The sequence below is a fragment of the Lepus europaeus genome, chromosome 11 (assembly GCF_033115175.1).
Source record: "Lepus europaeus isolate LE1 chromosome 11, mLepTim1.pri, whole genome shotgun sequence".
Classification (NCBI taxonomy): domain Eukaryota; kingdom Metazoa; phylum Chordata; class Mammalia; order Lagomorpha; family Leporidae; genus Lepus; species Lepus europaeus.
The window spans coordinates 20,602,101-20,746,279 of NC_084837.1; the positions used below are offsets into that span (position 1 = coordinate 20,602,101).

General features: G+C 41.6%; 1 protein-coding gene across 7 annotated transcripts; it reads right to left on the reverse strand.

The window, feature by feature from the left end:
* Window positions 1–29,487: 29,487 nt before the first annotated feature.
* KTN1 (kinectin 1) lies at window positions 29,488–116,603 on the reverse strand. 7 transcript variants are annotated; one of them, XM_062205069.1, is made up of 43 exons: window positions 116,054–116,603; window positions 111,044–111,181; window positions 108,275–108,445; window positions 106,864–106,994; window positions 99,168–99,284; window positions 95,901–96,041; window positions 92,431–92,537; window positions 91,500–91,632; window positions 89,382–89,469; window positions 85,961–86,127; window positions 85,500–85,568; window positions 84,537–84,574; window positions 83,739–83,829; window positions 82,933–83,001; window positions 82,400–82,437; window positions 82,163–82,244; window positions 80,847–80,915; window positions 73,644–73,678; window positions 73,048–73,138; window positions 72,277–72,345; window positions 71,412–71,449; window positions 69,682–69,772; window positions 69,464–69,532; window positions 68,346–68,383; window positions 66,500–66,590; window positions 66,373–66,417; window positions 65,513–65,550; window positions 62,299–62,389; window positions 59,783–59,851; window positions 57,687–57,724; window positions 56,096–56,186; window positions 54,021–54,107; window positions 50,434–50,523; window positions 45,871–45,951; window positions 45,004–45,093; window positions 44,782–44,874; window positions 43,283–43,354; window positions 42,958–43,041; window positions 42,712–42,795; window positions 39,680–39,763; window positions 37,350–37,442; window positions 35,764–35,885; window positions 29,488–29,978 (listed from the first exon to the last, which is right to left on the reverse strand). In XM_062205069.1, exons 1-42 carry the CDS (start codon window positions 116,571–116,573, stop codon window positions 35,781–35,783), a joined length of 4,026 nt encoding a protein of 1,341 aa, XP_062061053.1. In that variant the 5' UTR covers window positions 116,574–116,603; the 3' UTR covers window positions 29,488–29,978; window positions 35,764–35,780. The 7 variants fall into 7 exon arrangements, with proteins under 7 accessions (XP_062061053.1, XP_062061052.1, XP_062061050.1 ...); XM_062205068.1 differs by having other exon boundaries at window positions 35,772–35,885; window positions 66,349–66,417; XM_062205066.1 differs by having other exon boundaries at window positions 66,349–66,417.
* Window positions 116,604–144,179: the final 27,576 nt, after the last annotated feature.

Consider the following 144,179-nt stretch of genomic DNA (forward strand, 5'->3'; position numbering starts at 1 on the left):
GTGCACTGAGCTGCAATAAACACTGAGGTGCAGACAGCTCTTTTATTTGCCAATTTAATTTCCTTTGGGTAAATTCCAAGGAGTGGGATGACTGGGTCATGTGGTAGGGCTATATTCAGGTTTCTGAGGAATCGCCAAACTGTCTTCCATAGTGGTTTTACCAGTTAGCATTCTAACCAACAGTAGATTAGTGTGCCTTTTTCCCCACATCCTCATCAGCATCTGTTGTCAGTTAATTTCTGTATGTGAGCCATTCTAACCAGGGTGAGGTGAAACCTCACTTTTGTTTTGATTTGCATTTCCTGATGGCTAGTGATCCTGGAAATTTTTTCATGGATTTCCTCCTTTGAAAAATATCTATTTAGGTCCTTGGCCCATCTCTTAAGTGGGATGTTTGTTTTGTTGTTGTGTAGTTTCTTGATCTCTCTGTAGATTCTGGTTATTAATCCTTTTTCAGTTGCATAATTTACAAATATTTTTTCCCATTCTGTCGGTTGTCTCTTCACTTTCCTGTTTCTTTTGCAGTACAGCAGCTTCTCAATTTGATGTAATCCCAATTGTTAATTTTGGCTTTGACTGCCTGTGCCTCAGGGGTTTTTTCCAAAAAATCTTTGCCTGTGCCTGTATCTTGCAGGGTTTCTCCGACGTTCTCTAATAGATTTAGATCTTTAATCCATATTGAGTGGATTTTTGGGTAAGGTGTAAGGTAGGGGTCTTGCTTCATGCTTCTGCATGTGGAGATCCAGTTTTCCCAGCACCATTTGTTGAAGAGACTGTCCTTGCTCCAGGAATTGGTTTTAGATCCTTGATCAAATAGAACTTGGCTGTAGATGTTTGGATTGATTTCTGGTGTTTCTATTCTGTTCCATTGGTCTATCCATCTGTTTCTGTACCAGTACCATGCTGTCTTGATTATAACTGCCATGTAGTATGTCCTGAAATCTGGTATTGTGATGCCTCCGGCTTTTTGTTGTACAAGATTGCTTCAGCTATTCGAGGTCTCCTGTGCCTCCATATGAATTTCAGCATCATTTTTTCCAGATCTGAGAAGAATGTCTTCGGTATTTTGATTGGTATCACATTGAATCTATAAATTGCGTTTGGGAGAATGGACATTTTGATGATGTTGATTCTTCCAATCTATGAGCATGGAAGATTCTTCCATTTTTTTGTATCCTCTTCTATTTCTTTCTTTAAGATTTTGTAATTCTCATCATAGAGATCTTTGACGTCCCTGGATAAGTTGATTCCAAGGTATTTGATTGATTTGTAGCTATTGTGAATGGGACTGATCTTAGCAGTTCTTTCTCAGCTGTGGCATTATCTGTGTATACAAAGGCTGTTGATTTTTGTGCATTGATTTTATATCCTGCTACTTTGCCAAACTCTTCTATGAGTTCCAATAGTCTCTTAGTAGAGTTCTTTGGATCCCCTAAATACAGAAACATATCGTCTGCAAAGAGGGATAGTTTGAGTTCTTCCTTCCCAATTTGTATCCCTTTAATTTCTTTTTCTTGCCAAATTGCTCTGGCTAAAACTTCCAGTACTATATTGAATAGCAGTTGTGAGAGTGGGCATCCCTGTCTGGTACTAGATCTCAGTGGAAATGCTTCCAACTTTTCCCCCATTCAATAGGATGCTGGCCATGGATTTTTCATAATTGCCTTGATTGTGTTGAAGAATGTTCCTTCTATACCCAATTTGCTTAGAGTTTCATCATGAAAGGGTGTTGTATTTTATCAAATGCTTTCTCTGCATCAATTGAGATGATCTTATGGTTTTTCTTCTGCAGTTTATTCATGTGGTATATCACATTGATTGATTTGTGAACGTTGAACCATCCTACATACCAGGGATAAATCCCACTTGGTCTGGGTGGATGATCTTTCTGATGTGTTGTTGCATTCTATTGGCCAGAATTTTATTGAGGATCTTTGCATCTATGTTCATCAGGGAAATTGGTCTGTAATTCTCTTTCAGTGCTGCATCTTTAGGTTTAGGAATTAATGTGACGCTGGCTTCATAGAAAGAATTTAGGAGGATTCCCTCTCTTTCAATTGTTTTGAATAGTTTGAGAAGAATTGCAGTTAGTTCTTCCTTAAATGTCTGGTAGAATTCAGCAGTGTAGCCATCTGGTCCTGGGCTTTTCTTTGTTGGGAGGGCGTTTTTACTGATTCAATTTCTGACTTAGCTATGGGTCTGTTTTTAGGTTTTCTATGTCTTTATGGTTCAATTTAAGTAGGTTGCATGTGTCCAGGAATCTATCTGATAAATTTCCCAGTTTGCTGGCATACAACTCTTTGTAGTAATTTCTGATGACTCTTTTTATTTCTGTGGTATCTGTTGTTACATTCCCTTTTTCATCTCTGATTTTATTTATTTGGGTCTTCTCTCCTTTTTTTTAGTTAGTTGGGCCAATGGTGTGTCAATTTTGTTTATTGTCTCAAAAAAACAGTTCTTCACTTTGTTGATCTCTTGTAATTTTTTTGATTAAATTCTGTTGATTTCTTCTCTAATTTTAATTATTTCTCTTCTCCTACTAGTTTTAGGTAAGTTTTGCTGCAGTTTTTCTAGATCCTTGAGATGCACTGATAGCTCATTTATTTGGTGCCTTTCCAATTTCTTGATGTAGGCACCTATTGATATAAACTTTCCTCTTTACACTGCTTTTGTTGTATCCCATAAGTTTTGATATGCTGTGTTGTTATCTTCATTTGCTTCTAGAAAGTTTTTGATTTCTCTTTTGATTTCTTCTATGACCCAGTGTTCATTCAGGAGCATGTTCTTCAGTCTCCATGTGTTTGCATATGCTCTAGGGATTCCTGAGTTGATAATTTCCAGCTTCATTTCATTGTAATTTGAGAAGATGCATTGTATGATTTTGATTCTTTTGAATTTGCTGAGACTTGCTTTATGGCCTAGTATGTTGTCAATCCTAGAGTAAGTTCCATGTACTGCCTGAGAAAAATGTGTATTCTTTAAGTGTAGGATGAAAACTTCTGTAGATATCTGTTAGATCGATTTGGTCTATAGTGTTGACTAAATCTGCTGTTTCCTTATTGATCTTCTGTCTGGTTGATCTGTCCATTGCTCAAAGTAGAGTAATGAAGTCCCCCAATACTATTGTATTGGAGTCTAAGTCTCCCTTTAAGTTCCTTGACAAATCTTTTAAATAACCCAGTGCCCTGTAATTAGGTGCATTATTGTGTATAATAGTTACATCTTCCTGTTGAATTGATTCCTTAATCATTATATAGTGCCCCTGTCTCTTAACAGTTTTTGTGTTAAAGTTTATTTTGTCTGATATTAAGATGGCTATGCCAGCTCTTTTATGGTTTCTGTTGGCATGGAATATCTTTTTCCAGCCTTTCATTTTCAGTCTGCATGCACCTTTGTTGGAGAGATGTGTTTCTTGTAAGCAGCAAATAGATGGGTTTTGTTTTTTAATCCATTCAGCCAGTCTGCGTCTTTTAACTGGAGATTTGAAGCCATTTACATTCAATGTGACTATTGATTAGTGACTTTGCCCTGCCATTTTTCCAAAGATATTTCTAATATTTAGTTTGAACTTCCTGTGATCTTTTACTGAGAGATTTTCTTCCTTTACCTTCTTTCATATTGATGACTGTGTTTCTGTGTGCAACACATCTTTAAGCATCTTTTGCAGGGCTGGACGAGTGGCGACAAATTCTTTCAATTTCTATTTGCTATGAAAGGTCTTTATTTCACCTTTATTCAGAGATGAAAGCTTTGCAGGATATAATATTCTGGGCTGCCAGTTTTTTTCTCTTAGTAGTTGGGCTATATCTCGCCATTCCCTCCTAGCCTGTAGGGTTTCTGATAAGAAGTCTGCTGTGAGTCTAGTTGGAGATCCTCGGAGAGTAATCTGGTGTTTCTCTCTTGCACATTTTAGAATCTTTTATGTTTCACTGTGGTTAGTTTGATTACAATGTTTCATGGCGAGAATCTCTTCTGGTCATGTTTATTGGGAGTTCTGTGTGCTTCTGTACTTGGATGTCTCTTTTTTTCTCCAAACCCAGCAAGTTTTCTGCTAGTATCTCACTAAAAAAAAAAGGCCTTCTAATCCTTTCTCTCTCTCCATGCCTTCAGGAACTCCTAGAACCTGAATGTTGGGGTTTTTAATAGTATCCTATAGATTCCCAACAATATTTTTTAGATTTCTAATTTCCTCTTCTTTTCTTTGGTTTGACTGTATACTCTCCTGTGCTCTGTCTTCTAAGTCTGATATTCTCTCTTCTGCCTCACTGATTCTGTTTTTAAGGGTCTCAACTGTGTTTATTTGTTCTATTGAATTCTTCATTTTGATTTCTCTTAAATATCTCAATTTCATGTTCTATTAAAGTCATCATTTCATTTTGATTCCTCCTTAAGATTTCATTTTCACAAGAGAGATTTTCTCTCATGTCCTGCTTGGATTTCAGTAGTTCATGCATTTGTTTTTGGTTACTTATAAATATTCTTATCATAAATGTTTTGAGTTCCATTTCTTGCATTTCTTCTATCTCATCATCTTCATAATTTTGTATTGGAGTGTCATGTTCTTTTGGGAGTGTCATGTTGTCTTCCTTGTTCCTGTTTCCTCGGTTTTTTGCATTTGTTGTTTGGCATTGTGGAGATATTCTTTGGTTTCTTCTGCGTTTTTTTTTTCCCCCTGTGGCAGCTTTTCTTGTTATACTGTGACTCTAGATTAAGTGGACTGTCTGCTTTTGGTGAGTCTCTAGAGGCTTATGGTGGGGGTGGCCAGAGAGCTCTGTTCAGTTCTTCAGGGTTTGGCATGGTAAAATCTTCTCTCCCTCTTTTTTTTTTTTTTTTTTTAAATCAGAAGGGAAGCAATTCTGCTCAGCTGAGCTCTTCTCCTCGATGGCAATCAGTGCCTGAGCGCTAGCCCTAATGGGTATAATATTCGTCTGCTCTGTCCCAAGGACCACACAAAGCATCTGTGCAGTCCTCAGTGTAAACTCAGATTCCCCTGCAATGTCTCTCACCGGGTAGCCAAGGCCGCCCGAATTTGTGGCATCTCCCACAAGATTATTCACGTCTTAGCCACACCGCGAATTCTCCCACACACCCTCAGTTTTTTTTTTTTTTTCCCACAGTCCTGGTTCATAAGCTCCACACATTCACTAGGTCTTAGTCTGTTATTGCTCCCCACCAGAGTCAGGTTTTTCTGCTTGGCTGAGGACGGACACAGCCCTGAGCTAGTGCAGCTGTTACATACATCCAAAATGGCTCCTGCTCTATTGTTTTGCACACCTTTGTAAGGTGAGTGGAGAGAGAGAATCATGTTCGTACCATCCCTTTTTTCTCCCCTCTAGTTAGGCTGGTGTACTTTCCCCCATGGGGCTTCAAGCCTCGTTCCATCTAGGTTCTTCCTGCCACTTTTCCACCAGTGTCTCGGGCTACTGCAGTTTCGTCTCACCTCCCTTTCCAGTGCTGGTGCAGAGACTTTTTTTTTTTTTTTGGACAGAGTGGATAGTGAGAGAGACAGAGAGAAGGGTCTTCCTTTTTGCCGTTGGTTCACCCTCCAATGGCCGCTGCGGCCGGCGCACTGCACTGATCCGAAGCCAGGAGCCAGGTGCTTCTCCTGGTCTCCCATGTGGGTGCAGGGCCCAAGGACTTGGGCCATCCTCCACTGCCTTCCCGGGCCATAGCAGAGAGCTGGCCTGGAAGAGGGGCAACCGGGATAGAATCCAGCACCCCAACCAGGACTAGAACCCGGTGTGCCGGCACCGCAAGGTGGAGGATTAGCCTGTTAAGCCACGGCACCGGCCAGTGCAGAGACTCTTGGAAGCTGGGGTCCCGAGCCATGGGTGCCCGTGCCCTCCACATAGATTCACAGTGTCCTTCTAATCCTGGAAGAGTTTCCTCTGCTGTTTTTCCCCTAACTCTTGCTTGAGACTACACTATCTCTACTTTTATTAAACTATCTTTTCCCGGGCTATCAGTGAGCTCCCTCCCTATTCTGTCATCTTGGAACCTCTCTTGACAATATTTTCTAAAACAAAAACATTAGCCATAGATATACCTGGATTTGATTTGGCTCCTGACTCCAGCTTCCTGTTAATGCAGATCCTGGGAAACAGCAGTGATGGCTCAAATTATTGGGTTTCTGCCATCAAGGTGGGAGACTTGGATTGAGTTCTCAGTTCCCAGCTTCAGCCCTAGCCCCAGCCCAGCCCTTAGCCATTGCAGGCATTCTATGAGTGAATCAGAGATCGGGAGAGGGGTTTGTGTGTGTTTGTGTGTGTGTGTGTGTGTATGTTTATCTCCCTCCCCTTCTCTCACTCTTCTTTCTCTGTGCATGCACATGTACCTTTCTATTTATCAAGTAAACTTAAAAAAAAACAGTAATGAGAAGAGTGATTTTACATATTGGGAATCTCTTTAATGTCTGATTTCATAGAAGATAGCTAAACTCTCACATCAGTTTTTGTGCTCAACCTGTTCTGATATCACATCTGGAAACCCCCCTGTATATTCATGAGAGAATGAGAATGAAAAGGCCGATGACATGGTAGTAGTAGTAGTAGTAAAATCATTTTGACCTCACAGACCCACTGAAAGTATCTTAGGGATTACTGAGGTTCCACAACGCATTTCAAGGATGGCTGAGTTTGACTCTCAGAAAAATTATGTTGAGTTCACTATTTAGAGAAGAAAGCATTGGCATTAGGAAGTAAAAGAACTTCATTCTAGATATTAAACAGAAATAGAAGGCACTGTCTACTTTCAGGGGCTTATAACAAACTTTGCAGTAAGGTAGTCTGGTATATTGCATTGCTGTTCAAAATAATCGCTGCCTCTTATACCAGCCTGCTCCTCTGGGCTCTGTCCATGGAAACCCTATCTATGGGAAAAATATGTGTTGTGTCCATGATTGGCCAACAGAGCCAGCGGGGCTAGTGAGGTGGGAGTGGAGGTGACGGGTGCTGCTCCCACGCAGAAGGCTTCAGAACCAACGGCATGGTTCCTGCATCTCCTCCTCCTCTCCGGTGAGACCCTCAATGTCCCACTAAGCTGCTTCTTTGGCCTGGGTCCCAAAATGAAGGGAATGAGGGACAGAGTAGTAGTCAGTACATGAAGTATGTGTAACAAATAGGAATTCACTAAGATTCTTGTATCTGTCACTGCTGCATAACTTAGTCCATGCTGATGCAGGTGGGATCACATAATTGTTTTTAGACCTTAAACATTAAGAAAAATATAATTCCCACCTGTTAAAGAACATAAAGGGATGATCTATGTCAGTGTCCACAATTGCTTAAGCCAGTATCTCATTAACAGTAGTAAACATTATGGAGCCAAGCCCTGTGCTTTTCAACACACTGAGTATTCAGAGATGAGTAAGATATGGTCTCAGCATGGAAGGAGGGGTAGGAAACTTGGGCTTGGACCTTAGACCTAGCCTGAAGCCTGGTTCTGCTACGCACAACTGTTGCGCTCTGCTAAGAGTCCCTGAACAGCATTAGCACATCTGTAAATTGGAGACAATTCTCCTAATCAGATGATCATGAGAATTCAATGAAAATGATCATGCACAGTACAGTACATGGCCTGGCACAGTGCACCCTGCACAGCCTCCTTTCTCTCCCCACTCTCCACCCCCAAATCCCAAGTGAGAGTCCTGGGATTCTAAGCTTGGCTCTACCTAGTGAGTTTCTCAGTTAACTTTATAAAATGTACTCTTTCCAAAAATAAAATTGTACACACATGTATTCATTTATTCTATCACTCAACAAACATTTAAGATTGTTATACCTCTTTTACAAATGGAACATGCAGTGAGAGACTGATTAACTTCCCAAGGTCACAAGTCAGTACATCTGAGGGGTCATAGAAAATGCTTATTATGAAAAACCATGTATGGATTATTAAAGCTTTACACCAAAATAAACTTATCTCTTTCAATTTTGCTTTAAATTTTTGGATTAACATGTAATACTTGCACATTTTAAGTTCTACAATACAACATTTCAATACATGCCTACATATGAGACCTGGGTGAAGTTGCCAGCTCCTAGCTTCAACCCCAGCCATTACAGGCATTCAGGGAGAGAACCAGCAGATAAGAACTCTCTCTCTGCCTCTCAAATAAAATATTTTAAATTAAACTTATATTTTAATTCCATTTTTTGTGGAAGCACCATATATATATGAAGTACTTCATATATATATATATGTATGTATATATACTTCATTCTTTTTATTTTTTAAAGATTTATTTACTTGAAAGTCAGAGTTACACAGAGAGAGAAGGAGAAGCAGAGAGAGAGAGAGGTCTTCTATCCTCTGGTTCACTCCCCAGATGGCTGCAATGGCTTTAGATGCACCAATCTAAAGCCAGGAGCCAGGAGCTTCCTCCAGGTCTCCCATGTGGGTGCAGGGGCTCAAGGACTTGGGCCATCTTCTACTGCTTTCCCAGGCCAAAGCAGAGAGCGGGATCAGAAGTGGAGTAGCCAGGACTTGAACCGGCACCCACATGGGATGCCAGCACTGCAGGTGGCAGCTTCACCCACTACACCAAAGTGCCAGTCCCATATTTCATTCTTTTAAATGAATTTAAAAGAATATTCAACAGTATTGATGTGTAATCTAGTTGATATGAATGTTATTGATACATATAATATATGTATTGGTATATAATTTGATTAACTGTTCTCTTTTTGACAGACACTTTCAAGTTGTGTTTATGTTTTTACCATCACAAACAAGAAACATCCTCACACTTTCATATACATGTGTGACTGCATTTAGAGAGTAACTTTCTGGAATTGGATTGCTAGGTCAAAGAGCATAGCAATTCAAATTCTGATAGATACTGTGCAATTTGCCTTCCAGAAAGCCTTTGCTGCCTTACACTCCCACCCTGAGGGTGTGAACAAGCCTTTTCTCCAGAGCCTCATCTACACCACCCCTGTAACCTCCCACAGCACATGGCCCTGGATCAGGATTTCCCAAGCCAAGTGCCCAAGAGAAGTCTTGCTGGGCACTGTCTTGGAGAGGGGCTTTGCAGAGAGCACTCATGGTTGGTTTTTGTTTGTTTGTTTTGTCCCCAGTGGGTTAGTATCTTCTTTCTCTGCTTTTACATGCAGTGCATTTGGGGAGGTTGGCCGGAAATAGGCTTTGTTCTGCTCTGAATTACACAAGAATAATTCTTCTCTCTGAAAGGTAACTTGTATATCGATCCAGAAACATTGCAGAAGCACAGCTTTTTCATTGATTACTTGATAATGGGTCGTTTCATTTTTATCTACCCTGACTTCTCTAACTCAGAGTTAAAAAAAAAAAAAAAAGCCAGGTAACCCTGAGCACATAATTCCTCTCCAGGGAAAGGATTTTGCCTGCCAGTTCACGTTAGCTCAGAAAGTGACTGCAACCTCTGAGCCACTCAGAACAATTCATTCCAGGGAGGGCTTTTCCACCCTACCAGAGTCTTGTTTGATATCTGGACAAGAAACTAAAGGAGCATTTAGATTAAAGCCAACAGTATCTCATGTTTTCAGGGAATGAGGCAAAAGCAGATCAGAATCATTTCTCAGTGGAGTGAGCCCACACTGACAAGAGCGCTTGCAATCGCTTCCCTTGTGTGTTCTTAGCCAATTTACAACCACACTCATTGAATTAATAACCATCAGCTGGGATTCACGAAGGCCTGCTACTCAGGGCTCCATCCCAGGTGCTGGCTTCATATTTAAATGTTAATTGCCAGTAACTGGGTGACAGGTAAGAATAGACTTCACCAGAAATAGATTCAATCTGCTTAGCCGGGTACAGACCACATCCTAGCCAAGGTAGCACCCATGCCACAGAGATACAAAACCAAGAGAAATGGGGGTAACCAGACCTTGGAAGAGAAGGGAAAGCTAAAAACAATGGAGTCCTACAACTATTTGTTGGGTTAAAGGACAAATCCCTACACATTATGTGTGTGTGTGTGTGTGTGGTTGTGTTTGCTTATTTTACCAAATTGTCTGCCAGGCCCAAACTGCAGGAACAAAGAACCCCCAGATCTTACGACTGTTGAATTACAGAGGTTTATTACACCCTACTGGCCGGCCGTCTTGGGCTGAGAGGGTGTCACTCCAGGCTGCAGGCTGATGGAGCAGCCAATCACATTTCAGAGGGAACAGCAGTGCTCTGGAGAATCCTGCATCAACAATGAAATGTTCTAGCATGGAAGTATAAACAGCCCTAATGACCACCATGGAGACAATGCTTAACATAGGTCTGGCTTTCAATCCTTTCTCTGCTTCTCACTAACCATGTGACCTTGAATGCATCATGACAACTCTTAGAGACTCAGAGTCTGATCTGAAAATGGGAATAATACTATCTACTCATTATGTTGCTATGGAGAATAAATGAGATAATAAACATACAAAACCTAATGTAACACTAGAAGCTCAATAAACACTACGACTGGGGTTTTACTACCTTAAAAGACTTCCATAGCACCCAGAGGCTTAGGATAGATGCTCTTGCTCACTTATACCACAATGCACAAAAAAATCTTGAAAATATATATGAAGTCATAATGCAGCCATGTCTCAAGGTTCTCATGGCCATACTATGGTTTCTAAAAGTTCTGCTTTGTACATGAGAAAAGGGAACATAAACGTGCTTAAAGAATTAGCCCAAGTGTGTTCCACAGTCAAAACGGTGCTCCATCCAACTCTGTGTCCCCTGCCTTCTACTTCAGTCCTCCTTCCTACTGCTACACTCCTCCTTTTGTGGCTTGAGAGGTGGAGAAACAAAATACTGTGCCTCAGCACAGCATTTTCAACAGTAAGCACTGAGACAAGGATCACATAAATTAAAAGGCTATTGTTATAATTCACATGCAACGATCACTGTACATTACTATTTTGTTGAAAACTAAGGAAAATTATAGAAACAAAGATTACAATTATAATAGCTATAATAATGGCCAGCATTCATGGAGAATTTACCCTGTGCCACTTAATATTCTATAAACCTTTCAAGGATGATCCCACTTAATATCAACCCTAGGAGGTAGGTACTATGGTTTGGATGTGGTCTCTCCACACCAAACTTATGCTGAGGCTTGGTCTTCAATGCACTGAGATGTGGTGGGACCACTAGGAAGTAATTGGGTCACAAGTGCTTCACCTTCATGAAGGGATTAATGTAGTGCACCGTGATTACATTTCACATTTCCCTAACACTAAACGGTTAATCAGGAAATAGGTTATTGGGCATGTAAAGAAAGACCAAATGAGAAAGCGCAATTAGCTTAGTGGTGATAACTCCAATTAAAATGCCTGCATCCTATAGCAGAGTGCCTGGATTCAACTTCCTACTACTGTAGGCCCTGGCAGGTAGTGCTGGTGGCTCCAGTGATTGGATTCCTACCATCCACATGAAAGACCTGGACTGAGTTCCTGACTTCCAGCTCTGGCCCTGGCCTGGTCCCAGTTGTTGCAGGCATTTGAGGATGAAACAGTAAACAGAAGTTCTCTTCCCTTCTGTTCTCTCCCTCTCAAAAAAAAAAAAAAAATAGAACACAGTGAATGTGATCTATTGATAGTTATTGAGCCAATGAATGGCAAATTCATCATCACTGATTAAAGAAAACCCTAATCAGTGATAGTCAACACCCACTTCATAAATGAAGTTCATTACTTCGTGTTTTTCAGCCCTTTAACACATGATATGAATGCCAGCTTTTGCATATTGAACCTCATTGCACCACTGCCTTTTTATATACCAAGGAAAACAGTTCACAGTGTTTTTAGAGAATTGCCATAGTATGAAGGCAAGAGAGGGGACTCATGCCCAACTCCAGGGAGAGGGTGAACTACCCTGGAGGGAGTAGGGGGGCTCCATCAGAACTGACAGGTAGAATGCAGTACAGTGGGATCAATAAATTGAAGAGAGAATTCAATGAATATCATTTTAATGCTCACCTCTAGGAAACCTTAAATTCCCATTTTTATGATGTTTTCATGTAGGACCACATGGTTTACACTAACCCCAAGATGTCACAATTAACACACGATCAGATACAACAAATCCCCCTCCAGATGAAGACAAAAGCAATTAATGGGAGTCTCTCGGAGTTTTTAAATGCATGCCAACTAGCCATCACTCAGGCATGCAATAACAGAACTCGTTGCTGTGGATTCGTCCTGAGAGGAGGAGTGTGGTGGGGGCAAGAGGCACAGAGTCACCACACAGACCCCAGGAGTCAGGTGAAAGCAGGCCAGAGGCGAGCAGCCTGCAGACTCATTTATTTCAGTTGGTACAGCAGCTTAAATAGCATGGCCTTCTCATTCCACCACATTTAAATGCCAAGATGGCCGGTGACAACAGAGCCTGACTGGCAACAAGCTGTGATTGGATGGCTTCAGAAACTGCCTGGCAACAGGCTGTGATTGGTTAGGGCATAGACCGCCCCTTGACTGGATTGGCTGCCTCGGCTATTTAAGCTGCTGTACCAACTGAAATAAATGAGTCTGCAGGCTGCTCACCTCTGGCCTGCTTTCACCCAGCTCCCAGGGTCTGTAGGGTGACTCCGTGCCTCTTGCCCCCACCACACTCCTCCTCTCAGAATGAATCCACCTCAACAAGAACTTACTGGGTTCTCCTCCTGATATCTCAGAAATAGAAGTAATTGATTAGGATCTGATATATTAGACTAAGCCTATATGCTACTTCCAAGTCTTCGTTGGCTTCTTTCACATGAAAAGATGCTGTGATCACAGAGAATTACTGATGAATGGAGGCTTCAGGGTAATAGCTGTTGGCCAACATAGGTTAGAGTAGCAATTGTCTATTGCTATAACAGTAGTCTAAGTGCCTGAGGCAGGTACTTCGCAAAGAAGAGAGCTTTGTTAACTCACCCTTTTGAGGGCTGGAAGTCCAAGATCTGGCAGCCCATCTGTTGGGCCTCAGGTGAGGATCCCCTTGGCTACATCACATCCTGGCAGATGGCATCACAGTGGGAGCACATATGACAAGGAGAGATCACATGGCAAGATAAGAAGCCAAAGTCCCAGGAATGAGCCAGTCTTGCTAACAACTCACTCTCATGAGAACTGGCTCACAGAGGGACACCAGCATTCATCCCTCCCAAGGGCAACCCACCCAAAGACCTAATTACCTTGCGCTAAACCAACCTCTTAAAGACTCTCCCTCTCACACTGCCAAACTGGAGACCAAGCTTCCAACACATAGATGTTTGGAGACAAACTCAAACCATGTCTAGACCACAGCAATCAGAATCCCATAGAGGACCTCATCCATCAATGATCTTCAGTTCACACACTTCATGTCCTCTCTGCATCTCCTCAGCTATGCTGATTGAGAAAGACTCGTTCCCAGCACAGCTGATAAAGGATCCATGGTATCTACTACCAATGGGAACTGGAAACAGATGAGGTTTGAGAATACATGCTGGGAAGCAGAGGTCAACCCAAATTCATAAGGCTTAAGACAACTAAGAAACAGTCACCCAAATCATGAGTTTGTTATCAACAACCTTCAAGTCAACCAGAACAGACCAGCTTCACTGAATAGAGAGAAGATCAAGATATCACTGAGAGAGGGAAGCCCTTTGGCTTTTGGACTGTCAAGGAGCCTGGATTCAGAAATAATGGAAGAATCTCTCCCTCTTGGGCCCTGGGCAGATCTGTGGCTGCCTGGACATCTTCCTCACACACTTGTGTTCTGGGCTAACTCGGAGAGGCTGTGGTAGAAATGGGTGTCAATACCACCACCACCATACAAATACCCACATGCCAGGTTCACAACCTACATTCTTGCTTCCCTCTGGGCAGAAATTCACTCTGTTAAATGCGCTGGTAGAGAGGCCATAACATCTGGACCACTAATATCTGAAAGTGCTTTTGTCGAACCAGTGTGTCTTGATCATGTCAATACATACCAAAATTCGGCAGCTCACTCTGCCTGCTGACACGGTAGTGTTTCACTGTCCTGCCAAGTGTCGGGGTTAACAAAAGGAGCTCATGGATTAATAGAAGAGAAAAAGGAAGAAAAACAAGGTTCAGGGGGTGGAGCATCTATCTCACCTCCACACTCAGGGCTTCCGCTTTATCTGCTGAATACATCACGAACATGATTTTTCACTGGAGGAGGGCTCTGGTTCTTTAAACACTTTTTAAAACCACTATTCTAGGAGGCATCCAGATTATCAGAAAAATAAAATTAGCATTTAGAGTGCCTCAACACAGAGAGGGAACGAGGCCTACAGAAATACCCTAGGTTTACAGACTAAGGTGTTTTCCTTTCTTGACCTTGAACTGTAGTTACCACTCAGCACGGCACAAAGAACCAGCAGCCCTGGTGCTGCAGTAGCCTACCAAAGCCCTTACTCCATTAACCTACAAAAAAGCCATGTAGGGGAGGGAGAAGAGAGAGGAGCAAAACATGTAGAAAAACACCAGAACTACGCCACATCGAAGCACTATGTTGTCACCTTGCTCCACGGGAATTTACCCAGCCTTCTTTAAAGGGAGGGTCTGGTTGGGCTAGTTTCAGGTTTGTGCAAACCGGAGGAAAGTCAGCAGACAAAAGCAGCTGAGAGGCCGCATCTGCTCTCAGAGGCCCTGCAGTAAAAACCTATCAACCCACAGTGCCGCCGAGTCTACTGAGACAGGGAAACCAGACCTCTCGCCAAGGAGTCTGCAGTCCGCGCTGCAAGCAGCTCGCACCAAACAGTAGTCAGACATCCTGGCACCGAAGATACGGCCAGACCAACCGAATGCTGGACACATGTCCCTGCTTACAGCGCTGCCCGCCCCAAGAACCCCTTAAGCAGAAAGTCTTAGACTCCAAATGCACCCCTCTGTCATCCTGGTTGTCACTGTGACTCACACAGCCAACATGGATGGCTGGTGTTCAGCCATTGGCCACAAACAGGTGCCCGAGGTGGAAGAGCAGGAAGATCTTCCCAGAAGAATCCAGACTCCGGGATCTAAAGGGATCCTCCTGTCTTCTGGGGACCAAAAGGACAAGGAGGCTCACAAGCCAGAGAGGGGAATGGTGGGGTTGACGGCTGAAGGAGAAAGAGATCCAAGGCTCGGGCAATGGGCTCTCGGAACCCTTGGCCTGATTCTGGCCCCCGGACCACAGCAGTTCTCCTGTGCACAAACTAGCACTTTGTCTCCCTCCTCAGCTTCACCCAACATCACTGCCTCTCATCACACTGTATGTTCTTCCATGAGCAAGCTCCCTCCAGAGTGGGCCCTGGCGACAACCCTATGCCCAGACAGGGCTTCGCTGATGACCCCAGGAAGGGCACCTTTTCCTGTAAGGAGTGACTCAGCTAGAAGAGTGAGGCCCCCACAGTGCACCTGCGTGCCCCAGAGCTGTCTCCCTGGAGACTTTGAGGAAGAAAAGGACAGCACGGTGCAGACTGTGCAGTGCGGAGGGGCTTGCTCTGCCTCTTCACGTGATTTCTCCATCTTCCCTCCAATCTGACCCAGCCCAGGGTCGCAGTAAAAACCCTTTCCTCCTCCTATCACAGGGGTGTGGCCTGGGCAGCCCCTCACAGTGGACTTGGCAGGAAGAGCCAGCCTCTCTGCTTGGGAGTTTCCACACTGACAGCTACCCAAGAATTTGGGGCCAAAAATTCTAAAAGACTTACACTGCATTTTTAGAGAACTGATAGCCCGTAGAATCTTAGGCGATGTCACTCTTGTACCAGAGCCGACAGAAAGGGTAAGCAAATTTGCCTCCACTGACCCTCGGCTTCTCACAGTGCACCGATGGCCACGGCACTCGCCAGGAAGGGGCTGTCGTCAGAGCAAACCAGGACATCGCACACTCAGCATTTTCTTAATCCAGGGGAAAGCAAATGTCCAGCTCTTATGTCTCTGCAGGTTGACAAGATGCTCAACTGTCTGGAATTCATCTGTGAAGCATTCCACTGGAATGTGGCAGCCCCATCAGAGCAAGGGGCCTCATTCAGAGAGATTAGAATGAAAAGGTATGGCTTTAAGCTTTCTAATACCACCCCACCCCAGCCCCGTTCACAACAGAGTCCTCGGGGAGTGAGTCACCATCCCCCGTGTTAGTAAGGAAACACACAGGCTCAGCCAGAGGAACTGTGACCATCTCAGTACAACACATGAATGCCAAGGGCAGCCCTCCCAGGGCACAGACAGAAGAGACGGGGCCGGCAAGGCAAAAGAGGCAAGTCACAAGAAAGCGAAAGATGGTGGCCAATGTCATGCTCCCCTGGTTCCGAATTCCCCGTCCCACACTTGCCATGGAGAAGGTGGTGATCGAGTCCCCCGGGCCACACATACACCTCCCCTATCAGAGCCACTGGGCCCTGCTTCTTGGACAGCCTGGTCCAAGGACTAAGTCATCGTCCCTTAGCATGGTACAGGACAGTGACCTAGAGAAAAAGTACAGAAGAAACTTCTACAGCCTGTGTTGGGCGACGCTCAGCCTGGAGTCCTTGAAAACATGTCCCAAGGCAAGGACTAAAGCTTTGGGAAGCAGGGAACAGGGAAGGTGGGGAAGGCAAGCAGTACGGAGGATGGAGAGTAAAGGCAGCTGATGCCTCATCGCGCTGCCCACTGCTTCCCAACGAGTCTCAAAGAGATGCAGCTGTTGCCGCATGAGTGGACCTGCTGTCTGCCCTGGGCCTCCCAACCAGGCCGCACAGAGAAGGCTGGAGGGAGGATTTGCTTATTCACCTGGAGCCTCATTGGCCCCGTGGGACCAAGGTCCCATTTGGGGTTTCTGAGCTGTACCACGTGGCCCATTGCCCCTGGGAAGCCAGGTCCCACACCTGTGCGTGATGCTCACTCCCGCCCACGGTGCTGAGTGGAGGCAGAGTCTAGTCACTGACCCATGTCAGAGCCCTGCCAATCATCGCTGCTGAGGTGGAGGTGGAGCAAGCCCTGAACCTTGGAGCCAGGTGAAGCTGAAATGAGTGATGCCCCCCCCCCCCCAGGGAGACCATTGTCTCTCACGCCCAGTTTTCAGCACAGCTGTCTCAATCTGAGTGCATCCAGCATTTGAAGGTTGGGGAGCCCGACGTGCAGCACGGGCTCCCGCCCCCATGCCTGCCTAAGTGACCCTGGGGCCCCAGAACAACCCTCCGAGCCTCATGGCACCTGCACACACGGCACTGATGGCAGGAGATCGGGGCTGTCCCCTTGGGCCACCGCGGGTCAATGATGAAGCCAGCAAGGAGCCACGTGTGCCTTTCCCTCACCACCTACCCTCATCACTCACAAGCTTTTTTTTTTTTTTTTTTAAATAGGCAGAGTGGATAGTGAGAGAGAGAGACAGAGAGAAAGGTCTTCCTTTTTGCCATTGGTTCACCCTCCGGCGCATCTCGCTGATCCCAAGCCAGGAGCTTCTTCTGGTCCCCCATGGGGTGCAGGGCCCAAAGACTTGAGCCATCCTCCACTACACTCCTGGGCCACAGCAGAGAGCTGGACTGGAAGAGGGGCAACCGGGATAGAATCTGGCGTCCCAACCGGGACTAGAACCCGGTGTGCCGGCGCCGCAAGACGGAGGATTAGCCTGTTAAGCCACGGCGCCGGCCACTCACAAGTTTCTTTATTCCTCCCAGTTTCCCATCTTTCCGGCTAAAGGAGGCGGCTGCTGGCCTGTGCCCTGTACCGCACCTTCTGTGGAGGAGGTGCCTGGTGAGCAGAGCCCTGGTGGCAGGCCTGAATTCCTGAGAAACTGGGTCTCGTGTCTGCAGTGGACTGCCCCCCTCCTCAGTAGGGGTGCACAGCCAGCTAGGGTCCAGGTGTCACCTCCCGGGGCACTGGGGCCAGCAGAGGTGAGGGGAGGGAGGAGGAGGAAGGAGAGGAGTCCTTAAAGACAGATAGACCCCTGCACCAGCGATACGACACAAGGTCAGCCCCCCACCCCGTTCCTGTCCCAAGCCAGTTAGGATGTGACGACGCTCTCCCGGGGGCGACAGGCCCCTCTCCCCTCCCCAGACCGTGACTCTTCCGGGTAGTGGACCGTTTATTACCTGAGACGTGTCGCTCAAAGCCCCAGAGCACGGACTCCCAAGCAACCTGCCTGGGTGCTCACAGGTCCCACTCACCCGCGCGATGCCTTCACAGCCTCCGCGGGGTCCCCACAGCTCTGGGCGCGGGGCGGTCCTGAGGCGGCCCACGCCCCCACAGCGGGGCCCTGCCTGCCAGAAAGAGATGGCGCTGACGTGGGAAAGCTCAGACAGATCATTTGAAGCTCACGAGCGGCACCTCCTTCGCTCTGCGTTGCCATGTTCATCTACCTGTCAATCAGGGGACCCCGCCCCAGGAAGTACCGCCTCTTACCTGGGACGTGGGGGTGGTACCACGTAAGCACTTCCGGTTTTCTAAAGCTTATAAAATGCTGGGAGCGGGGACGCTCGCTCTCTGCTTTTCATGGGCCCAGGACCGGCGGGGCCGGGTGTGGTAGTTCCCTTTCTGAGCCTCACGCTCCCTTAATAAAGCCCTAATGAGCCCGTGTGCTTTTCTCGCTTATTAAATAAAGTTTATCACTCTGCACGCCGCGTTTTGGCCTGTAGAAGGCGAGCGCCTGGAAGATTAATCCAGGAACCCATAACAGCCAAGGAGAAGAGGAGGAGGAGGGGAGCCCCAGGGCTGCAGCGCGCGCCCCTTCCCCGGGGTGCTCTGGGCCCCTCTGCAGACACCCCGCCCTCTGGGGCAGGAGCGAGCCTCGGGCCTGGTACTGCGAGCACCCGCGGACGCCTGGGGCCCCAGGGGCCTCCGATGGGGCCACTCACGAGTGCCCATGAACCCGGAGCCCCGGGCTGAAGCAGAAGGTGGTTCTCAGTGCGGGTGACCAGGTGCGCGAACCGCAGCAGGCCGAGAACGCGGCTCCCGCCTGCGGTGGGCAGCCCCGGGCAGGCCTGCTCGCTGGCTTCGGCTGCAACGAGACCCAGCCGTGCAGATTCCACAGCCTCCGACTCGGACCCTCAAGGATTAGCACTAGTTTTATGGACACCAGTTGATCTCATCAAGTTTAAACAAATGTCCGTGCACACCTGCTGTGTCTTCCCCAGCCCACCGTTTCAGGGGCCTGAGGACCCTGGAGTATCCCGTCTGCATGAAGACGGGGTGCCAGGACCCCCCAAGGCTGCCCTCGGGGCCTTGTTACTATCACCAATCACCCGAACTTCTGCACCTCTGTGGGATCAGCCTGCCCACAGGGAGCCCCAAGAAACACGTGGTCCCCTTCGGCTATGCCATGGCGGGCGGGGGAACAGCGCCTGCGATCAGGGTTACCCGGAACTGGGCATTCTTTCAGCACCCACCCCCCCACACACACACACACCTGGAGCTTGGCTCTTTCTCTGAAATCCCCATCTCCTCTCCTAACTCAAACACGAAAACCAAGGCAGCTTCCCCGCCAAGGAAAGATTGTCCCCACGGAGGCGTCCATTCCTTCCCAGTGCTGCTGTCTATAAAACCCACTGATGTGCCTTCGCACAATGTGACTGCTGGAATTCAAGTAGTAGTAAGGAATAACAGTAATTTATACAGCAACGACTCTTCTGCTCTTGGCATGGACCATGCTGTGGTCTTCCCTGCCCGGTGTCACCCACAGAGTGCACCAGCACCCGGCCCAGTGACGAGGACTGCCAGCGTCTGCCCTGGGTGTGGAATTAGAGCAAAGAAAGTGTGCGATTTTTTTTTTTTTTTAAGATTTATTTGAAAGAACTACAGAAAGAGGAGAGACAGAGAGCGATCTTCCATCCTCTGGTTCACTCCCCCAGATGGCCACAATGGTCAGGGCCGGGCCAGGCAAAAGCCAGGAGCCTCTTCCAGGTCTGCCACACGGGTGCAGGGGCCCAAGCACTTGGGTCATCTTCCACTGCTTTCCCAGGCCATAGCAGAGAGCTGGATCAGAAGTGGAGCAGCAGGATATGAACTGGCGCCCTTATGGAATGCTGGCGTCACAGGCAGCGGCTTAACCAGCTATGCCACAGTGCCGGCCCCATGTGCTTTTTAACAAGTAAAATTTTCAGAACCCAAAGGAAGCAAATATTACTTAAACCAAACAATGCCAGGCAAGCGCTTGCCCCCTCCTACACCCCCTGCAAAAAAAAATTAAAAATACAGAAGTGGTTCCTGCCACTGAAGGCTGTGGCCCTACCACAATTGTCCCATACTGAACACTAATGATACTGCCCTCTAGTGGCTGATGTTGGGTGCAGCGGTTAGGATGACAGTTACCAGCGCCCATCAGAGTTTGATTCCCAACTCTGGCTCCTGACCACCAGTTTCCTGCTAATGCAGACCCGGATAGGCAGTGGTGACGGCTCAAGTAATCGGGTTCCTGCCACCCAAGTGGGAGATCTGGATTGACTTCCTGGTTCCTGGCTGTTGTGGGCATTTAGGGAGTGAACCAGCCGAAAGATCTCTCTCCATCCATCTCTGTCTCTCTGCCCCTTGAATAAATTTTTTAAAATTTTGTGGAGAAATGGAATTTAAAAGATAAATTTACAAGTAATAGTGCTCCTTAAACTGCCATTTCCCTATTTTTCCTCATCTCCTTGTGAGTTCTCTGTTACAAAAAAAATAAGGAAAGAAAATTGAGAGAGAAGATCAGAAAAGGAGTGAGGATCACAGGAATATTGAGCAACTTGTAACACAGAGACTTTTAGAACAACAGAGACTGTTTTTCTGAGACATGCATAAATAATAATGTCTCATTTCAGTTCTTTTATCGGCCAAATTATGATTTTAACATTGATTATAATACCGTAGCCCACATTCAGATTTGCTCGGCTGTCCTAATCATGCCCTTTAGATTTCAGTTCCTCCCCGAGCCCCACAGCCAGGATTCAGGCGAAGATCATACCTTGTGTTTCAGCTCCGTGACGTGTCCATCTCGAGGCTAGGATAACCACCGGAAACGCATGACTTTGACCTTTTGAACCACCCCAGCCAGTCGTGGAGTCGAGTGTCCCTCAGTCTGTATTAGATACAGACTCAACATTTTAGGCAGGAATTCTACACGGTTGCTGTTGTGTCCCCATGTGTCCCACCAGAGGCCACGCTGTCCATGTGTCCGTTATCAATGGAATTCCGATCACTTAGTTAAGGTGTTGTCTCCCAGATTTCCCTACCACAAAAGAACTGTTTTCTCTTGGCATCAGTAACTCACCTATGGGATGACACTCTGAGACTCACAACCTTTGACCCAATGGTTTTAGCATCCATCAATAGCTCCTGCCTACATCAGCTTTGTAATTCTATCATTCACCTGGGACTATTAATTGGCATTCTTCTACAATTAGAAGGCCTTCTCCCTCTTCCATTCCTTTTTTTAGTAATAAACATAGACTGAGAGGTTCTTTTTGAAATGCAATAACCATTAAAGGTTATTATTAATTGTGATGTTCAAGGTGTCCACAACACAAACCTTGGCTTACCTATTTTCAATCCCTCGTTCACAAGACAAACACACTTTCCTTGCAAAGCGAAGTTTGGTATGTGCATTGTCTCTTGCCTCCCCCTAGTGACTGGACATGTGAAATACCGTGAGGGTCCACGGGTGGAGGTGGGAAAACCTGACGACCCACCAAGGCCGATAGTCATCAGGCCCCCGTTGAACCCTTACAGCACTGCACGCTCCTCCGTGCGCTGTCAGTGGCTCAGCTCGCACATCCAAAGAACTCTGGTTATTTATTGGGGCCGGCACTGTGGCGCAGCGGGTTAATACCCTGGCCTGAAGCGCTGGCATCCCATATGGCCGCCAGTTCGAGACCCGGCTGCTCCACTTCCAATCCAGCTCTCTGCTACGGCCTGGGAAAGTAGTAGAAGGTGGCCCAAGTCCTTGGGCCCCTGCACCCTCGTGGGAGACCCGGAAGAAGCTCCTGGCTCCTGGTTTCGGATTGGCGCAGCTCCGGCCATTGTGGCCATCTGGGGAGTGAACCAGGGGATGGAAGACCTCTCTCTCTCTCTGTCTCTGCCTCTTCTCTCTGTGTAACTCTTTCAAATAAATTAATTAATTAAAAAAAAAAGAAGAAGAAGAAGAAGAACTCTGGGAAATAGGACGTGTTCTATCACCACCTCATCTCTGACACCGCCCTGGCGCCTGGTCATGGAAATCAGAGAAAGAAAACAGCCCGGGGGGCTGCAGTGAGGCCGCCACGCACCCTCTGTGGTTTTGAGCAGAAGGCTTGAACCCTGAGTCTTGGCTTCCGTCCATGCAGAGGGGCTGAGCCCGCACAGGTCATGGAGCTGCAACAGTGACAAAGCCGCTTAACCGCGCCTCGCGGGCCGTGCCTGGTGTGGGGCAAGACCTCGCCGCGTGGTGTGGCCGGGCCTCTGCTGCTGTGAGTGGCATCTTCCCCTCTTTGGAATCCCAATTGTGGCTTCTGGGCCTCCTGGGCGGCGACTCTCCCCTGTTTGTCGCCGAAGGACGAAGGATTTGTTCTAACTGCTTCAGCTGCTTTCTCTTGTCCCGTGTCCCTGCGTTACCCGTGCCTCTTCCTTCCGTGGCCTGGCTCCTGACCCATCTCACAGGAGAACCTTGGCGTTGCAAGAAGTGCAAACCCCCAGGAAACCCCTCCTGAGCCATCGAGATTTCCTGTCTACTCCCAGGCACCCCAGGAGCCAAGTCCAGCCGGAAGAGCCCATTCAGACCAGGCTTTGCCCAGTCGTCTTCAAAGACTTTATCCCCAGGGGTCAAAGCAGAACATAGGACCCTAAGAAAGGGTGGGGGTCCAGCGCCGTGGCTCACTTGGTTAATCCTCCGCCTGCAGCGCCTGCATCCTATATGGGCGCCAGTTCTAGTCCTGGTTGCTCCTCTTCCAGTCTAGCTCTCTGCCGTGGCCCAGAGGGCAGTGGAGGATGGCCCAGGTGCTTGGACCCCTGTACCCGGTGGGAGACCAGGAAGAGGCACCTGGCTCCTGGCTTCGGATCAGCGCAATGCCAGCCTTTGCGGCCATTTGGGGGGTGAATTAACAGAAGGAAGACCTTTCTGTCTCTCTCTCTCACTGTCTATAACTCTACCTGTCAAATTAAAAAAAAAAGGGGGGGGGTTGGGAATCAGGTAGGGAGCACCATGAGCCTCTGAACCCGGCTCATTGTCACTGGGAAAGCTGCTGGTGTGTGCGTGTGGAGAGAGAGAGAACTTCAGAGCAGTTGCAGGCTCGTGAGACGGCTTGGGAATGGTAAGAAGGGATTCCTGAAGTCAGCTACCAAAAACAGCTTCAGCACCCAGACATGGCAGATGTCAGAGTGAAGAGCTGACAGGTGGATCCTGCGTAAACACCTTTCACACGACCGGGGGCCACCTGGGCAGCCCTCGTGACAGGGGTGGCCTCTCTCTGCTCCTCGGAGGAGTCCAGACTCTTCCACGTCTCCCTGGGGTCTTAGAAGCTCATTAGCAGGAGAAGAAGCAGAAAGGGCAAACGGGATCTGCAAGGCTTCTGCGTCCTGATGCCCCCTCCAACTGCCGGGGGAACAGCCACCCTGGCGCCTCCAGGTCGCAGAAGCTGGGGGGGCTTCCAACCGTGCACTAGGAAGGTCCCTTGGAAAGTTCCTGCTCGGGGATGTGAGACATTGGCCACATGACCAAGCCTGTGTGTGCAAGGCTATGTGCTTTTTGGCTTTGGTTTTGTTTTGAGGGAGCAGAATGTTATTTTTGTTTGTTTAAGATGTATTTATTTATTTGAAAGGCAGAATTTGTCATTATTTTACATCTACACATGTTGCTCTAAAATCTGTTACCCTTTAAAGAAACTTTTTAAGAAAAAAAGAATAGTGTTTTGTGTTTCTCTGCATATCTGTGCTTTTCAGAACTCTTCATTCCCCTGCACATTCAAGTTTTCCTCTGGTATCATCTGCCTCCAGCCAGAGGGGGTGACCCTCAGTATTTGCTGTAGTGCAGGTGTGTGGGTGCTCAGAGCGCTCTGCTTTCACTTACCTACAAATACACTCGGCCTCCACCTTCTACAGCTCCCCATTACCACCCTAGTGGGACCTCAGGAGGGGCCAGAGACAAACTCACCCAGTATGTTTGCTTTAACTCAAAGCCAGAAGCTGGGCTATAAGGGATTCTCGGTCTCACTCCTGGTCTCCCTCAGTCCTCCTCCCTCTGTTAGACTTTTTGGAACAAGTTAGCTGGTGCCCAAAGCCATCTGTGGCCGGGCTCCAGACAGCTCCTCTCCCGATGCAGCTCTCTGCTATAGCCTGGGAAAGCAGTGGAAGATGGTCCAAGTCCTTGTGCCCCTGAACCCACATGGGAGACCCGGAGGAAGTTCCTGACTTCTGGCTTCGGATCAGCCCAGCTCTGGCCGTTGCAGCCATGTGAGGCGTGAACCAGCGGATACAAGACCTCTTTCTCTCTCTGTCTCTCCCTCTCACTGTCAGTAACAGGCAGGCAGGCAGGCAGGGAAGATAGTGATTACAGAGCAGAGGGAAGGAAGGAAGGAAGGAAGGAAGGAAGGAAGGAAGGAAGGAAGGGAGGGAGGGAGGAAGGAAGGGAGGGAGGGAGGGAGGGAGGGAGGGAGGGAGGGAGGGAGGGAGGGAGAGAAGATAGTGATTACAGAGCAGAGGACTTAGCGCCCAGGCAGTGACAACTACCACACACTCCAATCTGAGGACGTCTTTCTGAGCATCTTGACGCCAGCACTACAGCAGCCCGATGAGGCAGGAGAGTTAGGAAACGTTCCTGACTTCATGGGGCTGACTGCAGGATGAGATGGGGGAGGATGAACCTGTAGGGAGAAGGGTGCTAGCAGATGAAAAGCTCAACAAGGGGCCGGCGCTGTGGCGTAGCAGGAAAAGCTGCTGTCTGCAGTGCCAGCATCCCATATGGGTGCCGGTTCGAGACCTGGCTGCTCAACTTCCCCACCAGCTCTCTGCTATGGCCTGGGAAAGCAGTGGAAGATGGCCCAAACCCTTGGGCCCCTGCACCAGCCTGGGAGATCTGGAGGAAGCTCCTGGCTCCTGGCTCCGGATCAGCACAGCTCCAGCCGTTGCAGCCAATTGGGGAGTGAACCAGCAGATGGAAGATCAATCTCTCTCTCTCTCTCTCTTTCAAATAAATAAATAAATCTTAAAGAAAAGCTCTACAAATCCTCATTATTATATTAACATAGCAAACAGAGATCACAGAGAGTATCAGCGGGAAGGTGGATCCACCCAGTGTCGGTGCCCATACTGGCAGGAGGGAGCTGGAGTGGGCGGACCCGTGGGCAGGGCAGAGACCCTGCTGTCTCCTCACTCCCTCCTGCCCGCCAGATTTCAAATCACGACTCCTTGAGAATCCTCACCTGTGACTTGTGTGCTGGCACAGCTGGCACACCTGCGAATAACTAGTATTTAGCAACGTCTGAAGACAACAACAGCTCTCATTTTGTAAGAAATTACAGAAGAAAACGGAAAGCTATGCTGCGTGCTTTTCCAAGCGTGCTCCCAGAACACTGGCCTCCATCACGTGGGAATCTGTTCCGAATGCAAACTGTTCAGCCCCACCACAGACCAGCGGAACCAGAAACCGAGTTTGGGAAGAAGGGTTAAATCCACGAACACAAGTGAATTTAACAAGTAGAATACATACTCTCTTTTCAACTGTTTGAGCCGTTTACAAGCACTGACCCTACACTAGGCAACAAAAGAATTATTGGAAAAAAATTCAATATTGCATTTGAGTAGAACGTGCTACAGCCACATTTTGCTTTTACTTAAACAGACAGCAAGAAAAAAAGCAGACAGGAGACCAAGGAGTCTGCACAATTCAGGTGCTGATGGAACCTAACTTCTCCAGGTAAGTGAGCCAATTCCCGTTTCCTGCAGTAAGTACGGTCTACGGATTAAATCCACAATGGTGTACGGTAGATGTTCTGTAACGAACACAGCATTCAGCAGGCAGACCGGTACCTTCTGGACTTGGCCCTGACATTCCTAGAACTCCTGACTGAAGAGCTCAGGGAGAACCTGCTCCTAACTGCTAACTGCCAGCTCCCCCACAGCAAGAGCCGGAGGATGCACAAAAACTAGAGACCCCCCTCCTGTCTGCGTCCATTTCCTGTGTCCTTAAGACCACTGGGAAATAAGAATTAACCAGGTCTTTCTCATTTCTAGCTTGAGAGGGTGATAACCCGCCCTGTACAGTCATTTACAAACAATTCAGATAAAGTCATTTCATGCCAAAGCCTCACATTCTTGCTGAAACCCTCTTTTATTCTAAACCAAGGCGAAGTAGGTTTTGTTTGTAATTTCTTTCTTCTGAAGTCTCCACAAATTCAGGAAATTGGTGTCCCACAGGTCATGTTCACTGGCCCAACTATTAGAAAACATTCCTTTAAGAAATCCGTGGAAGTGGAGAGTATAAAACCACTGCCCAAAACAAAATCCCCTCAACCGAAATGTCCTGTAGCAGAACTGTTGTACAAATAAACTACAGCGCATTTTCATAGCTCAAAATCAACTAATTGAACCATGTGTAAACTTTAAAGCTAATTTTTGAGCAAATAAGGCAAATGACAGAGTGATTTAAACTTTGAAAACATGCAAAACAGCACTAGGCACATGGATACGTACACAGGTATCAGCTGTGCAACACAAATGCTAAGCCTCAACCTTACCCCAGTGGCCTCATCTGGAGGAGGGAACGGGACCAGGGAGGGGTACACAGGACCCTGCACCACACTCGTGCCTATACTTCTACTGAAAACGTCGGGGTGACAAAATGCTAGGGTTAACAGGAAGAGTACATGGGCTTTTGCCTTATTTACCACGGTTTTCTGTTTGAAATATTCATGATTGTTTTTAACGTTAAGGACTGAAAAGTAACAAAATCTTTTAAAAAACTTATTTATTTGAAAGGCAGAATTACAGAGAGGAAGAGGTGGGGAGAGAGAGAAGAAAGAGAGGGAGAGAGAGGTCTTCCATCTGCCGGTTCACTCCCCAAATGGCTGCAACAGCCAGAGCTGTGCCGATCCAAAGCCAGGAGCCAGGAGCTTCTTCCAGGTCTCCCACACCGGTACATAGGCCCAAGGAGTTGGGCCAAAATTTGTACATATCAAAGGCAGAGAAGTCCAGAGGAAAATTTATAGTCTAACATGAATTAGAAAACAAGAACTGAAAATAAGGTAATTAAATTTTACATTCAAGTTGACAATGAGGAAAACAAATCCAAAGACAGCAAAAAGGATGAAAAACTTTTAAACATAAGTTGAATACACAATAGTTAAAAAACAATGTTAAAAAAAAGACTGACCAAGTTGCCTGACATAATTAATTAAAACCTGTTAGAATAAAACATGCCAGACCAGTGGTTCTATCTTTAGTCTCAAAATACTTTTAGACTTTTAAAAACTGTTATTTCTATCAAGAATAAACCCTCTCAACCCTGGATGCCTTGCCCGCTGTCCCCTCCCTCCAGGAAACTTAGTTTGATCACAGCGAACCCAAGTCCATCTCTCTTCCGCAGCTCCCACTTCCTCTGCAGAGACCAGCAAGTCTGCTCCCACCCACATTCTGCCTTCCCTTCTTCCTGTGAGCCTTCCCCACCCACAGTAACGTTCTTGGGGCTTCCCACCTCAGATGCCTGCAACAGTGAGTGACAAGTGGAGCTCCTGGAGTCGGATGACACTGGGTCCTTCTCCTGGGAGCTGACAACACCCTGGAAGAGGGGCGCGGTGGGGAAAGATGGCACAGGGCAGTTGTCTGGTGCAACTAAGCAATCAGGAACCTTTCACTGAAAACCGAGTGGACTCGGAGCAAGCTGCTATCCTTGGATATACAAACAAGCACTGTGGCAGAGTGAGGCGCTTTCCCTACGTCAGTCTGGGCTGAGGACATGGGAGAGCTGGATACAAGCACCAGGGAGACAAGTCCTTCTAACAAAGGGGCTTCCACAAGTTCATGGAAAATGTGTGCAGTGTGAAAAAAGTTGCATGGGCTTCAGCTTTTTCAAATCAAAATAAACTTCTAATTCCATTTTTCCGTCAGTTCTTTGAAGTATGATAATTCCATACAAAAGCCACTAACGACAAACAGCTGACCCAAGTGGGAACCGGCGATGCTGTGAGCTACCTGCTCCTTCAGAGGCAAAGGAAGACAAAGGACTGTGTGGGTGGGATGCTGAGGGTGGTCAGAAACACAGGAGACAGACTGTGTCCCCGGGGTTTCCTTTTCTAAAATATTCACACAGGGAAGTTAACACACAAATGTACATTTATATATTTGTATATTTTACAACGAATTATACAATTCTTATGAGGGACTTGGCTCTGAAGAGTAGTAGGAAGAGCTTTTATTTTCGTTCTTTCTATGAGCATTAAAGCAGCTGAAGCCAGGATGTCTTACCCACCGTCACCTACCTCCAGGAACCTGTCAGCACGGCCACAGCAAAGTCAAGGGCAGCCCCAAACCCTTCCAAACACGAAGTGGCTCGTGGTTTGATGGCAGGTGTCAGCAGCTTCACGAGCCATGGCAGAGGGAAAAGGACAGAGGCTGACGTCACCCTGTCTAGACTGCGGATCAATTTTCCGGGGATTTTTTGAACACAGCCAGGTCAGGCGTGAGCGACCCTAAGGCCCCAAGTCCTTCAACACTGGTCTGAGCAGCCTGTCCCATCTGTCCCTGTCCACCTTAGAAATACTAGCTGCTGTGTATGCTGTGAGGTGGCGAGGTTAGGAGGCAGCACATTCGTGAATTTGCAGGCCCTAATAATGAATTCCATCCATTCTTTCATTAAAGTATCAGACACAATTAAATGTCAGGCATTTTCTTTGGGTTAGAGACACAGCAGAGACCCAACAAAGAGACACATCCATGCACTCACAGGGCGACTTTCTGTTGGGGACAGGAGTAACCAAGTGTGTATGAGAAACTCCTTCGCATCACAGACAGCAACTACAGCAGGACAGAAAGGGCAGGGAGGACCGTGATGGGCAGGAAGGTCCTTGAGAAGGGTTAACAGGGAGCAGATTTCAGGGGGGAAGGAGTGGACCCAGGTCAACCACCGCCAGGAGACGGCAGCCCCAAGCAGAGAAGACGCGCCTGGGGAGGCCCACTGCCACGCTGAGCCGCAGCCAGGACTTCTGGGAGCCCTAACAGGCACTTGGATGCGCAGTGGCACAAGAAACCTGTTAATAGTAATTTTTTTTAAAAAGGGAACTTTCAACAAACCAAGTAACAGATATTAACTGTGTAACATATTGCTTGAAAGAGGAAACTGAAAAGTCAATCATTACTTCAAAAACAACAGTAACAGCAAAAATGAAGTCATCTTCCTCTTTGAAGTGCAGGTCTGAAGCCCTAACTGATTGCACTTGCACTTCCTGTAACCCACAGTGCACCTGGGATCCATCTACCCCACACAGAAGCAGAGAAGACCCCAAGTTCCAGTCAGAAGCACCATGCAAGAACGAGGCCATCCTATCGTGTTCCACGGCTACATAACTACGTTCTAGATTAACCTTGATCTATAGTAAAACAAAATGCATTAAAGCTCAGTGCAAACCACAGGAAGTCAAGTTTGAATAATAAGCATCCCTTTATTTGCTGATGCCATTACAAAAACGGATTACATTAGCAACAAAAAAGTGTTTTCTTGAGTTGAAGTCAGAGGCAGTTACTTCCCAAAATGTTAAGTAAAACAGTGTACAACATCAGTATTAAAATGTTAAATTTTACATCGTCTTTACCACTTTGATCATCTGAACAATTTTATTGAGCAAAATAAAAGATTACATGTTTATTTTATCTTCAGGAATGTAAAGGTCTAATTATTCAAACAGTTTTTATTATAAAACTAAACTCTGAAGATGTCTACAGAGTTGGCTTCTTTTATTTTTCTCTCTTTAAATCAGTAGTCTAACAAGGATTAGAAAAGACAAAACTCTGTTCAGTGTTTCTGACAAAGTAGAAAGGGTGAAAACATAAATAAGGCTTTAATTTGGCAAAATATAATACAATGCCTTCTGTTATCCTTGAATGAACAGTTTTCCCAATTACTTCATTCTGTAAAAGACAAGAAAGAAATCCATTTTAAAAAACAGGGCAACAAAAGGCAACCAGAAGACATCTGTCTTGTATTTACCCCGTCTGACCGAGCACGGCCCTTTCAACTATACACCACGTGATTCACACTAATGCTAATCAAAACGATAAAAACCTCAGGATTCAGAACAAAGAAGTTTGTAGGCAGACATTTTACAGGCTTATGTATTTATCTGATAGGCAGAGTGATAGACTTGGAGAGGTCTTCCAGGCACTGGTTCACTCCCCAAATGGCTCCAACAACCAGGGCCTGGAACTCCATCCTGGTCTCCCATGGAGGTGGAAGGGACCCAGTACTTCAGTTCTCTGCTGCTTCCCCAGGTGCACTAATGAGGAGCTGGGTGAGAAGCAGAGCAGCTGGGGTTCGGGGCAGCACTCAGATATGCGATGCTTCTGTGCCCCAACACCAGCCGCTCTAGGTACAGCCCACTTCAGAGCACGTAAAGCTAGGGTGAGAGCACCTGAAAAGCAAGGGGCTGACATTTACAACTCTCCGCCCATAAGGAATCTATGTGGGATTTTCTGAAATCATACAAAGTTTTCCAAGTCAGATGACTAAAAAGTTAAATTTTAAAAGTCATGAGAGAGACTAAAAGGACTTCAGCAAATGCAACACATAACCAAAATACTATTCTGGCTGCAACTAAAGAAACCAGAATGTGAGCTTAATGCTGGATATTGTAAGAATACTCTAGGCTTGAAAGAGAACATCCTGGTTCTTAGGAGATGCATACTGAAGTGCTCAGGGATGACGGGCCATGATGACTGAAACTCACCTTCAAATGCTTTAACGTCAACAAAACATAGATGGATGCAGAGATAAAGCAGATATAAGGTCTGACAGATGTTCACACTATTCTGGTGCCTGTTTTTACCATTTCAGTGGTAGAGAGACAGTGACAGACAGGAAATGCTTCCATTGACTGCTTCACTTCCCAGCTATCCACAAAGGCTGGGAGAATCGAGGGGACTGAGACCAGAAGCTCAAACTCAATCCAGGTCTCCCACCTGGGTGGCAGCAACCCAAGTCCTTGAGCCATCACCAGACTCCCAGGGTCCACAGCAGCAGGAAGCTGGAGTAAGATGGGGACTGAATCCAGGCAGTCAGATGTGAAACACAGCTGTCCCAAAGGGCAGCTTAACAACCAGACCCAAAGTCTGCCCCTATTCTTTCAATTTCATGTGTGAAGTTTTTCATGATAAAAAGCAGAGAGGAAAAGAAACAATTAGAAGGTTAAAAAGCAAAGTTAGCACAACTGTTGTTGATCAGAGGCCTACACAGCCTTCATTAGACCCTGAAGTGCCACAGAAACACTGCAAAAATGAAAGCCTGCTTGCGCGAAAGCCAAGCCTGGGGCACAGAGATAAAAGCTCACTTCTACCTGGCATACTCACTCTTGTGCTTCAGCAGCACCACAAAAGGACTTTTTCTTTGAGAAACACAAGACTACTTCTACTTCTCAAAGCAGCAGGGAGAGTTCGTGCACAGACACGTGCACGCACGCACGCACACACACACACACAGCTTCATCTCAATTTTCTACAGATACTATTGCAGGTCTCTCCAATTCATCACTGACAAAGCAAGTACCAATTTAAGGAAAAAGTCCAATTTAACCAGAGAAACTCCTAAGATGCTGGCACCAAGGAATCAGAATGAGGAAAAAAGAAATCAGAGACACAAGGAGCCAGGGAACAGAGCACCTGAATCAGAGAGGAGAAAAGCACAAATGAGGAGCCAGGCCCTGGACCAGACCACCTTCATTTAAATTCCAGCTTCCCCTCTGGCTAGCGGAGGGCAAGGTGCAGAATCTCTCTGGGTTTGCTGTACCACAGGAACAACAATCTAACCACCTATCTAGTGCTCAGAGGAGTCCCCAGATGCTGGAAGCACGCTTAGGCACACTGATCCAGGGCCAGCTACAATCCACCTTTCACAGGACTCCACAAACGCGTTCCAACGGGAGGGACACTGGGAGAGTGAAGTCTCCTGATTCGGTCAGAAATACACCTAGAACACCCAGAGAGCAGGCCAGTGAACAGGAAAAATCAACATCTGGAACAAAAGCAGCATACTGTAAACATCAGTGTTGCAAATCCACATACAAGTCATCTTAATCAATTCTGTCACTTCCCAAAAAGGAGAGAGGGAGGTGGCAGCCTTTCTGTATAGGTGTGGGCTGAGGAGGAAATGGAAAGGACAACCTCCAAAGGGAAAGAAGGACGAAGATTTTTACAAGTTAGGGGTATACACTAAATACATCTGACCCCTGCAGCTCCCAGAAATTCCAAGTACTGTACATCTGGACTTAGAAAATCTAAATCACTGCAGTCACTTTTCTTTTTAAAATAACAGCTTTCCCTTTATTGAACATGCACAGAACAATCTTGAATAAGTCATGTTTATTTGTAGTGCATATTGAACAAGGCTTATTTGCATTCAGTGTTGTAGCATAGCAGATTAAGCCAATGCCTGTGAGCCTGGCATCCTATATGGGTACCAGTTCAAGTCCTGGCTAATCCACTTCCAATTCAGCATCCTGCTAATGTGCCTGGGAAAGCAGTGAAAGATGGCCCAAGTGCTTGGGCCCCTGTACACACATGGGAGACCCGAAGAAGCTCCTGACTCCTGGCTTCAGCCAGGCAAAGTACAGACTATTGCAGCCTACTGGGGAGTGACCCAGTGGATGGAAGATACCTCTCTTTCTCATTCACTAACTCTTTCAGATAAACAAATAGAATCCTTTTTAAAAAAAAAAAGTTTATTGACATCAGACACTAACTTGTTATCTACATTATGATGATTAAAATATTTACATTTTCAGGACCTGCATTTTGGTACAGTTTGGGATGCTGGCATCCTGTAACAGAGTGCTAATTCTAGTCCTGGCTGTTCCGCTTCTGATTCAGCGCCCTCCTTTTGCATACCCTGGGAGGCAGCAGGTGACGGCTCAAGTATTTGGGTCTCTGCTACCCACATGAGAGACCAAGATGGAGTTCTAGGCTCCTGGCTTCAGCCTGGCCCAGCCTGCCTGTGGCAGACATTTAGGGGACTGAACTAATGGATGGGATCTCCCTCTATGTCTCTCTCTGCCTTTAAATAAATAACCCTCCCCACCCCCCCAAAAAAAAAAAAATCTATCTTCAATTTAATCATCTGACAGTAGCTTTAAGAGCACACACCAGAGGGTGAATATTTTGAGCAAAAGTGTCAGCTGAGGGTGAGGTCAACATTTCAAGGGTAAGGAGTTACCACTGTCAATACTGGCTTGAACCTAAGGGAGGAGAGAGCTCACAAGTGCCTGGCAGAGCTCTGGTCTCATACCATCCATGAGGCACTCCAGCCAGCCATTCTTCCGTTCACCAACTTTGGATTTACAGTCATCAGCTGACAAAAGAATGCTGCATTTTCACTTAGGGAAGCTGCTTGACAACCAGCTAGGTCATCAGGGCAGATGTGTTTATTTTAATAAGTTACTTTGATTTTATAAGTCAGGAATAAAAAATGTGGTGTTATCAATGTTAAGCATAAGTCTCCAATGCAATACCGTTAAAGTGAACATGGAAACATGCAAGTCAAAATGGTTCACAAGACTTAACATGAATGGAGCATCACAGCAAGAAAAGAAAATACTCCAAGATGCTGACGAGAGAATCCGGAGGACGTCTGAAGTCAAGGGGCCTCATCGTTTCGGCTCTGTGGAAATGCAGCTGCTGACTACCTTCAGCACGCATGCTAACCTATTTCCCTACTGCTTTCAGTCTCATTACAGGCTTGGTATCTCCTGTCTGAAATGCCTGGGAGCAGAGTGTTTCAAATTTCAGAACTTTCTCAGCCTTTGGAATATTTCCACAGAGTTTACCAGTTGAGCATCCCTAATCCAAAAACCTGAGATCCAAAAAGCTTCAAAATCTAAAACTCTCTGAGCATCACCTCAGTGTTCAAAGTTTCGGATTCTGGAGCATTTGAATTTCAGATCTTTGGTTTCAGGACAATCAACCTGCCAATGTAAAGGAAGAGCCTGTATTAGATACAGCAATTAGGAAATCACTAGTGACATCAGCAAAAATGGTTTCGCTGGAACGGACATCAGAAAGAGAAGCCATTCTGCAGTGGACAAGGGAATTAATAGCAAGTAAAGAAACAGATACTATGAGAACATTTTCTTATTTTAAGATCTTTGTTAAGTAGAGATGTAAAAACTTGAGAGGGCAACCTGAAATTTGTACACAGAGTCAGTGAGACATCTCAACAACAAGAATGTATGGAGAAAGAGACTGAAGTTATGGGAAAGTGAGACAGAAGCACTTCTCCATGAAGCAAGGCTATTTCCTAATGTGGAAGAGGAAAAAAAATGCAGGACAAAACATGGAGACAAGGTCTAATTACTTTTGCTGTACATAAAAAAATGAGCTGGTTTTATTATTTAGAAAGACTTCTTAAAGGTAACTGACAAAAATAAGCATTTTAAATGAAAGCATAGGCCAGAGAATAATCATTGTGTAAAAGCTAGACAACTATAGTCTGGGCCATCAACATGGTCCACCCCAACTTTTCCCAGATGCTGATCCAGTCCCTGGAACATCTGTAGCTTTTACAGTACTATGCATGGGGTCTGAAAGGGCAGTTCCATGACAAGCTGCCCCTTTGGGTATCTAGGATTCCATGTTAATTTTAAAACAAACAGCTTCAAAAGAAGAATACCAAGTATGCAATGTGAACTCAAATACTATAATTATCCTAAGCACTAAGACTTAAGTCGCACATAAAATAGGTAAAACCCATAAACAAAACAAACATAATCCTACATTCACCAGTTAGAATACAAGTCATTTTGAAATGCTAAGAAATGCAACCTTTCAAGGTTATATGAGTAATAAGAACTTATAACATGACTTAGTTAATAACAGGTTTATTTAGCTTCAATTGAAGACTCATTTCAGGAATAAAGAAGATATTTCTTAGATGATCTTCAAAAGCAAACTTTTTTTATTGAAGAAACATATGGAACATAAGTTTAATTCTTGGTATTAACTAAAAAGGAGTAATAAATTACGAATCTTCTTTGCCACAAACAGGCTTTTTCTGATAAGGACCACTTGGATTAAACAAAAGCTTCCGGTAAATAAGGGCACCGTCACAAAACAGAACACTGATGTTATGAACACAAACACCCCTCCAAGAATTGTAAATGCTGTGGCTCCTGGTAGCAGTGTCAAAACAGATAAAATGACCAAGAATCCAGCCTCCAATTCAATGAAACTGTGATGGCGTGATTTTAACAATCTCACCTCAGTAAAAATGTTTCCATCATTTTATTTTACCAAATCATGAGAGAGGTAAAGAAGGAGGGAGAGGGAAAGGAGAAGAGGGGGGAGAGGGAGAGAGAGAGAGAGATGACATAAATATTTTACCTGAACAAAGATCAGAACAAACTAACCAAGTAGCTGCAGCAATGACAACACCCAGGTAGCCAAGTCACGAGGCGATCTGTTTGATTAAAAGGTTAAAGTAGGCAAAGGTAAAGGTTGCTCCCCACGATGAGCTACAATACCTTTGAAATACACACAACATAGAAAGATAACTGAAAAAGCTAAAGGCTGTCATCTGTCTGGAAGCTGTGAAAGAAAGGAATATTTCCTCTAGTGAAATAAGAGCTTCTTTAATTAAGGGAAACATGCATCTCTCTCTCCCTCTCTCTCTCTCCCCAGCAGCCACCAATAGCAACACTTCGGTTGTCCTTACCAGCACACCTGGTCATGCTACTTCTCCTTTGTGAGCTGTTGGTTTACTGTCTGAAGCAACTGCTGTAGCTGTGTCACAATCTGATTTAGACTTATGGACATCGTCTCCTTCTCAGAAGACTCCTGAAAAGGAGACAGAAGTGATGAGAAACTCCAAACATAAGGAAGAGGAATTTGCAACCAAAAACAGAAAATACAAACAAAGCTCAAAAACAATATAAAGTCAAAAATTAGCAAAAACCACAAAGAAGCACTGTTTGCTAACTAGAGGTACAAACTTTCTGGCAACAAAACTATATATACTACAGGGGACTAGCACTGTGGCGTGGTGGGTTAAGCCACCACCTGTGACTCCAGCATCCCATATGGGTGCCAGTTTGAGACGTGGCTGCTCCACTTCCAATCCTGCTCCCTGCTGATGGCCTGGGATAGCAGCAGAGGATGGTCCAGGTGCTTGCATGACTGAAACCACGTGGGAGATCAGGAAGAAGCTCCTGGCTCCTGGCTCCTGGCTTCAGCTTGGCCAAGGCCCGACAAATGCAGCTTTTGGAGAGCAAACCAGTGGATAGAAGAACTCTCTTTCTCTGTAAGTCTGGTTTCATATAAATAAATGAATATTTTCTTAAAAAGACTGTACTATAAATGTTTTCATTTGGCCATAAGGGGAGAAATCTAAAACATACAAGTATCAGAAATATGCCAATTTTTCCTTTAAAAAAAACTTGCACAGCAAAGAGTACACTATGACATAACAATAAAAGTTAGCAAGGGCAAGTACTTAGCCTAGCATGTAAGATGCTTGCGACCCACATCAGAGTACCTGGGTTCAGTACTCAGCTCTAACTTCTGACTCCAGCTTCCTGCCATTGCAGGCCCTGGGAGGCAGCAGTGATGACTCAAGTGACTGGGTTTCTGCCACCCCAAGGGGGACCTGGATTCAGTTCCTAGTTCCCAGCCTGGGCCCTGGCCCAGTACCTGACATCGCAAGCATCTGGGGAGTAAACGAGAGGATGAGAGCTCTTTCCATCTCTTCTCCTTCCCAATTAAAATTAAAAAAAAAAAAAAAAAAAAAAAAGAACTCTTGCTCTTTCTCAATTAAATTTAAAAAAAAGTGAAATAGTTAACATACTATTACTAAATGCCAAGTATAAGTATCTTGTAAGTTGGCTCATTTATTCCTTTCAACAGCCCTACAAGACAGGTACTTCTACCATTGCCTTTTACAGATGCGGCAACTAAAGCACGGAGCAGTTACGGAATTTCCCCAAAGTCACACAGCTACTAACTGGCAGGCCAGGATGCAGACATGTGGTCTATCTCCAGAGGCAAACTCACAAACACTCTGCCATAATACCTCTCTGCACAAAGTGAAAAGAACCTCCATAAAACACTGCATTGTAAAGATGAAATGTCTTGAAGATAACTTTCGTTAAGGGTGCAACATAACTGATATGAAGCACATTCTTTCCCAGAGTTTGATGGTGTTTGTGTCTACAATATGTATATATATATTTTACATATATAAAATTTATTCTTCACTTTACAAGGTAATTAGTCCAGAGATTCAAAGCTAAATAAGATGCATACCATTTCTGGGGAAATATCACTGTTCCCAATAACTGTAGTGTCTTCAGCAACTTTCACTATTTTTGACTGGATCAGCTCCAGTGACTGTTGGGCCTGAATGGAAAGCAATATAATAGCTATTAAATAAAATATCTGGTAAATCAAAGTACACACAGTGGTTTTATTACATATTTGATTAAGAGCAAAGTTCCTCTTGAAATTAAAGGCTTTTTCTCCAAAATGAAAAAGTTTCTTCCCCCATCAGATTAAACAAAAACAAACATAAGCTCACTTTTTAAAAAGTTCAAATAATACAGAAATTGTATACCACAGTTGGTATTTAGATCAACACTGGTCTAGACCAGGGGTCACCCAAATGTGGCCTCAGCCTGACTACTCACAGCTCACACACAGTTTTTTACATCTTTAAAGATTTATATTAAAATAAAGAAACACACAAGAATATCCAAAAGAGACCCCATGTTGCCCACAAACCCTAAAACAGTTTGTGGGTTTGCTGACCCCTACTCCCTCTCTGTTCATATCATGTGCTTATAGAAAATCAGCAGAAAACTTCATAGAAATAGGCCTTAACATAATGCTCTTTTATATTTGGCTCTTTTACAAAGTAATTTTGCTAACCTTTTCAGTCAATATTCATATGCATTTCACATTGAATGTCACACAGTATTTCTAGTGTGTAGATATGGGACAGTTAACTTTTGCCTATCATTGCCATTTTAGCAATCATAAATAACATCACAGGTCTACATCTTTGAGCATCTGTTTTATATCCTTTGTACTGTGAGGAACTACATTGCTAAGCTAAAATTGCAGGTTTTGTATTTTAATACAAAGGTCAAAAATTTAAACGAACTATTAAAATAACTGATTTGTTCAGCATCTGATAGTATACAATATATATTAAAATGTTAGACACGGAAACAAGCTTCCCAAGTTCACATTTACAGTAAAATAACTGGAAGTACTTCTTCATTCCTAGATTTTTGCATAATAATAGTTATAATCTCTTAGCACCAGAACCAACAAAAATATTTCTTTTAATTTTTCAAAAGGCAATTTTTTTTAAAACAAAATACTTTTTTTTTTTAAACGGAATCAGTCTGTTTATTCTTTTGGTAACCTCTTCCAGAGTTAGCTACCTCCATTGTAGGTGATGAACTGTGTTAAGACTCCACTTCAAATGTTGGCACTGCTATGAGCATGGTTTTTCTCTTTACTGCATGTAATTCAGAATTAAGCTTTGGATTCTCAATTTTTAAATTCCAGTCCCAACAGTTTTCATTGTAGAAGTTATCTGAAGACAGTCTTATACTTTCTAGTAGTTGTCTATAAACCAGGCTTTAGCTTCTCCGGGAACACTACAGGATGGATTTAGCTTAAATGTACATTAAACTAATAGGCATTCTCTCAAACGAGAACAAAATACTTTTAAAAATTAATTTAGGAGGCCGGCATTGTGGCATAGCAGGTAAAGCTGTCACCTGTGATGCCGGCATCCCATGTGGGTGCTGGTTCCTGTTCTGGTTGCTCCACTTCCAATCCAGTTCCCTGCCACTAGCCTGAGAAAGCAGTGGAGACCTGAAGAAGCTCCTGGTTCCTAGATTCAGCCTGGCCCAGCCCTGGCCATTATGGCCATCTGGAGAGTGAACCAGCAGACAGACGATATCTCTCTCTCAAAAGAAATAAATCTTTTAAAAAATTATTAAAATATCGAATATTACAAAGTGTGACAGTCTATGCTAGAGAAAATAGACAGATACAGGTACCCTCATTCCATGTGTAGTGTAGTGAATGCTGGACTCCCCCACAACACTAGCACAGCTCTAAGGCAGCTGAGACATAAGCACACATGAATAACACTACTAAAATATCTCCAAACAATACCGCAAACAAGTAACCTGTCAACTTAAAGCACAGGATAAGACATGCAATCCTAAATGTCATCCATTTGTATATGAGAGTATAAGAAAAGTTATCTATATAAACAAGAAATTGAAAGGAACACACTCAAACACTAGAAACTTACATACTTGTTGGTTTCTAATAAAACATTCTTTGTGAGTAGCTATACAATCAGACCTTAATTTAACCAAGTTTTCAAAAATAATTCCAATTAAATTTAAAATTTTACTTTATACTCTATAAAATAATTATATAAATTGGATGATGATGTAAATTAAGAATGGAAAAACAAGTCAAGAAGTTTAGTTCTAAAAAACTGTAACAACCTGCCTAAATTTATAAGCAAGTTAACAGAATGATGCAAAATGACTGGAGGCACACACAGGCCCAGGACACGGCAGCTCTAGGACAAGTTAGTGTCATACCTTATACAAATCACCAGCTACTTTCTTTCTTTCATTTTGCTCAGTTTTAAGTTTTGTGTGTGTTTCATTTAACTGTGTCTTCAACTGTAAAAATAAAACAACACCACAATTAACTTCATTTGCATCCTTCAATCATGCTGACACTTCTAGAACTGAAGAATGAATGTAAAAGAATGAAATCACCAACAGTTACTATGCACAGTAGATTAGCCAATATGCTGCACCAGATACATAGGAAAGCTAAGCAGTGGAGTTCCCATCTGTAAAGCTGAAGGTAAGAAAGGCTTCAGAAATGAACTAGCGTTTACAGCAGAAAATTGCAAATGTAAAAACAAAACCATCAAATCCCAGTAAATTGCCTTTAAAAATAAACCACTATTCATAAAATAGTTACTGAAATTATTATAAATCAAAAGGCAAGCAAATTTTACCAATTGATAAAATTGGTTCTTAAAGTATTTCTTTATATATTTCAATTAAAAGAGTCAATTCTGTGATGTTTTAAAAGACACTTAACAGGATAAAGCAAGTACAGCGAAAGTCTACGCTGGCCTAACTTACACCAATAAGAAATGTCTTAAGATAGCCTTCTCCGGTTGCCCCTCTTCCAGGCCAGCTCTCTGCTGTGGCCAGGGAGTGCAGTGGAAGATGGCCCAAGTGCTTGGGTCCTGCACCCCATGGGAGAACAGGATAAGCACCTGGCTCCTGCCATCGGATCAGCACGGTGCACTGGCCGCAGCGCGCCTACCGCGGCGGCCATTGGAGGGTGAACCAACGGCAAAAGGAAGACCTTTCTCTCTGTCTCTCTCTCACTGTCCACTCTGCTTGTCAAAAAAATAAAAATAAAAAATAAAAAAAAAATAAGATAGCCTTCTCAAGGGCTGGCACTACGGCGCCGTTGGTTAGGCACCACCTGTGGCACCGACATCCCATATGGACACTGGTTCGAGTCTCCACTGCATCACTTCCAATCCACTTCCCTGCTAATGAGCCTGGGAAAGCCGCAGACGATGTCCCTAGTGCTTGGGCCCTGCACCCACATGGGAGACCCAGAGGAAGCTCCCAGCCCCTGGCTTCACATCAGCCCAACTCCAGCGGCTGTGGCCATTTGGGAAGTGAACCAGGGACAGAAGACCTTTCTCTCTGTGTCTCCCTCTCTCTGTGACTCTGCCTCTCAAATAAATGAATAAATCTTAAAAAAAAAAAAAAAAAAAACAAAAAAAAACTTCTCAATGACCAATTTATCAGTTACAAAGCTTATATAAAACTCTGGGGCCAATATATAATGCCTCTTCGGAAATTGTTCCAATTGAATAGAAATAAGGAAAAAGACTACATTGCCTTCCAAAACACTCTTTCTTATATTCAACTCATCAACTGTTTTTGCTTTCCACCCTCCATGGTATGATTTTCCAAACAGTTCTGGAGATCCAAAATGGGAAAATATAAGATTTAAAATTGAAGGAAGATTTAATAGGGGGTATTCCACTTGGAAATTATTTGACAAACTCAATTTAAATACCCCAATAGTAGTTCAATACTTTATGTCAAAGAGGTGAATCTTTTGGCCCAAGAACGCACAAAGTATGTATAGGCAAACAAAATTATTTTATCTTAAAATGTGGTAACAGCTATTCTGAGCAAAGGAACAGACTAAAATAAAGATTCCAAACTCAAGACAAAAGACCTCCAAAACAAACAACCCAATTACCACACAAAATGGTCTCTTCCCAGAAACAGAAAACAAGATAGAGAATACGGGGCACAATCCTATGGGTTTGATGCTACTGCTAGGTCAGCCACTGAGCACCAGGGTCAAAAGTAAAATCTCCAACAGCTGCTTTGAAATGATCTTTCAAAAACACATTTGAGGGCAAGGACTTTTGGCCGCAACATATCATAGGTCTGATCTGTGCAATGTATCAGTCTTAAACAGCAATGTGAATGAATTCAATTAAAGCAAAGCACTAGTAAGTGAAACAATCATTTCATTTAAAAGAGAGAGGTGTGCATACATGGTTCCATGTGTATATTTCATATAGCACTACTCTAAATACTGATTCCTAATGAAGTCATTACCATAATACAGAAGACCAACCACCAACAAATGAGTAGCCTTCCTCAGTACATGCAGCAGTGCTAATGAGAGACTCCAAATTGGGCAAGGTTAACTTGGAGTCAGGAGCAAACTTACATAATCTTCCTGGAGTTTATCTGGATATGTTTTCAAAATGTAATCCCATGCTTTAACAATTTTGTCACAGGAAGACATGACTATAATTTGAAACAGAACAAGGCAGCCATATCTGTCTAACAGCTAAGCCTGTCACAATCAGTGAAATGTCTAGAAAACTTAGGAACCATGAATACAGGATGATGTATATCTTAAGACATTTAGCTAACTCCATAGGATTACCATGCTGTAAATAATATACTGATAAAGAATTTCACAAGTTTTTATTTATAACTTACAGAAAATCTACTGAAAATAACAAACAGGACTGGATTACTGCCCTTGAACAAAAAGTAGTATCTTTAGTCTTCAACACTCTCAGAAGTTAGGCCAATAAGAAGTCTGTACTGTGTGCAACTTTAAGGTTCACATCAAGAACCACCATGCTTCTGAACTTCTTCCCAAAGTATCTTGCTGCTGACTCCAACAGAGATTCTCATCGTAAATAGCTCTAGTACTAAGTATGCTTTACAAATAACCTTCACAACTCAGCCTTTGTTTCTTTAGTCACTGAAAGTAATGCTGTTCAAGAAATAAGGCTTTATAAAACATAGAAAAAAAATCTGAAAAAGAGCTGAAAGCCAAACATGCTATTGTTAAAAGCTAAGAAAAGAATCACCTTAGGAGTCAAGCAAAGACAGATCATCTTAGGAGTCATCAGAATATGAAGATTATCTTAAAACTTACAAAATGCCAAGCTAAGAAGGTTAGCAAGGAAACAGTTTGGATGGTTTCTCCACAGGTCAACACAAGTGTTTTCAGAGCCTACTTGATGCCCAGTGGAGAACAAGCTTCTTACCAAATTTAGCTCTTCATTCTGTCTTACTGCTTCAGAATATGAATCATCAAGTTTTTTCTGCAATTCAGTCAACAGATCTTTCAGCTGCAATGAAGTTTAGAGTTTAAAATTCATCTCCTTATGTTATTCCATGTTTTGTAGCTACTTGGAAGCTCTGCCACAAATAGTTAATGTTGAACTACCTTATCACTGTTATAAACTTAATTTGAATTGAGAAGCAAGTGTGAAAAATTCTATTGTAAGTACCTCTCTGACTTCTGTAACATAGGTAGATCGTTCAATTTCTGCCTTCTCTAGTTCCATTTCCAAATGCTCTCGTTCTCTTCTTAGCTAGCAATGCAACAAAGAAGGAAAAGTTAACACATTTAAGATTTCCTTTCATGATGTTTGCCCATAATGTAAAATTACAGCTTTATTATATTCCTAAGTATAGCAACTCAAACATTATATGAAATATTAAGGGCACAACCATATCACCAGATAAAAGTAATCTTACAACACAGATCTTTAGACAATCCTTAATGCTAAAATTGAGTTCACAGAGTACACGCCAAATCAACAAATAACATACATTTTCAATATCTTTATTTTCTCTTCTTAATCGTTCTAGCTCTTGTTCTGATGATGTGAATGATGACTGCATCTGAAATGTGAAACAATTATATGACCAAGTAAAGTTATCAAGGATACTGCGTTTCTGCTTTGTAGAACCGTGAACCAGTTAAGACACTGGGGCAAGCACTGTGGAAAACAGGTAAGTAGCCTCCTCCAACACCAAAATCCCACACGGGTGCCAGTTTGAGTCCCGGCTGCTCCCCTTCCAATCCAGCTCCCTGCTAATGACCTGGGAAAAGCAGCAGAAAATGGCCCAAGTCCTTGGGCCCCAGCCACCTATGTGGGAGACCCAGAAGAAGCACCTTGCTCCTGGATTCAGTCTCGCCCAGTGCCGACTGTTGCAGCCCTCTGGGGAGTATACCAGCAAGCAGATGGAAGATTCTCTCTCTCTCTCTCTCTCTCTCTCTCTGTAACTGTGACTTTCAAATAAATAAATAAATAAATGCACACACACACACACACACACTTCAGAGGTTTTGAATGTATCTTAATAGAAATCATAAATTTTTTTTCAGATTTTATTTACTTACTTGAGAGGTAGAATTACAGAAAGAGAGATGGAGAGACAGAGAGAAAGGTCTTCCATCTGCTGGTTCACTCCCCAAATGGCTACAACGGCCAGAGCTGGGCCGATCCGAAGCCAGGAGCCAGGAGCTTCTTCCGGGTCTCCCAGGCCAGTACAGGGGTCCACACACTTGGGAAATCTTCTACTGCTTTCCCAGACCATAAGCAGAGAGCTGGAGTAAAGAGGAACAGCCAGGCCACAAATGGGCACCCATATGGGATGCCAGTGTAGCCTACTATGCCAAAGTGCCAGCTCCTAAAAGTCATAAATTTTTAAAAGGTCTTAAAAATGATAGAATCCCATATAACCTGATATAAACTGTAGTCAAAACCTACTTCATTTGCATGGTATTTTAATTAGTCATGCTTAAAGTGCGTAATTTTTTATTAACAAATAACAGATAATCTCCTACATTTAATCACCAAAGGTATTAACATAAAGTACCAGTAGCCCTAAATTCTGCACAAATTGGCCCAAGAAAGTAACAGATGGTACTGTTTACTACATTCAAGCAAATGGGAGAAAAATTAACACCACGCAGTAACACTCAAGTCCCACAAACAGAAAAATGTCTCAAGTTTTTCTTGAATACTATGACAGGGATTAAATATCAATATTTTAATAACTAATTTTTGAACCCAGATTGTTAACCTATGTTATCATATATTAGTTCAGAACTTACAAAGCACTTTAAGTTCCATTAGCCATCCTCTAAAACTCAGTGGTTTTCACCACAGGAGAGGTCCACCAGACCAGCCCAGGGCCTCCCTAACACAGACTGCTGCCTCCAGCCCTCCTTCACTGCCACTGCATTTCATTCCCAGGTGGTGCTGATGAGGAACCCGGTCTTCCACCTTGGATCCACTGCTCCTAGCTCTTTTTAAAAATACCTGTTTAATAGTCTTTTGTGATTCGTCGACCTTAACTTTCCATTTATTTTCTTCTTGCTCCACACTTCTCTGAAGCTTCTGTAAAATTCCTTCCTACAGACAAAAGTATAGGCGTTCTGAAAAATTCATATTCTAATGCCACAATAAACTATTCAGGCCAGGAAGGAAATAGTTACTAATTTAAAAATAAAATAAAAATGTAGATTAAAAATCATTTCCTACTGTTTCTGCGAGTACGGATTTATATTTTTCACACTCTAGCTGTAACAATGTGTGCATTTCATCAGCTTCTTTCAACTTGTGCTCTAGAACCTGCAAAGAATGAAATCAAGTTCTATAATTTTTACCAGTAAGTTTAGTGCTTCAAATTTTTGCAACACTTAGTGGTTTATTATGATAAATAGTTTCAAAGTGTTTTATAATGAAACTCTAATTCTCAACCTTTCTAAGTAGCAATTAAGCTCAGTGATCTTTTTGGTCATTTGGTTTTTACTAATTATGCTCTTACTAGAAAACATAGTACACAATTTTGGAATAAACAGATTTTGTTACACAGCAGTCAGATGGTAAAACCAGAGCAGATCCCTGTGTGAAGGCCACAGTATCTATGCTACACGGGAAAAGGGGATTTTATTCACACCACTGAAGACATGGGAAATAATACTAATGAATTCTTCAATTTTACTAGCTTAAGATAATTAACAACCCAGTTTCTCAATAGTCTTAATGTTGTATCTGGGGACCCACCAGCAAACCAGTCAGAGTTTATCAACTTATTCTCAATTATCTTTACTTTTAAAGCTCAAGCTAAAAAGAGAGTATAGGATAATAAAACATTTGGCTTTGGAAATGATTAAGATACAGTTATAGAACTGGCAAGTACTAGCCATGCAGAAAATCAAATTCAAGTAAATTTACAGTATTCTAAAAATTTATATAAAATGAAATAATTTTATGCTTTCTCAAAAGATCACTATTTTACCAATAATATATCATATATCATTATCTTTCCCAAGCACATGAAAACAACTTGCAATTTACTTCTTGTTATTATGTTTGGTTAAAATACAGCTTCCTTCTTGAACTAACCTTAACCTCCTCTGAACCTGAAGTTCCAGCTCCACATTCTTTTGCCTTCTTTTCAAATCCACGCAACCATTCACTGTAACTCTGTGGAAGAAAAAAGTGAAAGCTGTCAACTAAAAAAAAAAAAAACTAAATGAAACAGATCATTCAAAATAACAAATTAGCCAATTATAAAAGAAACTTACATGCATATCACTACCCTGCCAGATATTTCAGAGAGCACTGTAACGCTACATAAAGTGAACATAATTCAATTTTGAGAAACACTAAAAATATTTCTATGCTACCATCATCAAAGTAAAATCTTATTTATCCTGACTAAGAATACCAACAACTGAATGACAGACTCACGGACTCAAATGGCATCTACAATCACTAGCACCAATCTTTAAAACACAGAAAACTAGCAAAATAGTTATTGAAAACTAAATGTTTTCAATTCATAAACAAAGAGTCCAAGTGAAGACACTCTATTAAGAAGAGTTCAGATTTGAAGATGCCCTAAGAATTTTTCATTCAAATTAGGAACTGCATATTAGGGGAATCAACACTGTGACATAGTAGGTAAGCCACAGCCTGCAACAGCAGCATCCCAGATGGGCACTGGTTTGTGTCCTGGCTGCCATTTCCAATCTACCTCCCTACTAATGGCCTGGGAAAAGCAGCAGAAGTGTCTGGGCTCCTGCTACCCATGCAGGAGACCTGGATGAAGCTCCTGGTTTCAGCCTGGCTCAGCACTGGAGGTTGCAGCCATCTAGGGAGTAAACCAGTAGTTGGATGGAAGATCTCTCTCTCTCTCTCCCTCTGAATTTCAAAATAAGTCAATTTGGGGCCAGCATTGTGACATAGAGGGTTAAGCCACTATTTGTGGCACTGGCATCCCATGTGGGCGCCAGTTCAAGCCTCGGCTGCTCCACTTCCAATCCAACTCCATGTTAATGTGCCTGTGAAAGCAGCAGATGATGGCCCAAATTCTTGGGCCGCTCCACCCATGTGGTAGACCCAAAGCTCCTAGCTCCTGCCTTTGGCCTGGTCCAACCCTTGTCATTGTCATCTGGAGAGTGAACCAGCAGATGGAAGATTTCTGTGGGTCTCTCCTTCCTCTCTGTAACTGCCTTTCAAATAAAATAAATAAATCTTTTTTTAAAAAAAAAAGTCAATCTTTAAAGAAGTATTATAAATTATCTTAAAGGTCATGAGACATGATCTGCATATGCAAATATATACTTATATAAATGCAACAAAAAATTTATGCTGACAGATCAGCCAACGTAAATAATACATGTATTAATTACACTTTGTCATTATTCCAAATTCTAAACTGTTGATGCTTCTTGAGTGAATTTTAAACTCTAATGAGGAGTATTTGTTCAATACTTTAAATATAATATCCTCTTCTTGCTCTTAGGTCTCTGATTTAGTTTAATTCAAGAAAAAAGAACTCATAAAATTTCTACTAACTCCTTATGGGGCTTTATCAAGATTCTCAAGGAAACAGTCAATATCAAATACGAATAAAAAACAGAATAGAGGTTGAGATCACTTCATAACACATATCTTTAGTATCAAATTAGCTTTTAAAGAGTCTTTTTTCACTAATGGTTCCTGGCTTAAGATCAGCCCAGCTCCAGCCACTGGGGCCATTTAGGAAGTGAACCAGCAGGTAGAAGACCTCTCTGTCTCTCTCTCTTACAAAGGCAGAGTTACAGAGAGATCTTCTATCCACTGGTGCACTCCCCAAATAGCCAACAACCAAGGCTGGGCCAGGCCAAAGCCAGGAGCTTCTACCAGGTCTCCCACGTGGATGCATGGTCCTAAGGACTTGAGTCATCCTCCTCTGCTTTCCCAGGCACATAAGCAGGGAGCTGGATCAGAAGTGGAGCAGCGGAGACTGGAACCGGCACCCACATGGGAATGCCAACTCTGCAGGCGGAGGCTTAACACTCTACACCACAATGCTAGCTCCGAGTCTGTTCATTTTAGTATATGTACTGCTGAAGCAAGCACAATCCGTTCATTTTAAAAGAACTGCATTTTCATTAAGTTTGAGCTAAGACCTGTGGCCCCTTTGTAGTATGTTAAGCTACCACCTTCAGCACCAGCATCCCATGTGGGCACAGGTTGAAGTCCCGACTGCTCCACTTCTGATCCAGCTCCTTGCTGATGGCCTGGGAAAGCAGTGGAAGACGGCCCAAGTGCTTGGGCCCCAGGAACCACCAGGGAGACCTGGAAGAAGCTCCTGGTTTCATATCTGCCCAGCTCTGGCCATGAGGCCAACTGGAGAGTGAACCAGCAGATGGAAGGCCTCCCTCTCTGTCTCTCCCTCTCTGTTCATCCTCTGTAACATTTTCTCAGACTACACATACAACTGGACATTAAGTTTATTCACACTATCCCTGGAACCCACACCTTCAAAGCTAGATCTTAGAGAGAAAGTTGAGTCCAGGATTAGGGCATGGAATGTATACAATCCATCACGAGCATCTTGCTGTAACACAAAGCACAGAAGCTATCAAAGCTTCCCAATGTGTGTCCAAAGGACTGGGCTGGCAGCCTCAATAAGCTCCAATGGGCCTCCAGAAGGAAATGCATGATACCAACTATGGGATGGCCCTGCCCCCAGCTCACCCCACCCCAAACACCATGCCTGAATCTGTTCAGGTTTCTACCAATTACCAATTCATGGAATACACAAAGGATAAAGAAATATGCTGACACACCAAAGGGATGCGGGCAGTTAAATCCAAACTGCAGGGAACTGCTTGAGACCACCAGGTTTTAAAGAAAAGAAACAAAAACAAAAACAAAAAAGTGCAAGGATGGGAGGAGGAGAAAAAAAGGGGAACCAAGAAAATAAAAAAGATCTAAATATCCAGTCACATGTCGACCTTATGAGTCCTGATTAAAACAAACTATATTAGGTTGTTATTACTCATAGAACATACATGACAACGGGAGAAATGCAAGCTTTAATGATAGATATGAGGGAACCCTAGAAAGTTCATGGAAAATGTGCACTCTTCCCACTCTGTTCTTCCATAAATTTCTTGGCACCCCTACACACAAAATTAAGCATATTCTTTTAAATGCAATGTAAGTATTTTCTAAAGGAATTGCTATCTTTAAGAAAAAAGATTTACTTATCTATTTGAAAGAGAGAGAAAGGAAGAGTCAGAGAGACAGAGAGAGATAAATTAAAGAGAGATCGATCTTGCATCTGCTGGTTCACTCCCCAAATGGCCACAACAGAAGGCTGGGCCAGGCCAAAGTCAGGAGCTTCATCTGGGTCTCCCATCTGGGTGGCAAGGACCCACGCACTTGGGCCATTCTCCACTGTCCTTCTCAGGCCATTAGCAGGGAGCTGGACTGGAAGCAGAACAGTCAGGACAGGAACTGGAACTCACAGGAATTCTTATCTTTTAGAAACACATGCTGAGGGTCGGCATTTGGCGCAGCCGTGAAAACATGGCTTGGGATGCTCAGCCCTGTATCAGAGAACTTACTGCGTCCTGGCTCCTCCTCTTCTGATCCACTTTCCAAACTAATCTGCACCCTTCAAGGCAGAGTGATGACTCAAGTAACTGACTCTCTGCCATCCATGTAGGAGACCAGAATGGAGCTCCTGACTCCTGACGCCAACCTGGCTCAGCCTCAAGGGGTGTTTGGGGAGAGAACCAGCAGATGAAAGATCTGTCTGTCTAGCTCTGTCTGCTTTTCAAATAAAAGAAAATTAATTTTATAAAGTTTTAAAGGAATATGTGCTAGAATATTTACAGATGAGACACTCTGACGGTTGAGTTCTTCAAACTAAGCTAGGAAGTGCATTACTAGTAGCAAAGTAAGATTTTATGCGTTACACATTTCAGATATTAATAACTGCTTAAGTGGGATATCTTTATGCTATTCTACTTTTGAACATGTACACAACTTTGCATTAAGATAAATAAAGACCTACCACTTCAGGAAACTCATATGCACACTCACTGGCTTTCTCTGCCCTTAAGTATTTACTGTATAAATTCTTTTTGAACAAAAGTAACTTTTTTCTCCAACTTAAAACATGTACAATCTTAAGTAAAGCACGTGCTCTACATTATCTTCAGGACTTTTGCTTACAGAAGTTAACAGGCAACTAGAATCTTCAACTTTGAAATGTAAAGAAACTGATTTATAGCATCAAACGTATAAAGAAATAAAGTATTACTAAAACTAAAAAGCAGTCACTTAAAATCAAACTCTACTTTGAATATAGCCATTAAGAACATTATTGGTTTTATTAGCCATTCAGAAACATTTTTTTCCCAAATATGATCTTTATAATCTTTTAAAAATGTCTCATAAGCAAAATTTAAGAACACAATAAAAACATCAGGTGAGTAAACAGAAATCAGTTTTGAACCAAGTTATTTATCTTAACCACTGGAAAGTACCTCAGGCTAATAGTGGCAAAGATTAAAGCGTCAGTGGATTACTACAACCAAGCACAGGTGACAGATGCTGCTTATTCCCAGCTTTCTTAATAATGACAACACGTCATATGAAGAACAATAACAACATTAATCTTACCAAATTGGAAGGGACAGACACTTTTGGAAACAATTTTTTGAGAACTTCTTTAGCCTCCAACTCAACAGCTTCCACATGTTGTTGTCTTTCCTAAAGTAGAAGACGAACCAAATCAAACCTATTTTTTTGTTTTGTTTTGTTTTTCAAAAAGAGCTATGGTCTTTTAATGAGAGAAAAAAGTCAACTTAAGGAAATTATTCAATATTGACAAATGTTAAAAGTTCCCATTTTAGGATATTAAAATGCTCCAGAAAAAAATCTGCAAAATCTCTAAAGCATCCTAAACAGAAAACAATGTCTTAAATTAACCAAGTCAAAATTGTATCTGACAATATGGACGTTTTCTTAAGTATTAAAAAAATCAAATGATTTGTCTCTCCAGGAACAATTCAAAACAAACATGCATGCATCCCCCCAAAAAACAAAATACACATAAAACATTTGCTACAACTACAACTTTATAAACTACCTTATTAAAACTGAGCATAATAAGCCTCTGGTTAATAAATCCATATAAAAGTATCTATCACTAATGAACTATAATGCCATGGGAGTCAAAAAGCCACTTTTATTAATTCCAGCTTCAAGGTCGTGAAGCCACTCATGATAAACAAAGCAAAAATGACCATCAAAATTTGATAGGTGGTACAATGGGAAAAAGAGGAAAGAGAACAAGGAAAAACAGTCACTACCTTCACTAAGACTAAGCATTAAGACAACTAATTCTGGTACTTGCATACAGTCTCCATCAGTTGTAAATTTAAAGATAAATATTACAACTGTGTTAGTCTAACTTGGTTGGTTTTAAGTCAAAATTTAATGGATATCAATTATACACTCAAAACCATGGTTTGTCAAAATTAGGACAATTTGATCTCACGCCAAAAAACAAAAAATCTGTTCAAATTATCTCTACAACATTAAAAAGAGACACCTGTAAAAATGTACATCTAAACCAAGCCAAGAAAATCATCTCAAGACAAGACTCATAAAGTTCAACAGGTGACAAGAACGCATGCAAGTCAGCACCATCTTAACTACCTTTCTACCCCACCATTCAGATGTGATTGTTAAAACCTATTACTAATTTAACAGGCACCAACTTCAATTTAAGAAAATCTAATCACATAAAAATCTAAATTTACACAATAAAAAGCCAGAGATTTCATCCTATCCTATAAACAAAGTTATTACATTAGTGGCACTATTTTTTAAATAGGTGTCTTAATGGAGTATTTTCAATAATTCAATAATGTCCACTAAATTTCAGAAATACACTCAACTGCATGAAACGAGGTATGTTAATTCAGGGCAAATAATTAAGTGTTAATTCAGAGATAATGAAGAGGTATTTCTTATTATCTGACCAAAATGGTGCTAGAGCAATCTTTAAAGGGAATCAGTGAGGAAAATAGATACTGTGGAACAGAAGATTTTTGAAAACTTCCCAGGGGAAAAAGAATCTAAAAGAAGTAACTAGTAATCAAGAGCCACAGAGATAAGAAATTACCTCTATTCTGTACAATTTTAGCTCAAAGGCTGTGGTCTGACAGGATAGTTTGTACTGTAGATAGCAATTCCCACTCCATTTTAACCCCTGGGAAAGATCTGGTATTATTATTACTCTTAACATCTATAAATACAATATAATTAAAATATCTTTAAAGTAAACCTATCATTTATAGTAGACTCAAGAGTATCCTCTGTTATAAAAATAATTACTTATTCCCAGCATCTAAAACACTAACTGTCAAAAGTAGAGCAGCCAGGACTCAAACCAATATAGAATGGTAGCATCGCAAAAAGTGCCTTAACCCAACAGGCCACAATCCCTGGAAAGGCAGTGGAAGATGGTCCAAGTGCTTTGGCCCCTGCCACCCATTTGGGACACCAGGAGAGAGTTCCTGGCTCCTGGCTTTGGCCTGGCCCAGACCTGGCTGTTGTTGTCTTATGGGGAGTGAATCATCAGTTGGAAGATCATTCTCTCTCTCTCTCTCTCTGTGATACTCTTTCAAAGCTAAACAAGCAAACAAACAAACAAACACCACTAAAGGTATTTTATATAGTTCCCTCTTCAGTACAATTTATGGCACTGGGTCAATCAATAATTTTACACCTATACTAAGGACTGTCTAAATTCTGCTGACATCTAAATACTATGAATTCTAATCTATGCAGATCGTTACCTATGTAAGATACCTTCAGGCACATAAACCTAAACTTTCTTTTGGAAACATAACACGCAAGAATGGCAATAGTAGGTGGCAAACAATTTCTTGCAGGAATGGCTAGCACTTCCGAGATACACAGTCTCAATCACAAAACAAAACTGTAAAGGTAGCTCATAACAATTAAAAACAGTTATAGAAGCAACCAGAAACCATTCCAGAACCTTGTTATGATAAAAATGACTGCACAGTTGCAACTATTCAAAATTAAACAACATCCTACTTGACCTAGATTTCTCTATTGTCTGGCCTAAATTTCCCTAGTCTCAATGCCTATCAGCTGAATCAAACCTATGAATTTATGTGTTACTGAAAATTACAGCAAGGTGAACAGGTACATAAACGCACACAAATTCACTAAAGGAAATATAACTACAAACAAATACCCGATAAAGTTTCTGAAATTATATTCACTTTGGAAGTCCTACATATAAACATCATTAAGACTTGTATTCAAAACTCAACAGATCACCACAGCAGACAAAACAACTTTTTAGAATGCTGAGCGCAGCCATGCAGGCTCCTTCATTAACTCATCTGCAAAATGCAGTACCCCTTTCCCACAGGGATTCTGGCTGGGAATTTGTAGAACACTTGACTGAGCTGGCACATTCAAATTCTTTCAGTCTTTAAAATCAACTTCCCCACTACAACTCACTAGAAATCTTCACATTTGACAGAGTAACTTAAGCTCAAGGAGAACGTCCATTATTGTACAGACAGAATCATGTGTTTCAAAAGTGGTTTACATACCCTGATCAAGAGTATTTCCCCTTGATACTAACAGGACATACTAAACAAGACATGCAACATCCACTATTCAGCTGCTTCAGAGTCTAGTTTGTCTATCTCCTCTAGGGAACCATCACCAGCAGCACTCCCAGAACTGACCCCTTTCCTGTATTTCTTAAGACTTTCCTCATTTTTCCATACTGTCTGGCTCTTCTTGACATGCTCCCAAAAATCCTAGTTCACTGTGCATTATTTCATCTTAGATATTCAAACACGCTTGTTAACTCAGCTAGATTTCTTTGACTCAGGGCTGTCACTTCCAGTCTCCTATCCAACACAACGGGTCTGACAAGGGACTGCAGGGATATCCCAGGTCTTCTGTAACTCTTCAGCTTCAAGTAGTGCTCACCAAAGCTCAAACAAGTAGGTAATCACAACAAATCAGCATGCCTTCTACTAAAGCTTCAGGGAGTAGATGAAAAAAGCAGAGATGACAGAGATGATAAATGCGATGATAAGGAAACTTTATGTTTAAATTGCAGTAAATTAAATGCTTTAGTCTGATTTTAAGACAAGCTGCAGATTTTCTCTGTTCAATGGATTGCTTCTAGGAGGCAGCATTACAACCTTGGAAGTCTTGTGCACTTTGTCCTGCAGCATTTTTTCAGTTGAGGCCAATGCTTCCATTGCTTCCCAGTTTTTCTCCCGAAGTTCCTAATCATTTTTAGAAAGAATGATTTCAGTTTATCCATTATTGAAAGATTTTTGCTTTTTACTTCATCAGTATTTTGCACTGCATTTAAATGCTGGTTACTGCAAAATTATTTCAATGGGAAAATATGTATATTAGCAAAAAAATAAAAAGCAATGTTTAGAAGTTTGAATGAGAAAATAAAGGTGCCCATTTCCATGTTTTAGTACACACCAAATATGCTAGCTTTTAAAATAATTACTTTGCACACGTGACAGAGAAGAAAGCATTCAAAAGTAAACACACAAACCAAGATTATAAATATGATTTCAGGTACACTGAACATTGGAGGATTGAAGACAGAGCAAATACACAAACATTGGAAAAAGCTTTCATTCGATTTTAAAACAAGGCCCAGCATCACTCGGGGGACATTCCACTGCAGCACACCATTTTTCCTCTATGTTTTAAAAAAAGTAACACATTTCTTATCTACCTACAAACGACACAGTAGTAGCTCACTGTCTTCTTTGTCTATCTCAGCATGGTCAAACGTGTATGCCACAAAGCAACCCGATAGGAATCACATCAGTGAGCTGACGAGGCTAAGGGGGAGGCTAGGGAGCTAGCAAACATGTTCTGGGAAGAAACAAAGGCCACTGAAAACTGAACTCTGAAAGACCCAGATTTTTAACGGCATTTCATTGGCAAAAATAAAGACAATCTACTATAGTTCAGTCTTTCTTCACTATTGGGAATCTATACATAAAAAGCAAAAAATAAAAAAACCAATAATCGCCATATTGAATGCTTAATTAGGTGCCAAACACTGCACTTGAAGTACCACAAATTCTCATTAATCCTTACAACAACCCAGTGAAGTATTTGTTTGTATTTTACAGATGGGAAACCATAGCTCAAGTCAGTTAAATCTGGCCAAGTATACACAGCCAAAGAGGTGGAGCACTAGAATAGATGAGTGCTGCGATCTGCTGGCTCCAGTGTCCTGGCTCTTTCCTCACGCTGCAATGCCTCCGGCGCCGCTGCTGGCCCTAGACAGGCATTACCACGCCCTCCTCTCAGAACACCGATAATGAAACACAGGTAAGATGTTAGCAATTTTTCAGCAGGTCCACCTCAAGTTTTATGGCTGGCAATGCTGTTAGTGATGTTACCCAACACACAAAGGGCAACGCATGTACCTAATTTTGACAAACTCAGAGGTGCAGGAAAACAACAAGTTGTTAAAATTTTATACAAACTTTGAAAATTTTAACCTATATTATAAAACATATTCCCATTTACTGTCAATACTCCCTCAGACTTCAGTAACATTTTAGTTTTGCTCAAGTATTAGCAATCATATTTTTTGTGTATAAAAATTTCTCTGTGGTAAGAATGTTTAGGATAGGTATTACCTCTAGTTAGAAAGAATGTAAAGAATTCAGTTAAATTTGCTATTTGTCGGTATTCAGTAAGAGTAGCAGGACTTCAGTTTCTTAAAGTACTATTTCTTCCCACGTTTATGTAAATATAGTTATATTTTAAAGCCTCTAACATATTTAATTGTTAAAATGTGGACTTCTCCTCAGCTGAAAAAGAGAGGTTCCAGAAGACTTCAAAAAATATTTGATCTGGATACTGACATTTTTAGACTACAAAAATGGCTAGCCCAATCTAAGTAAGAGGAATTACCTTTGATTTTAAATACTAGGTTGAAAGAATTACTTTTCCTAAAATTAAAATTTAACAAAAACTCAGCTGCATTTTTATTAAAAAGAAAAGGTATAATATTAACATCAATTTTAAAATATTTATGTGTAAAAATTAATCTGTTTACTTACTTTTTAAAATCTACTCTCCAATAAAATAATTAGTAATGTCCTCCCCCTCCAAAGGCTACACAAAGATTCAGAAATCTAAAGTAAAAGAGTTAAAGAATGATTCCTGAGCTGTACTCCAAGGGAGGAGTAATAAAAAGAAAGCCTGATTGTGACCAAGATCTGCTTACGTTGTTTTTCTTCCTCTGGTGTTCAACAGCGTCCTTCAAAGATTCTAACTCGTTCTGGAGCTCAGTTATTTCTTTTTCTCTTTCCGAAATTCTAAGCCAGAACATTAACACATACAGCAAGAGTTTAGGGAAAAAGTAATGCAGTTTATTACCCCTGCTATCAACATTTGTCACTACAAGTAACCAACAGGTAGATGATGCTTTGAAAAAAATGAACTAACAGCTTAGCTACTAGCTGATTACCATAGAAAGCCCATCTCATGAATTCTTACTTTCAGAAATTATTTTTAAAATACGATTTACTTGACATGTTGAGGTTTGTGCTATGAGAAATCTCATGCCCTAAGAAAGTTCATGAATGAGAATCTGTGTAGCTGTAGTTACTTCTTTTTTCAACTGGGTCACTGCAGTAGCTGTTTTCAGAGCAGTGAAAACTGATGTAGAAAATCACATGTGCATGTGTGTATACTTTTTTCTTCAGAAAAGAATGAAATCAGCTATGACTTCATGTGGCTAACCCAAAGCAAAAGTACAATATTAATATGATTAGGTGTCCTTTTGCCATTCTCACACGTTGTAGGATTGAGTTGTTTTCTGGTCCTGTCTACAGAGTTAGTTGTTTCCCAGAAACACATAAACTTCATGGCAAGGATCCATAATGCAATTCTGTTAAAGCTGAGAATACCTTGGGTGGAAAGTTTAATCACAAAACAGCTACTTCTTAAGAATAGTTAGCAAACTATGGCAGTGAGCCCAGCCAAAAGTGTGTCTGTGTATGATGCTCAAAGTAAGCACAGTTTTTATGTACTTAAAGGATTATTTTAAATAAAAAGAAACAGATCTACGTGGCCCACAAAACATAAAATATTTACTATCAATCCCTTTACAGAAAATGTTTGCTAACTCTTGCTTCATGTAATCAAATTCAAGACTTAATTTAATACTAATTCTAACAGGGTAAACAATCAGCTTTGTAGATAAGCCCACAAAGAAGAACATTCAGATTACTCTTATTACCTATTAACATTCTTGGTGGACATTTAATATCTTGAAATCTACTACAACTTATCTGAAATGATCTTACTCAAATATACCTTCATAAAGAAAACTACAAGCCAGCAAGAAAAATATTTTTCAGTTAAAAAAAAAAAGTTCTCCTTAAAACAGCAACCATATAGAGTTTGAGTCTTCTCAGAAATGCAGAAGTTAAACCAACATTTGCATCATTCAATTCCACAACGACATCCCCGAGAAAGACGACTCAGGAGAACAAGCAGCATAACTGAAGGTGAGTGAGGAAAGACCTCAAAGCATGGGAGAATTTGATTCAGTGTTTGCTGACTGTCTGAGAAAAAAAGCAAGACCAAGAATCTTGTTCAACAATACTCAAAGAAACTCAACTATTACAACAAAGTGAATTAGTCAGCCAAAAGCATAATTAAGCTCCAGTGACCTGTAGTTCAAGATACTCAAACAAAAGTGTAAAAATTATATTTAACTATTTGCAGTTACAGTCATGTGTTTATCTGAAAACTGCTGTAGAACAAAAAAACAGTTACTTTCCAAACTGTGAAACAAGCGTATTACTTACACTTTTAATAGTTCTTCATGAGGGGGAAAAGAAGATGTCTATTAAAAAAATTAAAATTATTTCAAAACAAAGCTTTCTAGAAGACTTTAAACAATTAAATTATTAGATATAAACTAAGACAACACCAAAAGTAAAAATATCTTACATTTCATATGTACTATCATCTTGTCTTTAATCAAGTGATTTCAGTAAAAATATGTACAAATTTATAAAATGCACTGACTGCTAAATCCAATCTTGTCATTACATAAACTAGTTAATAAGTATTTACCAATTTCTTTGTGCAAAGTACTGAGCTATCTTAAGTTTTTATATTCTACAGTTCATATTTGACTACATAAAAAGTTTGAGCTTCCAAAAATAAAATCATAAATGAAATCAAAATAAAAACTAAGAAAGTTAATATCTTTACATCTAACAAAAAGGTTATTTTATATAATATGTAAAAGTACATGGCATTCACATATGGTATTTATTCCTTGCTGACTACAATCTCCCAAACTAATCACTAAGCCTCTTGTCAATAAGGATTTGAATTCTTCTGGCCCTTCAGATACTTTTTTTTTTTTTTTGGACAAGTAGAGATATAGACAGTGAGAGAGAGAGAGAGAGAGAGAGAGAGAGAGAGAGAGAAAGGTCTTCCTGTCTTCCTTCCATTGGTTCACCCCCCAAATGGTCGCTACAGCTGGCACTACGCCGACCCGGAGCCAGGAGCCAGGTGCTTTTTCCTGGCCTCCCATGCGGTGCAAGGCCCAAGCACCTGGAGCATCCTCCACTACCCTCCCGGGCCACAGCAGAGAGCTGGACTGAAGAGGAGCAACCAGCACTAGAACCTGGCACCCATATGGGATGCCAGCGTCGCCACAAGCGGAGGATTAAACAAGTGAGCCACGGCACCGGCCCCATTACTTTCTAGTCTATTGTATACACTCATCAAGTAATTTGAAGGAAATTTTTGGTAACATATCTTAAAATACACACACACATTTATTTTCAACACACACACATTTATTTTCATTTGATTTTTACCTAGTAGAATTACACTGTGAAAAGATTATTTTAAATAGTGGTAGAGTATTGCCTTTAATACTAAACATTTGTTAGTTCCCCTCCAACTACTGCTGTTTTGTTTAAACAGAAGGAAAATGGGGTATACACATACATCTAAACTGACCACATTACAATTTTAATTGACTTGCTAAGAAAAATATTCTAGATGATCAGAAAACATATACATACAAAACAGAGCTTGAATATGGATAGTAATATTATTGCTGTATTATTTTTTTTTTAGAGAGACAGAAACACTTCTATATACTGGTTTACTTTCCAAATGTCCATAATAGGCCAAAGCAGTGAGCCACCAATTCAATCCAGGTCTTGGCCAGAGGTCAATACTTGAGCCATCACCACGGCCTCCCAGAGTTGCCTTTAGCAGGAAACTGCAGTCAAAAGCTGGAGCTGGGCATCAAAATCAAGTACCAGGGTCAGATCTGTGGCACAGCAGGTTAAACCACTGACTACAATGCTGGCATCCCATATCAGAGTGCCAGTTCAAGTACCAGCTACTCCACTGCCAATCCAGATTCCTGCTATTGAACCCGGGAAGGCATCAGTTAATGGCTCAAGTACTTGGGCTTCTGCCACCCATTGGGAGACCAGGATGGAGTTCCAAGATCCTAGATTTAACATGGCCCAGATCCACTGTTGCAGCTATTTGGGGAATGAACCAGTAGAGGGAAGATCTCTCTCTTTCTGTGTCTCTCCCCTTCTCTCTGTGACTCTACCTTTTCAGTAAATAAATCATAAAAAAAAAAAAAAAAAAAAAAGGCATGTACTCATATGTGGGACATGGGCAGCACAGCAGGCCTCATAACTACCAGGCCAAATGTCTGCCCAAAATTATAGATCATTTTATCTTGAATATGGCATAGCAAATTGTTCTGTTTTATAGGAAAATTGTGAAACACATGAATAAAATATCACACCTTATTCTCAACAAGAATGCAAAAGTGACATTAATACTTATTGACAGAAACTGGTTAAATAATTTTGTATTACATAAATAAAAGGCAAGACATCTAATAGTACCTTACCTGCTGGTAGTTCTGTTGTTTAAGCTGCTCAATTTGGGACTTCAACAATTTGTTTTCATCTTGTACCTCCTATGTAAACAAAAATTAAACATGAATACCTAGACAGATTTTTAGATTCCATAAAAACAATTGAACATATACAAACAAGGAAAATTTCAAAATACAATTTTAAAAAGTAGATAAGGCAGGGCCAGTGCTGTGGCACAGTAGGTTAATCCTCTGCCTGTGGCACCAGCATTCCATATGGGCGCCAGTTCTAGTCCTGGCTGCTACTCTTCAGATTCAGCACTCTGCTATGGCCTGGGAAAATAGTAGAAGATGGCCCAAGTGCTTGGGCCCCTGCACCTGCGTGAGAGACCTGGAAAAAGCTCCTGGCTCCTGGCTTCAGATTGGCCGGAGGTGGCCATCTGGGGAATGAACCAGCAGAAGGAAGACCTTTCTCTCTGTCTTTTCCTCTCAATGTGTGTAACTCTATCTCTAAAATAAATAAATAAATAAAATCTTAAAAAAAAAAAAAAGTAGATAAGGCCCTACATTAATCGTGTAAATATACTAATTATATTTAGTGCTAGCCTGGGAATAGGCATATCTCAACGGCATAAAACAGAATCCAAACACCTGCAAGCATTTAGTATATGGTAATGTTTCAATTCAATACAGCAAGGGTTCTCAACTTCGATGTCTGCGGCATTTGGGGCTGGTTGTTTCTTTGTTGTGAGGAGTTGCTCTATCACAGCACTGTAGGACATTAGCAACATCCATGGTCTCCACCTACCAGATGCAGTAGAACCCTCTTCCCCAGCTGGGACCATCAAAGATGTTCCCTAGAGAGAACCACTGCAGCAATGATGGATTGTTTAGTAATATGGCTAGCGCTTTCTTAAAAAAGCTTAAAATATTATTTACATAATTCACTGAAATAAATTACATGAATAAAATATCTAAACAAAAAGAAACTGTCAACATTAGAAGAAAGCACATAAAAAAATTTATGATCAGAGTGAGAGAGATCTTTCTTCACAAGATTTTAAATTCAGTAAATTATATTTATTTGAGTATATAAGTTGAAAGCTTCCAAATGAAGAGAAAAAACAAAAATGAAGTTAAAAGTAAAACTGGGGAAAATAAATCACCTCACATAAAGGTTAATTTCTCTTATTATATAAAAAGGATCTTATAAATTATGAGTAAGGAAAATGAAGGAAAAAATAAAAAATCATATAAATGGCTTAAACACAGGAAGAGTTGCATAGGTCCTCTCACAGTAAAACGCAAATTACAACAACCCTAACAGATGGTGATGACTCAAAAAATTGGGTCCTTGCCATCCACATGGGAGACCTGGATGGAGTTCCAGGTTCTTGATTTCTGGTCTAGCCCAGCCTGGCAGTTGTGGGCATTTGGAAAGTGAACCAGTGGAAGGAAGATCAATCGATAGATCTCTCTCTCTGCCCACTTTGTCTGCTTTGCAAGTAGATGAAAATAAACATTTCATATAACAAAATCCCCTACCATCACTTCAGGCATAACATCAAATGTTAACATCTTTGTCAGCATTGAAGAGAAGAAGGAAAATGGCTCTCTGTTGGTGAGCATGTAAATCAGTAAGAGCACTTCTGGAGCACAAGTATTAACTAATCGCCTATGGACTTGGACAGGCATTTGGAACAGGCATTAACATGCCACTTGGGACACTTACAACATCCTGTTTGTCTTCCAAAAAATAAACAAACAAGTAATAAATTAATCTGCTTAGGAGTAAGAGAAAATATAACAGAGTCCCTGGAGTATGAAAAATGAGCAAGAACAGCCAATCCATAACAATAAAGGTATCCACATATCTACTATCTCTTCAACTCAATATTCTCTAAGTACTTTGAACACCAGCTACATGAAGGGGAGAAGATACTGATTTTCTAAGCTACATTATTCAATTCTTTAAAAAAAATAAAAATAAAAACACCTACATGCACTCTTTTGACCCAGAATTCACTTTATGAGTGCATTTATAGGATTGTACAATACAGATATTCTAGAAAAAGTAGTAAAAATATATGCACAAAAGCATTTACTGTAACATTTTTGTGACAGGAAAATCAATCCTAAATAATCCTAAATAACCATCAACTATATTGTTATATAAATGACTACTGCATAAATGATAGAATGACACAATGCCACAAAGCTAGTAAAAGTTAAAGGCAGATATGTGCTTACAGGGAAAGATCTGAAAAACATTGTGAATTTGGGAGGAAACAAAATACAAACATGTGTATAATTACAGTATGTTTTTAAAATAACAAAGTCTAAACATGTGAACACATTTTATCCATGAATACTTTCTAAAAAGATATACCAGCAGTTGACAGTAGTTATTTCCCAGGAATGAGATCTAGTATCTGGGTCAGAGGGAGATGCACTCTGTATTTTATTTCCTTTTGTAGCACTTAAAACTTTAAAAAAAACATGCAAAGGCAATAATTCACATAATACTAATTTTTAGTAAACATATTCACCTGTAATAGCTTTGTTTTGCTAGAAAGATCACTCTCCCTTTCTTTTAGTGTAGTTTCTACTTTCTTCATTTCATTTTCTTTTTCTTTCAACCTAGAATTTTTCAAAGACTTTACATTTATTAATGTACATAAGAAAAACCACAGTCCAACATTACCATTACTCCTAAGCAAAAAGATGGCAGAAACAATGCCTTCAGTTCCTTTTCTCCACATTGCACCAACTTATACTTTGTTTTAAAAAAACAGTATATCCAGTATCAATCCACTCGAAGTCAAAGACATTCTAAATTGCTATGGTTCATTTTAGATAAATCATTTGTTAAACAAATATGGCCTTATCTAAGAAGAAACTCTAATAGAACAAACGCCAAGAGTAAAACTGTATTTCCTCAACATATTACCTAAAATGCATGAGGGGTGGGCATTTGCCTTAGCTGTTCCCATATAAGACTGATTGGCTGAGTTCCAGTCCCTGCTCCCTCCTAATGTGCACCCTGACCAAGCCAGCAGATGACAGCTCATGTAGTTGGGTCCTGCCACCCACAGTGGAGACCTTGATGGGGTTTCCAGTTTCTACCTTCAGCCTGGTCCAGTTCTAGCTGTAGGCAATTGTTGAGTGAATCAGCAGGTAAGGGGAGGGAGGGAAGATGTGTGTGTGTGTGTATGCACATCTCTCTCTCTGTCCCTAAAATGTATTTTTTTAAAAAATCAGTTTTTGGTCCCAACAATCTTAGCTATAATTCAGCAGCCCTGGAAATTACAATATGTCTAACTTGTGTGCTAAAGTGATGCTACATATAATTTAATCTGGTTCTCTTTTTCTCAACCTAAATATAAATCAATCTGTCAAGACAGATTAAGACATGAGTCTTAAATGCCCTTGAAATCCTAAGCAACAGACTTCTAGTATAAAACTTGACACTATTAAAATGATCTGTTTAATTGTTTCTTCAGGGCAGGAATCTATCTTACCCTTTTCAATATCCCTAATACCAGAGTTCACATCATACACTCTCAAGTATTTGCTAATTTAAACACTATTTTTATTCTACCTTAATCTAGAAAGAATGTCAAGAAGTTTACAGGTGCATATAAAAAAATGAAAAAACACTGTACATGAAGAGGGAGACTGTACAATGAAAAAATAGACAATCTTAAATACATATCACTAAGTCAAGAAGCCAAATCTGAAAAGGCTACACACTGTATGAGCCCAACTCTGATCCTCTGGACAAGGTGAAACTACAGAAAAGGTGAGATCAGTGGTTGCCAGGGACTGGAAGGTATGGGTCAAAGGAAGGAAGGGAGATATGAATAACTACAGCACAGCTTTTTAGGCAGTGACATTATTTTGTGTGACTCTATAATGACAGATACATCGTCATGTATTGCTGCTATTGGTTTATCAATGTTAAATGTAGCACAGTAAGGCAGGATGTCAGTAACAGAGAAAATCAAGGCTGGAGTGGGTAGGAGGGCAGGTACATGGGAGTACTTGGATACATCTCTCAAGTTTCTCTGTAAACCTACAGCTGCTCCCTCCAAAATAGTCTACTAATTTAAAAAAGAAAAACAAAGGGCAAGGAAAATGTAAGGCAGACACATGAAACTAAGATCATGTAGTTCTATGAGCTATAAACATACTAAAAGGAGACCACAAACAAGCCTCTAAGGTTCTTAGTGGCAGATGAGAGACAAGTACTTTGACAGTTACACAACAGCTAAGTGATAAACACTGCTTACACAAACTAGCAATCCTGGTGCCAAGAATAAAATTGTCCCCTTTGTTTCCATAAAAATGATTTAGTACCTGTCTTCAATATTTTACTTTAAAAGGCACAGTTTCAAATGGACACTTCTTGAAAAACAGGAATCACTGTAACTGATGAACTTTACATCAAAGAAAATGTCCTTAAATTTAATTCTTTAGGGGCAAAAAAGATAAGGTCTATATACCCTTTTCAGCACTGTAGCCTGAGATAGTTTAAGACAACAGATTTTACAGATAAAATATTTTCTAGGATGAACATCCACAATGAAAAACATTTCCCGTGCTGATCACACCAGACATTTTTACTATTTAGCACAGGTTAACTAATAAGACAAATTCTATTTTCTTTATAGAAGTTACTATTATAGAATGATTAAATACATATAATCAAGACTATGGCTAAGATAATCCCCTGATTAATTCAGAGATATTATTCTTTAAAATACTAACATGACTTTAACATGAAATAAACTTAATCTCACTTTATAACTGCATACTCTTTAAAAAAAAAAAACTGAACTTATATCACTCTGTATTTGGAAAGGAGATTCTGGTATTTCAAAGCATCTGATGCATCTGCTTTATTATACCAAACAGGTTTAGCTTATTTGTTTCTGGACTGCAATTCACACTTAACAATAAATGTAGGCCAGCGCCGCGGCTCACTAGGCTAATCCTCCGCCTTGCGGCGCCAGCACACCGGGTTCTAGTCCCGGTCGAGGTGCCGGATTCTGTCCCGGTTGCCCCTCTTCCAGGCCAGCTCTCTGCTGTGGCCAGGGAGTGCAGTGGAGGATGGCCCAAGTGCTTGGGCCCTGCACCCCATGGGAGACCAGGATAGGCACCTGGCTCCTGCCATCGGATCAGCATGGTGTGCCGGCCGTGGCGGCCATTGAAGGGTGAACCAACAGCAAAGGAAGAGCTTTCTCTCTGTCTCTCTCTCTCACTGTCCACTCTGCCTATCAAAAAAAAAAAAAAAAAAAAGCCTCGGGTGGTCACTGACATAAAAAATAAGAGTTTTAATTGTTAAATCAACAACAGGAGTCACTGTGTTCTTAACTCCTCATGTAGGACCTCTGTCCTTAAGGAGTTGTACTATGAGAATTAACTATAAAACTTGCTCTCAATCTGTACTTTATACTTGATGTGTGTGTGTGCAAACTGTTGAAATCTTTACTTAGTATAGAGTTTGTCCTCCGTATATAAAGTTAATTAAAAATGAACCTTAATGAAGATGGGATGGGAGAGGGAATAGGAGGTGGGATGGAAGTGGGGGTGGGAGGGCAGAAATGGGGGGAAGAACCACTATTTCTAAAAGCTCTACATATGAAATTTGCATTCATTAAATAAAAACCTTCTTTAAAAAAAAAGAAACCCATCACAACATTTAAGCTATTCTGGAAACCAGTGATAAGTTCTTCAAAATGCCAGCTAAAATACACTTACACAGTCTCAAGCTCTTCTAACTGTGATGCAGAATGTGCCTAGGAAACAAATTCACATTTTAAACAATAATACTGATGAAAAAAAACAGAATACCTATATAGTTACCAACAAAGTAAAAACACAATACATGTAAATTTAAGGTGGAGCCATTTATAAAATAAAATCAAAAGGTATTCTTTATTAAGTTTAATATTTATTTCTTGACCGGTGCCGTGGCTCAACAGGCTAATCCTCCGCCTTGTGGCGCCGGCACACTGGGTTCTAGTCCCGGTTGGGGCGCCGGATTCTATCCCAGTTGCCCCTCTTCCAGGCCAGCTCTCTGCTATGGCCCGGGAAGGCAGTGGAGGATGGCCCAAGTCCTTGGGCCCTGCACCCGCATAGGAGACCAGGAGAAGCACCTGGCTCTGGATCTGCGCGATGTGCCGGCCGCAGTGGCCATTGGAGGGTGAACCAACGGCAAAAAAGGAAGACCTCTCTCTCTATCTCTCTCTCTCACTATCCACTCTGTCAAAAAAAAAAAAAAAAATATATATATATATATATATATATTTCTTAAAGGATTACCTTAATACACTAAAACAGTCAAGGATGAGTTTAAGAGATCACTTGAAAAAGTAAGGACAAAGAAATACATTTAAGCTTGACAAATCAGTTAATGAAGTATGTGACTTGACAGGTATACAAGTTAACTTATGTTTACCAGCAATACCACCTATGCTACAAGATAGCTTCTCTGGCAAAGAAACTCAAAACATATGAACTTATTGACTTTCTAGTATATGAGATAAGGATTTCTAATTCTTTTTGTAGTATGTTGGTAATTGTTTCAACTATACCTCTTTCAAGTTATGCTGTGTTACCTTCTGAATATGAGCTTTTAAAGATTCATTTTCTTCTTGAAGATCCTTAAAAAGAGTAGACGTGAATTTAATTGATATTCAAGCATAAAGGAGGTTTTTTCTTTAACTTTTATTTTTACCTCCTCACCTGTAACCATTTCCCTCTATCAGCTAGGTCTTTCTCCTTCTCTTCTAAAATAGCCTTCATGGTATTCATTTGTTCCTCCTTTCCTTTTAATCTGACAAAAATTAAAAACAATAAATGAAAATGTTATACAACCATAAAAAGCAACATTGACCATTAAAAACAAAAATACTGGAGTATTACTCAGAGCCCAAACTAATTAAAATAAACTAAAAAACATTTTATTACAGGGCCGGCGCCATAGCACAGTAGGTTAATCTTCCACCTGTAGCACCAGCATCCCATATGGGTGCCAGTTCTAGTCCCAGCTGCCCTTCTTCCAATCCACCTCTCTGCTGTGGCCTAGCAGAGTAGTGGAGGATGGCCCAGGTGTTTGGGCCCCTGCACCCGTGTGGGAAACTGGGAAGAGGGACCTGGCTCCTGGCTTCGGATTGGCGCAGCTCCATCCGTTGTGGTTATCTGGGGAGTGAACCAGTGGCGGAAATACCTCTCTCTCTCTCTGTCCTTCTTACTGTCTGTAACTCTACTTCTCAAATAAATAAAATCTTCAAAAAAATTTTATAATAAAGGTACATAAAATTTTGAAAACATAATCAAACTGGGAAGTATGAATGCTCAAAGAAAATCATTCTAGGGTAACTAACAAAAACTGTTTATCACTGAAGATCTGGAAATGGAAAACATTAAGATTGTTCTACTGCAACCCTATACCAGCCTGCTGAAGTCAGTATCAGCAACTTCAGACAGCTTCTTCTGACTGGATTTGGTAGGAAATATATACCCAGTTTCACATAACTATTAACACAGGTAAAGAGAAACATCTCAGTTTAAGGTCATATTTAGATTATAAATCATGAAAATTAAGATTCCCGAGGGCCGGCGCTGTGGCACAGTGAGTTTTATCCTCCACCTGCAGAGCCAGCATACCATATGGGTGCCAGTTCTAGTACTGGCTGCTCCTCTTCCAATCCAGCACTCTGCTACGGCCTGGGAAAGTAGTAGAAGATGGCACAAGCACTTGGGTCCCTATACCCACGTGGGAGACCCAGAAGAAACTCCTGGCTTTGGAATGGCTCAGTACCAGTCACTGTGGTCATTTGGAGAGTAAACCAGCAGATGGAAGACCTTTCTCTAACTCTCTCTCTCACTGTCTGTAAATTTATCTCTCAAATAAATTTAAAAAAAAATCTTTAAAAAATATTTTTTAATTTAAAAAGAGTATACTGAATTTATATATATATATATTTATATATTTATATATACACACACACACATACATATAAAGATTTCTCAGCCTTTCTCCTTCCCACCAGAAAATTGATTATGTTCAAGCATAATGAAAAACTTAAGCCTTTTGAGACAATTTGGTATTTTCTAAAAATATTACTTGAAATCAAACAGAAACCATGATTTTCATTATATTAGTATTTAACTGTGGAAGAGAGATATTAAAGGGAATGAGAGGTGCCAGAGCTGAGGCATAATGGGTAAAGCTGCCACCGGCAGTGCTGGTATCCCATATGGGCACTGATTCGAGTACCGGCTGGTCCTCTTCCGATCTAGCTCTCTGCTATGGCCTGGGACAGCAGTGGAAGATGGCCCAAGTCCTTGGGCCCCTCCACCCATGTGGGAGACCTAAAGAAGCTCCAGGCTCCAGGCTTTGAATTGGCCCAGCTCCAGCCACTGTGGCCATTTTGGGGAGTGAACCAGAGGCTGAAAGACCTCTCTCTGTCTCTGTCTGTGTCTCTCTCTGCCTCTGCGAAACTCTGCTTTTCAAATAAATAAATAAATAAACAAATCTTTAAAGAAGCGGGGGGGGGGGGGGGCGTATGAGAGAAAGAGTACTTACAAGTTCTGAGGCTCCTGAATTTGAGAAGTGAGAGATAACTGAAATACAAAGAATAGAAAAATCAAGCAATTCATAATCCATTCAATTCATCTTACTAACCTTTATGATAAAGATGTTCACAACAAATGCATTTCAAATTACAAAGACTCTAGGAAAAATTTTTGGCCAAAATGAGATGTGTTTTGATTTCACCTTCTCTTGACTCCAATGACAGAAGAAGTCACAAACTAAAAATATAAGTGGTGACAAGACAAGGAAGCTGGTAATGAATAAGTCTAAATAATGTGATATTTCTACAGCTGTGAAAATCAGAATATTAAGTCACTCCCCTACATGCCTCCCTACCACACCAGAGCTCTTCTCCACTCTGTTCCTATACTACACCATCTATCTTTCATCTCCTTTTTCTTAATCATACACAGTCACTGCCTCTTCTCTCCAACTCTCTTCTCATAGCCCCTTCAGACCTTGACTTAGATTTCGAATTTCAAAGGAGAAGCCTTTCCTAAACTCGCATCTACATTAGAGCAGTGTGATCTTCTCATCAGGCCTCGTTTCATTCACACATCATCTCTAATCACTAGCACAGTGTTTTGACAAGGAGGAGGAAGTTAAATGTTGTTGAATTAATCTGATGGATGAATGAATCATCTCTTACATGTAATCACATCATTTTTTACCATATCAGATTAAATTCACCAAAACGCATCTATTTTTAGTTATTATTTCTACCTCTGAAATCTCTCAACAAAACCTGTTCTTTGTTCAACAGGCAGAGGTTAAGCAAAATAAGAAACATTTGGTTCACAGTTTATTTAAAAAAAAAAAAAGAGATTTACCAAGTGTTGTGTTTCAAAAGTTGGCAAAGTAATAAAATACAACATTAGTGGAGAAACCTTTCTAGGGCACAACCTTCAAAGTTTGCAATGTTTAAAGATAAGTGAATGTAAATATCAAGAACATTAACTCAAATCAGGTAAAAATAAGTAAAATAAACAGTACATAACCCAATATGATTACAGCATACTACTAACAACAATTTTTCTGAGTAATTAAAGAACACTCGTACACAACACATAACCAGTAAACCTGCCATGCTGTGGCTCTGGGATCGTTACCTGCTGAGCCTTTCCAAGCTGGACATTTCCTATTTCTTCTTTCAGAGCCTCTATCTCCTGTGTCAAACCCTTGACAATGACAAAGCAGACAGGATTGGACAATGGAGACACGGAAGTTCACATAAAATGCAATGCACAGACAAACACATGAAATTAAATGATATTAACTAAAATTGATAGACAAAAAGTGGAATATAAAGTTCATTCTCTCCCAATACCTGAACAATTTTTTCCTTATTAGCCACTTTGAGAAGTTCAGCTTCCAGAAGCTCTTCCACAGACTTGATCTTTCCATCTTTCTCATGAATCCTAAAATGAAGAAATACAGTATTCATTTGAATAGAGATCACCAAGACCCACCAACTAAGACATAAAAACAGTACACATAATAATAAGATAAAGGCTCTCCAACCCCTTCCCATTTTAAGTAAAATGGCAACATATCTTTTTAAAAAAAATTTTTAAATAAATAAATAATAAGTAATTTATTTGAGAGGCAGAGTTACAGAGACAGGGAAAGGCAGAGAGAAAAGTCTTCCATCCGCTGGTTCACTCCCCAAATGGCTGCAATGGCCAGAGCTGAGCCAATCCAAAGCCAGGAGCCAGGAGCTCCTACCAGGTCTCCCACACGGGTACAGGGGCCCAAGCACTTGGGTCATCTTCCACTAATTTCCCAGGCCACAGCAGAGAGCTTGATCAGAAGAGGAGCAGCCGAGACATGAACCGGCACCCATATGGAATGCCAGCACTGCAGGCAGGAGACTAGCCCACTATGCCTTAGCATGGGCCCCTCTTTTTTTTTTAAGATTTTACTTCCTTATTCGAAAGTAAGAGTTACAGAGAGAGAGGGAGCGATGGCGAGAAGAGATCTTCTAACTGCTGGTTCACTCTCCAAATGGCTGCAACAGCTGGGGCCACACTAGACCAAAGCCAAGAGCCAAGAGCTGCTTCCAGGTCTCCCCTGTAGGTAGCAGGAGCACAAGCACTTGGGCCATCTTCTGTTTTTCCCAGGCCATTAGCAAGGAGCTGGATCAGAAGTGGAGCAGCCAGACATGAACCAGTGCCCATGTGAGATGCTGAACGCATTGCAGGAGGCAGCTTTTACCTGCTACAATACAATGCTATCCCCCACAACCTATCTTTGCACAGAAAAGAGAAAAAAAATACTAAAGTTCCTCCTATATGAGAATCAACAATTACCAGTAGGCTAAAGCCTACGCACCCAAGAAGTTGGTAATGTGCTTCAAAAGCACACAGAGTAAGTAAAATTTATACCCCAAAGATCAGAGGACAATAAGTTCCATTCAACAATACTGGCTTCCAGGGCTCTGAAAGCTATGACAAAACTTTTAAACAATTATGGCAGCAAACTTTAGAGAAAATTAACTGATTTCATAAAAAAATGGAATCAATTACAGAAAAGGAATTTTTTTTTTAAATTTTATTATTTAAGAAGCAGAGACAGAGACGGACAGAGCTCCTACTATGAGCTTATTCCTTCAATGTCCTCAATAGCCACGGAGCCACAGCCAGGAGCCAAGAATTCAGTCCAGGGCTCCAACCATGTGAGTCACCACTGCTGCTCCCCAGGGTTTGCACTAGTAGGAAACAGTGGACAGTCCTTCCTGTGGTGGAAGCCATAATAAGAAGTGGAGCTAGGATTCTCACACAGAAACTCCAAAATAAATGTGGTGTCCCCCACCAAGCACAGCTTAACTGCTACGTCAAACAGCTGCCCCCCAAAAATAATTTTTATTTTTTTTAAATCATTTTAAAATACTTAGGTGATTACAGCCAAGTTTCCCATTCCATCGATGAGAAATTCTAGTGTAATAGTCAAACTAATATACATTGGCTGTCCCAATTATACAATAAAATTAATTCATAATCAGTTAAAAAAAAAGGAACCAAAAGAAAAGATCAGTTTAATAATATTATTATCACTTACACTTTCTTAAGTTCTTCAACAAGAGTTGCAAAAGAAACCTGGAAACGTCAAGATATCCTCATTTAGTCATATGATCAAAATATAAATGGGTCAGAAATAGAAAAGTATAGTATCCTTAAATTTTCCACTATGTCAAAACCCAAGTAAGAAAAGTAAACTCAAATTCATTCTTTGTAGATTCCTTTAATGAAGACAATAACCATTGTGAAAATAAGAAGCTGTAAGACTACTTATAAATGTAGGCCAAAAGAATTAATAGAATTATCTAGATAAGAGAAAATGGAAAAAACTGCCTGATTTCAGGCAGCCTCTTTAACTATTAGAAACAATTACCACTACCTTTCTAGACTACTCTACATGTGCCTGGTGAAGTCTGTAATACTGATAATCAAATCACTAGTCATTGATGGATAAAAGCCCTAATCAACAATTTTTACCTGGAAAAAGGAAGAACAGATGAAAAGACTTGGTTTTTTTTTGTTTTTGTTTTTATTTGACAGGTAGAGTTACAGTGAGAGAGAAAGACAGAGAGAAAGGTCTTCCTTCTGTTAATTCACCCCCCAAATGGCCACCACTGCACTGATCCGAAGCCAGGAGCCAGGTGCTTCTTCCCAGTCTCCCATGTGGGTGCAAGGGCCCAAGTACTTGGGCCACCCTCCACTGCCTTCCCGGGCCACAGCAGAGAGCTGGCCTGGAAGAGGGGCAACCAGGACTAGAACCAGCGCCCATATGGAATGCCGGCGCCACAGGCAGAGGATTAACCTATTGAGTCACAGCACCAACCCCTGAACTTGGTATGTTTTTATGTAATAGATATGTTCACTGTTTAAAAGAAAACAGTTGTAGGATCTCCCATGTACATTACCTGATCATTTTGCTTAGCCTTTAGGTCTTGCACTTCTTTCGTGAGAGATGAATGCTCTGTTCTTATTGCCTTTTTCAAAGACATAAGCACAACACATTTTATTTTCTGGAAAGCTAGGAAGCCTCAAAATAGACCCACTTCCCACTTCTTCTAAGCTGCTACTTTTCCTTTCTCAAGACCCAAAAGTTCCACTTGTTCTGTAATTCTGTATTTCCTACAGATACCCAAATGAATTACTAATTCAATTATTCCCTACAAGTATTTTTACTTATATTCCAAAATCACAAAAACACATAGTATACTACTTGACTCTCCCTAAATTCAAAAACATCTTACTTCTCCCAGCAAACATATCTTAATCAACTTAGTTACGGCTAATGACGACAATAAAAGAGAACTGCAGGCTCTTTTTTCCTCTGGCTTCCAACATCATTTAATGAATCCATGATATCCACTAGTTATCATTAGGTGGTAATTTGGACATGGATGCAAGTGGGAAAACGTACTGCAGACTATAACAGTAACTACACCTCATCAAACCAGTAAATGCTACAATCAACCACATATTTGTGTGTGTGTGTGTGTGTGTATATATATATATATATATATATCTTTTAAAAAAATCTTTAATGAAAAAAAGACAGTAAATCAATCTATTAAAATGAGTAACTAAGTTTAAAACCTATATGAAAAACCTCATACAAATCACAATGAAACCCTTTCATATTCATTGAATAACCACAAGGAAAACAAATCTCAAAAATGCTTTACATTCAGTTCCTCCTCTTTAGTGGCCACCTGAATAAGTCCAGTTTCAAGCAATTCTTCTACAGTCTTTAACTTCTCATCTTTTTCTTGAATGCTGAAAATTGTAAATTTAAAACACATGTGTAAATTATTTTCCAAGGGAAGTATTTCTTTAATTTTTATTAATAAAAAGAACAGATTTCATGTATTTCATAAGTGCAGTTCTAAGAAGATAACCACATTTCCTTCTCTTCCTCTGTCTCCCTCAATCATTTTTAAGTATCTTCAAGGAGAAATTCCATTGTCCATCACCCCTTATCAACTTTTATTTCTGGCATGGCTTCTGAGGATCATGGATTTTGATCTGAGGGTTCTTCCTTACCACTATTAAAATGCGTTCCAATGATGCTTGTTATACGATAGCCTAAACAAGCGAAGCCCTGCCACATAGGACAATCACAAACAGTACTGTGACCCCAGGTCATCAATAGCACACATTTTCTTCCATTACAAAGTATAAAGAGAATTTTAAGATTACATATTAAGGTAGTTAATAATCTTTTATTTCAGATTTGACAAATCAATTATCCAAACAGTAAAAGAAAAGTCTAAAACCTTACCATTTTTCCATTTGTTCCACAACATCTTTACTAGGCTAAAATGAAAAACAACATTAAAAAAAAAAGTTTAATTTTATCAAATTTGCAGAAAGTAAAACTAGCTTAAGAAAATCTATTTTTAAGATTTATTTATTTATTTGAAAGGGAGTCACACAGAGGCAAAGAGAGACAGACAGAGAGGTTTTCCATCTGCTGGTTCACTCCCAAATGGCCACAACAGCCAAAGCTGTGTTGATCTAAAGCCAGGAGCTAGGAGCTTCTTCTGGGTTTCCCACGCAGGTGCAGGAGCCCAAGCACTTGGGCCATATTCTACTGCTTTCCCAAACCATAGTAGAGAGCTAGATCAGAAGTGGAGCAGCCAGGACTCAAACTGGCGCCCATATGGGATGCCAGCATTGTAGGCGGGGGTTTAATCACTATGCCAAAGCACCGGCCCCAACATGAATAATTTTTAACAGAAAATTCTTGAATGTTTTATTTTCATTCCACTTGAAAGGCAAAAAAAAAAAAAAAAGAAAAAAGAAAGAAAAAGAAAGAGATCTTCTATCCACGAAGTCAATCCCCAAAATGCTCCCAACAGCTAAGGCTGGACCAGGCCAAAGTGAGAAGTTCAGATTACAATCAAGATCTCCCAGGAGAGTAGCAGATCCAAGCACTTGAGCTATCAACTGGTGCCTCCCAGGGTGCATATTAGTAAATGCTTCATCAGAAGTGGATTCAAAGTATTTAGATATGGAATGTGGGCATCCCAAGTACCAACTTCTCTGTGTCTTATACTCCCCTCTGAATAATTTTTGAATCATTACAAACTATAACTTGTGGTTAAAGAGAACCCCAGATTCTATTCCCAATTGGGGCACCGGATTCTGTCCCGGTTGCCCCTCTTCCAGGCCAGCTCTCTGCTGTGGCCCGGGAAGGCAGTGGAGGATGGCCCAAGTCCTTGGGCCCAGCACCTGCATGGGAGACCAGGAGGAAGCACCTGGCTCCTGGCTTCGGATCAGCGTGGTGCGCCGGCCGCAGAGGCCATTGCGGGGTAAACCAATGGAAAAGGAAGACCTTTCTCTCTGTCTCTCTCTCTCACTGCCCACTCTGCCTGTCAAAAAAAAAAAAAAAAAGTTCACAACAGCTGGGACTTAGCTGGGGCCAACCTTGAGAATGGAATGCAAACCAAGCCTTCCAACCTGCTGGTAGGAACGCAATCACTTGAGCCATCACCATGCCTCTGATGGGCTACATTAGCAAGAAGCTGGAGTTAGGAAACAGAGGCTGCTACTTACTGAACCCGGGCACTCCAATATGGGAGGCGTGAGTCAACATGACCTAATACTATTAAATTCATGTTTTCTGTACCTTAATCATTTAGCTGTATTCTGCCTTCAGTCGATCCTACTCATATAAATTCAAACAGCTCGTTTTCAACAGAGAGACCTTTCTAAAATGCTATACTAAGTGCTCATTCATCCTGTGGCACTCTTCAGTGGCTTGCCCACATTGCTAGATCAACTTCATAATCCTTACATAGTATACCAAGTCCTTTATAATTAGGCATTAACAAATCTTTTTCTACTTCCAACACCTCATACTTTGCATTTCTGCACTAAACATAGCAATTTGGCACACACTGCCATGACTCAGAACTCTGCGTTCTCTCAGCCTGGAGTGTCCCTGAGAAGCTGGGCACATTCAAGGCCATTTTTCAAAATCAGGCTTAGTTCTCCCCTTTGTTGCCTCTCTCCCTCTTCCTCAAACAGAATGCATTATTTCTTCCTCTAAACTGGTACATGTAGTTCAGGAATTCTCATCACACTTTTCTGTTCTATACATCTATCCCCATACTAAGTCATTCATGTTCACAGCCTCAGTATGTAGCAACGCATTGAACATGTACTTAATTAGTAAACAATTATGTCATGAACTCAATTTCCTTTAATGAAGTTAAAGTTTAACCAGTTCTTTTGGATTCAGCTCATCAAATATTCAAATGCAGAAAAACTGACCCAGCTTAGCATCTATCCAACATCTCTACTTTATTTCACACTTTAACCCAATTCTACTGGTTGTTCTTTAAATGATCTTCAGAGCTATATATATATTAGACAACAGCAAATTCTTCTGCAATACAACACAACAAGGCAGCAGGGCACACAAAAGAAACTTCTTACAGTTTTTACTTAAGAATCTTGACCAAAAAAAAAAAAAAAAAAAGAATCTTGACCAATGAATCTTCAAAATCTGCTGAACAAAAATAAAAAGCCACACTCTGTTCCTCTGCTAAAAAGTCAAGACGCATTTCCCCTCACCCCTCTGTTTTCCGTTATTCTAAGAGATTTATCTGCATTACTTGACCACCAGCAGGCCTGCATCCAAATGGAGCCTTCCCTTCTTCAGTGTACACAGTCACCTTATCTGCTACTTGTTGTCTTTCAGCTTCCTACACCTCGAAAAACAACCTGGTATCCTTACTGGCTTCTGCTTCAAAAAGCTCACGATATCCTCCAGGATAAAACTCCTGATAAAAGGACTGAAATTTTTTGTAATCAAACTGTTCATCTGTCAACTGTCACTCAGAATTCTGACTGAGCAGGAAGGAATTAGCGCGCTGGCCACAGCGCGCCGGCTGTAACGGCCACTTAGGGGGTGAACCAACGGAAAAAGGAAGACCTTTCTCTCTGTCTCTCACTGTCTAACTCTGCCTGTCAAAAAAAAAAAAAAAAGAAAGAAAGAAAGAAAGAAAGAAAGAAAGAAAGAAAGAGAAAAAGAAAAAAAAGAAAGGTGGAAATGAAAGAAATTAAAATTCTACAAAGGGGGCCAGTGCTGTTGGCACAGCAGGTTGGGCCTCTGCCTACAGTGCCAGCATCCCATGTGGGTGCCAATTCTTGTCCTGGCTGTTCCTCTTCCAATCCAGCTCTCTGCTTGTGGACTGGGGAAAACGGTGGCAGATGGCCCAAGTCCTTGGGCCCCTGCACCCACGTGAGAAACCCAGAAGAAGCTCCTGGCTCCTAGCTTCGGATCAGCTCAGCTCCAGTCGTTGCAGCCATTTGGTAAGTGAACCAGTGGATGGAAGACCTCTCCGTCTCTCCCTCTGTCTGTACCTCTACCACTCAAATAAATAAATAAATAAAAATCTTTTAAATAAATAAAAAAAAATCCTATGAAGCAGGTCCAAGATGGCTGAAGAGGGTATGGCCACACTAACTTAAGCTTCTCTGGGATATGAAAAGAACAAAAGAAGAGCTATGTTTCCAGGTGTCTGACTGATGGAAATTTTCGGTGAAGTGGAAAAAAAAAAAAATGAAGGCTCCATGGGACAAGAGGAGTAAGACAGACACTAGTACAACCAGTCACGTGGCATAGCCCACTGCCAGCTGTGAGCCTCCAATTTAAAACTATCAAAGTAGGAAGAAACTGCCATGCACCCCATCACCCGCAGTTTTAGCTGAGAAGGAACTCCACAGTCTCCCGTTTATTTCACTTACGCCTGGACAGCTGACTGGGGTCTGAGCAATTGCCAGGCTTGTAGCAGGGAAGCTCCCGTGCTTCCTTCCCCTCCCCTACTCCCACAGAGCACCAAATGCTCTGCAGCAGAAAATCCCACTGCACACCTCTACTCTCCTACCAGCATCACTGTCAGAGTAAAGGTAATGTATGAGGCAAAGAACAGACCCCCCACATTTTGCAACTGTGGGAGTTTTGGGGCATTAGCCCCAAAACTTTGCTAATGTACCCTATGTGAGCAAGGAGGATTCACTCCCAGCTTCTGGGGGCTTACAATAAAAGCAGCCCCTTAAACAATCTGCTCCCACCCTGGGAGGTCTGGGTAATGACTCCACTGTATGTGCAACACCAGGACTGGAACAATTCATTATAAACTTCTCAGTGCCACTAGAATCTACCCGGTGGACATATGGAAGAATCTAACTACATTCCACCTCTCTAAACTCACACCTTCAGAATAAAATCTTCTATATATCTTACAGTCACACTGTATGATTGGAACAGGGACCAGTTCACATCAACTAGCCCTAAAACTATGGCTGTGGGTATCAGGAGTCACAGCACGTTGGAGTCTCCTAGCAGGAGCTGAGGAAGGGTCCATCTGTATCACACAGTCCTAGAGCCACAGCAATCAGTGCCATGAGCCCCAGCACCACTCAGGCTTGCCAGTGGGACAAGAGCAGCACCCTTGGTCCCTCAGCACCAAGAACAAGGTCCTATCATATTTGCCAGGGAGACTGACATGGAACTCTCTGTGGACCAAAGGTGCACAGGCAAGGAAACCCTTATTCATCTCATAGCCACACTTCTATCCCTATGAACGGAAGCAGACTAGACCACTGTGTCACTTACGGACACAGCCGACACAGATTAAGACAAAAGAAATTACTCAGAGACTACACACTCCTGGGCTCACTTAGAACCAAAGCTAAAGCAACAAACCAAGAGAAACTGCATTCCGGGTAAACCATAAACTCTTTTACAATAAAATCTAGTCCATAAAGAGGAAGTGACAAATACACCAGATGGGCAGACGTCAACATAGGGACACTGGAGACATGAAGAAGCAAGGTAGCAGGACGCCTCCAAAAGAACACAATATTCCTCCAGAATTAGATCCTGAACTGAAGGAAATCTATGAAATGACAGATGCAGAATTCAAAACGATTGTAAGGAAACTCAATGAGATGCAAGAAAATACACATAGGTTAAAGAAATAAGGAAATCAATGAGTGACATGAATGAAAATATTACTAAGGAGAACCTGTCCCCGGGGCCCCGCGCAGTATTTATTGCTAAGTTATTGTCCAGGAGGGGCGGCCCTGGGCCTGGCCGCCGGTATTTATTGCTGTACATAGTGTATGTTTGTGATATATAAGGTTTTCTTTATTTTGTATATGATCAATAAACACCTTTTAAAAAGATAAAAAAAAATATTACTAAGGAGACAGAACTCATGAAGAAGAAAAAAATAGGGGCCGGTGCTGTGGCAGAGTGGACTAAGCCTCCGCCTGCAGCACCAGCCCTCCATATGGGCACTGCTCATGTTCCAGCTGCACCTCTTTTGATCCAGCTCTCTGCTATGGCCTAAGAAATCAGTGGAAGATGGCCCAAGTCCTTGGGCCCTTGTGCCCGTGTGGGGGACCCAAAGAAAATCCTGGCTCTTGGCTTCATATCAGCCCAGTTCTGGCCATTGTAGCCATTTGGGGAGTAAATCAGCAGATAGAAGACCTTTCTCTCTGTCTCGTCATCTCTCTCTAACTCTACCTCTCAAATAAATAAAATCTTTAAAAAAAGAAGAAGAAGAAAAAATAGAAATCTTGGAGATGAAATCTTCAATCAATGAAATAAAAAATACAATTGAGAGCTTTAATGGCAGAAAAGAGCAAGTGGAGGAAAGAATTTTTTACCTCATATGAGTGCTGCTTGAGCCCTGGCTGCTCAGCTCCCAATCCAGCTACCTGCTAATGGCCTGGGAAAGCAGCGCATCTAAGATGGCCCAAGTGATTGGGCCCCTGCACCAACATGGGAGAACTGGAAGAAGCTCCTGGCTTCAGCCTGGCCCAGCCCTGGCTGTTGTGGCTCTTGGGGAGTGAACCTGCGGGTGGAATCTCTCTCTCTCTCTAACTTTTCCAAATGAATAAGTAATTCTTAAAAAAAAGTAGATGTCAAAAATTTTTTAATTTAATTTTTTTTTTTTGACAGGCAGAGTGGACAGTGAGAGAGAGAGAGACAGAGAGAAAGGTCTTCCTTTTGCCGTTGGTTCACCCTCCAATGGCCACCGCGGTAGGCGCGCTGCGGCCGGCGCACCGCGCTGATCCGATGGCAGAAGCCAGGTGCTTCTCCTGGTCTCCCATGGGGTGCAGGGCCCAAGGACTTGGGCCATCCTCCACTGCCTTCCTGGGCCACAGCAGAGAGCTGGCCTGGAAGAGGGGCAACCAGGACAGGATCGGTGCCCCGACCGGGACTAGAACCCGGTGTGCTGGCGCCGCAAGGCAGAGGATTAGCCTGGTGAGCCGCAGCGCCGCCAGATGCCAAAAATTTAATGTTACTGAAACATGCAAGCATTTATTCTAATGTCGAGAGTTTCTAGAATACTTTGTGAAAGTCTAAGTTGAAGAGCTGTGTAAAACAGGTGACTCAGAAATAGCCAGAGAACAGACATTACTGGGCTCCATTTTATGGAGCCAAGCCTGTTTGAAGCTGGTATAGTTTTGATGACTTCCTATAAATACAGAAGACTGATGATGGTATGGTGGTATGGGGTGGAGATAAGACAGAAAAAATAAATATGAAGGGAAAGGAATTAAGGATTAGATGTGCGCTATATACAATAAACCTCCCCATTTAAATCTGACAAATTATGTTAAGTACCATCTCAGTGTGAAAGATCTGGGATGTGCAGTATCAGAAATGTAGACAATTTGATCAACATCACTGCTTTTCAGTGCTCGTAATAGATTTCAAGTCCATTCTCTTTTTTAAGAAACCATGCTGGCCGGCGCCACAGCTTAATAGGCTAATCCTCTGCCTTGTGGTACCGGCACACTGGGTTCTAGTCCCAATTGGGGCGCCGGATTCTGTCCCGGTTGCCCCTCTTCCAGGCCAGCTCTCTGCTGTGGCCCGGGAAGGCAGTGGAGGATGGCCCAAGTGCTTGGGCCCTGCACCCGCATGGGAGACATGGAGAAGCACCTGGCTTCTGGCTTCAGATCAGCGCAGTGCACCAGCCACAGTGGGCCGGCCGCGGCGGCCACTGGAGGGTGAACCAACGGCAAAAGGAAGACCTTTCTCTCTGTTTCTCTCTCTCACTGTCCACTCTGCCTGTCAAAAAAAACACAAAAAACAAAAACAAAAAAACAAAAAACACAGAAACCATGCTGACTAAAAGAAGAAACTGAAGCTCCAAAAGGCGAGGGCAGGACTTTTACCCTGAATATACCAAAATGGCTTAAAGAAGTCCTCTGTATGCATTCTATTATCTTTTTTTTTTTTTTTTAAAGTGCCTACAAGCAGATTAGCATTAGCTTCATCTCAGGTAAGAAAGTTTCCTGATTTAGATACTTGATAAACACAAGAGGAACAGAAATGCAATTAAAAGACACAACTAAGTTTGAGCAGAATTTCTTATAAGTGAGTTGATTACTAAGAAGAAATCAAGTCATGTTTTATAGCGGGTATTTCTACTTTTTAATGTCTGCAAAGCCTTACCTGTTCAGAAATAATGGTCTGTAGCTTCTGAACTTCCAATTTTAAAGCTTTGTTTTGGTCATTCAGGATCTGGAAGAAAGAATATCAACTTACAGTTTATTAAGAAACAGGAAACAAAGCAAACATTTGAATGGGCCCTTTAACAATCAAACCCTTATTATTGGATCAAGTACTCAAAGTACAGGTAAATTATATACAGTTCTTATATACATAAGAACTCAAATCTCACTGACAGACTGTCAAAATAGCTGGCTATCACTAGAGACCAATACTGCAGCAAAATGGAGAAAGATAAAACAGTCACCAACACAAACTATCAACTGAAAACTGCCAAGAAAAAGGACAAATAAATCAAAAAAGTCTATTAGAACAGGGAACATGATCTGGGCAAAAAAAAAAAAAAAAAAAAAAAAATCATTATAAAGTTCACTGAACAAGCCCCCAAAGAAACCATAGAAATGTTACTTCAGAGAAACGTTATATATGAAGATACTTCAAAGAGTTCATGGAGGGATGGGTCCACATCCCTTATCAGAGTGCCTGGGCTCAAGTCTCACCTCTGGTTCCAATCTAGCTTCCTGCTACCGTGCCTGCAAGGCAAAAGTGATGGCCCATGTACTTGAGTTCCAGCCACCCAAACTGTGGAACCTAATGAAGGGTCCAGGCTCCTGGCTTTGCCAGCTGTTGTTGGTATTTGGGTTATGACTTTTTTTTTTTTTTTTTTTTTTTGACAGGCAGAGTGGACAGTGAGAGAGAGAGACAGAGAGAAAGTTCTTCCTTTTTGCCGTTGGTTCACCCTCCAATGGCCGCTGTGGCCAGCACATCGCGCTGATCCAAAACCAGGAGCCTTCTCCTGGTCTCCCATGCGGGTGCAGGGCCCAACGACTTGGGCCATCCTCCACTGCCTTCCCGGGCCACAGCAGAGAGCTGGACTGGAAGAGGAGCAATCGGGACAGAACTGGAGCCCCGACCAGGACTAGAACCTAATGTGCCGGTGCCGCAGGCGGAGGATTAGCCTAATGAGCCACGGCGCCAGCCCGGCATTTGGGTTATGAACCAGGGGGTGGAAGATCTCTTTCCCTGTGTCTCTCCCTCTTTGTCACTCTTTCAAATAAATAAATGAATCTTTTAAGTTAAGTCTTTTCTACAAAAAAAAAGTCCATGGAAAATGATTAAAAGACACGCTTATTTTGGTACAAAAAAGTTCTGAAATCCAAACATACTTGTAAAAATTACTATTTCTAGATTCTCTTCAACTGAAAATTATAAAAGGTTATTATTATAAGGAAGTTGAGTTCACAAGCTTCATCACATACCTTAAATTCTTCCATTTTGTTTGAAATTTCACATTGTAGCTGCTCTTCAAGCAATCTTATTTTATCATCTTTAACATGAATACTGAGGGAAAAAACCATCAATTAAAATAGTTCATACATTGAGAAAGTGTACATAAACCACGTATATAACTATCTGCTATAAGCAGCAATACTTTCTGCAACAATTAGACTTCAACATAAACATCTGAATGTTTCTATATACAATACTTTCATCACCTTTTCTGCATCTTCTCTAATTCTTGCGCAGCAGCAGCCTGTGTCAGAAATGAGAAGAGAACTGTATCACTTCCCAGAAAGTACTCAAAACCATTCTTTCACTTATTTTTACATACTAAAGTTATCATTCTCATATATTTGAAATAAGTTACAGGAATAACATACATTTCTTTTTTGCCATCTGATTTTTACTACTCACATGTCAACTGCTGCCCTAATAAAAAGTGTATCCTTTTTAAATTTAACAGCAAAAGCTAAACCAAACCAGCACATAAACAGTTTTAGCTGACTCCTCTCTTAACTTAGAAGTGACTGATTCACTGAATCAAACATTATTTCGATGTGAAATAGTAATATCGAACAGGTTGTAAGATCATGGTCAACACAAACAAGCTTACAAAATGCATCATACAGTTAACACACAGTAACCACTATATTTATTGTTTACACAAGGAAATTGGCACTTGAAATAGCAATAAAAAAAGAAGAAATTCAAAATCTAACTTAAGTGCTCAAAAGCAATAAATATCCACCTGCTCATTTGCCAGGGCCTGTAATTTCTGCACTTCAGCTTTCAGTAAGAAATTCATATTCTGTATATCCTAGAACAAGGAAAAAGAATACTCTATTACAACTAATATCTAACATAACTAACTTTAAAGTTGCAAAGCATCTCTGAGAGCTTCCTATGAGTTAACCAAAAGTTTCAAACTATAAATTTCCTAAATCAGAAAGAGAAACTACCAATTCTTATAAGCCTTTTCCTAAAATTAATGTGAATTATATCATGTGAGAAAAGTCCTTTGATTTTTTTTCCTCTCAAGAGAACTAAAGAGGATGTTGTAGTTTAGCAAAGAGGTACATTTTTCAAATGAGTTCTGAAGTTTTTTCCATTCTTCACATGTATGTATTCATCTTGAATATATGCAAGTGTTATACAGTGTCAAGTCCTGTAAACTGCTGCAGCCTTTTCTAAGAATTATTGTACCGGGGTCTGCATGGTAAGAGAGCAGGTAAAGCTGCAGCATCAACGCCAGCATCCCATATGAATGCAGTCTGAGTACTGGCTGCTCCATTTCCAACTCCAATCCAGCTCCCTGCTGTGGCCTGGGAAAGCAGAAGATGGCCCAAGTCCTTGAGCCCCTGCATCCACATGGGAGACATGCAAGAAGCTCCAGGCTCCTGGCTTCAGCCTGGATCTGCCCCAGCTATTGTGGCCATTTGGGAAGTGAACAAGATCGATATCTCTCTCTCTCTCTGTCTCCCTCTCCCTCTCTGCACAACTCTGCCTTTCAAGTAATTAAATAAACCTGAAAAAATAGAAAAAGAAGTACTGTACCTTAAGTTCCTCCTCTTTACTTGCTAAATGATCATGTTCATTTGCTAAAGAATCTTCCGTCTCTTTTATCTGCTTATCCTTTTCTGCAATCCTTTAAAGGAAATATATTTGCATATTCAATAAACATTTAGAAGTCAAATCACAAATTAAAGATTTAAGAGCCTTAAACAGCACTATCTTACTAAAATAGTCTCTCATAAAATTGTGCCTTCTTTCTATTGATCCTTTCAGTTTACTAATAACCATCACAATGCCTTACTGCAGCTACTTAAAATACAAACTTCTATATTAAGACTCAAGGTTACAGAAATTAATTCATTTGTTTAGGCTTAGAAGGCTGGCAATATCAAAACCAGATTTCAGGTTCCAGATTTCTGAATTCCAGTTATTTGTATCTATACAAAATTACACAACATATACAGAGATAAGCACAGACCTTTGTTTTGGGTACCTTACCACAAAGCTAAACACAGAATGGCCACAACTACTTATCAGATACAAAAATGAATTTACTTGCATTACTCAAAAAGCAAAATGACCTCTTTCACATAATTACTAACACCACAATGAAACAAAGTTTTCCACTTTCTATCATGAATACACAAAAGCAGAATGTGTAATGTGTAGGGACACAACTAACTAAAAGGAAAAAAAGAGAAAAAAGGTTGGTCCAAATCTAGGTCAGAATATTTCCCAAACAGGACAGAGCATCAAGTTGGTCGTTACGTGTGAAATATAACAAATATCAGTTAGTGGTGACTACACAATTGTAAGAGAAGTTTGGAAAGTTAGGCTTACACTTTATGTAATTCTTCTGCTAGAGCTGAAGCGGAGGTCTAAGAAAGAAAAACATAAAATCATCTGAGAGAAAGCTTAAAAGTTGTGTAATAATCACAACACAGCTTCAAAAACTGGAAGACAAATTAATCTACATATAAAGTTGTTAAAGAAGTATCTGGCCCCTGGTGGGTGTTCAACAAAGAATAGCTACTACCTCAAAGCCTGTCTAACCAGCAACAGCCAGTATCAGTGGTTAAACGTTTCACAAGACATTTGGATCAGAACAAGCTGGCAGTCCTGGAAACTACATAAGTGACAAGAAACAAATTTATAGGAAAAACAGCCACAAAGGCCATTTTATTTGATTCCTGGGCTAGCTGCTTCCCCTTAGTAACAATTTTCAATAATGAATAATCTACTTCATGAATAAGATAATTCAACAGTTTGGTAATACACATGTTGATCTTTACTTTCTAAAAGGATTTATAAATTCAAAATTCTTGAATTACTTGATTTCTGATAAAATTTCCAGAACTATCTCACAGCTGGTTAACTAAAGCTCTCAATCTGAGTTGATAATGCATCCATGCAGCCCCACACCCACACTTTTTTCCCCTAGTACATAATTCTCCCAATTCTAGGCAGTAGTTTCTACAAAGAAAGCAATTAGGAAAATTGCTCAAAGCTTTGAGAGTGTGAACTTATCTGAAACTTAACTTTCAGAGTCAGTCTTCTAAACTAATACTTTTGCTACAAACAACTGAGAATTCTATAATGGGGGCCAGCGCTGTGGCACAGTAGGTAAAACCGCCGCCTGCAACACTGTCATCCTATACGGGAGCCAGTTTGGGTCCCGGCTACTCCATTTCCGATTCAGCTCCTACTACTAATCCCGTGTTCAGCATTCACCAGGCACTCAGAGGGTTGTTTAAGTGGCTGTGAAGCTAATATTATTGACAAGCAATAACAAAGCACCATTACCTGGGCTGCGATCTGGGAATGGAATTGTTGAATTTGAGCTTTCAAAGCTTCATTCTGCTCCAAAATATCCTTTTACAAACAGCAATTAAAAACGGAGGGAAAATGTGCTGTTAATAAGTATCTCATGTATATAAACACAATGAGTTATATCTGTTTATTTTTTAAGACTCATTCTTAGATTCTAAAAGGCATTATTAACAACAGTGACCAGGAATTACATTGAGTTAATTAATAATGTAGAAATTAAGGGTATATTACGCTCTCCCTACTCTAACACAGTGAGCATAAGACTATATGTGCATACAGCTTCAAACATACCATATAATGTGACAGTGCTCAAAGGCTAAGTAATTATTTGTCACCACTCCAGAATTAGGATGAGGTAGCCCTTGCTCTCTTCTAGACACAAATATCCAAGTACCACCCACCTTCATTTTTTTAAAAGAAAGAAAAAGATATACCTGAACTTGCATTTGTAGAGCCTCTTCTTTGTTCACCCTTTTTTGCTCTGATTCCATTAACTGCATTAGTCTTTGCTCCAACTGTTGCTTTGATACCAAATTATCTGTAAGCTTACTATGCAGACTCTGTACTTCATTTTCTTTGGCCACAAATTTACTCTGCAAATCTGCAACAAAATATTACCTTTTCACAAAAGGTCTCTTCCTTTTTCTAGCTACTCCTATTAGTCTTGATGACAGGCATTATCTCACCTAGAAAACTTTCCTTGAATCTCCCCCACTCCCTCTCCTGCATACTCTTGCTGCAGCCTCTGCTTACTTCCATAAAAGCACCTGCCACACTGTACTAATTCATCTCCTATCCCAGGAGTGAGCTTTTTGAAATCAGACATTGCCCTTTCCCAATATCCAGGGCTGTGCCCAAGGTTTGGAACACAGTAAACACTGAATAAGCATGTTAACCAAATGGTACACATTAAAAATGGAATGGTTCACATAAAAACCGTTACATCATTTCTTGAAAGATTTTCCCAAAGAAATTTTAATAAAGTCATGTAGTACATTTCTTGCAAATTCCCTAAACTCTGCTACCTGGAAATACCCAAATTCTACTACATCAAAACATGCTTTAAAAAAATCCACTATTTAAAGATGAACAAATGTTCTGATTTAAAATGTTATGACCTTTCTGTTTCTCTCTCTTTAATAAGCCCAAACAAGAAGGAAAAATGGGAAACAAAAACAAATTGTCTTTAGGCAATCAGAAAATAAATGTAACTCAAAATCACAATAAATGAAGACAAAGTGAATAGTGATAATAACTAAGTTGGCAGAGAAAAAGGGGAAAGTGTTCCAGAAAGAGAAAAATAAAATGGAGTTATCAGATAGCCTAACAGATGCCTCTCTGCTTTATAACATAAATTAAAAATGGAGGCAGCAGAGAAGATGGATAGGTGATGAACACCAAAGAGAGAAAGCAGGAAAGAAAATATGTGTGTGTGTGTGTGTCTCAAAAGGAAACACCTCTGTAACAAGACACTAATAACAATACAACTCAATACAGAACTCTTGACAACTAAACACAAATGGTCGTATCTGGGACTAGACCTCAAATGAGTAGACTATTTCTTAACACTAACAGTAAAAGCTAAAACATCACATCAACGACTTCAAAATTCTGTGCAGAAATTATTTGCAAACTTAAAACTCTATATTGGGACCAGCGCTGTGGTGTAGCAGGTAAAGCCACTGCCTACAGCGCTGAAATCCCATATGGGTGCCGGTTCGAGTCCTGGCTGCTCCACTTCCGATCCAGCTCTCAGCTATGGCCTAGGAAAGCAGTGGAAGATGGCCCAATTCCTTGGGCCCCTGTACCACGATGGGAAGACCCGGAGGAAGCTGCTGGCTTCGGATCAGAGACGGCCCAAGTCCTTGGGACCATGCGCCCACATGGGAGACCCAAAAGAGGCTCCTGACTCCTGGATTTGGATAGGCACAGCTCCAGCCATTGCAGCCAATTGGGGAGTGAACAAGTGAAAGGAAGACCTCTCTCTCTCTCTCTCTCTGCCTCTCCTTCCCTCTCTGTGTAACTAAACAAATAAATCTTTAAAAAAAAACAAAAAAAACAAAAAAAACAAAAAACCTCTATATCCAGCCAAAAAAGGTAAAGACAATAATAAAGCATTTTCAGATACACAAAATTCAATTCAACAAATGTACCTCAAGGCACACTTTCATGCATGCAGCTATTGAAAGACATGCTCTATTAAAATGAAGGAGAAATGCAAGAAAGATGGCAATACCTAGGACCCACAATACAGGGGAGAGAGAGAGAAAAGCAAGGGAGACAGCTATAACACCAATCTAGAGAGCAACAAGTGCAACAGCGAGGAGGATGGAAGATTTTAGGAGGGAGATCACCAAGAAAAACTGATACACTCTTACTTACTATTTATCATGCTGAGATGGATATGTGGGTGCGTGTGTAGGTATTAAGAGGAGTTTAACCATAGGTAAAATTTTAAACATTAAGACAAAAGAACAAATAGGTAAAGAAATAAAACAATGACTAGCTCTAGGAAATACACAGTAGTTCAAAGGATTCAGGGCAGAGGAGATGGGAAGAGGTTCAATACGTGTAAAGTCACAGAGATAGGAGGAATAAATTCTGGTTTTCCATTGCACAAAAGAATGATTATAGTCAATAGTACTGTACTGTGTAACTCAAAATAACTAGAAGGGAATGTGTTGAACTATCTCATCTCAAAGACATCATAAACGTCTCAGATCATGACTAACCTAAATATCCTGAGTTAATCATTACACAATGTATAAATAACACGTTATATCACATTATACCCCACAAAGATGTACAATTACTGTTAACAAAACAAACTTTTAAGAAAAAAAAATCACTTTTAACATATTCCTTGGCTCAGCATTGAATTATAGTCATAATGATATAAACAAACAATAACGACATAATAAAAAAGCTTGTATAACCATACTGGAAGAATGAGGGACAGGTAGTACAAATGGGGCAAATGTGTTAAGTCCTCTCTTCCTGTAACAGGGAGGTGGATGCCCATCAAGCAGTACTGAGTATACTGTTTAGAAATACAACGTAAAACACTAAAGGCAAAATGTAAAAATTCAGAGCCACTGCTTTTGGCAAGAGGGAGGTATTAATGTCCACAGTTATATGTAGTTTATTGTTATAGTCTTTTAGGATAATTTGTGTGCTTCACTGATGAAATATAAACTTTAAAAATAAGCTAATGTTCTTAATATAAACTTTACATAAAGAGAAATAGGTCATCAAATATCTTGGGTGCATTTAGACATTGAACCAGAGGTTTATTCCTGAGGGAGAGACAGAGGAAACTAAAGGTTTAATGAGCCAAAATTCCTTACTTTCATCTGCAACTACATTTTGCCAGATCACCCTCTTGCATGGGGAAAAAGGGGGTAGGGGAGACACACAGGAAACACACAACACAAGTTCCATTATCTCCCAGATGGATCCATCAAATTACAAATAAGTGAGCAGTAAAAGTTATTTATTAAGTGGCACAGTTTTAAGTAAACCACTTGGATTGGTAATCCTCTATTTTTCTCTTCACAACACAGAACTGAATCTTTTCTTAAAAAACAAAATGAAGCGCTATCAAGGAACAAAAGGAATAACTACATGAAAGCACACAGCCAATGTTCCCTCCCCTTACATTATTATGTACTATAACTTGGGTGACAACTTACTGCTTCAGCCAAAGTAATAGGTTGTTTATTGTAAAATCCGAACAAATGCCAAGAAAATAAATATATTTTCAAAGTATAAAAGCTATTTTTATTGCACTTTCTTCACAAATGGACAGGGGAGGAAATTTTACACACCATTTAAATGAATATCTTTTCCCCTCACCTTGCTGCGCTGCCTCATGTTCTGCTGTTCTCTTCCTGATGTAGCTCTGAACTTCTTCCCATCTTCTCTCAGCTTCCTGTAGCTGAACCTTGATATTTAAAGGGAGAGAAAGAGACAAGCTAACATAAACTTAAGATTTAAAATTTAATAAGGAAAAAGCATTTTCTACTGTTAGTTGTGTCTTAAAATTGCTTATTGCCATGAGTTTCCTACATTTTAATGATATGCAGATACACACAGTTTGAAAGATTTACATAACAGCCAGAGCCATCTTATCCTCCCAATATACAGGTTTACAGACTGGAGATTAGATCAGAAACTCAGTTTTTTATTGTTGGATCAAGATAGCTAGCTACTTCTGTGTACATGTCTGATCCACTCAGCTATGATATGTTGTCCACTGATTTCCACTGATAAACTCTCAAAATACAGAACAGTTATCTTCACTGTTAAACCTCAGAAGTACCTGAATTTCCTATTTTGAGGTCATATACTTTTAGCTCAACACTCCAATTTGGACTTTACTCTCAGTATCTATTTATCTATATTCACAGACAATAGACTTCTATCCATAAATGCCAGCAGCGGGCCTGGCTCTGATGCGTAGTGGGTTAAGCCACTGCCTGCAGTGCTTGCATCCCAACATGAGTGCCAGTTCGAGACCCGGCTGCTCCAATTCCCATCCAGCTCTCTGCTATGGCCTGGGAAAGCAGTAGAAGATGGCCCAAGTCCTTGGGCCCCTGAACCCATGTGGGAGACCCAGAAGAAGCTCCTGGATCCTGGCTTCAGATTGGCGCAGCTCTGGCCGCTGTGGCCAGCCACCCAGTGGATGGAAGATCAATTGATGGATCGATCGCTCTCTCTCTCTCTCTCTCTCTACCTCTCCTTCTCTCTGTGAGTAACTCTTTCAAATAAATAAATAAATCTTTAAAAAAAAAAAAGCCAGCAGCAAACCTGCCAGCAAGACCAAGATGAAACAAAAGTACACTCAGCTTTTAACGGTCTCACATAGGACCCAAAAACCTTCAAGAAATACAAATTCACTATTTTCCGCTCAATCAGTCTCAAAGCCCTTTTAACCTGTGCTACTTTAGAACTATCAAGGTATGAGGAAATCAGTAATCTAGGCAGGTATCTAGTACATTGAGCTTATACAAACCCAACTACGATTTCAACAAATCCCTTAATAAATGGGACAATTCTCTATCATTCCACCCAATGTACACATGGTCCAGAGTGCATACGACAGGAGAGAAAATAATCCGCTTCTCCCTCAGCTGGCCTGAGCAGCCCCACTCATCTCCTGAAGTATGAGCAGCTCATTGAGCCAAGTGCCATTGTGCTGGCTAAGAACACAGTAAGTGATTTTCTTGTCTATCACAGCTCAAGTACAAGCCACTGGAACACTACTTGGGTCTTCTATACAAGCAAAAAAAAACCATCTATTCCAATGCTGAAAGAAAAATACTCTACTGGACTTACTGAAAAGTCTAATTTATGGATGACAAAATGGATATTAAATACAATTTTATACAATTTTTGCCATATATATATAAACCCAAACCTCCATTTATAAGAGGAAATTCTACTACTTACACAGTCAATCAGTTAATTTAAGATTTATTTGAAAGGCAGAGAGAGAGAAAGAGACAGAGAAAGACATCTTCCATTCACTGATCCACTCTCCAAATGGCCAGGGCTGAGGACTGGTTTGGGCAGCATCCAGGAGCCCAGAGCTTCATCTGGGTCTCCCACAGAAGGCAAAGTACTTGGGCCATCCTCCTCTGCCTACCCAAGCACATTAGCAGAGAGCTGGATTGGAAGTGGAACATCTGGGACTCTGGCTGGCACTCTGATATGCTGAGATGCCAGCACTGCAAGCAATAGCTTAGCGTACTGTGCCACAATACCAGCCCCTCATTTCATACCTACAGACCTACAGACAGCCTTCAACTTCAAATTCAAGATTATATGCAATTCTTTCATCAAAGCACACATTTTTCAGTCCCATTAAGGCTCAACCAATGTTTATCAAACCAACACACATACACATGCAAGTCATCAAAACAAATACCAACATTATTCACGGAATGATAAATACGTGTGGGAACATACTACCTTCAGCTGAGTAACTGCTTGCTCAGCATTCTTCTTTTGGGCCTCTTCTTGCTGGAGCTTTCCTGTTTTCTCAGTCAGCTCATTCACCAATCTAGCATAATCCTGGCGCAGTTTATTTAGTTCCGCAGACTGCCTAAAAACAGTAACTGGATTAGAAACTATCCATTATTATAACATATATAAGAAACAAAATTGTTTTAGTTTTGCTGAGCTAGTAATTCTATTTATAGCCAAGTGAAAAAGAACACAATAACTGCTAGAAATGAAGGTTGAGTGAATAATTATAGTAATTATAAAAATTATGTAAAACAACTACAAAATATCAAGAGCAACAGATGACCACCAACTCATGAGTATGAGTAAACAGTGCATCAAACAGTCTTCTGAAAACCTATTAAAATTAACCAGAAATCTGACTCTAGGTAAGCATACTGTTGGTCTCTCTAAGGGACGGCTTCTCAAAGAACAGCTCTAGAACTAATAACCACATCACTGTCACTGGAATGTGCCTTACTATGCGGATTGCCAGACAATGGGTCACACTTAAAGAGATGAGACTTATTTTTCAACTAACATGCCGGGTGCTTTTACAGAATAATGAAGTTTGAAAACTACTGTTGAAGGGGGTAAATGATTTAAAACTTCTAAATTCTGTCTCATAAATTTGTAGGCTGTTTGACTCGTTGCACTAGTATTTAAATATAAAATATAAATAAATTTACATAAATGTAATTTTCATACAATACATAAATACATAGAACATTTAAATAGCTGAAGTTCTTCATACAGCCAGAGATCTGTCTTTGAAAAGTAATATGTTTTAGAAACAAATATAAGAAACAAGTGTAGCCCATTACCATCAAATATCACTCCACGAATTCAAGAAAATAACTTTGCTATTCAATGAAAACTAAAGCAATTAGAAACATACTTGCTCTCCAGTTGGTTTGTAGTGTTGCTGACAGCATCTCTCAGGATACCATTTTCCTGCTTCAAGTGAGCTATCTCTGCTTCCATCTGCTCACGAACTTGCTGAAACTAATTGTTTTACACACATAAGATTTAGAAAACAAAGATGGTCAAAGCTACCTTTTAAAAAGAATTTTATTTGATGAGAATGTGAAAAGTATCAACAGAATGAAATTTTAAATCATTCTTGTCAAATAAATATAAACAAATCTAAAGGAAGAATTACATTTTTTTAGTAATGAATGCAAAGTAAATACAAGTTGTCACAGCATTCAAAAATCTGAATATAAGTAGGTGCTAGCTGCTATCACATTAGGAATATAAACACATACAGAGATGACTATTTCAAAACTAAAAGATGAGTTAAGACTCTGCCTGGGGCCAGCGCTGTGGCACAGTGGGTTAAAGCCCTGGCCAGAATCACCGGCATCCCACATGGGCGCCTGCTCTAGTCCCGGCTGCTACTTTTCTGATTCAGTTCTCTGCTATGGCCTGGGAAAGCAGTGGAAGATGGCCCAAGTCCTTGGGCCCCTGCACCCATGTGGGAGATCTGGAAGAAGTTCCTGGCTCCTGACTTTGAATTGGCGCAGCTCCGGCCATTGCAGCCATCTGGGGAATGAACCAGTAGATGGAAGACCTCTCTGTCTCTACCTCTCTGTAACTCTGCCTTTTCAAATAAATAAAATAAATCTTAAAAAAAAAAAAAAAAAAAACTCGGCCGGCGCCGTGGCTTAACAGGCTAATCCTCCGCCTTGCGGCGCCGGCACATCGGGTTCTAGTCCCGGTTGGGGTGCCAGATTCTATCCCGGTTGCCCCTCTTCCAGGCCAGCTCTCTGCTATGGCCCGAGAAGGCAGTGGAGGATGGCCCAAGTGCTTGGGCCCTGCACCCGCATGGGAGACCAGGAGAAGCACCTGGCTCCTGGCTTCGGATCAGCACGATGCGCTGGCCGCAGCAGCCATTGGAGGGTGAACCAACGGCAAAAAGGAAGACCTTTCTCTCTGTCTGTCTGTCTCTCACTGTCCACTCTGCCTGTCAAAAAAAAAAACAAAAAACCATTCTGGTAACAAAGAAAAGATATACTAACTAGCCCAGACCTAACTAGAATCACAGAAAAGACATATGGTAAGAACTGAACCTCCCGAAATAGTGACAGAAGAGACAGAAGGTCATTTAAGCCAAAACCTTGGTGTCCTTCACGGTCCCCTCCCTGCTCTAACACTAAACCCTAGCTGGTTCTCTTGCCCTACTCAAAGGCATCCTCCCACTGACAATATCTAATATCTGATCCCAGGGCCTTGGTCTCTGACTAAATTCCTGCAAAAGTCTCCAATGTTCCCTCGTTCTAATCTCCACTCTGATGCCAGAGTAGTAATTTAAAATACTAATATAATTACACTGCTGGGTTGCTTAAATTCCTTTACTGCCTTCCTGGTCTTCCAGTACATGCAATTTTATTCGTAAATGTGTTTGACCTATTATCAACTGGATCCAAATATGTGAAATTCAAGGGTATGGAGGGATGATTTATATACTCATGCCACATTTCCAATAAATGTAATACAAATCTCTGTTTTACATAAAGACTTAGAGGCTCAGAACTACCACAAAGATTGAGAGGATGCTCTGTCTCCACACACAGTTGCTTATAAACTATACAAAAAAAAATGTTTAACTTTGGGAGATGGAGATGTGTCTGGAATGGAGCCAAAGTGCAAACAGAGGAGGCAGACATGAGAGCTGATTCTAGCTTCCTTACTGGCTAGCTCGACACATTATTTAACATCTTAAATCCTTTCCTCTTTTAAAATCTTAGTAACTTTATATATAAACCTCTTTAAAAAGAAAATAATGTGCAGAAAATACCTAACTATACTTATTTAATAGAAAATTTTTATTTAATAAATATAAATTTTGAAAGTATAACTTTTGGATTATAGTGGTTCTTCCCCTCATAACCATCCTCCCACCCGCAAACCGTCCCACCTTCTACTCCCTTTCCCATCCCATTCTTTATTAAGATTCATTTTTAATTATCTTTATACACAGAGATCAACTCTAAGTAAAGATTTCAACAGTTTGTACCCACATAGATACACAAATTATAAAGTACTGTTTGAAGACTATGAAAGCCTCCTGAGTTCACAAACTCTGACCTTATTTAGACAAGGCCATAATCAAAGCGGAAGTTCTCTCCTCCCTTCAGAGAAAGGTACCTCTTTCTTTGATGGCCCTTTCTTTCCACCAGGATCTCACTCACAGACAGATCTTTATTCTTGATGCCAGGTACCACAACTCTGTTTTTGTTGCTGCTGTTTTCAAGATTTATTTATTTATTTGAAAGGCAGAGTTAAAGAGAGGGAAGGGGGGGGCATCTTTCTTTTTTTATTTATTTATGTTTTTATTTGACAGAGAGTTAGACAGTGAGAGAGACAGAGAGAAATGTCTTCCTTCCATTGGTTCACTCCCCAGATGGCTGCTACGGCCAGAGTTATGCTGATCCGAAGCCAGGAGCCAGGTGCTTTCTCCTGGTTTCCCATGCGGGTGCAGGAGCCCAAGCACTTGGGCCATCCTCCACTGCCCTCCCAGGCCACAGCAGAGAGCTGGACTGGAAGAGGAGAAACCAGGACTAGAACCCGGCGCCCATATGGGATGCCGGCACCATAGGCGGAGGATTAACCAAGTGAGCCATGGCGCCGGCCCCGAGAAGTAGCTTTCATCTACTGGTTCACTCCCCAAATGGCTCCAACAGCCAGGGGTAGACCAGGCTGAAACCAGGAGTCTGGAGCTTCATTGAGTCTCCTACTTGGGTGCAGGGGCCCAAGCACATGGGCCATCTTCCACTGCTTTCCCAGGTGCACTAGCAGGCAGCTAGACAGAAGTGGAGCAGCCAGGAATCGAATCCACACCCATATGGCTTGCCAGCATCACAAGCAGTGGCTTAACCCACTACATCAAAATGCTGTAACCACAACTCTAACTCTATTTCTCACAAACTGTTAATATTAGACAACTTGTATCAGAATGCGTGGAGGACACTCATTGACCCACTGAGCCATCACCTCTAGGGATGGAACTAAGAAACCACACTGAGTAACTTGTACTCAGTGTCCATTTCTTCACTGTCTTACTTGACCATATCTAATTGTTTCAGAAGATTCAGCACAGCCTGGATATTGTTTTCCCTACCTCCCATCTCCATTGCTCCTAAGTACCCAATGCTAAGTACCACTATTACGGTCTGTTTACTTATCTGCTTCTAGTCTCCCTAACTCATCCCCACCTATAAAAGTAGCTAACTTAATGAAAAGGAGTGAGTTTAACAGTCACTACATGTTGATGACAGAATACAGGGCTTTGCACATAAGAGGTATTTAAAAGTTTGCTAATTAAATAAACATATTTCATCTTGCTTTCAAAGAATGAAATTATACCTTTATCTGCATCTTTTGAGTCTCTTGAAAACTGACATGCATTTTGTTTTGAAATACATTATGTTCCTTTTCTAAGGTTCCAATCCGATCTTTCATCCTTGCAATAACCACGTTGCTTCGTTCCTTCTCTGTCATTATCTCCTAGGAGAGAAAATCAGAAAAGAAATTATAAAAAAACTAGTTATCAAAATAAGCCTATAAATGTAAGAAAACATTTTTAACATCAGTAAAATGATCATGGATGCTGAACCAGGAAGTGCTTGCTTAAATAATCAAGTTTAAAAAATAACCTTACACATGTCACCAGCTGTTCATACCAGTTCCCTTCACAAACACTGGCCACTCTGTTCACTCTTATTTCAAATGCAGTTTCTGGTTTAAGAGTTAAAGACTATGTACCTAGAATAAATCCTACATTCTAACTTGACTATAAGAAAGAACAATTTAAAACATAACACTTAACTCTCTATTATTCCAGGTACCATTCCTCCTTTAGGGTACAGAAAAGGCCTAGGAAAAAAGCCTAAAAAGGCAAAATAGACTGTTTCTCCCAGAGGAAGAGACTGGAACAAATCTATTGTAGAAAAGAAGCTTGCAACAAAGGTACGTAAAAACAAAAAAGAAAAGTTTTCTCCTCTTCTCAAGTCAAATCTCAAAAGGTGATTTTATTGATTTTTGCAAGTACTATATATTCCTAAAACAAATATTAATCACCAAAGTACATGAAAACCTAGAGGCTCTAAAGTTATCTGCAGGTACAGTTAGTCCATGTCCTTGCTCTAAAAAAATGTTTTGAGGGGCTGGCGCTATGGCATAGCAGGTAAAGACGCTGCCTGCAGTGCCGGCATCCCATGTGGGCACCGGTTCAAGTCCTGGCTGCTCCACTTCCAGTCCAGCTCTCTGCTATGGCCCGGGAAAGCAATGCAAGATGGTTGAAGTTCTTGGGCCTCTGCACCCACATGGGAGACCTAGAAGAACCTCCTGGCTCCCGGATCGGTGCAGCTCTGGCCATTGTAGCCAACTGGGGAGTGAACCAGTATATGGAAGACCTCTCTCTCTCTCTGCTTCTCCTTCTCTCTCTGTGTAACTCTGACTTTCAAATAAATAAATAAATTTTTTAAAAAAGCTTGAGAAAACTTAAAATTTTAAAGAAATTTATGGTTGTCCCTGTTTATATATTTATATAATAATTCTGTTAATACATTTATATTTGCAAATTGTTATACTGATGTAAGAAGTATACACATCTGGGGCCGGCGCTGTGGCGTAGCAGGTAAAGCCACTGTCTGCAGTGCAGGCATCCCATATGGGCACTAGTTTGGGTCCCAACTGCTCCACTTCCAGTCCAGCTCTCTGCTCTGGCCTAGGAAAGTAGTAGAAGATGGCTGAAGTGCTTGGGCTTCTGCACCTGCGTGGGAGACCCGGAAGAAGCTCCTGGTTTCAGATCAGTACAGCTCCAGCCACTGTAGCCAACTGGGGAGTGAACCAGGAAAAGGAGGACCTCTCTCTCTCTCTCTCTCTCTCTCTCTCTCTGCCTCTCTTCTCTCTGTGTGTAACTCTGACTTTCAAATAAAAAAAAATCTTAAAATAAAAAAAGAAGTATACACATCCAAAATATACAATTCAATGTTACCTTAAAGAAAACAATTCATCTATTTCTTGTTCTTGGTAGTTTGTTTATTTTCATTTACTCACAAGGCAGAATGACAGAAAGAGTACACAACAGAGAGCTGAGAGGGATCGTCCATCTACAGGTTCACTCCCCAGATGCCTACAAGAGCCAGGGCTAGAAAAGGATGAAGCCAGGAGTCTGGAACTCCATCTAGGTCCCCTGCAAGGGTGGCATTTGAGCCATCTTCTGAGACCTCCCAAGAAGCATTGGCAGGAAGCTGGATTAGAGCAGAATAGCGAGGACTCAAACAGGCACTAGGATGTGGGATACAAGCATCCCGAGCAGTGGCTTACCCCTCCATGCCGTAGGCCCACCTCGTGTTCACCTATTCCTAATTTTTTTCACTGCAGGCAAAAAATAATAGTCACATAAAGCTGTACTAAGGTTTCTAATTGTAAGGGACACCTATTTTTATTATCTAACCAGGCATTTCCATTGAGATTTTTCTTTTTTTTATTTTATCTTTTTTTTCTTTTTTCTTTATCTTTTTTTCTTTTTTTTTCTTTTATCTTTTTTTCTTCTTTTTCCTTTTTTTATCTTTTCTTTTTTTTTTTAAAAGATTTATTTATTTATTTGAAATCAGAGTTACACAGAGAGAGGAGAGGCAGAGCAGGAGAGAGAGGAGAGGCAGAGCAGGAGAGAGAGAGGTCCCCCACTCGCTGGCTCACTCCCCAGATGGCCGCAACGGCCGGAGCTGCGCCAATCCAAAGCCAGGAGCCAGGAGCTTCTTCCGGGTCTCCCACATGGGTGCAAGGACCCAAGGACTTTGTCCATCCTCCACTGCTTTTCCAGGCCATAGCAGAGAGCTGGATGGGAAGTGGAGCAGTTGGGTCTTGAACTGGCGCCCATATGGGATGCCGGCGCTTCAGGCCAGGGCGTTAATCCACTGTGCCACAGCGCCAGCCCCCTTTTTTAATCTTTTCTTTTTTTCTTTTTTCTTTTTCTTTTTTTTTCATTGAGTTTTATTTAACTTTGAAATCACACAAATGATTTACCTTCAAATAAGGCCATTCTCTTGATGTTTTTACTTAACTAAGTGAATGATTCATAAGTAAACCTCTTTTACTCCACTACACTTAATCTATGAAGGAGAAAGAGCACTTCAAGAGGAGTGTGATCATGTTTTCTATAGTTCTCAGACCACAAGACATTAAAAAGGTCTTTAAAAAAAAAAAAAAGTAAGAAAACCTATTGGACTAAAACTGCTGAGGTTAAAAGTAATAAAGAGCCATCACAAGAATCTCTGTACTAAGGTAACTATTGTAAAAGCTTAACATTTATCCTATAACGTAGACTTAAACACGATCACATCACAGAGAATAGAGCTAGGTCAGATCCAATTAAACTCCCATGCACCTGAATAGAATGCTTCTGCTATTCTGAAACTAGCATATCTATAAGTACCATTATTTGAAATTCTAGCACATAGTATCATGAAAGAATGAGACACACCCCTTCCCTCCCAAAATTCTACAAGTACTTTTGTTGGATATAAACTTATTATGTAAGTAATTAAATCAGGGATTGTGGACAATTTCTAGCCTGCTTCACAGCCCCTGCTTCAGCAGGTGTCTGGAGCACCAGGAGGTCCTCACCTGTGCTAGCTGCTTACACCGATCCTTTGAGGCAGCAGCATCCTCCTTCACAGCTGCCAGCAACTTGTCCTTTTCCTGCAGCTGATGCACAAGTGCGGTCAGTTCTCCTTTACTGGACTACAATTTAAGAACAAATGTAGAATTAGTGAACAAGAGCTAATGAAATGAAAATTATCAAAACGAAGTATCAAATTTAGTTGTGGGCAAATAAAATGACTGATATACTGATCAGTGAACTATAATTCAGAAATCATTGTAACATTATATATTCTGTTTTAAAAAATATATTATGAAATTATCGGTAAGATATTTATCAAACAAGAAATAGATTTTTAAAAAGAATTATAGAACTTGAAGTTTAAACCCAGAGTCAAGACAGTGATTTCACCCCTTTTCATAGTAGGACACCAAGAGACACAATATGAAACAAACTATCATCAATGAAACAGTCATCTATTACCTCAAAGTGTGATTTCAGGAAAGGGTGCAAAAATAGTGAAGATCGAACTCATATACTCAACAACCCTGCCAGAACACGCCCAAGGCGACAGAAGTACCACACTGGTGCAGCGTCCTCTGAAGTTAACGGGTAAGGTAAAACCAACCAGCTTTCATTTGATATGAAGAACAAATCCAAAGACAGAACACAGAAACTTTCTTGGAAGGAGGTCCCAAACAGAAGAAAGGAGGAAAACAACACAAAAAAACACAAACTCCTAAAAAGAACAGCCCGCTAGTAAGACAGAGTAGAAGGTGACACCGTAGTAAGCCCCTGAGCATGTTACTTGGGAAAAAGCAAAATGGTCAAAGAATTCAATTGCACACCCTGCCCAAAAGGAGAACACCCACCAGCCTTAGCCCTTCACCAGTATCACCTTCCTGCACACAGATGATCCAGAGGGAGCACCGCTCATCGGAAGAGAAATATTATTCAAAGAGAAACAAAACAAGGTTCATACAGGACACCAAAAATAGAAAAAGGTGCCAGCACTACGGCGCAGCAGGTTAAGCCAACACATGCAATGCCAGCATTCCAGGCCAGACCACCAGGTTCAGTCCTGGCTGCTCCACTACACACGTGAGAAAAGAGCAAATGACGGCCAAGGATATGGACCCTTACCACACACAGGGGAGACCCAGATGGGAGTTCCAAGCTCTTGACTTCACCCTGGCCCAGCCCTGTCTGCTGCAGCCATTTAGGGAATGAACTAGCAGATAGAAGATCTCTTTCTCTCTGTCTTTCCCTCTCTGTCACCCTGCCTTTCAAATAAATAAATCTTTTTAAAAGGAAAATAAAGAGGTCAGCACTGTGGCATAGTGGGCTAAGCTCTGCCTGCAGTGCAGGCATCCCCTATGGGCACTGGTTTCAGTCCCAGTTGCTCAACTTCCCATCCAGCTCTTTGCTATGGCCTAGGAAAGCAGAAGATGGCCCAAGTACTTGGGCCCATGTGGGAGACCCGGAAGAAGCTCCTGGCTCCTGGCTTTGGATCAGCTCAGCTCTGGCTGTTACAGCTATTTGGGGAGTAAACTAGGGGATGGAAGACCTTTAAAAAAAAAAAAAAAGATTTATTTATTTATTTTAAAGAGTTACAGAGAGAGGCAGAGGCAGAGAATGAGAGGGACAGAGAGAGGGGTCTTCCATCCGCTGGTTCACTCCCCAAATGGCCGCAATGGCTGGAGCTGGGCCAATCCAAAGCCAGGAGCCAGGAGTGTCCTCCAGGTCTCCCATGCTGGTGTAGGGGCCCAAGTACTTGGGCCATCTTCTACTGCTTTCCCAGGAAATAGCAGAGAGCTGGATAGGAAGTGGTGAGCCAGGTCTCGAACTGGCACCCACTTGGGGTGCCAGCATCCCAGGCAGCAGCTTTATCTGCTAAGCCACAGCACCAGCACTGGATGGAAGACCTTTCTCTCTGTCTCTCCCTCTGAATGTAACTCTACCTCAAGGAGAAGGGACGGGAGGGGAGGGGAGGGGAGGGGAGGGGAGAGGAGGGGAGTGGAGAGGAGGAAAACACAAATGTACAAAAGCCACCAGAAAGAGATAGCCAAAGAGCAACCACAAAGTACGATTAAAAACATCAACATGATTTTAAAAAATCTAATATACAAACACAGTTTTCACCTCTACAAAAATAAAAGAACAGAGTTTATAAGAGAGAGAGCTCAGAGAAAATAACATAAAATAAGCTATCAAAAATAAAAGTGGAGAAAGCAACAGAGGATGGCCCACGTGCTTAGGCCACTGCACCCACATGGGAGACTCAGATAAAGCTCCTGGCTCCTGGCTTTGTCCTGGCCCAGCCATCTGGCCACTATGATCATGTGAGGGATGAACCAGCAGATGAAAGATCTCTGTTTTTCCCTCTCTCTCGCTGTAACTCTTTCAAATAAATAAATCTAAAGAAAAAAAATCAAAGTGGAATAAAATTAATAGTCTCAGAAATAAAATCTAATCAGAAGCAGCAAACAGAAAAGGACACGGTCCTAAAAGCACAATACTGGCCAGAGAGTTGCAGGATGCAAACAAGTAAATAAAAAGTAAAAACGATTTTCTCTGTTTAGGTACTGTTCTGTTTTTACAAAGACTGAGAAATAGAAGTTAAGAAGAGACAGGTTAGCTCTGTTATCACTGACCTGATACTCATCATTTCTGTTATTAATAAAAAGTTGACTTTTAATCTAACCACTGAAAAGGCATGCTACATCTAAGGGAAAATTAATAGAGGAATCAGTGTCAAGACATATTTTAGTGAATTTACTGCTGTACTTCTAACTCAGTCTCTTGAAGTATGTAGTCAAGCAGAGAGCAGAAACGGCCAATAAAAAATAAACACTCGATTAATCACTCAAAGTTTCATTGTGAGAGTATAATCTGGTAAAAATGCAGGAAAAGATTACAAAATTCAGGCTGGCTTCAGACCTCTAGCCAGCAATATGAATGTACACAACAGTGAACAACAAATTCAAGAAAATTCTTCAAGGAAAGAGGGTAAAACACAGGAATATTATACCTTACCAAACTGTCATTCAAGTAAAAAAACAACAAGAAAGCATCTTTACTTGCCCAACTTGGACAATATAGTGTCCATGATCCCTTCTTGAAAAAATTCCAGAAAAAAAAACAACCTGAGCCAATCAACAGAATAAAGAAGCTATAACAAAATAAATGGTGTTGAGATTTGAACCCACCATAAACTGAAGACTAAAACAAACATGTGAATTGTAGTCAAGGGACAGGTATTAAGTATCACAAGTATCTAGCAAACTGAAATGCCATAATGAATAAAAGTGAAAGGGAGAACGAAAAAAAAACCAGCAGTGTAGCAAAATGATAGTTTCTCCCGTTTATACAGCATAATTTAAAGGGCATATGACCTAACTGAGGGAAGTATATTTAAAGGTCAATCCTAAAAATAATAAATAAAATCAGTCATTTTCTCACTGGTAAAAGCATTATCAGTTAACAGTTTCCAGCAATTACTATAAGTACAAGCAGTTACTCTAGGTACTCTAAGTACCTAACATGTATGCATATATTTCATTTAACTCTCACAGATGTATTATCATTCCCATTTTAGAGAAGAACAAACTGACACAGTCAAGTTCAGTAATTTATTTAGAGCCATAAAGCTTAAAGTGTTGGACGCTGGATTAGAATCCAGGAAATCTGAGTTTGGAGCCTAGGATCTTAAGATACACTCTGCATTTAAAACACATGGGCATGTGTACACACAACGCAGCATCTCCTCTCCATCTGTGCAACCTCCAGCTTTCACTCTACTCTACCCTTCCTACCTAAAGCTTATTTATGGTGGATACTCGCTGTCACCTTTCCCATTCATTTGTCATTTATTTACAGTCTAATTCTGAAATGAAACCACAGCTGCTGTCACTAAGGACATAAACCCAGTTTTCCAGTTCTTATCCACCCTGCCCTCTCTAAGGAGACACTAATGACCTCTCTGGCCACCCCTCGTCACCCTGAACTCTCTATCTTCCTAAGCGTCTGTGATTCCACGACCTTCCGGTGTTTCTGCTCCTCTGCAGTGTCCTTTGTGCTGAGTTTATTGCCCTCCAGCTGCCAGTGTCGCTGAGGATTCATGCTCGAGCTTCCTTCCCACTTGGCACAGGCTGCTTGATGGAATACACATCCACAAGCATGCAGTGGAGATGGCGGACTGCCCTCCTAACTCACTCCCTTCGCAGCCTTTCTTCAACTCCAGAGAAGCAGATACTCAAGGCTGAAATGATTATATCCACATAAATGGCACAAGGGATGCCTAAAACACCTTTCAGCATCCTCTTCTCTCTATAAATGTTCACAACATCTTTATCTCACATGCTATCTGGTTACTCAGGAGAGGAAACAGTCACTCTAGACTCTTCGTTAGCCGCTCTGTGTAACTGGTCAATAAGTCCTCTAACTCTCTCTGCTCTCTGCCACTGCCCCTGTACTGACCCTCGCTCTGCCTCTGAAGTGCCTTTATTAGGTTTGAGAATCCACTGACATCTGGGACTTTGAAATCTATTAAAAGGTCTGAACAAGACTCAGTTTCTATGGCAGGGAAGAGGGTGAAATTATATTTCACTAGGCTTTCTAAGATACAGGAGACCTACAAGGGCAGAGTTCCTTCAGTAGAGCACAGAATCACCCCGTGAGAAATCAAGAACAAGACTCTCATCCAAAGCCAAACATCTCCAAGCAAGGAAAGGGGGAAATGTGAGCAGTTTCAAAACACTTGCTCTGTTTCAAATCCTGCCTTTTCACAGGCCTGACCTATTCCCTAGACCTGCTAAAATAAACAGTAGTCCCATTTACCACTCAGCCTCAAGAATTCAAAGCTGCCTCAAACAATAAAATGACTACTGCTGCCCCCTAAGCCACCAGCAATATCCTTAGTTAGCAGACACTTAAAGAGTAATTTTGGGGCCAGCGCTGTGGTGTAGCGGGTAAAGCCACAGCCTACAGTGTCGGCATCCCATATGGGCACTGGTTCGAGTCCCAGCTGCTCCACTTCTGATCCAGCTCTCTGCTATGGCCTGGGAAAGCAGGAGAAGATGGCTCAAGTCCTAGGGCCACTGTACCCTGCACTCGCGTAGGAGACCTGGAAGAAGCTTCTGGCTCCTGGCTTCAGATCAGCGCAGCTCTAGCCATTGCAGCCAACTGGGGAGTGAAACATCAGATGGAAGACCAGAGTGTGTGTGTGTGTGTGTGTGTCTCTCTCTCTCTCTGCCTCTCCTTCTCCCTTCTCTGTGTGTAACTCTTTCAAATAAATAAATAAATAAATCTTTTTTAAAAAGCAATTTTTTTAATTTTAAAAAGGAATGTTTTATTTATTTACTTATTTGGCTTAAAGATTTTACTTATTTGCAAGGCAGAGTTAAAGAGAGAGAGGGAGAGAGGATCTTCCATCCACTGGTTCACTCCCCAAATGGTTTCAACAGCCAGGGCTGGGCCACGCCAAAGCCAGAAGCTTTATCTGGGTCTCCCATGTGGGTGCAGGGGCCCAAGGACTTGGGCCATCTTCCTCTGCTTTTCCAAGCACATTAGCATGGAGCTGGATTGAAGTGGAACAGCCCAGTCTTGAACCAGCACCAATGTGGGATGCCAGCATTGCAGCCACAACACCAGCCAACAGCTAGGTAGTAATGTATTAACTTCAGCCAGAGGATTTTTCCTGCTGGGAGCTTTTCCCAATTTCCCAAAAAAAAGCCAACATTTTTTTTTTTTTAGGTATGTACTCATCCAATTAAAATAAAATGAACCAAAGGAAAATCCTTCATTCCAGAAAAGTTCTCTGCAACAGAACGATCGAACAGTGTATGCAAAGTCATTTAGAGTTTATCACTTTATATTCTGATTACCCCCAAATACCTTGTTTACTCTAAGCCACCACTGGCAGGCACACATGGAGATGGCCTAACAAGCACAGAACCTTACAAAATGTCACAATTTCTAAAATGCACTGTTAACAGACACTTGGAAGTCAGGGCAGACTTACAATGTTATGATAAAAACTCCAGTTATGAGACAGAACATCAGGAAAAACAATTTAGACTATGAACTCGGGTCTGCCTTATACCAGAAGATGTGTTAATGCAGAGACCTAAAGGAGGCATTAGGCATGGACAGAAATGGGCCAGGGCTGGAGACAGAAGAAAAGCAGCCTAGCATGCTAGAGGAACTGGAGAAGACTGTGTATGGGTGCAACATAACAAGGGAATCCAATGAGATCAGATGAGGTTTAAGAAAGACACACATATAGGACTCTTACAGAGCTTGGAAGATTGTGTCTTAAGTAGAGAGAGAAAGGCACTGAAAGATTTTTAAAGCAGTGCATAACAAAACCTGATTTATCTGTCTAAAATCACTTCACAGTTATATGGAAAAATAGCTGAGAGAGCTAAAAGGAAAAACAGAACATGAATTTGGAGACTACATCAGGAAATCAGGTGAGAAGTAATGGATTGGACTACAGTGGTCTTTATATTAAAGAGAACAAAAGGGGCCTGTGCTGTGTCATAGCAGGTAAAGTCGCCGTCGGTAGTGTCAGCAGCCCATATGGGCACCGGTTTGAGTCCCGGCTGCTCCACTTCTGATCTAGCTCTCCTCTATGGCCTGGAAAGGTAGTAGAAGATGGCCCAAGTCCTTGGGACCCTGCACTCAGGTGGAAGACCCAGGGGAATCTCCTGGCTCCTGGCTTCAGATCAGCGTGGCTCCCGACCATTGTGGCCAACTGGGGAGTGAACCTGCAGATGGAAGACCTCTCTCTCTTTCTCTCTCTTTCTCTCTCTCTCTCTCTGTGCCTCTCCTTCTCTCTCTGTGTAACTCTTTCAAATAAATAAATAAATCTTTAAAAACAAAAAGAGAAGAAAGAAACACTTAAGCTTTTAAAGCAGCTAAGTGGAAAAGGGTGGAATGGGGCATAAATGTGTGTTTACTACATTTTCAGAGTAAATGCTGAAGTGAAATTTAAAGATTTTCTTCTGTCCTTGAAGACTATGATGTTTCCTGAAGATGAGGCCCTGTGTGTTGTGGACAGTTAAGTTAATCATCTAATATTAGATACTCAATACCATGTCATCTTATCTTACATAAGTAATGCTTGAAAACTTAACACCTTTCCCAGTATTTAGAGTGTAAGTGGCATTGTAAGTGAGCCCGGCACATAAGAATACAAAATTAACTCCACAGGATTTTTGAGATTTTACAATTTTTTTATCAGCCATAGTAGTGACTCTGCCATACAAAAATTATTTATTTTAGAAGGGTAATATTAGACAAACACACTTTAAGCACCAATAGTCCCTAGGCTCTTTGAATGTGCTATTCTCAATTACAAAAACATTCTACATACATTATCCAGAAATCATCTGATCTACAGTTCAGTACTTCAGTCAGAGCAACACAGGGTACACCTTGTCCAAATGGCAAAGGGCTTTAAAGCCACAGAAATCTTAGTTTAAAGCTATTGGCCACAATTAAGCATCAGATGACTCAAAAGTTGCATGATTAAACTACGCAAGTCCCCTGAATAGTTTGGGTATATGAAGTAATTTCTGAAGTCCTACAGAACTTCTAGATGTGTCCATGTTTTGAGGTATTAGGGATGAGAGTAGGTAATGATCATTCTGGCAGAAGTGCTGTTTGGTGTACTTCCAATTACTGCTCACAAATATCATCAACAAATATACTTACCTTCTTTAAAGCGTCTTGTATCACACCAGACTTCTCCTTTAGCAGGTTCACAACACACAGGGCCTCATCTTCAGAAAACATCATAGTCTTCAAGGACAGAAGAAAATCTTTAAATTTCACTTCAGCATTTTCTTAATTAAGAAAAAAAAACAGGGAGTTGACATTTTAAAAGACGTAAGCAATAACCTCAGCAAAGGTAAGCACCTAGAATTTCTGGCCCAGAAAGTCAATAACCAAAAGAAAACAGATTTACACTTCTGGCCAAATAATAAATGTTCCAATCAAGAGCAAAGGGAAGGTGTTTACCATCCATAATACAGAATAATCACATTAACTGAAAGCTTTCTCAAACTGAAAAGTACTAAAATGCCAGTATGCCCTCACTTTAAAAATCAGTTAAGCATCTAATATATGCTAGTATGTGCACTAAATATGTTTATGATATTTCCATTCAATTTAAATAATCCTCAGAGATATAAACAAATTCCATAGATGAAAAAATAAACTCTAAGATAATGATAACACACAACAAAATCCTTGGGGTGGGCACTGTGGTGCAGCAGGCTAAACTTCTACTTGGGCACCCACTTCTGATATCAGAGCATCTTCCAATCCAGCTCCCTGCTAATGCAATCCTGGGAAGCAACAGGTGATAGCTCAAGGGATTGAGTCCCTGCCACCCACGTGGGTGGAATACTGGGCTCCTTGCTTCAGCATGGCCCAGCCCTGGCTGCTGCAGTCATGTGGGAAGTGAACCAGCACATGGAAGGCATCTCTCTCTCTGGCCATATGAGAGGAATGAATGGAAGGTCTGTCTGTGTCTATCTCTGGCCATAGGGGGAGTGAACTAGCAGATGGAAGCTATGTCTGTCTATCTCTGCCTATCAAATCAATAAATGAACAACAAAAATCTATGCATCACAAAGCTCCTGGACTCACCCACCCCAATTCTCACAGGGCCGGCCCTCAGACACCAACTTCCATATAAAGAATCTCTACCCGTTAAACCAAAACCCTTCACCTACATTCCAAGTTTTTAAAGCCTGCTGTGTGCATTTGTGGAAACAGGCGGTATATAGGAACTCTACGTTTCCACATAATTTTGCTCTGACCTGAAGACAGCTCTGAAAAATAGTAACAATAAAAAAAGGTAATTGTCAATGACCTTGAAATCTGATAGAAGACAGGTAGGGAAAAGATCCCCAGATAGCAAAATATCTGTGGGACCCTTGTGCCAGTCAAATGCCAGAGTCCAGGTCTGAAAAATCAAGGTTGGACTAGCAGATGACCATGAAGCCGTTCACTACACAGATTCTATCAGTGTTTGCAATGCATTGTTTGAAAGGGAAGATGTATCTGTCACTCTCAGAACTCAAAAGTGTGTTTTTATATCTTAACATTCTGCAATTACCTTTGTCAGTTTCAGTCTTCAGTTTTTTAGCCCCAGATTTCTGGATCCCTTCTACTTGGTCAGGTTTAATCAGATCAATAACCTCTCTCTTATCCATCACAGGATTTGAGTTAGCATTATCCATCAAAGGAATATAAGTAGTTGCGTGAATAAGGGGTTCATCTACCAAGACTGCAATTTAAGTTCAACAAAATCATAATAAGAATTTTTAAAAACAAACTAAACAACATGCAAGTACACTTAAATTTAATGAAAAATGCATTTATTTTCAAAGCTCCAATATTAGCTGTTTAAATTCCTACTTCATCATTTAACAAGTCAAAACCACATTTCTAATTGAGCACCATCAGCTCACTACTTTATAGTAAACAGTGTAAAAAATTTAAATAATCTAAAAATGTGTAGCATATCTCCTTTAACAGTACTTAAAATCCAAACTTGCCTTTTCATTTGTTTTAATATAAAAATCAATTCACATTAATCAGTGCTCAAAGAAAACTACTAAATTTTATTTATGTTGGTACTTTGCTCAATTCTTCTTGCAATTAATTTTTAATTAACTTCCTTTCACTTATTAAATACAAAAATCACAGTCATTGTTCCTTGCAAGTATCTTCTAATTTCTAACAATTATGCTTCTAATTCCCATGGCACATCTTACTACATTTCCCAAAACTTCCAGAATAACATTAAAATAGAGAAGGAAGCCTCCATATTTTATTCCTAAAGACCTCCAAAATTGATGTCTCTTGGTTAGAGATTCAAATTTCCAGACCCAGATGGAAATTTCTACATCCTATCTTTTTAAAAAGAGCTTTTTTGCAGATACAATTCTCTCATATAAAATTAAATGTGTGAAACTGGTTTTGTGGCACAGTGGGTTAAGCCACTGCTTGCAATGCAGGCATCTCATATTCAAGCCACGCTGAAGCCCTGGCTGCTTCTGATCTAGTTTCCTACAAGTGCACCTGGGAAAGGAGTGAAAAGTGGCCTTTTTTTTTGGGGGGGGGGGGGGAGCCCTGCTACCCATGTAAGAGATCAGGATGAGGAAGTTCTGGGTCCCTGACTTCTACCCAGGCTGTTTCAGCTATTTGGGGAGTGAACTAATGGATAGACGATCTCTCTTTTCTCTTCTCTCTCTGTTACTCTGCCTTTCAAATAAATAAATTTTTTTAAATTTAAATATTAGGGGCAGGCATTCAGCACAACAGCTAAGATATCCCTTGGGACACCCCCCCCCCCCCCCATCCCATACTGGCAGAGTGCCTGGTTCTGTGTCCCACCTCCACTTCCTGTGACAGCTTCCTGCTAATGCACACTCTGGAGGCAGCAGGTGGCAGCTCAAATAGTTGGGTCCCTGTCACTCAGGTGGGAGACCTACACTGAGTTCCCAACTCCAGGCTTCAGTCTGGCCCAGCCCTGGCTGTTGGAGGCATTTAAGGAGTGAACCAGTGGATGAGAGATCTCTGTTTCTGTTTTTAAATTAATTTTTAAATGTTAAATATTAACAATTTTATTAAATATATTCGGGTAATGTCTCTCATATACTTAATGTTTTATAACTCATAATTTTAATTCAAGTAATAAAATTTCATTTTTTTCCTTTCCAATTTTACTGCTTTGGTTGATACCATAGCCCAATACTATCTAGAAATCACTTGTTTAATCTACACAAATTTCAAAGACAAGCTCTTTTGGAAAATTCCTAACAAAAAAGACTGCTCTGTCTATATGCTTACTAAATATGCTTACTATATACCCAGGCACATCTTGTTTAGGAAATAGCAGAGAATGCAGAGTAATCTAGCTAACGCCCATATGCATAATCTCTGGTATTTAAAGGTACAAATATTTAGGAATTTTTTTTCTATATAGTTTGTATGCTATTTACTTTTTTAAAAAAATATTTATATATTTACTTGAAAGGCAGAGTTACAGAGAGAGTACAGAGACAGAGAGAGAGAGAAAGCGAGTGAGCGCACACTTTCATCTACTGGTTCATTTCCCAAGAGTCTGCAGCAGTCAGAGCTGGACCAGGCCAAAGTCAGGAGCTTGGAACTCCAAGTCTCCTATGTGAGCAGCAGGGGCCCAAGTACTTAGGCCATCTTCTGCTGCTTTCCCAGCCACATTACCAGAAAGCTGGACTGGGAAATGGAGTAGTCAGGACTCAAACCAGCACACAAATGGGATGCCAGCATTGCAGTCAGCAGCTTAATGTGTTGTGCAATGCCAACCTCACATTATGATTTCTTCCAAACCTGAGCCCTTCTTAACTTTCAAATAACTTTTTTCATCACAAATTTATACTCTACCCTGCTGTTAAGGCAGGACAAAACCACGATGCTAAAGAGAATGTTAGAGCTGTACTAGAATTAGTTGCTACAGTATACATTAAACTATTGACTCAGGGTGGCCTAACAGTGAAGACATCCATGCCTAAGTTTGAGTCCCAGCTCTACTCCCAATTCCAGGTTCCTCCTAATGCAGACCCTGAGACACAGGAGGCAATGGTTCAAGCAGTTGAGCCCCAGAGCTCAGATGGTATTGAACTCCAAGCTCTCGGTTTTAGCCTGGACCAGCCCTGGATATTGCAGGCACTGAGGGAGTATACCAGCAGATAGAGGATCTCTCTCAATGTTCTCTTTGTGCTTCTCAAATAAATAAATAAGTACTACCAGAAATTTAAGAGCATATGAGGTCTCCACAGTCCCTGTCCTCGTGTACTCTTCTAGAATTAGCATTTATAAAATACTTATCTACACATTTCACCATTTTCTGTCTTCTGCTTCTTTGATGAAACTTTCTTCTTTGCCGTTCCACTTTCTTGTTTAGTCTCTGGATGGGAGGGTAATACTTCTTGCTTTTTTGAAGATGCCATGAGAGTTTCCACCTTTTTATCCTGGTCATCTTTATTAAACATAAGTGAAAAACAATCATCATAGCAAACTATGAACACAACAGAAAACACACAATTATCATAAGTCTCAAGTGCTGTAACACTACAATTTTACGGTCTGATTTTTAACTCTCACCAATAACTTCTCATTCTAGTTTGCTTACTCTACCACACCAACCCTTTCAGGTTCTTGCCTCTTCATTTAGAACTCATTCCAAAGCCACTTCCAGCCCAATTTGGCCTATAAGCTTCCCACATCTTACATCCTAGGAAATAAAGATTCCTTCCATCCTGTTATCTCTAGCTTCCAACACCCTTGTCTGTACTGCCTTTTCTATAGATCATTTCTCAACTACTGCAACCTGATTTTTACCTCTTCCAGTACACAAAAGGATGAACTCAGGTACCTCATGTCCCAAATGTCATACCCTACAAATAAATCCCATTAATCCTTGCCTGACTACTCATTAACATTCATATGGTTCACTATTCACTATTCACACTGTTGAGTCACTACCTCTTTCTAAAAAGTCTTTCCTCTTCATTATGTTACATGAAATAAGGCAGCAACAAAAGAGCACATAACGGGGTCCAGCCCAGTGGCAGGTAAAGCTGCCACCTGCAGTGTCGGCATCCCATACGGATGCCGATTCAAGTCCTGACTGCTCCACCTCTGATCCAGCTCTCTGCTATAGCCTGGAAAAGCAGAAGATGGCCCAAGTCCTTGAGCCCCTGCATCTGCGTGGGAGACCCTGAAGAAGCTCCTGGCTCCTGGCTTCAGATCGGCTCAGCTCCAGCCATCGTGGCCAATCGGGGAGTGAACCAGCGGGTGGAAGACCCCTCTCTCTCTGCCTCTCCTTCTCTTTGTGTGTAACTCTGACTTTCAAATAAATAAATCTTAAAATAAATTTTAAAAAAAGAGCACATAATGTGATTTTATACGAAGCTCCTACAGGATGGGAGTCCTAAAACCAGAAATAAAATGGTGGTTGCCAGGGGCTGGAGAAGAAGAATGTGAAACTAGTGTTATTAATGAGTATAAAGTTTCAGTTAGGGAAAATGAACATAAGTTCTAGAGATAGCAGGTGGTGGTAACTACACAAGTATGTGAATGAACTGGACCTTTAAAAATGGTTAAAATGAGAGCCAGCCTTGAGGTGTAGAGTGTAAAGCCGCTACCTACAGCATCAGCATCCCATGTGGGCTCTAGTTCATGTCCCAGCTGCTCCATTTGTGATCCAGCTCCTTAAAATTGGCCTGGGAAAAGCAGCAGAACATGATCCAAATGCCTGGGCCCCTGCCACCCACATAGGAGACCTGGAAGAAGCTCCTGGCTCCTAGCTTCAGGCCAGCCCAGCCCTGGCCATTGTGGCCATCTGGGGAGTGAATCAGCAGATAGAAGATCCTCTCTCCCTCTCTCTCTCCCTCTGTCTCTCCCACTACCCCCTGAAACAATTAGAGAGGGAGACACACAAATAAATACATAAGCAGGTATTTGGTGCCATGGTTAAGATACCTAATGATAAGCCCACATACCCATAAAATAATGCCTGAGGTTCAAGTTTGGCCTTGACTCCCTATTTCAAGTTTCTTGCTCATGCACAGCCTAAAAGGCAGCTGGTGTGGCTCAAGCAGTTGAGGCCCTGCAGCCAATGTGGGAGACCTAGATTGAGTTCCCAGATCCAGGCTTCAGCTTGGCACAGACCCAGCTGTTGTGGTCATTTCGGGAGTAAACAAGTAGATGACAAATCTCTGTCCTCTTTGCCTTTCAATTAAATATTTTTTAATGGTTAAAAAGGCCCCATGTTCTATGTATCTTACCACAATAAAAATAAACAAAATACAAAATTCTTTATCACCTCCCATGAGAATCCTTTTTTTTTTTTTTTTTAGATTTGAGAGGAAGAATTACAGAGAGAGAGGGAGGGAAAGAGGGAGGAAGCAAGAGATCTTCCATCCACTGCTTCACTCCCCAAATGGCCACAACGGCCAGGGCTGAGCCAGGCCAAAGCCAGAAGCTTTATTCAGGTCTTCCACATGGTGGAGAGGCCCACAAGTACCTGGGCCATCCTCCGCTGCTTTCCTAGGCACATTAGCAGGGCGCTGGATACAAAGCGGGACAGCCAGCACATGAACCCATGTAGGATGCCTGCATTATAGACGGAGGCTTTACCAGCTATGCCATTCTGGCCCCAAGTCTCCCTTGTGAACTGCTTCCACTGAATACTTCAGATAACAGTATTCTTCAGAGTCATCTTCAAGTTAGGTATTTCCCTTGGATGACCTTATGAACACCCAACGACTTCAACTACCTTCACGCTATGGCTCCTGAATATACACCGTAGGCCTTAGGCTCTGTATTGAAATACCCTACTGCACTCTGTTGCTCTCCATGCAGATGGCCAAAGACAAACTGAAAGTGTTGGAACCAAACACATTTAACCTCTAATAGTCTCTATCTTAGGGCTAATAACAACCAAGGATTTGCCAAGCTTTTTCTGTAAAAGGGCAGAGTGTGAAAATGTTAGGTTTTGCAGGCTATACAGTCTCTGTCACAACTAGTCAAGTCACCACTCCAGTATAAAAGCTGGGCATGTCTGGATGAACATGAATGACTCAGCTACAATCAACAAACTTTACGGGAGCAGACATCTTGCCATGCAGTTAAGACACCAGTTAGGATGCCCTCGTTCCACATCAAAGTGCCCATCTTCAATTCCCAGCTCTTGATTCCAGCTTCTAGCTAATGGAGAACCTTGGGGGCAGTGGTGATAGCTCAAGTAGCTGGGTTCCTGCCATCCTCCTGGAGATCTGAATTGAGTTCCCAGCTCCCAGTTTCACCTCCCACTCTCCAGATGTTGTAGGCATCTGAGGAGTCAATCAGATGAGGATGCTTTCTGTTTGGCTCCGTCTCTGCCTCTTAAATAACTTTTAAAAATTAAAAAAAAAAAAACACAGATACTGAGGTTTGACTCATAATTCCCACATTTCTCAAAATATTATTCTTTCAATTTTTTAACCAACCATTTAAAATGTAAAAACTATTCTCAGTTCTTGGGTCGTAAAAATTAGGAGGCAGGCCAGACTTGGCTCACAGGTTAAAATTTGCTGACCTTGACTTTAGAACTTGGGAGATCAGCACTGATCCTGTCTTTTCCTTCACCTGCCATACCCCTACCTAAAGAGGTCAGTCTTGTCATTTGTATGTCTATTTTGTATTTTTGTTATTATAATGTTAGTTCTACATCTTAACTTTGGAAAACTATAATGACCTATTAACTGGTTGACCTACATCAAATACTATCCCATGAAAATTGTCCTCACAAGGTTTTCTGACAAGGAAATCTAAGATGTAAATGTAACCACGTAATTAATCTGCTTGAAAATCTAAACAGTGGCTGCAACTTACAAAGTCCCAGCTACTTAACACTGTATACAAAAATCTTCGTTATCTAGCACTGCGATCTTTTCAGTGTTGTTCCCTACCACTCTCATTTTAAACAGCTCAATGATAATACCGTACTTTTGTATCTCTGCCTTCACACATGCTGTTCTGTCACTGTGGAGTAAGACTCCCTATTCGCTTGGTGAAGAGATTCAGTCATAAAGACCCAATTTATATGTTGTCCTCCTAAGAAATAGCTGCTTTGGCTTCTGTGTTTCTCCTATGCTGTGTATATCTATATAAATCACATTGTAGTAATGCCTTACATGTCTTCCTACTCCGCTAAAACATGTGGTACTTACTTTTCTTTCTCTAGTACTATGCCTTGATTACAATTGGCAAGCAAATACTTAAAATTCAATACAACTAATTTTAACACACCACAAGTTCTGTTAACAAACAAGTCAATTCCTTTCATACAAGCAAACTATCTGCAGTTCCACACATCACTGCACCATTTCTCAAGCCCTTTCCACTGTATAGTTGTCCCTTGATATCCACAGGGCATTAGCCCCAGGACCCTTTGCCCAGGATACCCAAAACCACAGGTGCTCAAGTCCCTTATATAAAATAGTGTAGTATTTGTGTAGAACTTACACACCTAATATAATGTAAATGCCACATAGTTGTTTTACTATATTGCTTAGGAACGAATGACAACCAAATAAATTTTGTACACATTCACTACAACTTTCTTCCAAATATTTTTGATCTGTGGTTGGTTGAATCCAAATATGCAGAACCCACGGACCCAGAGGGGTGACTGTCCCCATCCACAAAAAAAAAAAAAAAAAAAAAACTAGCTCAAACTTACACAAACTTATAAAATTACTTTTAGGCATTACATGCTCTGAGTGCCTACCTCAGAATTGCCACAATGGTTTAGACAAACCTTGATCGTTAGACTAAACATTTTCTATTCTAATGACCTGTTTATGTTTGTGTCTATAGCTAGCAAGTGACATTGAAAATGCACCATTCACCTCCTAACCTAATATCTAGCACAATGTCCACCATAAAACAATTATGTGATAAATGTTTGCAAAACGCAAAGACACTATGATTTATCTTCTCATCTTTAACTCTTATTACATTGATTATAAAGTGTTGTTGAAATAAATGTAGAAATTTCTAACTGCTGATATTTACAGGTCCTTGGTGGTTTTAGTAAAACTACCAAAGCTGTATTTTATAATACCCCATTAAGGGTTTTTCCCATATTTATAATATAAAGTTCAGTTTTAAGTGCTGTTTCGTGATCATCATTACAGCAACTAATATTAACGAAAGTAAATCCATCAGTGGAAAATAATCATCTCTGTTTCAGAATCAGTATTTAACCTCCAGTGTGCATATTTTACGAAGTGTCTAAACTGCAAAGACCTAAAGTTATTAGGAGAAACAGAATCATGCAGTAAAGTCAAATAGATTATAATACCGCTTCCATTTTTAGACTTCTTCTGCCCTGGTTTCTTCTTTAAGGCAGGAGCTTCGGAGGGTGGAGTGGGCTGTTTAGTAACTGGGACGGGCTCTACTTTTTTGCCAGGAATCTTCGATCCATCACTTTCTTTGATGACCTGCTCTTCAAGGACAGGTTTTTGTTTCTTTTCCTTCTTTTTTCTTTCCCTAACACTAGAAGTTTCAACCACATTCAATGGAACAGGCACAACTTGCTCATCTTCTACAGCCAAGGCATCAGATAATTTAAAATCTCGAGGTACGCTCTCAGAATCAGATTCATGGAGGTTTCCATTCTGTATTTCTTTCTTTTTATTTTTTTTCTTTTCTGCCTTCTTTTTATCTGTTTTGGCAGGAATAAGCTTTTGTTCTCTCTTCTGTTTTGCAAGAACTTCATCATACAATGTTTCTTTCATGAAAAGCCAGAAGAAGAGGAAAATTACTGTAATAACGACGGAAGGGATAAGGACAATAAAATACGTTGACTCATAAAACTCCATGGTGCTTTTGTTAATGTGATCCTTTAAAACCTAAATAAAGGGGGAAACAAAAAAAAAAATGACTTCAGTTTTATAAAAAGTAAGTTTACAAATCATCTGCTCGTTTAAAGTAGCATTTCAGACCTAACCTACCTAATCTACAAATTTAAATAGGTTAGTTGTTTAAATCACATACTTGATCACTTTGCCAACTACAAATCAAATAGACTATGAAAGAAAAATGAGTGGTAATTAGAAAGAGTAACTGTAACAAGTTCTTCCATTTTTAAGTTATGTGAAATATCCTAATGGGAGGGAAAATAAACTTTATTGTTCATTATCCCTACCAAATATTCACTTCTGGTCTGAGTATTTACCTTTTATCTTTTAATTGCACAATGTTTATGAATACTACAATATGTGAAAGCAAAGAAGTATTAACTATTACCAACATTTGGATAGTCATCAGAAATCCTTACTCTTATGGCAAAAAAAAAAAAAAGGTAGTTCATTCCTTCATTGAGAGATTTAAGACCATTCACAAACTGCTGGCATCTTTATTCCAGTGACTAAAAGCTTCATAACATGCTGAGATACATCAAGGATACAGAAGAAAAAAAAAAATGTTAGGATTTGGCTTTGTAATAAGCCACAAATTAGATGCTTTTCTCAATTCTTTTGAAGATACAACTTACTAATGAAACAAGTTATATGGCAAAGGCAAGGCTGGTTGGATATCACCATCCTACCCAAATGGTGGAACAGAGGGAAGAGAGAATAAAGGAAAGAGGGAAAAGAAGGAAGGAGTGAGCAAGCAATTTGATCACCGAGATCAGACTTAAAGATAGATGGCTTAACCCTCACCTGATGCTCCCTACATTTAGATTCTAGACATCAGTGTTCCTATGAATATGTATAAGCCAAATGAAAGTGGCTTGTGTTCTGCTGTGGAGAAGATTAAGCTGTATAAGGTAGATACAAGGAAGCCCCAGAGGGTATGCTTGGGATAAAGTAATCAGTCAACTTCTGCACTTTCAATATATAAATAAAATCTAAGGATTTTTTAATTCTTTAAATTATCAGTTTGAAGCATTTCTGAACAGATAATGACTGGATAAAGAATCCAAATTCCACCTGAACAGAGGAATCATTACTCAAAGGATTACCTTAGACCTTAGAAAACACCTGCTTTTAAGTTGGATAAATCTACATTTATACATTATAAACTTTACCAGAACCATGTTAACAGAATTCAAGACAAAATTTTACAAGACAAAATAAAGCTATTCACACTTGTCTATTAACTGCCAAGACAGATAGGAATCTTCTAGTGTTAACACAATCACCTTGAACTTATTAAACTGTCTCTCAATTTATATCCCATTAAAAAATGCACAGCATATTTGATTTAAGTTATAGCAGCAATTATCTAAGTCTGAAATCAGTCAGCAATGGAATTTGAGAACAAAATAGTTTGTTCAACAGGCATATTATTAAACATTGTGTATGACCTATAATTTAACTTTAACAGTCCACACTTCCCTAAGCAATTTTTAAAATCTCATTAATATATCCTGAACTCACAAAGACAAGCTGAAGGGGAAAAAGAATCATGTGCTTAAAAAAAAAAAAAAAAAAAAAACTAAAAGAAATCCTATATAACATTGTTCTTCCCTGAGGGTTTATGTTAATTAACATGAACTATCCGGGTTTTACACTGATTAGACATATCTATGTGTTTAACTCAGTACTACTGGTCAACCAGGAATGCTTTTAAAGAGAATTATTGGATTTTGTTTTGGATTTATTTTTCTTTATAAAGACTACTCCAACTTGCTAGGAAGGAAAAGGATAAAACAAGAATAGTTCAAATTTTGGGAACTGGCGCTCTGGTGTAGTAGATTAAATCTCCGCCTGTGGCACCGGCATCACACATGGGCTCTGGTTCACATCCCAGCTGCTCCTATCCAATCCAGCTCTCTGCTTATGGCCTGGGAAAGCAGTAGAAGATGGCCCAAGTGTTTGGGCCACTGTACCCACATGGGAGACCCGGAACTGGCTCTTGGCTTCAGACTGGCTGGGTTCTGGCCACTGCAGACATTTTGGGAGTGAACCAGAGATCTGATCTTCTCTCTCCCCCCCCCCCAAACCCACCTCTCAAATAAATAAATAAATCTTTTAATAGTTCAAATGTTTGATTTAGGGAAAAAATAAATAAAATAAAAATACTTGAAAAGTTCATTAAAAGGAGGGAAAAAAAATCTGTAACTTAATCACCTGAATCCAAGCTTCAATACTCACACCCTATTTCCCTTTCTTTAAATCCACAATATCTTTTGTTTTTGTTTTTTTGACAGGCAGAGTAGACAGTGAGAGAGAGAGACAGAGAGAAAGGTCTTCCTTTTTGCCGTTGGTTCACCCTCCAATGGCCGCTACGGCCGCCACATCACGCTGATCCAAAGCCAGGAGCCAGGTGCTTCTCCTGGTCTCCCATACAGGTGCAGGGTCCAAGCACTTGGGCCATCCTCCACTGCCTTCCCGGGCCATAGCAGAGAGCTGGACTGGAAGAGGGGCAACCGGGATAGAATCCGGCGCCCCAACCGGGACTAGAACCCGGTGTGCTGGCGCCGCAAGGTGGAAGATTAGCCTGTTAAGCCATGGCGCCAGCCTAAATCCACAATATCTTATGTAGCTTCTTTTTCTGTTTTTAAACAGACAAGTTGGTCTTTTCTTAAGAAAACTGGTTTAACAGAAAGAAGCCTATGGCAATAAGGTCTATAATTAGTGGCCAAGTATCATTTAATCAGATTGTCATTCTACAACAGAATTCAGTACAGTATTTTATGAGCTCCTCTTGCTAAAATTAAATATTAGGCATTGTATAGTTGCTAATCTTCAAATAATGCGTGCATGCTATGTTCCAGATACATCCTGAGCAAAAGTAAACTATTTTAAGATTGCTCAACAGTAATATAATAAAGCATTAAAAATGAAAGCCAGGAGTCTTGGGCTTTTGGTCCAAATTCTGCCTTCACTCAGGGTTTTCTCTAAAATTTAGCACCCTAGAATTTCTTTTTACATGATGTTAGGGTGCAAACTATTTACAGGGTTTTAGAAATGTTAACCCAGGCCGGCACCATGGCTCAACAGGCTAATCCTCCACCTTGCGGCGCCGGCACACCGGGTTCTAAGTCCCGGTTGGGGCACCAGATTCTGTCCCGGTTGCCCCTCTTCCAGGCCAGCTCTCTGCTGTGGCCAGGGAGTGCAGTGGAGGATGGCCCAGGTGCCTGGGCCCTGCACCCCATGGGAGACCAGGATAGGCACCTGGCTCCTGCCTTCGGATCAGCGCAGTGCGCTGGCCTCAGCACACCGGCCGCAGCGGCCATTGGAGGGTGAACCAACGGCAAAGGAAGACCTTTCTCTCTGTCTCTCTCTCTCACTGTCCACTCTGCCTGTCAAAAAAAAAAAAGAGAGAGAAATGTTAACCCAAAAGATTTATAGCGGTCTCAAGCTGGTGATGCTCAGAGTTCACGTGGAAGACACAAAAACACCCTCTGTGCTAGAATCCTCCCCCAAGCTGTGCTCCTCCAGATTTTCAAAGGCTGATACCCAGATAGGAGCACCCAGCCAACGAGAGAACATATACCTCACCATGACTAGAAGGCAGCAGAGCAATCTGAAGAACTAGATCCCTAAAGATTCAAGGTTCTGGAATTAACAGTTACAGGTTATAAAATACACACATAAAAAAACAAGAAGGCATGGGGGACGGGCATTCAGTGCAGCAGTTCCGGAGACACTTTAGACGCCCACACGTTGGCACGCTTGGGTTCCAGCTCTGGCTCTGCTCTCCATTCCAGCTTCTTGTTAAAGCACACCCTTAGAGGTAGCAAGTGATGGTCCAAGTACTTGCCACCCATGTGAGAGATGTGACTGAATTCCTGGTTCTAATTTTGGCCTGGCCCAATCCTGGAGGTTATGGACACTTAGGGAATGAACCAGCAGACAGGAAATCAATCTCTGGCTCTCTGGCTCTTTCAAATTTATATTTAGATAAATAGATATTTTATTTATTTATTTATTTATTTATTTATGAAGGAATTGGGAAGGTGGGCAGAGAACAGAAAGTACCAAACGTTACTGGGCAGATCTGAATTAGGATGCTCACAAATAAAAAATAATCAACTTAAAACCCAATGGACAGGTTAAAAACAAGTGCAAGGAAACCAAACTGCTTTCCATGATTCAACCATATCTGATAAGATAGAAATAGTTGTGTGGAACAACTAATAATAAAGGCAACAATCTGGAATTGAAGAAACTAAAATAACTCCCACGTTTCTAGTTTGGAAGACTTCCATAATCAATGAAACCACTTGTTAGGATTAAGGATATAAGAATAGATTCATGTCTGGTAGTTCTAGATATAATTTTGAAAATTATAAAGCAAAATCAGCTAGAGGCCAGCAATCAACTAAGTTGACAAAATCAGCAGTGAAGATACTGTGGCTTCTTCATCAAGCAACCAAACGAGCCACTTTAAGGTTTTTGGTTTTTTGGGTTTTTTTTTGTTTGTTTGTTTTGTTTTTTAAGAGAGTTACAGACAATGAGAGGGAGAGACAGAGAGAAAGGTCTTCCCCAAATGGCTGCAACAGCCAGAACTGCACTGATCCAAAGCCAGGAGCCAGGAGCTTCTTCTGTGTCTCCCACACGGGTGCAGGGGCTCAAGCGCCTGGGCCATCTTCTACTGCTTTCCCAGGCCATAAGCAAAGGGCTGGATTGGAAGAGGAGCAGCCGGGACTAGAACCTGCGTCCATATGGGATGCCGGCGCCACAGTCTTAACACACTGCACCATAGCACCGGCTTCTAGGAGCCACTTTCTACAATTCAATTTAGCAGTTGCCATTGTGGCACAGCAGGTTAAGCTGCAGCCTACAGCACAGGCATCCCACATGAGCACTGGTTCAAGTCCCAGCTGCTCTGCTTCCCATTCAACTCCCTGCTAATCTACCTAGGAAAGCAGTGGAAGATGGCCCAAGTTCTTGGGTCCCTGCTACCCAGATAAAATTGCTGGCTCCTGACTTCAGCCCAGCCCTGGCCCAGCCCCAGCCTCAGCCTATGCAGCCATTTGGGGAATGAACCAGCAGATGGAAGATTCTCTTTCCTTCTAACTCTTAAAAAATAATGAAGCTCAATTTAAAGTACGTCTCGTTCTCCCTACAATCTAACCTAAAAATCTTTACTTTGTGTTTTGTATCAAATCTTCAACTATGCTTCAAAGTTCAGCTAAAATCATACCTCTGAATATCATTTCAAATACTGTCTTCATTATTCATTCCCTCATTTATTTAGCAGAATATATGTACATGTCAGTACTGTTCTACAATATTCTAAATAGATAGCAATAAAAAAAGTTACAGACCTTGCACTGACAAAGGTAACATTCCACTAAGCGGCAAACCAACAATTACTATACAGTATATGAAAAGATCACTAAGCAGTAAAAATGATAAGCAGGGAAGAATGATGGAGGAAAGTGAGAAGTAGATGGTGGTTACTACTTTAAAAAGAATTTCCAGGGAGGATTCATTAGAAGAACAAAAAAGAAAAGATGCTTGAATAAAGTCCTAACCTAAGTAACAGAGCCACATTATTGTTTATATCTAAGTGAACAACAGAATAGAGGAACCGGGGGGGGGGGGGCAGTACAAAGATAACATACCTGGCATAGGTGAACAAGACCAAGATGGACAACCTGGTTCAGTAGAACAAATAAAGAGAGGAAAACAGAAGATGAGGTCAATGAATAATGTGAATCAGGAGAACGGTTAACAAACCATGTAGTTTCCTACAGGCTACTGAAGGCCTGTGGCTAGTACTCCTCATAACACGGGAGGACAGTGGAGAATTCTGAAAAAAGTGAAAGCGGAGAAAACTGAATTAATCTAGAGGTGATGTGACAACAAAAGTTGGAGCAGGTGAGGCAGTAAAAAAGTGGCCAAATGCTAGACAGATTATGAAAGTAGGGCTAAGAAGAACTGCTCACAGGTTAGAAAGATATAAAGGTACAAGAAAACAAGCAAAATCAGGATGACTCTGAAGTTTTCAGACTAAGCCAAATGCAATGGAGTTGCCCTTATACTGAGATGGAGAAGATGCAGACTGGTAACAGCTGGGGTTGAAGATCAGGCATGAAGTTTTAGACAGCTGTTTGCTAGACATCCTCACCTAACAGAGTGCTTGGCCAGGCTGAGAAATGCAGAATGGAGAAATAAATCAGGAGATATTCAGCATATGAATTATAGTTAAAGCCATATGCTTGGATAAAGTGATCAGGTCCCTTCCTCTCATGTATGAGACCTGCATTGAGTTATAGCTCCTCGCTCAGGCCACAGCCAGTGAGGAGTAAACCAGTGGATACCAGCTCTCTTGAGCTCTCCAATAATTTTTAATTTTCTTGTTCTGTTAAAGGCTTTTCTATGTCCCATGTAAAACCTAGAGTCATTCCCCATCACCTCAAAAAACACTAGTAAATCTGAAAAGACGTGATACAGATTTTATGGCAAAAACAGATGACTACACTCAAAAGACCTAAGACAAAGTAAACAAAAAAAAAAAAAAAAGAAAATTATTTTTTTAATTACAAAGATCTAGTTGCCTCAACTTACAGAAATCCTTTAAAACTGAGAAAGAGATGAACCAGGGAAAGGGATACACTGACAAGTTATCCAGAAGAGAAAAAGATATCCAATTTAAGTGTATTTTTTAAAATACAACCTCAGTCACATAAAAGAAATAGAAATAAAACAGTATGTGGCCTCTTTATACTTGGGTTAGGAGGCAGAAAGAAGTGCAAAACGAGGAACTACAAGGGAAATCAGGAAATTTTGGATGTACACACTTTCACAAGTGTATATAGGACAACACTTAGGTTGTGCACTTTAAATATATACTGTTTACTGTAAGCAGTTATACTTCAATGAAGCCGTCTAAGAAAATTGCATGCATGCATTCTTGCATGCACGAGTGCACATACATACACACACACATACACACTTCTTTTCCCTATGACTGGAAAGCAAAGGCATGAGTACTCTCACAATGTTAGTTTGAGGGTAACTAGCACAACTCAGAAATCTGAAAAGGCTTTTATCAAAGTATAAAAATAGTGCCTACCCTTCAAGAGATCATTTATTCTACAACCATACAAATAGGAAGATATACTCATGTGTATTCACTGTTAACAATGTAACCTTACAGAACTCGAAAGAAGGGGTTGGCCTATGATTCAGCAGGTTAACAGCTGCCACTTGGTAAACACACATCCCGTATCAGAGGACCAGTTCAAGTCTTGGCTACTCTACTTCAACCTAACTCCCAGTTAATGCGCATGGGAAGGCAAGGGATGATGGCAAGTACTTGGGTTCCTGCCATCCATAGGGGAGTCTGAAGGGAGTTCCTGGCTCCTGGCTTTCTGCCTGGCCCAGCCCTGGCTGTTGGGGCAGGTATGTAGGTAGAGAACCAGCAGATGGAGAACCTCTCCATCCCTTTCCCTCTCTCCCTGTCATTCTTTCAAATAAATTAAAAGAACCTTGTGCCCAGCATTAAAGAAATGGCTCAATAAGCATGCAGTAGAGCTTCATGTGTGATAAGGCAGACACTTAAAATATATTTTAAATAAACCAGGACATACATAAAAAGCAAGCAGTGGAGCTGGCACTGTGATGTAAAAGCCACTGCCTGCAGTGCCAGCATCCCTTATGGGTGCTGGCTTGAGTCCCAGCTGCTCTACTTCTGATCCAGCTCTCTGCTATGGCCTGGGAAAGCAGTAGGAGACAGCCCAACTCCTTTGGCCCCTGCACCCACATGGGAGACCCAGAAGAAGCTCCTGGCTTCAGATCAGCGAAGCTCCAGCCATTGCAGCCAATTGGGGAGTGAACCAGAGGATGGAAAATCTTTCTCTCTCTGTGTGTGTGTAACTCTTTTAAATAAACAAATAAATAAAAATACATATGAGCTGTCTTTCAACTAAAAAGTAGGAGAAACTGTTTTTGCTTTAAATAGGCAAGATTTCTGGAAATTAAGGGAAATTCTGGCTGATGGGGGAGGGTGGGAGAAGAGATCAAATAAGAATTTAAAGTGTTGGGTGGGCCGGCGCCATAACTCACTTGGTTAATCCTCTGCCTGCAGCGCCGGCATCCCATAGGGGCACCGGGTTCTAGTCCCAGCTGCTCCTCTTCCAGACCAGCTCTCTGCAGTGGCCGGGGAGGGCAGTGGAGGATGGCCCAAGTGCTTGGGGCCCTGCACTCGCATGGGAGACCAGGAGGAAGCATCTGGCTCCTGGCTTCAGATCGGCACAGCTCCGGCCGTGGGGGCCATTTGGGGGGTGAATTAACAGAAGGAAGACCTTTCTCTCTCTCTCTCTCTCTCTCTCACTAACTTTGTCAAATAAATTAAAAAAAGAAAAAAGAATTTAAAGTGTTAATGCCAATTTAAGGCTAAGATAAGTGCCCTTGAACTGCAAACTGGAGAAGTGGAAATAACAAAAAGCACATACAGTAGGGCCTTCCAAGGGATCCATCTTCAGAGAACAAAAAGGGAAAAGGGGAGCGGGGGAACCACCTTATTAACACAGTAAGAAAAAGACATAGAGGCCGGCGCCGCGGCTCACTAGGCTAATCCTCCACCTTGCGGCGCCGGCACACCAGGTTCTAGTCCCGGTCGGGGCACCGATCCTGTCCCGGTTGCCCCTCTTCCAGGCCAGCTCTCTGCTGTGGCCAGGGAGTGCAGTGGAGGATGGCCCAAGTGCTTGGGCCCTGCACCCCATGGGAGACCAGGAAAAGCACCTGGCTCCTGCCATCGGATCAGTGCGGTGCGCTGGCCGCAGTGCGCCTACTGCAGCGGCCACTGGAGGGTGAACCAACGGCAAAAGAAGACCTTTCTCTCTGTCTCTCTCTCTCTCACTGTCCACTCTGCCTGTCAAAAATTAAAAAAAAAAAAAAAAAGACATAGAAACCTCGTCTGCTTTTCCAAAAGTCAGAGAAAACAAAATCACCATTAACAATCTGTAACTCTGAACTGGGATTTCCATCTACAATCTCTGCCAATCCAGAACACCCTCACCCGCTCTTACCAAAAATACATTAATGGAAAGATGGCTCAAAGGTTATAGAAGCCCTGATGAAATTCTCAGTCTTAGGAAGAAAACAAAACCCCTCTCGAGAAAAATTCCTTGTATCCCAACCTTGTCCTCACAGTATAGTATTTGGAGATATACTCCTGCTGAAGATACATTTGCAATCAGAAATAAACAAGAGAAGCTGCTGTAACACAACAGGTTAAGCCACCACTTGGGATGCCAACATTTCGTATCTGAGTTCCATTTGAATCCCCTACTCCACTGGGATCCAAATTCTTGCTAATGCACAGCCTAAGAGGCAACAGAGGATAACTACAGCACTTAGTACCCTGCCACCCACATGGAAGGCCAGGCTTCAGCCCTGGCTGTTGTAGGCACTTGGGGAGAGAAGCAGCAAACGGGAAGATCTCCGTCAAAATTTCCCTCCCTCTCTCTCTCCTCTCCCACCCCCCTCTTTCTCTCTCTCTCTCTCTCTCTCTCTCTCTCTATCTCTCTATCTCTGTCACTCTACCTTTCAAGTAGATGAAAATATATACACATTTAAAACAAAAAATGAACAAGAGCTGGTAGATCTGAACAGGCAGTACATCCAAAAGAACTCCAGATAACAAAATATAAGAGACCATAAAAAATTCTTTCAGCTATAAAAGAAATCAAGCTCTCAGAAAACATACACACAGAGAGAAATTAGAAAGACGTGGAGAAATACAAATACATGCACACACATAGACAAACACACCCAGAATTAAAAACTGGACTGATAAGTATACAAAGTTAAAGAATTATCAGACGGATCTGATAACAGCTGACAATATAGCATAGAGGGACACATAAGGGAAAATATGAAGAAAAATTAAATGCAAATGAAGGCTAAAAATGAAAGATCAAGTAAAATGGGAATTCAAGGTGAAAAAGAATAAAGGTGGGGCAGCGCTGTGGTGCAGAGGGTAAAGTGCCAGCATCCCATATGGGTGCCGGTTTGAGTCCCGGCTGCTCCACTTCCAATCCAGCTCTCTGCTATGGCCTGGGAAAGCAGTAGAAGATGGCCCAAGTCCTTGGGCCCCTGCACCCATGTGGGAGACCTGGAAGAAGCTCCTGGCTCCCAGCTTTTCTCTCTCTCTCTCTCTCTCTCTCTCTCCCTCCCTCCCTCCCTCCCTCCTCCCCCCTCTCTGAACTGAAGCCTCCCTCTCTCTCTCTCTGCCTCTCAGTAACCCTGGCTTTCAAATAAAAAAATAAGTCTTAAAAAAAAAAATAAAAATAAAGTGATATAGGCAGACAGACAGAACAAAACCTACTAGGTCTGTAAGCTGGAGACCACACCCTCCACCACGGCCTCCATGTGACCTCAAGTCCCTACCTGACCACACCTGGCCACCCACCTGCCCAACAGACCATGAAACCACTCCCCTTTGTAAAGCATATAAAAGGTGAGGAACACCACAAAATCACTCTCTGCCTTCACTCTGCTGCCTGTGATAAGCTGTTAATAACTGCTCAAAACCAAACGCTTGCTGCAAGTGGCTTTTGGCCTGCTTTCTGCTTGGTATGGATTCCAACTTAATTTCTAGACTTTCCCTTCTCCCTTAGAATAGACTAACGGCCTCCCTCTCCTATGCATTTATCTCACTAAATAAAAAGCTTAAAAACTTATCATGCTGCCTGGTTTATTGGTGCCAGTATTCAGAATTCTTCTATGAATTTGTGGCAAGAACCCACAAGGCTTATTAATATTTCAGATTATTAATAAGCAAATTGGTAACAAAGGTAGTATCTGATGAGGGAATGGTTGAGAATTTTCAAAAGCTGTTGAAAATATCAATCTTCCAATTCAGGAAGGGCAACAAAATCTGAACAGAATTTTAAAATATATATATATTTAAGCATATTACAGTAACACTATCATTCTAAAAATGCAAAGCAAGTCTTAAAAGCAACACAGAAAAGACCATCTATGAAGAGTAAAGTTAGAATTACCTATTAGTCAGCAAGAAGGCGGAAGATAATGAAATAAAATCTCCAAAGAAACAATAACTATTAACAAAGACTCCTAGACCCAGTTAGACAGTGGAATATTAGTTTTCAGAAGTAATGTATAAGTTATTAATGTCAGTAATCAATACTTCATATGAAATTTACTAATTCAGAAGTTTTTGTGTGTGTGAATGAGCAAAATCTTCCAACCAGAATCACTGCGATTAAGCCAATACCCTTTCATATAACACTTCAGATCACCTTTTTACCTAAAAATTTTTTCTAAGAGCCAGACAAATAAATGCTAGCAAAAAAAAAAAAAAAATCCTCTCAGCCTCCTAAATTATAAGCTTCCAAGTACAAAGTCACACAAAATTCACAGCATTTTCTAATAAAGTATACCAATGAGTCCTGAAAGTCTGGTTAACTTTACTAAAAATTACATAATCTATTTTATAGTATACATTCCAACTTCTATATGTAATTATTACATACCTACTTTTTTTATTTTGCAAGGCAGAGTTACGGAGAGAGGAGAGAGATCTTCCATCTACCAGTCCACTCCCCAAAAGGCCACAACAGCTGAGCTTCTTTCAGGTCTCCTATGTCAGCCCAGGGGCCCAAGGACTTGGATCATCTTCACTGCTTTCCCAGGTGCATTAGCAGGGAGCTAAATGGAGAGTGGAGCAGCCAGGTCTTGAACTGGTGCCCATATAGGATGGTGGCATTGCAGATGGAGGCTTAACCTGCTACACCACAAACCTACATACCTACTTTTTAATTTCAACTTTAAATACTATTCTGCAAACTCCCAGCAGTTCCTTTTTTTCCCTTGTTTTTAATTTGATAAGACAGAGAGCTCTCTCTGTGTCTCTCCTTTCCTCTGTAACTCTATCTTTCCAATAAATAAATATTTTTTTAAAAAATTCACTAAAGATATTTTACTCACTATACAAGGCTTACTTTTTCCTACTCAAAGTTTAGCATGCCAAATGAATAACTCTTCCTCATCTATACTTTTTCCTGTACCCACTATCAAAGAGCCCACACAGCACTCCATGCACAGCACTTCCAAAACCTGGTTGATTACAGCGCATCCAGAATAAACCTGGGAAGCAGGAAAAAAGGGGGGGGGGGGGGCTACTTCCTTGACTATAAATCAACTTCACACAGCTAGTCCTTTTGAGTCCTTCCCTTTGCATTTTCCTTCAAAATAAACCATACTTAATACAATATATACCAATCCTATTTGCATTAACTAGTACTGTGAAACACAAAATAAGACATTTTATCATGATATGAACTTTATAATATTCTTGAAGCTGCAAAAGGAATATGTGACTGAAAAATGAAACACTGAAAGCACAGATGGAATTACTATGAGCGGAAAGTAAGTATAAATTGTATATTTTAACAAATGTTTAAATCTACAACAGCAAAAAAACTACAGTTTATCCAAAAAAGGCTCCTTTCTTCCGACATCACTTCCAGTAAGAAACCTAAGCAAAAAAGGATGAAAGAAATTATCTAATTAAGAATCTTGGCCGGCGCCGCAGCTCAATAGGCTAATCCTCCGCCTTGCGGCGCCAGTACACGGGGTTCTAGTCCCGGTTGGGGCATCGGATTCTGTCCCGCTTGCCCCTCTTCCAGGCCTGCTCTCTGCTGTGGCCAGGGAGTGCAGTGGAGGATGGCCCAAGTGCTTGGGCCCTGCACCCGCATGGGAGACCAGGAGACGCACCTGGCTCCTGGCTTCAGATCAGCGTGATGCAGCGGCCGTGGCAGCCATTGGAGGGTGAACCAACGGCAAAAGGAAGGCCTTTCTCTCTGTCTCTCTCTCACTGTCTACTCTGCCTGTACAAAAAAAAAAAAAAAGAAAGAATCTTAAGAGGCAGTCATTTGATGCAACGGTTAAAATACTACATGGGGGGGCCGGTGCTGTGGCATAGTGGGTAAAGCTACCACCTGCAGTGCCAGCATCCCATATGGGCGCTGGTTCAAGTCCCAGCTGCTCCTCTTCCAATCCAGCAACCCGCTATGGCCTGGGAAAGCAGTGGAGGATAGCCCAAATCCTTGGGCCCCTGAACACATGTGGGAGACCCAGAAGAAGCTCCTGTCTCCTGGCTTTGGACTGGTGCAGCTCTGGACGTTGCAGCCATCTGGGGAGTGAACCAGCGGATGGAAGACCCCTCTCTCTTTCTCTCTGTGCCTTTTCCTCTCTGTAACTCTGAGTTTCAAATAAATAAATTTTTAAAAGGGAAAAAAAAAAGGGGGCACTAAGATGGATTCCCAGCTCCTCCGCTGCCCAGCAAGCTTCCTACTAATGTGCACTCTGGGAAACAGATGATGGCTCAAGTATTTAGCTGCTTGTCACACACATGGGAGACCCAGGCTTCTGGTTTTGCCCTGGGCTCGGCCTGGCTGTTTACAGGCATTTGGGGGAGTGAAACCAGCACATGGAAGATATCTTTCTAACTCTGCTTTTCAAATAAATAAATCTTAAAAAAAGATGTAAATTATTTGAGGTTGGCATTGTAGTATAATGGGGTTAAGCCTTCACTTGCTGTGCCAGCATCCCACAAGGACCTGGATCTAGCTCCCAGGTAAGTATCCAGCTCCCTGCTAATGGGCCCGAGAAAGCAGTAGAAGATGGCCCAAGTCTTTGGGTCCCTGCACCCATATAGGAGACCCAGAAGAAACTCCTGGCTCCTGACTTCGGCCTGGCCCAGCCCCAGGCATTGCAGCCATTTGGGGAGTGAACCAGCAAATGAAAGATCTCTCTTCTCTCCTTCTCTCTCTCTGTATCTCTGCCTTTCAAATAAATATAACTTTGGGGGTGGAGGGGGAAGATTTCCAAGTTAAGAGAAGTTGAAGGGCTGTCGCTGTGGCGTAGTGGGTAAAGCCACCGCCTGCAGTGCTGGCATCCCATATGGGTACCAGTTCAAGTCCCAGCTGCTCCACTTCCAATCCAGCTCTATGCTATGGCCTGGGAAAGCAGTAGAACACGGCCCAAGTCCTTGGGCCCCTGCATCCACATGGGAGACCAGGAAGAAGCTCCTGGCTTCAGATTAGCACAGCTCAAGCCATTGCAGCCAACTGGGGAGTGAACCAGCGAATGGAAGACTTCTATCTCTCTTTCTCTCTCTGCCTCTCCTTCTCTCTCTGTGTAACTCTTTCAAATTAATAAATAAATCTTAAAAAAAAAAAAGAATTTGAAAGGCAATAAGTTATCAGAAAACTAAAATAGAGCCACAAATAGAAGGCCCTATCCTATGGCCTACCTGCTCTGGGGACTGTCCTTGGAAGCCATGGTTACACCATAGTCATACAAAGATTAACATCACCTCTGGACAGATAGGACGTAGCCGCCCAAATCCTACATTTCAAGTTTTAGAAAGACTCCTGCTTTCCCTACTGTCAGAAGATGCCAGGGCAGTGATGTGGCATAACGGGTAAAGCCACCACCTGCAGTGCTGGCATCCCATGTGGGCACCGGTTTGAATCCTGGCTGCTCCACTTCCAATCCAGCTCTCTGCTCAGGCCTGGAAAAGCAGTGGAAGACAGCCCCAAGTCCTTGGGCCCCTGTACCTGTACCCACATGGGAGACCTGGAGAAAGCTTCTGGCTCCTGGCTTTGGATCAGCCCAGCTCCACTATTGCAGCCATCTGGGGAGTGAACCAGCGGATGGAAGACCTCTCTCCCTCTCTCTCTGCCTCTGCCTCTGCCTCTCTGTAACTCTGCCTTTCAAACAATAAATAAATAAAATCTTTTTAAAAAATGCCAGAAGAGTTAAGTTAAAACTAAAAATAGAAAACAGTCACACTAAAACTGGTAAATTCACTTTAGGTAAATGCAAAAGCTGTCACTAAAAAATGCAGGGGTGTCAAAAAGTAATACACTATAAATCAGTGACTGTGAAGAAGTCATTCTAGTGCCTGTTTAAAAAAACAAAAGGATTATTAAATCAGAAAAACCCAACACATTTTATATAATGTCTAATTTTTGCAGAACATTTAGAGACAAGATAGCTAAGTCCTGAACATAGCTGAATAGTAGCATAAATTGGGAAAATTTTAAAGTTAGACAACCATGACCCAAAGTTGTCACTTAATGGTTTAGAAAATATCTTAATCATGCATCAAAGGACTTCCTTTCCTGACCTTACTAACATTTTAAACAATTACTTATGATAAACGTGCCAGTTTGTAAATGATGTGTTAAACACAGCATGAAAACAAAAGGCAAACCAACTAAATGTTTCATAAAATAAATTTTTTCCCTTTGTAACTCCTTGCTACTCTTATTTACCTAGTTGGAGCAGCAGCAATTTCAATAGCTCATTAAGAAAAGCAAGGATATGATGGTATTAAACTCTACAGACTACCTCTCCTAATGAATTGTTCAGTTAACTGATTTTCATCAAAATGATTCCTGAAAATACTACTTTTCAAGCAAGGACCTCTTTTATTATTAACGACTCTTTGCCTAAACATATACAAAATATCATATAAAGAGTAAAATTTCAACATTATGACTTCATGCACTCTTTTTATTCAGCATAATGCTTTCCAGTCAGAGCACATCCCGGGTAACCAAGCTGTACTGTACACCACCATTAGATGGACACAGATTCTTCTGCTTCACATGCATGGGTGTGAAACACTATCACCTCCTGCAACCCTTCCCTTTGTATTTGATTTCCACACTGTTTAAAGTGCTTGTAGGGCCGGCGCCGCGGCTCACTAGGCTAATCCTCCACCTGCAGCACCGGCACCCCGGGTTCTAGTCCCAGTTGGGGCACCGGTTCAGTCCCGGTTGCTCCTCTTCCAGTCCAGCTCTCTGCTGTGGCCCGGGAAGGCAGTGGAGGATGGCCCAGGTCCTTGGGCCCTGCACCCGCATGGGAGACCAGAAGGAAGCACCTGGTTCCTGGCTTCAGATCGGCGCAGCGCGGCCATTTTGGGGGGTGAACCAACGGAAAAAGGAAGACCTTTCTCTCTGTCTCTCTCTCTCTCTAACTCTGCCTGTCAAAAATAAATAAATAAATAAAGCAGGTGCCATGGCTCACTAGGCTAATCCTCCACCTGCAGCGCCGGCACCCCGGGTTCTAGTCCCGGTTGGGGCGCCGGTTCTGTTCCAGTTGTTCTTCTTCCAGTCCAGCTCTCTGCTGTGACCCAGGAAGGCAGTGGAGGATGGCCCAAATGCTTGGGCCCTGCATCCACATGGGAGACCGGGAGGAAGCACCTGGCCCCTGATTGGCGCAGCGCCAGCCATTTCGGGCGTGAACCAACGGAAGAAGACCTTTCTCTCTGTCTCTCTCTCACTGCCTAACTCTGCATTCTGTGCCACAACTTAATTTTTAAGTGTAGGCTAAATGCAAGAGAATTCTAAGTTCCAAAAAGGGTTGAAATTGATGAAGAAAATGACATCAAAGAACAGACTATTCTAAGAATGGCACCCCACCAAATTCTCTTTCTTCCTCAGCAAATACAATTGGCCTTCATTATATTATATTACTTACTTTCAAATGATTTTCTTACATAAACTCATCCTCTCTGTAGATTAATATTTACCTATGTGGAAAGACTGGTTGAGATGGTATTAGAGCATAATTTCCCACTAAAATTAAAGGAAGCATGTTTCCATTTTATGGCTTTTCCCTTAGCAGCAGAATTATCAAGAATTAAGAATCCTAGTTATTGAACAAATGATTTTCGAGTTTGAAGAAAAAAAAAACAGTAAGAGTTCAGATGGCAAAGGACAGAAGTTCTAACCTTTAAAATAAATTTATTTATCTTTAGTTGGACTAGTGATTTCAAAACAGACTGAAAAAACATGAGACCAACCTGCACAGCCAAGCAGCATACTTCTAGGCTAAAGGATACTAATATAACCATCAATAGGCATGATACTAAAATCAGATTTCTTCAATAGAGTTGAATAATTTCTAACAAGATTAAAAGAGGACATATTTGAGCAAAAGAAGAAAATAATATTATCCGGGATATATCAAGCTGCGTTTCAAGAAGAACAAAACAGATAAAATAAACAATTATTTAAAAGATGGCTAAATTCAAAACTAAGATAAACTAAGATCTTCCTGGGTCAGAAATGCACTAAAAATTTAAAACAGTACCCCAGGCCCAACTGGAATATAAAGAAGGAATAGGGAAGAGGACTGAATGAATACTGGCAAGTCAGAAGTACAGCTCCTGAAGAGAATGAGATTCTCTGCATGATACTAGGGGTAAGACAGAGGGCGTGATTTGCAAAACTTGTAAAAAGCAAGGCTGGCATTGTGGCATACCATATGAGCACTGGTTTGAGTCCTGGTTGCTCTACTTCTGATCCAGCTCCCTGCTAATGCGCCTGGTAAAAAAGAAGATGGCCCAAGTGCTAGGGCCCCTGCACCTACATGAAAGACCTGGAGTTCCAGACTCCTGCCTTCCTCCTGGCCCAGCCCTGGCCACTGTAACCATTTGTGGAGTGAACCAGCAGACAGGAGGTCTGTCTCTGCCCCTACTGAAATTCTTTCCAGTAAATAAATCTTTTTCTTTTTTAAGATTTATTTATTTACTTGAAAGGAAAAGTTAAAGAGAGGCAGAGGCATACAGAGGGGAGGTCTTCCATCCACTGGCTCACTACCCAAATGAGCTGAGGAGATTCGAAGCCAGGAGCCAGGAGCTTCTTCTGGGTCTCCCGTGTGGGTTCAGGGAGCTGGATCTGAAATGGAGCAGCCAGGACTCAAACCGGCACCCGTATGGGATGCCCGAATTGTAGGGACAGCTTTACCCACCATGCCACAGCACTGGCCACTCCAGTAAATAAATCTTAAACAAACAAACAAACAAACTTGTAAAACACAGTGGTAGGGGGCTGGCACTGTGGTGTAGTAAGCTAAGCCTCCACCTATGCAGGCATCCCATATGGGTGCTGGTTCATGTCTTGGATGCTCCTCTTCTGATCCAGCTCTCTGCCTATGGCCTGGGAAACCAGTGGAAGATGGCCCAAGTGCTTGGATTCCTGGCTCTCGCCTTCAGATAGGCCCAGCTCCAGCCGTTGAAGCCATTTGGGGAGTGAACCAGCAGATGTAAGACATTTCTCTCTGTTTCTCTCTCTCTCTGGAGCTCACCTCTCAAATAAGTAAAATCTTTAAAAAAAAAAAAAAAAGTGTTCATCTTAAAAGAAGTGGGAAGATGGAAGGAAGAAATGAGAGGATAAAATATCTAGTCTCACAGCAAATCAAAAACAATTCCTTAATACCAATTATCAAGAGTGTTCACGTTTGCCTGCCAACTTCGTAAATATTCTTTATTATTATTTGATTATTTCTTGAGTCTCCTTTCATCTACCATCCCTCTATCTCTTTCTTAGAACTTTGGATGGGGGGGCAGGAATGTGGTTAGACTGTAGGTTTCCGGTCTGAATTTGTTTGTACTTTTTAATTATTATGTATTTGTTGTATTCACTTAACAGACAGACACAAAGAGCTACCATCTGCTGCTTCATTGCCCAAATGGCCACAACAGAAAGAGCTGGGCCAAGCCAAAGCAAGGAGCTCATTTTTTATCCATGTCTCCCACACAGCTGTGTAGGTGGCAAGAAACCAGCCACTTGGGCCATTGCCTGTCCTTCCCAGGATATGCATTAGCAGAAAGCTGGAATGAGAAGGGAGCAAGGACTTAAAACCAGGCACTGTAACACGGAATGCAGGCATCCTAAGTGGCTTCTCAACTGCTAGGCCAAATGTCACCCCAGAATCTGAATTTTGTTGGTGACATCCCAGTAGTCCCAACAGGTATTTTTAGTGTTTCTATTTCCTTTCAATGAGTAAAGTTTGGAGACTAGATCAAATGTCTGGACTTTGATTTGAGAGCAAGCCTAAAGCAGAACTGGCATGTAGTACTTCCACTGGGGAATGCCCGTGTCTGGATGCTTCTGTGGCATTAGCAGCTAACAGTGACCTTTGTCTAGACATTATTCCTTAGAAAACTGAAATGGAGACTTTTTTTAAATTTTATTTATTTATTTGAGAGGTAGAGTTACAGACAGTGAGAGGGAGAGACAGAGAGAAAGATCTTCCTTCCTTTGGTTCACTCCCCAAATGGCCGCAACAGCCCGAACTGTGCCGATCTGAAGCCAGGAGCCAGGTGCTTCCTCCTGGTCTCCCATGCGGGTGCAGGGACCCAAGCACTTGGGCCATCCTCCACTGCCTTCCCAGGCCACAGCAGAGAGCTAGACTGGAAGAGGAGCAGCCAGGACTAGAACCCGCACCCATATGGGATGCTGGTGCTGCAGGCAGAGGATTAACCTATTGAGCCACAGCGCTGACCCCTGAAATGGTGCTTTTTAAAAAATATTTATTTTATTTATTTATGTATTTAATTAATTTATTTGAAAGGCAGAGCAACAAAGAGAGAGGGAGAGGCAGAGTTCTTTCATCCACTGGTTCACTCCCCAAATGGCCACAACAGAGATGGATAGACATAGAAAGAGATCTTCCATCGACAGGTTTACTCCCCAAATGGCTGCAACAGCCAGGGCTAGGCCAGGCAGAAGCCAAAAGCCAAGAGCTTCATCCGAGTCTCCCACGTAGCTGCAGGGGCCCATCCTCTGCTTCTCCCCCAGGTGCATAAGCAAAGAGCTGGATCAGAAGTGGAGCAGCCAGGACTTGAACTGGTACCCATCGGGATGCTGGCATTGCAGGCAGAGGCTTAACCCACTCAGCCACAATACCAGCCCCACATCTGAATCATTTAATATTTAATTTTTCTACAAAATTTTAAAGGTCAGTAGGAAAAGATGAATGTCAGTTAAGACAAGTAAACAGTCATAAACTTCACCTCTTCTTTAATTTATACAATTACAATAACAATATTTGAATATCCCTATTCTTTGGAGCAAATTTCCCAAAAAAGGAAATAAAATCAAATACTTAAAGAATCCATAAAAAAACTTTTACAGAAAATATCTAGTGTTTTATCAACTTAATACAAAGCTGCTTTAAGAAATCAGATGAATGGGGGAAGAACTGCTATAATCCAAAAGCTGTACTTTTGAAATTTATATTTATCAAATAAAAGTTTTCTATAAAAAAAAAGAAATCAGATGAACATAGTAACAAAGAACAATAAATACATCTCTTAATACCAAAAGTATGTTATTTTTAAGATTTTATTTATTTATTTGAGAGGTAGAGTTACAGTGAGAGGGAGATTCAGAAAGGTCTTCCGTCCGTTGGTTCACTCCCCAAAATGGCCGCAACGGCTGGAGATCCGAAGCCAGGAGCCAAGAGCTTCCTCCCAGTCTCCCACATGGGTGCAGGGGCCCAAGGACTTGGGCCATCTTCTACTGCTTTCCCAGGCCATAGCAGAGAGCTGGATTGGAAGAGGAGCAGTCAGGACTAGAACCCACGCCTATATGGGATGCCGGTGTCGCAGGTAGAGGATTAACCTACTGTGCCACAGCGCCAGCCCCCAAAAATTATTTTAAATGCTGTTGGTACTTTTTTTTTTTTTTGGCTTAAACAAAAATTACATTAACACTAAAAGGATGAGAAATACCTATTTCTGCCAGATAATCAGTGCTAGAAGAGTAGTCGGGGGATTAAGCCTGTGAAACAGCATCCCATATGGAAGTGGTTTGAATTCTACCTGCTCCACTTCCATTTCAGCTCCCTGCTAACATGCCTAGGAAAGCAGCAGATGGCCTAAGTGCTTGGGCCCCAGACACCAACAAGGGAGACCCAGATGGAATTCCAGGCTCCTGGCTTTAGCCTGGCCCAGTCCTGGCCATTTTTGCCTTTTGGGAAGTGAACCAACAGATGGAAGATCTCTGTCTCTGTTAACTCCGCCTGTCAAAAAAAAAAAAACTTAAAAAACAGAGCAAAGCTGAATCTTTGCTCATTTTGCAACTAATTTATATGTATGAATTATTTTTCTCCAATTTCACACAATGTAAATGCATGGACTGTATTTTACACATAATTCCAATGTGTAAACGTGTACTTGAAAATTGTTCCAAAAATTTTAAGCTCTGAAACACTTATACTTCAAGTTATAGCTAAATCAAATTTTGCCCTCCCCCCCAAAAAGACAAAAGAACTAGGCAACATTTACAAAGGGTCAAACTTAAACGTACAATTACTGTTAACGTGGCACAGCAGATTAAGCCACCACCTGTGACACCGGCATCCTCTATGGGCACTGGTTCAAGACACAAATGCTCCACTTCCAACACAGCGCCACTGCTAATGTGCCTGGGAAAGCAACAGAAGATGGCCCAAGTGCTTGGACTCCTGGCTTAAGCCTAGCACAATCCCAACTATTGCGGCCATTTGGGAAGTGAACCAGTGGATGGAAGATTTTGCTGTCTCTCCCTCTCAGAAGGAATATCTCTCTGTCTCTCTGTCTCAGTCTCTGTCTCTCTCTTTAATATGCCTTTCAAATATACAACAATAAATGTTTAAAAAAATTACTGTTGGGGGCCAGCGCTGTGGGGTAGAGGGCTAAGCCTCTACCTGCAGCACAGCCATCCCATATAGGTGCCGGTTGGAGTCCCAGGTACTCTTCTTCTGATCCAGCTGCTATGGCCTGAAAAAGCAGAAAATGGCCCAAGTGCTTGGGCCCCCGCCCCGTCATGGGAGACCCACAAGAAGCTCTCAGCTCCTGGCTTCGGATTAGCCCCAGCTTCAGCCACTGCAGCTATTTAGGGAGTGAACCAGTGGATGGAAGACCTTCTCCCTGTCTTTGCCTCTCAAATAAATAAATAAAATATTTAAGAAAATAAAAATTAATTATTGTTAACATCCAAATCAAACTGGGAGTTATTTAAGAAATGAATCCCATTCATCAGCACTGGTGTACCAGTCACAAAGACTATACAGCACAGTACCTGAAGTTGTACCTAGAAATAAGACCACTAAGTAATGACAACCTTGAGAAGCACACTTCACAGATGACGACGTTCAGTGAACCTCAGACATCCAGGGTATAAGGACAAAGTAAAGTAACCACAGAACACATTTCAAATGAACATCAACTTACCCAATCAATGGGTAAGTAAAGGTCAGCAACACATAAATTAATTCAACTTATATGTGGAAATTAAAGATTTAAGGAAACATCTTACATGTTCAGCAACAGCCACTTGGAACCTTTCAATGTAGCTTAGCTTGTCAAAATTTATTTCAAAGACAACACTTGTAATCACTAAGTTATTTATGTAGAGATGCCACTCAGAACACACATGTAACTGATCAACAAGATAACTGGTATTGTAAGGAAGCATTTTGCTGAAACTCTTTGGACTCTTTTCCATTCCACTCTCCCAAGAGTCAACCTGAAACCCTTGTTCTTGGAGCTTCACTTTACATGGCATTCCAAATACCACTCGACGACAAGCAAAGCAGAAGACTCAACAAGTCACGGTAACTTTCACATAAGACCTTGCATTCATTCAAACTAAGCACCAGCACCTAAGGGCCAGAAATACAGTCGCAGTGATGAGGAGGACAGAGTCTCCACCTCACACAGCTTATCTTCTGTGGCATAATAAGTAGTTTAAGGTCAGATGGTGACTGATAATGCAATGAAGAAAAACAAAACTGGGACACAGAAAAGAGAGGATGTGTAACTAGAGAATTCAAGGTCAGCCTTTCTGAGATAAACTGAGAAGAAAAAAATCTAAGATTTTTATCTATAAAATCATGACAGTGATTCATAATGCACAAAACACAGAAATCAAGACAGAAAAAAAATTCCTGGAAATTCAAAAGGATCACAGTCTACCCACTGCTTTCCATCTAACTAAACCATTTTATACGGAGTAAGTGCGTGGCACAGCAGATAAGATGCTACTTGGGGTGCCCACATCTCATATCAAAATGCCTGGGTTTGAGTCCGGGATCCACTTCCACTTCCAGCTTCCTGCTAATGCCCCTCTCTGTAAGCCTCAGGTAACAGATTAGGTAGTTTGGTCCTGCCACCCATGTGAGACAGACCCAGACTGAGTCCTGGGCTCCTGGCTTTGAGCTAGCCCAGTCCTGACTGTTGCGGACACTTAAGAAGTGAACCAACAGATGGAAGATCTCTCTTTTGCCCCATACCCCTTCAAATTAATAAATAAAAGAATTTAAAACATGTCATAGCATTTGGTTTTAAGTAGCTTTTACTATTTTCCCCATTTGGAATTCACATATTCAAATTTAAGTCATTGTTAGGAGTTAATCCTCTACCTTCAGGAGGAAAATCTTTATAAACCTAATTTAGTTTTCTCACATCATACACAAGTGCATCTTTCTCCTGTTAGAAAACAGACAGTTCAGTGAGTTAAGAATGAGCTCTAAAGTCAGAATGTCTCAGTTAAAATTCAAGTTCTTATTTGCTGTCTGTGGACAAACTATATAACTTATCTCTTTAGTTTCCAAACAGTTATCTATTCTCTAAGACTGGGGGGTGGCCGGCGCCGTGGCTCACTAGGCTAATCCTCCGCCTGCAGCGCCAGCACCCCTGGTTCTAGTCCCGGTTGGGGAGCCAGATTCTGTCCCGGTTGCTCCTCTTCCAGGCCAGCTCTCTGCTGTGGCCAGGGAAGGCAGTGGAGGATGGCCCAAGTGCTTGGGCCCTGCACCCACATAGGAGACCAGGAGGAAGCACCTGGCTCCTGGCTTCGGATCGGCGCGCACCAGGCCGCAGCGGCCATTTGGGGGGTGAACCAATGGAAGGAAGACCTTTCTGTCTCTCTCTCTTTCTCTCACTAACTCTGCCTATCCAAAAAAAAAAAAAAAAGACTTTGGGGAGGATACAATGCTATACTTTATTGTATACTGTATATAATACAATACTGTATTAACAGCGCATGACAACAAATGAGGACTCTAATGTTAGCTATCACTTATAGAGCAATTAAGATAATTTCTTAATGAACCCCACTTAAGAGATAGGATCACACATTCACTATGTGCTACTAAATATGAAAGCCAAATTCAAACTCCCTAGCACACACAGATGTTATATAACTAAAGAACTGAGTAATAAAGAACTTGAATAAAATCTTAAGAGTTAATAAGGTCTAAGATCTGTAGGTCACCTAATTACACTTATTACACCAAAGCTGACTGTTTTGGCAATTCAAATGACTCTTTGCAAGAAAAACAATTGTCCCACATTTTCCTGTGAAAATGTAGTCTAAGCACATCTTTCGATAGACAACATACTTACTAAAGCTCAACTGAGTTCTGATTAACTAACTGCACTTTAAAATATTACTCACTCAAAATAAATAAATATGAGGGGCGGGCACTGTGGCGCAGTGCCCTGGCCTGAAGCGCCAGCATCAAATATGGGCACCGGTTCAAGACCCGGCTGTTCCACTTCAGATCCAGCTCTCTGCTATGGCCTGGGAAAGCAGAGATGGCCCAAGTCCTTGGGCCCCTGCACCCACGTGGGAGGCCTGGAAGAAGCTCCTGGCTCCTGGCTTTGGATCGGCACAGCTCCGGCGGTTGCGGCCATCTGGGGAGTGAACCATTGGACGGAAGACCTCTCTCTCTCTCTGCCTCTCCTCTCTGTGTAACTCTGACTTTCAAATAAATATAGAAATCTTTAAAAAATAAAGAAATATGAGTAAATAACATACTCCTCCAGTAATGGTAAGCTGCTAAACTGCTACAGCCCCCACAAAGCCTCCTGAAAGGGGAAGCTGTCTTAAAGGACCTCTCTGAATTAACGAAAATAAAAATAGCCTGGTGTCCACTGAAAGCTGCTTCTGGCTAACAGTGTACTGACCTACACAGGTACTTGTGTAAATAAGTTAAATATGAGAATAAAGCCAAAAGATGTTATTTCTAGGGAAGCTAAGTTAAATCCTAGGAAGGGAATAGTGAAGACTGGAAAAGTCTAGAAGGGTCTGTACCTGGACTTTCCCAGGGCCTACACTTTCATTCCACTTTAAAGTAACCAATACTAGAAACCACAGAAAATGTTTTAAATTAGGGTACAATTCATGGAAGGATGATCAACAAACTCCCTAGTCTAAGAAACAGATTGGGGACCAGCATCATGGCACAGCAGGTTAAGTCACCATCCCATATCCAAGTTTGAATCCCGGCTACTCCATTTCCAATAATCCAGCTTCCTGCTAATATGCCTGGGAAAGCAGCAGATGATGGCCCAAGCATCTGAGTCCCTGCCAAATGTGTGTGGCAGACATGGATGAGGATTCTGGCTTTGACATGGCCCAGTCCAAGCCATTACAGCCATTTGGGAAGTGAACCAGCAACTGGAAGATCTCTGTCTCTCCTTCTCTGTTAACTCTGCCTTTTAAATACATACCTTTAAGAGAAAAAAAGAGAGGGAAGGAAAAAACTTGGTCCAAATAAAAATACAGGCAAATAAAAATAAAAGTAAAATTAAGTTTGTACTATGTAAAACACTTAAGGTACAAGTGTATTCTGAGCCCTTATTTTTTCAATCCACTTTTTTTTTTTTTTTTTTTTTTTTTGACAGAGTGAATAGTGAGAGAGAGAGAAACAGAAAGGTCTTCCTTTTTGCCGTTGGTTCACCCTCCAATGGCCGCTGCAGCCGGCGCATCTCGCTGATCTGAAGCCAGGAGCCAGGTGCTACTCCTGGTCTCCCTTGCAGGTGCAGGGCCCAAGCACTTGGGCCATCCTCCACTGCCTTCCCAGGCATAGCAGAGAGCTGGCCTGGAAGAGGGGCAACCGGGATAGAATCCGGCACCCCAACCGGGACTAGAACCTGATGTGCCGGCGCCGCAAGGCGGAGGATTAGCCTGTTAAGCCACGGCGCTGGCCTCAACACACTTTTTGAATTAAGGTCCTAATCACACTGGACAGGAACAAGGATCTCAATCACACCCTAACATCACTCCTGCTAGCAATGGGTTCCCAAAGGCTCCCAGCCACTCGTTTGAACCCTCTGCTGGTTCCTAGGAGAGGAAAGGAGCCAACTGAAAACTGCACACACCAACGAATGAGGTATCCATCAAAGAACTGCAGAACAGTTCATTGAACAAATCCTTACTGACCATCCACCTGCCAATCCTCTAAACCCTTGGTCCATCAATAAACAAACAAAATCCCTGCCCTCACAAAGCTTGCATTATGGTGTTTGAGGGCAGGGGAAAACAAGAGATATAATCAGTAAGGAAACTACATAGTATGACAAAAGGTTGCAAGTGTTATGGAGAAAACAGCAGTATACAAGGACCAACAAAAGTAGGGGAGTACAGTTTTAACTAAAAGAGTCAGGTAGAAATTTGTAAGAGTGACATTTAAAGAGCCAAGAACAGAAGCGGACAAGAGACTCACCTATGCCAGTATCTTAGGGAGAAAGTGATCCAAAGAGGGGCAACAGCCTCAGGGGCTGCAGGGAAGCAAGCCTGGGGAGAGCTGCCATAACTTGAGCCTTAAGGGGAAGACGGGGAGAGTGGGAGTGCCCAGATTCTGCAAGGCTGTATAGGCCATAAGGACTTCAGCCTTTATTCTACAACCGGAAGTGACTACAGGATTTTGAGGAGAGAAGTGATTTGATCCGGCTGCTTTAACAAGATGACTGTAGACTGCCACTACAAAAGCAGGGAGATCAGTTAATAAGCTAACGAAGGGGTGCACATCGGGCCCAGCAGTAAAGACATCAGTTAGGAAATCCATAATCCCTATCGAGTGCCTGGTTCGAGCCTCTGCTGAGGTTCCTGACTCGAACTTCTTGCTAATGCAGCACCTGGGAGGCCACATTGATGGCTCAGGTAACTGGGATCCTGACACACACCATGAGAGACATGGACTGAGCTCCCAGTTCCCAACTTTGGCCTTGGCCCAGGCCTGGACATCACAGGCATTTAGGAAGTGAAACAGCAAATGGCAGTTAGCACTAACACTAGCACAGGTGTGAGCAGTGTTTTTAAAAAGTGGCTAACTGGGGCCGGCGCTGTGGCGCAGTGGGTTAACACCCTGGCCTGAAGCGCCAACATCGAATATGGGCGCCCACTTCTGATCCAACTCTCTGCTGTAGCCTAGGAAAGCAGCAGAAGATGGCTCAAGTCTTTGGGCCCCTGCACCTATGTGGGAGACCCCGAAGAAGCTCCTGGCTCCTGGCTTTGGATCAGCGCAGCTCCAGCTGTTGCGGCCAATTGGGGAGTGAACCATCGGATGGAAGCTCACTCTCTCTGTGTAACTCTGACTTTCAAATAAATAAATAAATCTTTAAAAAAAAAAAGTGGCTAACTGGAAAAATCTAAGCAAGACACAAAGAATGGCTTGGACAAGGCTGGTGAATAATGTAGGCAATAAGACATGATTGGATTCTGGACCCGTTTTCAAGATAAGAAAAAGCACAGAATGTCAAGGGTAAGAAAGGGATGACTCCGAGTGTTGGACAGAGCTGCCGTCAGATACAAATAAGTCAGACCATATTTCAGGTAGGTTTACAGAAGAATCTGGAAGTCTGGGTTGATAACTGCACGTTCAGGTGGATAGACCTAATAAGCTGTCTAGAGCGTAGGAGGAAAG

Coding starts and splice junctions, on each gene's coding strand:
- KTN1 (XM_062205068.1), bottom strand. CDS start 116,573: ATGGAGTTTTATGAGTCAACGTATTTTATTGTCCTTATCCCTTCCGTC. Junction 71,450..72,276: donor AGGCTAAGCAAAATGATCAG/GTAATGTACATG, acceptor TGACGTTTCCAG/GTTTCTTTTGCAACTCTTGT. Junction 69,533..69,681: donor ATAAGGAAAAAATTGTTCAG/GTATTGGGAGAG, acceptor GTCATTGTCAAG/GGTTTGACACAGGAGATAGA.